Genomic DNA, 144,179 nt, shown 5'->3' with positions numbered 1-144,179 from the left:
AGTGTGAACTGGGAAACAGGGAAGCTAAGCCTGGCTATACTGTCACCACTGGGGAGCAGCTGCAGAAGGCTGGGAATCAGCGTGTGGCTGAAAACTCCCTAATTACAGTGTAAGCTACCTTCCACCTGCAGAACCACAGGAACAGCAGTGGGAACATTCCTACTCTGCCCCAAGTAACACACATTTGTTAAAGCCATCATGAGAGCAGGTGGGGACCACACGGATTCTGCCTCTAGTTCACTTAAGTATGGTTTACTCTTTGTTTTAGTGTGAAGTTAAGACCTGCCACTTCCATACCAGTGCACTTAACCAGTCTTTAATGGATGCCATGTCCTTTGCCCCAGCACCAAGGAAACCTCCATTCTGGCTTTCTCCAAGGAGAAAGGGGTCAACCCAAATTATTAAAATCCAACAAAGTGTGATCACAATTAAATTTAAATAGCACAATAACAAACACCAATTTATCCTTGTTTGAATCAACACTAGATAAAAAATGGGAGCACTGTGTGTGTGTGTGTGTGTGTGTTTGTGTTGTGGTGTTAAGAGGAAGAAACCCAGAACAAACAAACCCCTGAAAAACCAGAGTTGAAGAGGCTGTTTGCAAGAGCAGTTTGCAGGCACAAACTCTAATTCATGAGGGCCACTGAAGGCCTCCAGGAAAGGCTAAGGCAAACCCGACAGGTCACAGCAGAATGAGAAAAAATTCATAGAATGCAGTGTGTCTGGTCTGCCTTTTGATTACATTTGCTGTTCTTGTTGTTTGCATCAGCTTATTTTTAATTGCTGGTTGCTGTGTTACTGCGGCTTCAATGTGATTTCCCACAAACCAGGATCTCACCTACGAGGCTTTTTAGCCAGGGGAAGCAGAAGGTATCCTATTTATAGGAGACAGGAAAGGAACTGTACAATTTTAGGACACGTTCTTTCAGTAATTAAAGTCAAATTAAGTACAATTTGGGTGTATGTAAATGACATGTTAAATTATATAAATCTAAACTGCATGAACCCACATGTATAATAAGCCAGCCAGAGCAGAGATCAGGGTTTTAGTGGCAGGAGCTGTGAGTGTATAGTTGTCTGAACATATCCACATATACAGATATGCAGCAGCACATGTACCATATATACATAAGCATTTATCTGATGACACTTCAGAAACCTATGCTACTCTTTATCCTTCTATGTTGTCTTAAATGCTGGTTCAGGTTACAACAGTGCAAAGAGTAGATCACGTTGAAATACAGGTAACTGACAACAGAATATTGCTCTGTTATTTGTGATGGCTTTTAATACACCCTAATGCAGTAAAGCAAAGAAATAATCACTGCATCAGTATGTCTATTTGTATTCTCTCCATTATTACAGGTGAATTTTCAGGAGTGACAGGAATTATTGCAGCTATTGTCAAACAGGAAAAAATGGTGCTCGGATTGCAGGTAATTATAAGAATGTTGCAGAAGTCAGGAAAACAGTTTTATTCAGCTTGTAGTTTTGATTTATCTACCTTTTGATTTTTATTTTTTTAAAATCTAACCCCTCACTGTTCCACCTTTTGCATCACATTCATATCGTCAGCCCCCCCCAAGGAAATACAGAGGAAGATCGTATTGTTCTGTGAGTGCTTATTCACAATTCTGTCTACTTCTCAATCTCTGAATCAATCCCATAGCCACATTGTCCCAGCATATCAACACTGCTGTATCCCATCACACATCCTCTTTGTCTTGTCTGGTGCCATTAGTTCTCTCCATAGCAAGTGTTGCAATGAACACAAATACTGATCCCAGGAAAATACCAGACGTAGGGAAGGGGAGAAGTGAAATTGCCCCAGACTCTGTTTTCCCTTTCTCTTTTTGTGAGAAAGTTCCTTGATGGATGGAAAAGCTCAGCCTGCAGGTCCTTCCCAATAACCTGGGAGTTTACCCCCAGGGTGTCTGATGTACTCCAGTGGGCACAGGCTTCCAACATGGCAAGTTCTGACTAGGTCCAGTCAAATCCTGCCGCTCACGAAACAAGAAAGTAAATCATCAACATTTACAGCAGAGCTGTCATTCCCTGTACCACAGCCCCATGTCTGGAGTCGCAAACCCACCATTTATACTCCAGATACTGAATGTACAGAGCAACTTCTGAAGTTTCAATATCACAGTTTCTATCAATCTTATAAAAATTAAATAAACAATGCTAAGAATAATTTGCAACACATTCTGTGCTGACTGACAGAGGTCCCCCATTTAATTCACTATGGAATGTGGCCAGACACAGGATGAAGACACAGTACACATATGACTCAGTGGAAATAAATCAGTCAAAAGAATACTTGCCAGTACTATTCACCCAGCTCTTGGAAAGATAACTCATTATTTTGTCCTTAGTTTGCCAATACTGTAGTGTTTTTCTAAACATAGTGCCCCAGAAAGGCCCAGCCAGTTCTTGGACATAAGCTACAACTCTGATCCAGTCATGGAAACAATGCTGTGCAAGATCTCGTCGGTATGTGATATACACAGCAGCAGCACTTTGGCTTCTGCCAATAGGCTGCATATTTTGCTTATCTTCAGCCATTATTAAACTCCTTTATAGGCCATATGGCTACTGAGCCACAGACTGGCCTCTTCCATCATATAGAAGATATATAGAAACTGAGAGAAACCCTCATTTATTCTTTAAAATAATCCAGTCTTGAATGAAGGGCAATACTTTAAGTTGATCTTAAAACTCCAGATACAGAAGGTAAAGAACAAAAATGCATTATTGCTATCATTACAGCATTTTCAGGGTTTGGATCCAATCCAAATATGACAAGCCAGGCCCTTCCAGCTGGAGAAGGGGCTAGTTCACCATATTTAATCCCTACACTTGGCTGTGCTGCTCATGGTGCAAGAACAAGTCTTGACGCACGTCTCTCGGCTCCCCCGGCTGTTTTGCTCTCCATGCTACCAGCAGGTCCAGGCATGGGTTGTTTTTTTGTGTACAAAGGGTGGTATTGATGGAAACAAACAGTCAAGGCTTGTGGGACAAGTTCTTCAGGTGGCTTATGGGAAGGTGTTTGGGATTTTCCCTGTTCCTCTTCCTCCTCATTGTTAGAGTTGACTCCCTCTATCCTCAGCAGAACCTACATTAGAGTCGATCCATACCAGAAATGCTAATGCTGCGCCTGTGGGGATTCGGAGGTGGCTTGTGAGACTTACTATTAGATCTCTATCAGAGCACGTCTGGTTTAGCAATTTAAAGTAAGATGCTCACTAAACAAGGTTTTCTCTTTCTCCTTGTTAGGATTTCTCTCATTGTAATTCTTTTAGCCATAATTTCCTCACATGTAATTCATTCTCCCCTTAACGAAGGTTTTCACATTATGCATTATTGGCACCTTCTAATTGTTTTGTTATAAATTCCAGCCTGAAGTTTTATTTGTTTATATTCACATGACTCAGAGACAGAAAAGGCTACCTCTATTCTAGGCAGACCCTTCATATATTGTGGGTCATTTGATATTACCCCAGAAAGCATTTTAATGACATTGGTATGTCATCTGGCTACAGCAAGTCTTTCAGCAGGGTACCCTGCATTCCTCAGAAGACAAGGAATGGAGAACCCTCCTCTGTGTTTGATAGCTTGACCCAATGGCTTCAATAGTGACTGCTAAAAATACGGCTGTTATATCCCAATGTCCTTTTTCATCTATTACTTAGTTCTTGTTACTTTTTACTTTGCATCTTAGATATTATACTGCTTACTCATTTAATCCCTCCAAATTATATATGGTAAATGGTTGGTCTCTTTTTATAAATCCAAGAATAATTTCTGGAGCATTTTTCTGAGACCTCTTTGCACCATCAACAACCTTTCAAAATGTGGATAGCAGAACTGATGGAATATTCCATTCTCAGAGATCCTTCTGTACCAGGTTTGGAATCCAGAGGAATAATATACTACAAAGCAGCAGAGGCAGGTGCACACTGCCAGACAGCTTTTGAGTATCAGCCTTTGTGCTGAGTATCACAAGTAGCAGGGAGCAGAAGGATAACCCACATGTCACCACATCTGTTGCAGCTGGTTCCACACTCCACAGTTTGCCTGAATGCACATGGCTGTAGTAACAGCTCTTGTACAACGTGGTGCCCATACAAACACAGACAAGTTCAGAAAGCAGTAGGAACAGAAATTTTACTGGTGTGACAAAGGCTAAATCTGTAAATGCTTAAGATGTATGTGGGAATATCTGAAGGACACACAGAGATCAACTATTTGATCCCATAAATTAGATGACATTTGATATGCCAGTGTAAGCATTTAAAAAGAATATAGCCCTTAGAGAATACATAAACATGTCATACTTACTTTGTAACTGCTACCTGACCATCTGAACTGTCCCATATCATCTGAATCCCAGTAATTTTCAGTTATGAAACTATTCTTAATCATATAAATACAGTTCTTTGGCGATATACTTATTCAGTGGGAGTTACTTTGCAGTTTCAGTATGACATCATATATTCCAGTCTGAAGAGACTACAGACTATGCCTTTTTTCTTTTCTTTTTTTAAGTGGATAGGAGATGTCTAAGGGTCAGGTCTTCTAAGGAGAGTTTGGCTTTTTGGTTTTTGTTTCAGACTCTGATTCCAATTATAGCTGCAGTTCCACCCAACTTGAGTATTTTTTGTACGAAAAAGTTATGTGCTAAATTAATTTCTGGTTTGAATCATTGGACATGTATTGGGATAAATTTGGCTCAGTGAAAGAATGATTGCAAAGAAGCTGAGCTACACGATTCAGTATGCTAAATACAAAGGCTGGACCTAACTGTTTCTATCCATTTTCTAGAAAAAGGAAAGCAATCCTTTTTTCTAGAAATGTGGAAGTAAGGAAACAAACAAGAGGACTTGACTGGCAGAAGTAGTAAAGCAGAAATAAATAGAGATGTCACATTCTGAGTACTAGAAGATTTTTCATATTCTTATATCTGTTTTCTCTCTTTGAAATACTTGTACAGTATTGTTGTCACTACCTTGATCCACAGCAGATTATGTTAAATTATCCATATTTCTAATTAGCAATACAAATAATTAAGCAACAGTACATGACAAGAAAATTACATTTTGTGCTACTGGTGACGTGCCTTTGGTAGTGTTGGCAGAAACAGATTATTGTGAAATGGGATTTAAAGCTGAAAAATCCCAGTGAGAAGAACTGGAGAGAGTACAGTGTGTTCAGTGCCAGGTTATGCTGGTGTGAGAGGGAGCTCCTGACAGCCGGTCGCAGTCTCTGCTCACAGCGACTGCTGGGGGAGAGGCAGGATCTGCTGAGCACAGGACATGGCATGGGGATGAGCAGTCAGGGACAAACCCTGCACACATCCAGCCCCTCCTACAGGAAGCAAGACATGGTCATTGACGTGCCTGTCACAGCAAGGTGGGTATCAAAATCCCACAGGGGACAGAGGACAATTTGTGATCATTTTGTGGTTGTAAAGTTTGAGAGAAGGAAGGTGTCTGGAGACTTCAGGAATGATTCTAGCTCACTAGCAGTGAGTATAAGCAGGTAAGAGCCACAGAAAGCTCCTAAAGCCTTAAGAAGGAAGCAACATTTGCATGGTGATTGATGATCATTAGGACCAGAAGGGCTGTCCATGCCACTCAGTCCAATTCCCTGTCTCAGGAGGCAACCGTGCCATGTAACCCCGTCCATATACTTACCAAACCCCACCATAAAGTCATTGAAGCCCTCTGCTTTCCCTGTTTTTAGAAGGAGTAGTTTCTATTGCCATCAGCCAAACAGTTACACACTCCCTTCAGTTTCAAGCCTAAATTTATTTCTAGCCAAACTGCATCCATTGCTCTAAGCCAGTTTTCCTTTCTCCTTTCCTATTATTTGTTCCCTGATGTATTTACAGAAAACAACAATCATCTGTTCCAACCTCAAATGTGCCAGATGAAGGACCATTTTTACACAGCTTTTGTAATTCAGGTGCTCTACTTCCCAGCTCATCCTTTCTTTGCACTTCATTATCCTCCATGCATACAGGCATTCAGTATCTGCTTTTGTTAATCCATTTCACAATACTTTTAATATGTCACTACATCCACTGAAAACACTTTCCCCAGCACATCACAGAACTATGTTTGCTGTTTTCATAGTCAGAACTTGTCACATAGATGTGCATCCCTCACCAGAACCCTGACATTTCAAACTGGGAATGTTGCTTTTATCTTATAAATATGACCCAATACATTGCTACTTAATACAAAATAATTTACAATTCTACTTTAGCATAGATTAAAGCTAGAGTGTAACCCCTATTTACTCCACAGTTACTTGGGGAAAGTAAATTTGTTACGAATTCTGAGAACTGGGATGTAATATTGTTTGCAGCACTTCCCCTTCAATCTGCACCTGAGAAATGAATGTCTGTTACAAGCCAATACAAAAATCCACAACGCAGAATTCACTTTCCCCACCGTGTTTACCTGGCCCTTTGCATCCCCTGCATTAGATCTGGATATTCCACATTGGTATTTGCACCTTAGGAGCCATCCCATATCTTCTCCATGTTCCTCTTTTGCAGCGTTTGTGTTGTGTTACTTCATTTTAGATTACATGCTATTTTTGGGTGACAGGCAAAAGTAAGTGTCTCTAGTGACAGAAGAGAGGTTGTATGCACTGTATGTGTATGTGTATGTATATAATAATATATAAAAACTCATTTGTTGTTTGCTCAGACCCATACAATCGATTCCTGTTTAGAGTGTGATCACACTAAGCTGAATGAAAACTGATAGATATGGGACAGATGGGAGAGAGACTTTTGCCTTAAATACTGCAGGGGTTTCTCACTGTAGTGTTACAGTTTTCCTGTATCCAAGGATAACTGAATTAACTGACTGGACTGTGGGTCACTGTGGGGCCTCTAGTGGGGCATTACCACACAGACATAACACTAGAAGAGTGCACAAAATCGGAGAGACAAATGAAGCTGAAAGTTCTGTTTTGTTTTAAGCCACAAGGCCACATTGTAAATAAACAGTGAGGACAAGCCAAGGCCATCATTACATGAGGGAAAGAGTATAGAACTGAGTATTTCTACTCATGATATTACATAACACCAGGGAAGGGAAGGGAAGGGAAGGGAAGGGAAGGGAAGGGAAGGGAAGGGAAGGGAAGGGAAGGGAAGGGAAGGGAAGGGAAGGGAAGGGAAGGGAAGGGAAGGGAAGGGAAGGGAAGGGAAGGGAAGGGAAGGGAAGGGAAGGGAAGGGAAGGGAAGGGAAGGGAAGGGAAGGGAAGGGAAGGGAAGGGAAGGGAAGGGAAGGGAAGGGAAGGGAAGGGAAGGGAAGGGAAGGGAAGGGAAGGGAAGGGAAGGGAAGGGAAGGGAAGGGAAGGGAAGGAAAGGAAAGGAAAGGAAAGGAAAGGAAAGGAAAGGAAAGGAAAGGAAAGGAAAGGAAAGGAAAGGAAAGGAAAGGAAAGGAAAGGAAAGGAAAGGAAAGGAAAGGAAAGGAAAGGAAAGGAAAGGAAAGGCATTTTGGCAAAGAAGAGAGCAGGCACTGCAGCTACTATTCAGTAGGGCAGTAGACAGTTACCCAGGGGATGGTAGTCCTGCTTCTAATCAACATATGTCTTTGGAGTGCTGGCTTCAATGCTGTTCCACTCCCAGAACAGTAACAGGTGTCCACATTCTAACTCTGGGCAGCAAATGGTACAACACCTCCCTGTCTCCTGGGACCACGAGGGATGCTTCAGCAAAGGAGGGTGTCTGCAAGATGCTAGGCTGCATTTTGTGCTTTCCTCTGCTATGCAAATGTCTCTCTGAGGCTTTCAACACAGCAGGAAAAGCTTAATTAATCTATTCTCTGCAACAATCTGAGAAGCAGACCAGAGATTAGGGCCTGTCACAGGTCTGTGAATGCTCTGTGCCAGGGAAAAGCAGTCTCATGGTGATCTGTGTACCAGCTAAGCCCCAAATCCATGGTAAACAGCTGCACCATGTATCCAAAGACAGTGACATGATTTATATTGTTCCCTGTTGTAGTACTGCACATTTACATGGCACATACAGCCTGACATCATGCTATCGGACTGTTTCAGTAGGTTTTGGTGAAAAAGGTTATTATTTCCTTGTGTTGAGTGAAAGAACAACTCAGGAACTGCAGTCCTGCCTAAAGCTGAGTGTTTCATAAGCAAGCACCTCTGACACAAAAACCTTCAGGTACATGGTACTTTCCAACTTTCTACCTTTGTCTGTTCTAATGATCTCTTCTACTGAATATGCAAAAATGTATTAATCCCACAAGGATAAAAGGAAAACAGCAATCATTTCAGGAGAACAGATTTGCACCTTTTTCTTGATTATCAGTTTCAAGGCAGGAAAAGTAGGAATGAGATTAGTACAGAGGAAAGGAGTTCATGCAACCCATTGTAAACCCACGGTTGCACTGGAGACTTCTGGTTGCTCTCAAGTGAGGAAGCACTCAGAAGACACCATGGTGTTTGCTGGGAAAGCCAGAGCCAGGCACTGCTGTCATGCAGACTACAGGACAACCTCAGCCATCCAGAATCACCGACTGCTGGGCTTGCAAGAAAGTTCAAAAAATCATCTAGTAAAATGTGAAGATGGGACGGCTTTCCCCTTCACTGCCACACCAAGAGAGGCTGCAGAGAGCAGCTCATTCCAGCTGCTGAGGTGCTTGACATTGGGCCCAATTATTTGCCATTACGACACCACAGTACCCTGGCAGATGTTTCTCTTTGCTTTGCCAACTCCCCCCCTTCCCACCTCCAACAGATTTCCTCTCTTTTCACAGAGAACGCAGTATCACAGGTTTCCAAGAGTTAATGATTTACACTGAACAAACAAGAGCATGTCACTGAAAATCTTATCAAAAGACCTAAAAAATACCATGCACATGTCAGGTTGTTGCATGATTTGGAGAAAGAGATCTGCTTCAATGTTTTGGGCTTTTGCATCAACTGTGACCTCAGATAGATGTCACGTCGGTTGTCATATTAAAGCAATGGTGTGTGATACACAGTCTTCTGGGACAGGCTAAGAGTCTTGTTTTTAAACTAAGCTTCACTTAGCTGCTACTCTGACCATCCAGATTTAATTAGACTGCAGTGAAACTACGGCTTTGTGATTCTCTTTGGCAGAGCTGACTCCTAGTATCACAAGCCTACGCTGCCTCTCTCATACAAGGTTTCTGTGTTGATTCTGATGATTTCAGATTTTATCCTGTGTAAACGTTTGGCTTCTGAACAGAGGTAGCTTCAAGATGTACAATTTTACCTCCAAACAATGCAAATTTAAAAGGCTTCTTTATTGGTTTTACAGTGCTTCACCGCTTTGTTTTATTCTCTTCAGGTTTTTATCCTCAGCCCTAGTACATGAAAATACAGCCAGATGAACAGATGGAAGTCAGTATTAGCTGTCACAAACTAAGTAAACGAAATATTTGTAAACACATGTAAGCCGTCTTGAAGAGCCAGCTCAGATCGTCTGTATATCTCTCATATCAGTCTATCTTGGATAATGAAATAAACACTTCACAAAAAGCCAGTGAGCCAATTTACCAACAAGAACAAACCAAACAAACAGAAATGCACACATAGAGGGCAAAAGACAGCTAAAAGGTTCTAACTTGACAGGAACAGCAATCCCCTTAAGCTGCTTGCCTTTCCAGGTGGAGTCAGATTTACCTTGTTCCACCTTGCTTTCACATTTTTGGTTCTGCACCCACATTATTTCTAGACTGTTTTCTTTGAAAACTTACAGTATAAGTCAAATACGTGAGGTGACACTACAAGCTTCTAGCTGGTTGTGAAGTACTTGCAGATAAGCTTTTGCTATTGAGACTCCAAACACAAGGATACTCATTCCTGTACCTTACTCATTTCTAACAGCTGAAGAATTTGTATTTCCACAAGCTGGGTATCCTGCCTTTCCTGACTTTGAGCATGAGCTGCCCTTTGATTACTGGGTGCAGTCCACACAGCATTCCCTTTATCTGGCCAGTTTGTAAAGAGAAAGTCCACATTCACCAAGACATTTTTGATAGCTATCATTTTTATCAGCAATCGGATGATGAGCAAGCATGAAAACAGACTCTTATTGGGAAGACTCGTCTCCTGCAATGACTTATCACAGAGCAGTAACCATGGTACACACTGTAGATACAGTACTCTTGTCCTCTAAGACTGGAACAGCTGAGTAGTGCTCAAATCTGGAAGGTCATGCCCATTGCAGGATGAAAGGTTCCTTCAGGATGCAGAAATAAACCATCAATTCAGTGTATTTGCCAAGTGAATCAGGTGACTAAAGCTTGATTCATTGTGCGTGTGATAAACGAGAGTCTGACTTCCTTGTCAGTGGTACCTGGCTGTATTTTTCAATCTTGCCATAGGAAGATCAGTGCCTTCTACATGTTCCTGGCATCGAAGATGTAATGTTACCTCAATCTGCAAAACTACACTGCAGTTAGAGCAACCTCTTCTAGATGTTTCTAAGCATTTTAGCAGCTCAAAAGGACATACTGCAGTTACTTAACCTGACCCACTACATAAACCAAGTCATTGGATTTCTTTAACTCCTCCAGCAATGTGATTGAGGTTGAATGTATCTATTTTAGTAAAATATTTCCAGAACAGGGTAGGTAAAAACATCTAACAAATGCTTGCTAATTTATTTGACTGTTAATAATGTTTTGTACTGGTCACTGAATGTCTAACTCCAGATCCCAATATTGACTCATATCATGTATCATATCTTATAGTGAGGGCCCTAAATCAGATCTGATCTGTTTTTGAATATGTGAAATAAATAAAGTTCTTTGAATTTTTCCTTTAGGACACTTTAATCCTTTTCTTAGCTCTTCCTGAATTTTCAGGGTTTTTTTAAATCTAGAGCTAGAAGATGAATGATGGTTTTATAATACAGACACCTTTAGCCTTTAGGAAGAGAAATGAGACCAACTGTCTCGTTCCTGTAGGCTACAGAATAGCTGTTCAATGCAGACTAGCTTTTAGGCAATAACTGCCAGTTGGATTAGAATTGATAAACTGTGTACAAAAAAAGCTTTCTATTCCATTGTCAAGACTGCCAAGCCAGTTGTTCCCCAGGAGATAATTGTACATTTATCCTGTGAAAAATCATTTCTGTTCTAAAACTTACTTCAGAAAATTCTTATCTATGAACTATAATAACTGAAATTTGCATAGACAAGTTTTCAAGCTGACCATAAAACTGTCTTTAATTAAGAAAATGGCGGAACTCCAAATCCAGGGCATACTTTTTGCATCTGAGACAGTCAAGAGAAACAGTTTTAAAGCCACATGTCTCTTATGAGAGATAAGCATTTCACTAGAAAGAGCAATGCAGTGTTTCCTTCCTTTGTTCTAATTTCAAACCAGAGCAACACAAAAACCCCCACCTGATATGTAGCTCTGCCACTGAGGTCATTATGAGAGCTTGTACCTCGTTTCTGGCTTGAAAGGATGCCACATATGTACTCCCCAGTGCACAGGAAACTGCGCGAATGCTTCTTGTGGTTTGGAGTTTCAGATCACACTCTTGGCAGTACAGCAAAGACATGTTACACTTATATTATTTGTTTTTTCCAGTCAATGTCCTATTTTCTGTAACAGGGCAGCCAAACAGCTTTATAGAATGCCTGCACTGCAGTCAGAGATACAATTATAACATGAGTTAACAATAGCAATGGGAAAGTAGAAGCACGAAATCCAATGCAACTTGTCATTTGCATACATCCACCAAGTTCCCCATGTCCTTGGACAATCTTTGGTAAAGATTATGCTGCCATTCCATCACTGCTATTGTTTAAAAGTAGCTTATCCCTGCCTGCACATGTTGCATTCATGCCTCTGATTTAGTGTAGACATACCCTCAGGGCTTGTTTGAATTAGGATCTCAGTCATGATTGTAGCTGAGTAAAGTCCAAGCACCTAGTGTAGACGTGACCTAAAATGCTGCTGTGCTGCAGTTACCCTGACTGTAAAATTTTGATCCAGTAACAGAGCACATTGGGCTTAGTGACTGCTAAAGCAAACTGCAATGTGGCCTGAGCAGAGACTAAGGTTGACAGATCAACAGGAGTGGCTACGGTGGGATTTTATTTTGATGAAGAACCACTGCCTCAATGGTGACAAACTATCTGCTTGGATTTCTTTTTTTTTGCTATAAAAAACTGTGGGCAATGTATCTAGCACCAGGTAACTACTCTGCATTTTCTCATCTTCAGAATAAAACTTCAGAAGTACATCACCATCAATCACACCCTTCCCTCTTTGCTCATAATTCAGTGAAAGAACATTCACTAGTCCTGCTATGCACAGCCCATTAACTTTGCCATTTACAATGCCTTCCCGTGCCACGGCACATGTTCAGATTTCCTGCAACACATACAGCAATTCTCCCTCTAAATTGGCAGCTTCCAATAGAGAAGAAAATGCAGGGTGGGAGGGTTTGGCAATGCTCCACATGAAGACTGCACACAAATCAATGAAGAATGGGTACTATTCAGAACTTGATCTGTAGACAGTAAGCTTAGAGCACTTGCCCTGCTTGAAAAGGGGTGGAAATAGCTAAGAAAAATCCAAAGCAGTTAAAAAGATGAAAGAAAATACAAGAAGAAAACCACCACTTAAGCACAGAGGTAATAACTTTGTAACTTTTTGAGTCACATGCTGAAATCTTCATGGGGTTCAGAACTGTACCCTTCTCTATCCTCATGGTTTCTCATTTCTCCACTCCTGTATTATCCTTTGTTGCTACGTTTCAGTACCTCTCCAATACCACTCTCTAAGTCAGAAGACAACTCCTTTCCCAAAAAGAAAGCAGAAGTTGTCAGGCTGTGAATCACATGGTGCATCCACCACTTCCTTCAGAAGCCAATACATGCACATCAGCTCACATGCAGTTAAGTGTTTTCCCATGTCCACAGATTTCATTTCACTACATATTGCTGCAGTTCGCTTTGGAATGCTGGACCGGGCCTTTATATATCTAAATTGAGCACAAAAGCTGAACCCACCTTGGAGTATTCAGATCTTCATAGTCCTGGTCCCACAATGTCTGCATGCTTAGGACAGTAAGTCTGAATATCCTGAATATCCTCTCAGTTATATTATCAAATTATCCTCCCTTCCTCATCATATGAACTGACATTCCACTATCACCATGAAATAATCAAGGATTGATTATTTATCTTAGTTATCTCTGTCAGGTAAGGTGCTGGAACAGGCTGCCCAGAGGGTGGATGCCCCATCCCTGGAGGTGTTCAAGGCCAGGTTGGATGGGGCCCTGGGCAACCTTGTGTAGATCCAGGCCTGGAGGTTGGTGGCCCTGCCTGTGAAATTGGGGTTGGAGTTCTATGATCCTTGGGGTCCCTTCCAACCCATGCCATTCTATGACTCTATGATTCTATGATTGAGCCCCTACAGAAATCCACTGGATGTGGTGTTTGCTCAAGCCTGGGTACTAATAGCTCAGATAAAGGTACTTGGAGCTATTGTGGTTTTGTCTGACTTGGTTGTCTTAGTTATCTCTGTCAGGATAAACCAGATTCTAGAGACAAGGCACTGATTCATCATTTCAATAAAAATGTGATCTCAGATACGAGTCTTCAGTAGAATCTCACACTTGCATAAATATTACACGTATCATCATTCACTCTGTAAGCCTGAGTACAGTGACTGTGGGGCTGTGCTTCCGTGCACAAGCAGCCCTCATTTCTGCCTGGTCCCCAGCCGCTCATTCTTTCCCACACACTTCATACCTGAGAATGCAAACATCTCTTTGACAGAGCACAGAACAGGAGTGGCACACTAGTCTAGCTGTAAAAAATGGGTTTTTTTGTGATATTTATTTAAGCTGGATCACTTACTCCAAGGTGATTCAAGATTCAGCAGTGCATGCATCTGTGATGGACCTACACTGGGCAGACCAGGGGAAGATGGGACCTGAAGACAAATATCCAAGACTGGTAGCAAAGCCTCCGTCTCATGAAACCACATCCTTACTGTATTCACAGTCAGAAAACATAGGATAAATCCATGTTTTGCAGCAACTGCCCTAGGTGAATCCATGGTTAAACTGTTGGCAGTAACACTCCTTAAGAATTCACCACCCCTCCCCGTCTTGTTCCCAGCTGCTTGTTTCTACTTTGTGCTGCACTCTGCCTTGTGCTGGCATGATGCTTGTGCTCGGAACAGCTCAGAGAAGGCACAGGCAATGGAGCAGTTATGGATCAGGGGCACCGCTCCCTCAAGTGACTCTTGCAGTGGAGCAGGAAGAGAGCAAAAAGCAACTGAGGATGAGTTTTTGGGAGCAGCTGAGGATCACTGTCATTAGAGAAAGAACTCTGTGCAATTGACAGTATAGCTGATTTTCCATCACAGACTTCTTGATCCTTCTTTCAGGCGGCACAGCAACGAAAGTACTGCCAGAGGTAGAATGAAACACAAGCCAGCTTCCCAGAACAAAACACAGTTTAATATACAATCCTTATGCAAAGTTCTCCAGCTGACTCCTCCGAGTTACATCCAGGACTGTTCTGGATTCTGAGTTCCCTGAAACTGCAATGGAGGTTAATTCCCCCCTACCTGCCAGTTGCAAACTCAGCATAACTGAGGATATAGCCCCTTGACCTTTCTCTGAGTCAGTCCCAGAACACTGCCATTGCCAGCCAATGACCCTGAGCTATGTATTTAGAAGAAGAGCTGGAGCACTCTGTAGAACATTCCTATGAATCACATAACCCAAAAAGAATGTGGTTTTACAATCTTTTTTACCAGTGGGGGAAGAATTTACTGGCACCAAAACTTTAATCCAGATGTTTTCATCCAGCATGATTTTCCTTCTTTGCATTCAGTCGTGACACTCAACACTGCTGACAGTTGCATGAAATCAATGCAGCTACAAACAGGCAGCATTCATTACACATTTTCCTTTGCTTTGCGATATGCATTTTCAAGTTCCAGCAACACAGCAGTTCACTCTGGCACCATTTAACAGCTTAAAAAGGCTGAAAGTTACCTCATGGTCTATTTACAGCAAAGTAACTTTTTCTGCATCTTTGCCTTACATAAGCTCCACTGGTGACCACGTGCAGAGGCATATAGATGTGCCTACACATACAAAGATTTATAAACTGAATAGCCAATTAAAACTCAATAAAAGTTAATTTCTTATTCCAAAATCCAGCAGCTGGCCAAACTTCAGCAGATCTGACATACCATAAAAAGTGACAGTCAGTGGGATTACCCCTACAAAGTTACATATGCCATGGCCTGTATGTTCAGCCCTGAAAGAATAAGCTTCAAATTCAGTTTTCAAATGGATCTGGACTAGTAACATTCCACAGAAAAACTCAGGAGCCCTTACTGAATAGGCATAAAATGACCAAGTGGAAGACATTTAATGACCAAACAAGTGCTGGGGAAAATAGATGCAAAGATTTCACAGTTTTGGTTCAGCTAATAAAAAGTCAGGAAAAACTGGTTGATATCTAAGTAAGTAAGGTTTTTATTTATTTTTCTCACGGAACAGCAGAAAATTGTTTTTAATTTCATATGCTTTTAAGAAACATAAACACAATGAAGACAACTCACTGCACAAAGATGCCTAACCTCTGAAGAAAGCAGTTTATCCTCCTAAACCGACCTGAACACAGGGTAGTGCTGACACTGCACTATGACCTTATGTTGCAGTTGTCCAGTACTGTGTGGAGCATTAAACAGGCACTTGCACAGAGATCAATGGGAAAATGATTTTTTCATTGAAAAGCATGAAGATTAATGGAGTTGGACATACCATTCATTCGTCCATCTCTCACTGTGTCTATATGGACAAGTCTTGTGGCAGAACAGAAGGGAGTCAGTTGGTGGGACCATTCAGCAGAAACGATGGGTAGGGAGGACCCAGCAGTCCCACTGTGTGTCTGTCCGGAGCTGACCTGGGACTAACGTTAGTGCCTTTCTCATGGAAAGAATTCCCATTTCCAGCTGGAGTCGTCTGCCGTGCTCCTGAAGTACAACTTCAGTTCCATTTAACGTGAAAGAACTCCCTAACACCAGCCAGACTGCAAGTGGCAACAGTTGTGAGACTGACTTCCAAAGCAGCTTCTGCACCTTGCCTGCTCTATCAGTGGACGTGCCCTTTTTCATTTTCCAGAAACATTGTACAGCAAGAAGAATGTGAGAGCTGGAAATAAGGCAACTGACCTCATGTTATGTATGGGAACAAAGAAACTTTGGAAGAAAATCACAGACATCTGCACAACTGAATTAATTAAAATAAAAATTGATATGAATTGCAGTAGTTGTTTTTCATATATTCTTGCCAATTTTTCTATGAAAAGGTGTTTTTTACCAGTGGGTACATACCCACAGATTAACTGTACCTTCTTGGACAGTTTGCATAGATTGTCAGGCAGGAAGATAATAGTTGGAAGATAAGCAGAGTATCTGGAACACATGGTAACAAGAGCCAACAGAGTGATGAGATAGAGAATAAATTAAAAGCAATCTTCATTTTAGAAAGCTGGTAACTCGCCCATCTTTCATTTGAATTACTCAGCTGGACTTTGAGCATGGTATGACCCAAATTTTAGATAAATTCAGAAGGAAGTTATGTAGCAGGTAACTGCTGCACCAATATTTTGTGGCATTCTGTAGAGGAACAACAGCTATAAGTGCAGTATTTTTTAAGAGGTGATGTCAATCTACCTTTTCTCCAAGATCCTGAGAACGTATAAATTGTTCTGATGGCTTCCTCAAGCAAGTTGCAACTAGTCTTTCATGAGACAGAAAAAGCAGGCCTTAATAAATCTAGTGCTTATGCAGAAAATAACTTCCCCATTATTCAAGCTGTACCCTGGCTGATTTCAGAACTGGTCTGTGCTTGCGCTGAAGGCACTGAGTGCTAATAAAAACCGTCTTGGATTAGAAATAGGACTCTGTATTCAGCATTCCAAAAGGAAACACTCAGATGACTGAACAGTTCATTTAGCGCTTTTATTTTATTCACAAACATTGTTCCCACTCCATGCATTTATGAACTGGCAAAAAACTCCATCCTGGGACTGTAGAATAATGTTTTCATTGCTGCTTCATCCACACCAGCAAAAAATATCCCATAAACACAAATATCCACAGTCTATAGTAGCAATGGAAGCTTCCTCCTTCGCTGGTGCTCGGCTGCATTACAGCCTGCTTTCCATCACGTCACGATGCCTAATGTATTCGCTGCAGTGGGCCAGGAGAGCCAAGTCAATTTTCTTTAATCTAGTCTAAAACTAAACTCGAATTTGAATAAATCCAGCTTTCCAGCACAATTTTTTTCCTTCTTTTTTTATGTTTATTGCAGCATTGTTCCTTCTTGCAAAGGCTGAACACCTCCATAGACAATCTTAAAATTCCACAGTAGTTTTCCAAGTGATGCCCATTGCTCCTCTCGTTTATACTGGTGCAAATTAGGGTGGTTTCAAAGAAGAAATCCAGTATAAGTTAATGGAAAGTAAGTCCTCACAAGGAAAAGGCTTTCTGCTCCTCAGACTAGGGGCAGGTGGTAGTCATGTGTACAAGTCATAGAACTTTTCCAGTGGAAGCATGTATTTTAGTGCCCTGAAATGCCATCTCTGTTTATTATTTGTGTATTTCAACATTTTCTAAGAAGCTAATTCTCAGTACTTCTTCCAAGCTCCAGCACAGGCCTCTATGGTTCATCAACACACACAAGTGGTTATCAGATGAATCACACTGGCATCTACACTGGCAGCTATCATGGGTATTCAGGCTGCAGGACACTGTAAGTATTTCTGAGTAGTGAGGCTTTGAAGGCAGTATTCCTTTTAAAATAAACCTCAACTTGGTCTAAAAGAACAGATAATTTTGGCTGACAGGAAAGAGATATTGTTAAAGAATATTTGAGCATCATATAATTAACGAAAAAAGTGTAGACTAGATGGAGCCCTTAATGTGAAATCAATTGAAGAAAACAGGAGGATAAAACACAAAGAGAACTGCTGAACACACTTGGTGAGGTCCCAAAATGGTAGCAGGAAAATGAATAAACTCTCCTCACCTTTACCAGCTGCATCACAGAAAGTGCAGCTGAGACCCTGAAAACGAGCGTCCACCCTGGTACTGAACACTTGATGCTGGCAAGCCCAAGGAAATGACCTTTTTTTCACCAAGTGACTAAGAGGCACAACAAACTGCAGTAAACAAACTTGTCACTTACCTGTGAAAAGCTATCCTGTGTTCTGACAGAGCAGGGCATATAAATACTTATTTATTACCTCTTCATGTAATTATTTTTAACTAAATACATATAGCAGTAATACAAGTATCAGAAAATCAGACTTAACATCTCAATACCATTCTACAACCTTTCAAAACCATCTGTTGAGAAAAATGCTGTTATCCAAACTGTTAGACAAATGAATACTAAAATGCAAAATAATACAATTGGGATTGTTCAACACAATGCTGTTCTCGGAAGAAAACAGAGTCATGTCTTTACAAAGCATTTTCATTTGCTTTTACAGTTAGAAAAAAAATGTTCTGCATACAATATTGGAAGACACGAGTTCCTCTGCTGTTTTCTTTGAAGGATAAATTTATATTCAACATATTCTGTGGTGGAAGTACATTAGTATTGTGGAAAATGCTGGGAAATGTTGCTTTTGCAAATTGAAAAGGGTTATTGTATTCTCTGTAGAGGAGTTTAGGATATATAGAAACTCACGGTTAACTGAACAAAACCAAACTTTATTGGTGTGTACAACTATAACAATAGAAACCAGCCAACAAACAAGGGGATGTATTCATTTGATGGTGCCAATTTATGATGCATTTCTGTTAACTTGTGCTTCATGTGTTCTTGTGATCCTCACAAATACTCGTCTTGTGAATATTCATGTAAAATATCATTGTTTTGTTTTCCTCTAGCCCCTGAACTAAAAGGGAGCAGTTCTTATTGATTACTGCAAATGCAGATTGTTAATTATTTGAATAATTTGATTGTAACTTTCAAGCTATGGTACACACTTTTCCTTCCTCCTTTATCTCTATCCTCTGTCTATAAGATGGCAATGTCGAGCCACAGGGTGGTGGGACCTACTGTATCCCTCAACGAATGCCTGTACCAGTGGATTATGTCTCAACATTGCTGAAATATTGCATTATGACGCTTGTAAAGGGTTAAGAAAGGCTTGCTAACAGGATAGCTTGAAGTGCCACAGTGGTGGCCTCCCATAAACAATGCTTCGCTTGAATGACTCTGCCTCACTGATAAAGAAGAAACATCAATCCTGACATAAGTTTGAGTCTAACACCGTATTTTAAGTAAATTACACACTCAAGGACTATGTGCTCTGTGAAAATAAAAAGACTTCTTTGACAAGTTCCAGTATTCCCCCCCCTCCTTATCTGTTCGATGAATTCCTTGCTTGTCTCGAATTGGTCACAAATGCAGGCAAAGCATCTCATTGTAACTAGTTCAAGCTCCCCTTGTCCTTGAAGGTATACAAAACCTGCTGAAACCAAACTTGTAGTTTGGATCAGAGTCAAGGGGTAACTGAGTCTGCGCAAGACAGAAGGTTACTTGCGGTGACGAAGAGGAGCCATCCGACTTCATCCCCACGACCCTCAACGACCACCACCAAACAGCAGTGCGCAGGCGCAGTGGGGAGGAGTTGATGGAAGTAACTTCTTGGAACTCATTTTAATATGAAGCGGGACAGGTTATGAATATGTATAGGTGTGTGAGGTAACCTAATGATTTTTGAATAAGGATATGCTATAAAAATGCTACAAACTCTGACCAAAGGTGTGCCTACTTTGTTAGGTCACCCGTTCTTGCAAGAATGTTTAATAAATTACTGTTTCACTAGAGTGTCTGCCTCAAGTCCTGTTTTTAGGACCTTTGTCATTTCTAACAACTTGGGGGCTCGTCCGGGATCAACATCATCGCCGTGAGGGGCTCCTGCCGCCGAAGGACGGGGAGACGCGTCCCGTTGATTTCAACGGTCTCGTGTATCGTCGACGGGAGTTCCAGCGGTGGACTGACTTGATCCCGAGATCAATTTTAAAGGTAGACCTAGTGAACCAGTGGGGAGTATAGTAGGCACCGCTGTAATGACCAGGTAACTCCGTGCACGGACCAAGGTAAGAAAATCGGACGTTAAGTATTACCTTGGTGGTCGGGACATTCGGGGAGACGTGTGTGTGTGTGTGAGACACACAGTTAAGTACAAAGTGAGTGCGGGGCCTGGACCCGCGGTTCTGCCTTTTTGTAAGGGAAGTGGCCAGAGAAGGTCAAATAAAAAGGCAGATTTGTTGTTAACGTCTCCAAGGGACCGAATGGGAAGTAAGGATAGCCGGCTTTAAAAGAAAATAGGGGTTGGGGAGAGAACCCCTGGGAAACCTTCCTCCATACAGTCCCTTAGGGAGGATGGAAAGACATGTTTTGTTGGGGATACCTGTAAGTCGGGAGGAGATGTCCTACGCGAGGTAAAGAGCATTGGTGCTCGCCCCACGGGTGGATTCGAATCCGGTAAAGGAGGTTTGCGCGCATACGTGAGACCCTTTGGTGGTCTGGGCTTCTTGCTATTTGGGCTAGCAGAAGCAATGTGGGATAGCTATCATTTATAACATTCTGCAGTCCATGGGAATTGAAATTTACAGTGTTGTGGTTATGGTTATAATTGGGATTTTCATAACCGTTCTTAGGCTTTGTGCATGCAATAAGTTTTTGTGCCCAGTACAGTGTATTGTAGGAGAGGTTTGTGTGAGAGTTTTTCAGTGAACAAGACGCAGTCTGACTGCGGGACGAGTGCTGTGTCTCCACAAGGAGAGCAGCTGGAGACAGACAAAGTGAATGGCAGATTTAAACTGTTTGTGTAAGTGAAATAAGTTTTGAACCAGTTGTTTTCTGATGCTCTGTATAAGGATCAAAGGATTTTGTGTGTGTGTGTGTGTGTAAACCGTTATTTGTGTGTTCTGTATGTAAGCAGGAGGTTGTGGTGCAATTTGGAAGCAATCTCTGGTATGATGAATGGGAGGAAGATCAGTCTGATTGGGATGGAATTTTTTTTTTGTTCAGGACAGCTTGAGCGAGTGGTGTGTGGAGATTTGAAAAGTGAAAAATCAGTGGTGTATGGGAGGAGGACTGTTTGAGAGCTTTCGGGTCTCCTGATCAGGGGCAGGAAAGGGTCTTTGCCCGTTTTGTGAACAGTGTGGTTTGTGTATGATGTTGCCCTTTAAATGTTGACCTCCTGAGAGTAAATAGGGAAAATTTGGATACTAAGGCATGTCCCTCTCAGTATGTATTGTCCCTGTGAAGTCTGTAGGTAAACTGCGTAATTATAGGATGGCTGCCCCTAAGGCAGCCAATATCTATACTCATGTCTCTTCCCCTGGTCGAGGGGATAGATAAGTTATATTTATATATATAAGTTATGTATATTCTTAAGATGCACTGGTCTCGTCCCTCACCCCAGGGACAGGATTGGGTGAAAAACTGCTGGTTCCACTGAATTATCTGAGCTGGCTGAATCAGTGCAAAAAGGCTGTGTGTATTCAAGCATGTATGAGCCATGGAGGCAGGGCATTCCCCTTGCCGCTCCGGGAGATCCAGTCCACCTTAAACCACTGATTAGGGGTCTCCCTGAAGCCTTGAAAATTTATGTGCAAAGCAAAAGATTCTGTGAACAATTGATCATAACACTCGCTACCCCCACCAGCAGCAACAGCCTCTTTTAACATGGGGGAGAACTATTACAAGAAATTGTTATTTATGGCACAAAGATGGGATGTTTAGCGGAAGGTTTAAATTCACAGCGCTGGGTTTGCCAGGCACTTTTTTTTTCAGAAGGATCCACACCCCCCTCGACAAACCAATCCTCAGCACAAGGATCTGTGGAGAAAGGCATTAGCATGAAGTATACCTCGCCCAGCCCTAAATAGGCAATTCACATTGTTCATACTTTGGCAAACTTGGTGGAGCGGCCAGTTAGCAAGTTTATAGAATTTTCCGATACCACCTAGACAAAGGAGGGGAAAGTCTCCTGTGCCTGCCAGTCCTTACCCAGACTTGAGGAAGGACCTGATGGATTTAAACTAGAGAGCACGGAGGGAAGAAAGGGGGAGTGGAATTTCAGGCTGACCCACTCGTGTAATATCCACCTTAGAATGACCTGACCAGCACACTGACCCACATGTTATGCTAGTCGCTGCTCCCAGGCACAGACCTGTAAATTTCACAGTTGATATGGGAGCTCAGATAAGTGTTATCACCCAAAAGGTTAGGACTGACTGCTACCCAGGAAAATAAATAAATAAATAAATAAATAAATGTAATAGGAGTAACTGGAGTCCCTGAAACCAGACCAATTAGTGCTGTGTGTTTGGTCTCCAGGGGAAAACCCAATATCTAAGATAAAGGTTGTCATTGGTCCATACTGAAATAATATACTAGAATTTGATGTCCTAGCAAAGTCTGGAAACTACCTAATGGAATAGTGTGGATCTTTGGAACTCCACTGTGTGAGGTTCCAGTACTTAAGGAAGCTGTTAAGTCACCTCCTTCTAGAATAAGGAACGTTAATCAATATCCTTTACCATCTGCTGCTAAGGAGGGGATCACAGAGGTGATCAAAGACTTGGAAACCTGTGATACTGCAGCCAGAGCCCAGTCACCCTGTAAGGCTCCAGTGTGGTCAGTACGCACAACAGACAGGAGGGTACTACTGACAATAGCAGCAGCCCGCAGGGAGTCAAACAGTGACACGGTGCCGCTCGGCTGCTGGTGCTGACACTGCTGAACCAGTCGGCCAAACGCAAGCTAAACAGGATGATTCCTCTTTGAGAGGAGGGTAGACATCAATCTGTGTTCACTTGGGAGGGAGTACAATATACCTTCAACCAACTTCATCAAGGATGCAAACACTCCCCTGCCATTGCCCATAGTGCACTGGCAAGAATATTGAAGAAAAATGATATCCTAAAAGGTGAATGACACCAGATTTCTAACCAATTCACTGTCGAGCATATGTATGTTTGTGCAGTTCTCTTCTCTTTTAATCACAGGACTGCTCCAGTAAGAAAAAGAAAAGGGACAGCTGAGAAGACATGGGGTGGAGACCTCATAGTCTGAAATATGAACCATACCTGGAAGAAATTGAAGAAATACTGAAACCTGAAGCACAGACTGGGAGTTTTGGTTTTCTGGTCTTAGTTTTGTCTGTCTGTCTGTCTGTCTGTTTCAATAGGAATGATTGTTTGTAACTCAAGTTTTATTAAGAAGTGCTACATCATGGCTATAGTTGTAAAAAAATCTAGTATATGGAATATACAGCCTCGAGCTTTTGAATAACATGTTGATGGTTCTCTGATTAGAAATCACACTGAACCAGACAGTCTGATCTATAAAATGATACAAGGTTTTGCTCATATGCTTAACTTTTCTCATGTGATTACCTGATTGCCTTTACCACATACCCCTACTCAAGGGATCGCTGTAACAGCTCTCTCTGTGGACATGAGTAAAAATTTAGATTGGCTCTGGAACCAGAATAAGTCAATAATTTGGGGAGATTACTTAACAATTGGTCTGCCCAGACATGTGAATTATATGATTTAAATCAAGCATCACAATTGTTAAATGGGACAGAAGGGATGATTTATACTGATTCAAGGTGTGCTTTTAGGGTCGTTCAAACATTTGGAAAAATATGGGATGAAAGAGGGTTAATTAGCAGTAAAGGAAAGGAGCTGGTACATGGGGTACTGGTGAAAACCTTTTCAAGGTATCCAAGTAGATTTCATGGAATTGCCACCCATCGGGAAGTTGAAATATCTCCTGGTATTGGTTGACCATCTAACAGGATGGGTGGAGTCATATCCAATGGCTTAAGAAAAATCCCAAGGTTTGAAACCAAAGACACTTTTCTTAAGAACTGTATACTGGGGATATCCTCTTCTTTATCCTTTCTCAGGAATAAAGGACTCCTTGCACAAACTCCACCATTGGGATTTGCAGTCCGTACTATCCAACCTGGAGAATGGGTTCTGATTAAGTCATGGAAGGAATCCAAGCTGCAGCCTGAATGGGAAGGCCCATTTCAGGTTCTACTGACAACAGAAACTGCCGTGAGAACTCCTGAGAAGGGTTGGACTCATTACATATGGCTCAGAGGACAGGTAGAACACCCCTCTGAGGACAAACGTTGGTATATGCAGCCCACCAAGAATCCTCTGCTCATCAAACTGAAGAAACAGTAATTTAAAGACTGTTTGAAATATTGTTTTTGAAGTAGAGATTTTGTTTAGTTTTTATTATACTAGTATTTACCTATTGTGTTTGGGGAGGGGTAAAAGGGTTGAAAATGTTCACAATAATGTTAATATGGTGCTTATACTTCACAATAATGAAAATAGGAGTGTTGGGTCATGCTAGAAAACCCCTTAATAATCAAATGAACTTATAATGCAGCATTCCAGAGGGGACCAGACTTCAGAGCATCATGTTTGACGCCTGCCAGATTTTGAATTGTGGGGGTCTAGAGAACCAAAACGCACCGAGCAGTACAGAAAAGTATGTGTGTCCTGTACCAGTATAAGGTTGAATACTTTATGGGATAGGTCCTTGCCGCTCTTGGAGCAATGTTTGGTGAACTACTAAGGTTAATGGATGGACAGCAGATGTAAATTGAAAAAGTTTGTATTGGGAACACCTAAAAGAGATAATTACAATCTCTAAAGGACACGCTACCCACAATTGCCAAGAAAAGGCATGTAATACTATAATAATTACTATCAGTAATGCTATTGGTACTATCACTCTATCCTATGGACTAGGGATAGAGGTCACAGGGAAGGATCCATTAGGGAGATTCAGAATAATGGTAGAAAAATATGAAAATAGGAGTTCAAAGAAAGATGAAGAGTGGAAAAGTACACAAAAACCTAAGACAAAGGTAGTAAGATTTGTCAATGATTCTACACTAGTGAAAGCAGTTAGAATTGAGGATTTAAGACAGACATTTGAAGTAGAAACTGGATATGGAGACATGAATGCCTGGGTGGAATGGATAAAATACACTGTAAAGAGTTTAAACAAGAGTGACTGCCATGCATGTGCCTCAGGTCGACCTAAACCACAAGTTGTACCTTTTCCCCTAGGATGGCCTAATGATCACACAGGAATGAAGTGCATTATTGCACTGTACCAGGAGAGAACAGCCTGGGGAAATGATACTTATAAAACACTTTCGCTTCTGTTCCCAGCCTTGCTGAAGAAGGACATTCAAACACCCCCTGTTCTCAAAGGTGTAGTTGGAAACCACACGGCTTGTCTCTCACGACAGGGCGGAGTGGCTACACAATTTGGAGGGGAGTCCTCAGGATATAAGAAAACGTTGAATGTGACAAATGATAAAGGTGGGAACTATTCATCATTACAGGTTCCGAGAGCTGACTTGTGGTGGTATTGTGGAGGAAAAGTTCTGAGGAATATTCTCCCATCCAACTGGAGAGGCACTTGTGCTATTGTACAATTGGTCATCCCATTCACACTGGCATTCTGAGAAGATAAGGCTTCTAGAGAAAAAAATAATCAGGGCCAAAAGGAGCATATTGGTAACCTCCTTTGATGACAGAATATATATATATAGACTCAATTGGAGTTCCTTGAGGGGTTCCTGACGAATTTAAGGCTAGAAATCAGATTACTGCAGGTTTTGAATCATTCTTTTTTTTTGTGAGTCAAATGTAGCAACTCGCATCTTGCAATGTTGCTTATCTAATGGGTTGGTTTGCAGCATTCATGGATTTAGCCAACAGAGAGCAAGGCTGGTTACGTAGCAAAGAAAATGGAAAATAACAGGAATTGGTATTAGAGGAAATACAAGCCTCAACTCAGCAGCTGGAGTTACAGGCGGTTGTAAAAGTGTTTGCAAAGTGAAAAGACATAGTATGTGATTAATTGTATGTGGTAGGAGTAGTTACCTGAGTGAAACGAGCATTATCGAAGTGAATTTTAGATAAGAGATTATATAAGGGTTTTTTTAAGGAACTGTGGCTGGATTGTACAGTCATGCCTGCACTGTCGACAGTTTGCTAGTGGCCTTGTCCCTGGCGTGAGTCCTTGTGGCATAGGCCCACTAGAAGTTTGGCAAACGGACGTTACACACGTTCCCGAATTTGGTTGGCAAAAGTATGTCGATGTTTGTATAGAGTAGGTGTAAAAGGAAGCTTAAAAGAGGTCAAAGAAAGTCAGTGTCAGGTGTTGTTAAAGAAAATAAAGGTGTTGCATGAGAGGAAAGATCTGTTGAGATCGAAATAGGTGGAACACAAAATTGGAAAAAAAAAAATAATAAAAAAAATGAAATGAGTGGCCTCCTAAAAGAATAAAGCATTACAGGCTGGCCACATGGAATCCTAATGGATTGATAAAAGGGGCATGGGAACCAATTTACAACCTGAACTGCATAATTCGCTTGCAAGCAGGTTTGGAAATAATTTTGAACAAAACTGCCAATGCTACAGATATCAATATTCACTTCTCTGACAGTGGTAGTAGGAATATTAGTGGGCATAGGGTGTTGTATAATCCCTTGTGTTAGGGGTTTAATACAGAGATTAATAGAAACTGCAATAACTAAAAAGATGCCCCTGGAACCCTCACCTCATAGTATGTTCCTCCTGGAAGGGCAAGAAACAGTTAATAGAGGATCACAAGAAAAAGAATGTGAAGCAATGCTGGCCAATTTAGAAGCTTCCTATAAAATGAAATTTTGAAAAATAAATAAATAATTATATATATATATATGCAAAAGGCAACAGTGATTATAAAGAAAAGAAAGGGGGAATTGTGGAAAATGCTGGGAAATGTTGCTTTTGCAAATTGAAAAGGGTTATTGTATTCTCTGTAGAGGAGTTTAGGATATATAGAAACTCACGGTTAACTGAACAAAACCAAACTTTATTGGTGTGTACAACTATAACAATAGAAACCAGCCAACAAACAAGGGGATGTATTCATTTGATGGTGCCAATTTATGATGCATTTCTGTTAACTTGTGCTTCATGTGTTCTTGTGATCCTCACAAATACTCGTCTTGTGAATATTCATGTAAAATATCATTGTTTTGTTTTCCTCTAGCCCCTGAACTAAAAGGGAGCAGTTCTTATTGATTACTGCAAATGCAGATTGTTAATTATTTGAATAATTTGATTGTAACTTTCAAGCTATGGTACACACTTTTCCTTCCTCCTTTATCTCTATCCTCTGTCTATAAGATGGCAATGTCGAGCCACAGGGTGGTGGGACCTACTGTATCCCTCAACGAATGCCTGTACCAGTGGATTATGTCTCAACATTGCTGAAATATTGCATTATGACGCTTGTAAAGGGTTAAGAAAGGCTTGCTAACAGGATAGCTTGAAGTGCCACAGTGGTGGCCTCCCATAAACAATGCTTCGCTTGAATGACTCTGCCTCACTGATAAAGAAGAAACATCAATCCTGACATAAGTTTGAGTCTAACACCGTATTTTAAGTAAATTACACACTCAAGGACTATGTGCTCTGTGAAAATAAAAAGACTTCTTTGACAAGTTCCAGTATTCCCCCCCCTCCTTATCTGTTCGATGAATTCCTTGCTTGTCTCGAATTGGTCACAAATGCAGGCAAAGCATCTCATTGTAACTAGTTCAAGCTCCCCTTGTCCTTGAAGGTATACAAAACCTGCTGAAACCAAACTTGTAGTTTGGATCAGAGTCAAGGGGTAACTGAGTCTGCGCAAGACAGAAGGTTACTTGCGGTGACGAAGAGGAGCCATCCGACTTCATCCCCACGACCCTCAACGACCACCACCAAACAGCAGTGCGCAGGCGCAGTGGGGAGGAGTTGATGGAAGTAACTTCTTGGAACTCATTTTAATATGAAGCGGGACAGGTTATGAATATGTATAGGTGTGTGAGGTAACCTAATGATTTTTGAATAAGGATATGCTATAAAAATGCTACAAACTCTGACCAAAGGTGTGCCTACTTTGTTAGGTCACCCGTTCTTGCAAGAATGTTTAATAAATTACTGTTTCACTAGAGTGTCTGCCTCAAGTCCTGTTTTTAGGACCTTTGTCATTTCTAACAGTATGATCAATATTCCTGAAACTACACTGTGCAGCTGCAACTGTCCATTAGTACAGGCTGAAGAAGACAGCCTGATATATTCTGAGTAAAGCAGGTTTAGCAAAAATGCCTTAGGGAATGAGTTACCTGCTACTCCTTCCATAGGCTGTTAAAAGAAGCGGACTATATCCCCCATATCCTCTGCCACCAGATGTTAGCAGGCTGCCCACCCAATCCAGCTGGCCCCACTGTTCTGGGATTGTGCAGCGAAACCCATGTGTGTGTCCCAACAGCAACATGTAAAGATACTTCCTCCTTCCAGAGTTCAGGCATGCTCCTGCTTCTGCCCTTTTCACAGGTATGAGGCAAGTCCCAGAGTTGCAGCCAGATTTCAAAATGCCACAAGCAGTTTAGTGCAGACTCCTTTTCTTATTGAAATCTTGGCACTCCAAAGCAACTAAATGTACCTCATGGCTTAGGCAGGAATATTCTCAATAGGTAAAGTTATGATGGTGCATTTTATCATGCATATCTGTAACTACTGCTATTGCTCTCACCAATCACTGTCAAACAGCTCAGCGTTTTCAGCAGTACACTGACTTCCTAACACAGTACAGTGAAACAACTCGTCCTGTCTCAAGCAAGAGTTTGAACAAGTTTATCAGTAAAGGTCCCTTCCACCTCTTAAATAAACATGAGATTGACATCTTGAAGTCAAGACAAAAGCAAATGTTCATATGTCAATAAAAACAAATATCCATGAGTCAATACAGCACAACAAACTGGGGTGGGAAATAGGCATGCAGCCTTACTTAAGTAAAACCTGAACACAGTCGAAAAACACGTGGTCTAAAATGCTGCCAGCCCCCATCTGTTCGGAGAGGGATAAGCATTTTTAGCTAGGTGTGCAAGTCCCATAAATATTACTCAGATTGCCATAATTACATGTTTGTAGTGGGACACTGTCAGTGGGTAATCTTACATTTTGCATCAAACCTCAAAGCGCTCAGCAGCTCTTCACTGCACTGCAAACCTTTACCATGCTTTTTAAATTCACCCTGTACTTGGCTAAATCACATCTTCCTAACAAAGCACTGGATGCATTATTACCCTACTTCTTAACCATTCCCCCCCTCTCAGTCCCCACCCTTTTCTGCCTTCCTACAAGGTACACACCTGTATAACTCTTGAGACAGAAGAGCAGAGTAAACAACCTCACAGCATGGTGACAGAACTCCCAGGGTACAGTATGTGCAGCACTTGCCAGATCTGGCAGTTGACTGTACTTATTTTGGACACATTTGCTGATAAGGACGAGGGAGTTTGTACATTTCCTCCAAAACTCCACGCTCCATCACTAAGCACAAGAGGAATGCCTGTCCAGCAGTAATCCTGGCAGCCAGTCCCTCCTCATCTTCTCCAAGTATGCATTCTAGAGGGCCATGTAGTTATCTCACCAGGACCACATAAAAGCTTAGATTGGATGTCTGTGGTGCATTTTCTGGCTTAATGCAGAGTTAAGCTGTTCATCTTAAAGCAGCATCTCTCATCAGAAGGGGTTCAGAGGTTGTAACACATTTCAGGCACATGGTTTAGGCCTATGATATTAAAAGGTAGCAATTTGAATTGCAATCCCTTCTTTTACATCCTCTGTTTCTTCTTAGGCCTTCACAGTGCTGCATCAAAGGAACTGTGATGTCAGAGGAATCAGAAACTCCCAACAGCGAGATGTAAGCAGAGTTTGAAAATGGTGTTCAGCCATAATGGTCTCAAAGCCCCTTTTCCCCATGTGACAGTTTTCCATTCCAATTCCTGTCTGTGGACAGTGTTACTGCACTGATGTGAGATTTGTATCACCGGATAATTTTGTCCTAGAGAAAATTATAGTGGAGCAACTCCTGTGAGAGAAGACAGTGGGTAATAATAAAGTACACCATTGGGTGGCAGAGTCAAGCAGGCACAAGGCCTAGAAAATGTTTTTCTTTTTGATCTTGCTGGGTACCCAATACAGGCGCCATAGAAATAACTAAAGTAAATGGTGAAAAGATTCACCAAAACTGTTATGAGATACACAAGACAGAAAGTTTATCCAAAATCACTCATGAATTCAGTGGCAGACAGGAACACTCTTGAAATTTTTCACATCACAAGTTGATGACACAAATAGAACATCCACCCAAGACAAAAATCTAAATATTAACCGGAATTTTGAAATTCCTGTCTTTGGAAATGTTAAAATTCATAATGATACACTTATTATTTGAATCATTCTGTGTATAATAACTAAGGAAGGCACAGTATATAGTAATGTCAACCTAAGCTTTCCTCAGAGGTCCAGATGACCATGTGTTCCATTCACATCCTCAGTATTCAAAGCCTGGTGTTAAGATGGGAGGCATCTGCTGTATTGATAAAGACTTGAAGAATTTAAAGGACTTTTACACATTCAGAAGTTGGTAAATTCCTACCATCTTTTCCATTAGATGTAATGGATCAAATTCTTTTCCATTCCTACCACAGGATTTTATATGAGTCACGACTGAACAAAAAGCCAGCCACTGATCAATTAAAGGTACACTGCTACCCAAGTAACATTCCCACTGTGGGTACAGTCTGGGTGAGAGCTGTGCAAGCCCTCACAGAACTTCTCTGTCACTTGGAGAGGTTATTTCTTGTACAAATGGACTGGGAAAGGCAGAGGCTTTCTGCACACTCTGGCAATCAGTTGAGCTCCTGGAAATGTGCTCAGTGTACCATGTACCAGCCCGACCAGGGGAGATGGCAGACCTGCCTAACGCAGATGAAATCTAACTGGGGAGGTAGAAATGCCACAGTGTAGTCAAGGGGAAACGCTTTGCCTGGGCTTCCAAGTCTCACCCTTTTGCCCACGATACCTATGCAAAACTCAGTCAGCCAGGTAAGCGGGTCACCCACATTGAGACCACTTTGGTTCTTGTATTAATAGGTGAGGAAATATTACTGCTGCCAACGCTTCCATCTCCCGTGAGCGGGTAGCAAAAAGGACTTTGCAGTATATTATGACACACATTTTTGTGGGATCACTAGCTAGGTATTACACTGAGAGAACTGTAAGGCAGTAAAGCAAGCAGAAAAAATGTGGAAGGAAGCCAAGCAAAACACTACCATCCAAACATCATTTTACACTATACAGACAAAGGCAAACCCAAAAGATCATTAGCAGTGCTTTCAAAAGAAAGCATAATATACACCACATTTTGCTCTGCTTATAAACAGGTGAGTTCTGTAGTTAAGATACCAAGCTATGACATAAAATAGTGTATCACCAGAGGCAGCAGGGCAAGGAGAAAAGAGAAAAAAAATATTTTCTCTGACTCTACAATGGACTCTCTTTCCTGAGGCCACGGGAGGTCTTATGTGAGGTCCCTTCTAGGCTGAAGCTCAGGGTTGGCTTCCTCCACTGGAGACCTCCAACTGTCTACCTATTTACAGACGTCCCATTTTAGTCAAGCACAGCGCATTATACAAATGTCTAGACCAGCAATCCACTTCCAGTATCAGGCATTTTAAGGCTTTTGCTAACCTAAAACTTTATTAAAAATCAGCAAGAGTGTAACCCAGCATAATCTGAAATCTAATGCCTGCTGTGGCACAGAAGCATGCATGTTTAGCACCAACAGCCTCATACATCTACTGATGCTATAAGGGTTATTATAACAGTGGCTTACTTCTCTGATGAGAAGATTAAGGTTGTAGTAGTCAAAAGTATGCCTAATTTAGGGTATGTACTTTGTTCATTATGGGCACATAATGAAACAGAGGCAATTCAAGTTAAACATAAGAAAAAGGTTTTTTACTGTGAGGGGGATCTATCAAGGGAATAGCTTGCTCTGTGAGGAGCTTGTGGGGTCATCCTGACTACACTGCTCTATCTTGGTCCTCCTTTGAGCTGGGGAGCTGGAGTAGATGACCCTCAGAATTCCCTCCAGCCACAAATATCCTATGATTCTGTGATTCCTTCACAAAAAAAAAAAATCCCAAACTCCTAACTAAACAAATTATGTTAATTTCAAAGCAATTATTTTAAGTGATACCAAATACCCTGAAAGTAAGACACTGCAGTTTGTGTAGATCGTAGGTTTCCAGGTACCTATCCCTTCAACCAAACCTGGCTCTTCTTGAGACAGTTTGGTTTGGACACATTTTGTAATAAGGTAACTGCTTGCATTGTCCTTATCCACTTAAGTCCTACAGATCCTCAGGGTCCTTTCAAATGTATTCAATCTTTACTCAAAAAGGACATTTTTCTGACTTAGTTTTTTAAACCAATACATGTTTTATTACATCAAAAAGTTACATACAAACACAAACTTGTTTACACCACGAAACATACCGGGGCTAAACCATAAGCTGACCTGCTCTCTGAACATTCCTTTGATATAGGTAGAGCTGCAAAGTCAGAAGACTCTTTTTTCCATCCTCATTTAAAAGAATCCAGGCAGTCCTTAATGAAGCCAGTTCATCTAATAATCAAACATTTCCTCTGCAATGTTCAGTTTTCACAGGACAGATCTCAATATGCAGAGTTCAGCTTTGCCTCAGCAGTGGGAGGGGGTATAAGCCATACAGGCCTCACAGACAGGAATCCTTCCTTATCCCATTTATCATCTCATCCATGAAATGTACATTTTTCAGGAGAGATTGTTAAAGCAGGTCACAGATAATTAAATGCTTCAGCTTTGCAGAGTTCCTGCCCAGTGTACTTTTGTAGAGTTTGTTTGAGCACACAGGTATGTGAGGTTCATCTGGTGATAAGAAATGAATGTTACGCTGAATGATCAAGGAAGGAAAGAATTCTAGTTTGGGCGAGAGAAGGTGAAACAAGGACGCAGTGACAGAAGCCAGGGCAGAGAAACGGAATTGTTTCTTATGCTGTACTCCTTGGCCTTTAACTGGGTCCCAGCAGAACATGGAGTCACTGGAATCTAGCTCATTTGACTGTGCTGATGTAGAATCTCAGTGTCCCAGGGAGACTCCTGCTGTCAAGGTGCCTAGAAGTAAGATTCTGACAAAAGGCACAAAGAGAATAATCTCACACAGAACAGTTCTGTCTCCTTACAGTAAGGCTCCCTTACATAATTTCATTTCTGTAGAACCTTGCCTTGGAATGGGGTAAATGAATTGCCCCTCTTTGTGCTGTGTGGACACATGAAAGGAAATGACCCTGGACAGTGGTGTCGTAGGCAGGTCAGCCTCTTGAAATTAGTGGCAGGTGAAGTTTTGTATCTCTCCCTCCAAGAGTTTTCATTGATGCTGATTAGCTTACTTGTTGTTCAACTTAAGATTCTACTTGCTTATAAATTACAATACAGATTATTCCCCAAGCAGCCATCAATGAAGAGCAATACAAGACCCCCAATCTGTGGAAAAAGCTGCCCTTATCTTCCATGGGGAGTTTGCTGCTTTTATACGAGATATATTTGAAAAACAGAAACACTGATAGGTATTCACACTTGTAAAGACTTCAGCAAACTGAAAGTGAGCAGCCCAAGGATAAATAAGACCATCATTATTGTTCAGAAATATAAATCACGAGACAATGTAGAGCTAATGAAGAAATCTCAGTTATCTCTCTTAACACATGTTGCAAACGTTTGCATTTGTTCTTTTCCCAGCTCTGCATTCTCTGAAGGACATTAGAATTTATCATCTCGAGCCATCTTTGGTATTCAGTGCCTGCAGAAGCTTGTGAAAAAAAATTCTCTTTGTTACATGAAAATGAAAACGTCGTAGTTTCACCTCAATTTCTTTCCTTCTCCCCCACTTCTAAAGAGAAGAGACAATTTTAAGAAGCAGGAAAGTAAACAATATATATAAAAATATACAAACACAATCAAAACCAATTCATAAGTTAGGAAAAAAATGGAACTTCTGCCTGGGGTAAAGCATGTAAAAAGTGGTGATTCGTTCAAGGGCAGACTTTTGGCATTTTTCTTTAGCTTCAAGTAAATAAATAAGACAAAGAAAAGTCTTTTCATTTGATTGTTTTGCAGTGCCTGGGGCTATGTACATTGGACACTGTTTGCAACTGTTTTCATTTAGGGATGAGTGAAGTAGTTCAATTAAAACATGAGCAGTTCTGAACCTTTGCTGTGAATAAAACAGAATATTTCTGGGGAGGTTCAAGGAATTCCAGTTTATTGTCATTATTTATCTCTTTGTACTTATGTGCTGTGACACGGTCTGGATTCAAATGTGCCCCCATATAAGCCAGTCCTATTCTATTGTGCTAATTCTGCTGATCAAACCACTTTGAAATAGTTGGGCTAGCAGCATGGAAATTTTGGGGAACTAACCGAAATAAGATGTGAAGTTTTGAAGTCCACCCATTACAAAGTTCCCACACCCACTACTGTGCCATTTACTTCTGTGGGAAAGAAGGAACTGTTGCAATTTCTAAGGAAAAGAGCACTGGAGCAGTAAAGACTCAGGCTAGGTCTACCCTGCAGATCTCTGGAGGTATCTATGGCACAGGTGAGAGGCGCAAAGCGGTGCTTGGGTTGTGCCAGGAGAGACACATGATGTAGAAACAATCAGTAGAGCAGCACTTCTCCAGTAGGAGCTGCTTTTTCTGGATGGATAGTTATGTTATCCCACATTTCACTGCCCTGCTTCAGCACAAAGTACCCGTGCTGCCACAGTTAGGCTACAAGCACTTCTGGCTCTATGGCTGATTCCTTCCCTGGGAAAAGCCTCTTATTTGAGGCACAACTAAGTGTCACCCTACTGCTCTGAAGCAGTATCTCAGCAAGCTACAGATCAGTAGAACATTCTCCTCTGTTCCATAATCCATCAGCAACAGGCTTTCCCACATCATGACACAAGTTCAGTGCATCCCTGTCTGCTCACAACCAGCTGCAAAAAAGAAAGGCTCAAGGCTACAATGCCAAAACTCTTGGAAAATGAAAGACATGCTAACAGACAGAACTGCCTGTAAGGCCTCCTACTGACCCCAGCTTCAGCAGCTCAAGAAGTTCTTCTGGATTTCTGAATTTGACCTGGTGACTGATTGACACCCCAAGGGCCATTAAGGGCATGGTATATCATAGATATCTCAGCCTGATCTGTCCCAGATCATATAAATTGATATTTCTTCACTGACAATATCCCAGGAGACAATATGTTGAACAACCTTGGTTTGTTTGCTGTTGGTTCCTTCAGAAAAGGATGGAAAGCACTGCTACTGCTCACATGCACTGTGCTGGACTGTTTGCTACTCCAGTCTTCCCTCTATAAATATTTCTGCACTAAACTGTGCTTATTTGAAAGGTTAAAAGACTGCTTCTCTTCAAAGTGTATCTAAGAGAACTGTATCCAATAAAACTGGAGATTAATTGGTGATGGCTAAACTATATGCAAGACTCACAATCTAATAATCATGCTGGGTCAAGAAATAAAAGCAATTCATGCCAGTCCTACTTAATAACTGTCAAAACAAGATGCAAAGGAAAATGGTATCACTGTCTGTGTGAGGCACAGATTATCACAGAACATCTTCTTTCTCCCTTGTCCAAATCAGGCTAATCATATGGATACTGTAGAGGATGACCATGGGTTTAGTGGCAACTATTTAAACTCAGACTTTTTCAGCTCAGTGCTACGAATGCTTATGGTTGTACTTAACTCTAATATGACTAATTCCATTGATTTCAAAAGCACAGTCAAAGTAATAAAGGTAAATACATTCATAAATACTTGCAGTATTAGGCCTAAATTAGTGATTTTAGTTACTTATATGGAACAGTGATTTTTATGTATCTTTCCATTAATCTGGCATGAAAAATGTATTTGTCACTTTACACAATACTCTGGAAATCATGTTTTCATTAAGATGTATAAACTCTTTCAAAGAAACAAGTAAATACATCCAAATACATTTTTCTACAACAGGGTATTGCACATCTTTTTGATGCCAAACTCTTACGTTATAGCTGTTTCCTACCAAGCAGAGGATTTAAAGGTGTGCCTTTGTATTCATGCAAGAGTAGCATCACTTATCAAAATCCATTTTAAAATGTGATTTTTTTTAAATATGTGTTGTAGCATCTTTTAATTATGAAACTGGAAAACATTTATTATGACAATACTGCATAAGCACACACATTGGTACTTAAAGATTGGGATGCTGAGCACTGTGCTTTACTGTGTCCCACAGAAGAGCCCTGAGCACTGTCAGCCAGTCCTTAATTGAGCAGTTGGTAGCTGTACACATCAGGGGTCTGCTGCAGACCCAGCTGCTATACCGTGCCTTTGTTCTGGCAGGTCTTGGACCACTGATCTTCCACATAATTCATCAGTCTATCTTCCATATGTGTATTGGTTTATACCTTATAAATTCAAGAGCATGCACTGTTCTCCTGCCAAATCTGTGCTTTAGCTAACTTTCGTGGATGCTATAAACATTCAATTTACTCTTTCTGTGCACCCATCTGCTGAAGAATTCTGTGTAATAAAACAGAAGGTAAGCATGTACAGTACTGTCATGGAAAGGTTATTCCCACCATGTTACTCTGGTCATTCAAAAGGGCATGGAAACTGACTGCAGGAACTAAAGCAATAGGAGCCAGACCCTGAAAGAAGGCACAGGATTCCTTCTCTGATAGTGTTTAGAACACAGCAGCCACCGTGCACTGAATCACACCTTTCTTCCTTAGTGGTTCTAGTGATTATAACTGGTTCTGAACTTGAAGGTGCTGTACATACTGTGAACCCTTTCTGAAGTTCCTTCTCGTTCTATTAGGAAACACTGATATATTTACATGAGCCAGCTGACTGAACATTACATGAAGATTCCTGGCTGTGAAAGAGGCAACTAGGCAACTGTAGTGTGAATTGAAAACCTCATTCATTCATTCATTCACTCATTCATTCATAGCAGCATTCCTTGGCCTGGAGCCAGGTGCCATTTGACGTCATGGCTCTAACCAGGAACATAATGTGCTGGCACTTGGACAGAAGTGTTCCTATGGAAAACACCAGCAACAAGTAGAAACCTATCACAGTAGCTGGGGAGAGTGAGTTAAGAGAACACTGAGGGCAAATGAGCAGAACATTAAACAATGATGGGCCTAATATTTTGCTTTAGTTTTTCTGCACAAAACCTTCCTAAGTTAATACTCTAAAATACCAATCTTACTAAGGCAAATAGCACACGCAGCAAAAAGACATCCTTCACTACTTACTACTTCCCATTTTACTCTTTGTAGCACTTTCTGAAGTATTATAAAAGGGTCCATTTTTTCACTTGTTTTACTTTTAATTGATTTGAAACAAAATAATCCAAAGATTTTTTCTGGCCTGCAGTAGCTGATCTTTTATTAAAAAAAAATCTCAGTTCTGTTTATTTAAGTTAAATATTAAACAGTTCTTTTAAGTGGAGACTCAGAAATTTCACAGTATTAATAGGTAAAATCCAGGAAGCAGTTTAAGGACAGAAAATCAATCTTTCCAGTCTCTTTACAGCCACAATTAAGGAGCTGCATAAAAAACTGAAGGCAAGCAAGTTTCCAAAATACTGTTAAGCACAGAAAAACCCCCAAACCTACAGAAAAGACCAGTAAATGTTTGGATAGCAACAACTGCAATCGGTGTTGTTGATGTGGGCTCAGATTGCCAGCCACCAAACCAGACCTGGGGGGACCAGCACAGGTTCCGACCTGCTGAGAGGGGCCAAACCTGAGCTCAGGCTGGAGGCTGAGGGGTGTCTGCTCCCAAGGTCCTTTGTAATAGCTGTGAACCCTGTGGCTGTGCACATAGTTTATATGTGCAGATCTACTTTCTAAGTGTTTCTAAATTTATTAACTGATCAAAAATGTGTCTTTAGAGGGATTTTTGTGTACAAAAGTTGAAAAGTAGGTATTCAACTCATTGAAATCACTGCTGTATCAGACAACATTTAGAAATAGGACCTACATCTGTTAAGTATGTATGTCTGATGTAGACTGCTATTCAGTTATAATTTAATAAATGTGCACAGGAAAAACCCACTGAAGCATTCTTACAAGTTCTATCATTCTTCAGAATATTGACATTTCAAATTATAATGATTTCAGTCCAAACATTTGACACTTGGATTCAGCATCCAAGTACTCAACTACTGTACAGGGCATCCAGTGCCCAGTGTTTGGAATCCAAGCCTACAATTTATGTCCAGTGCACTAAGTCAGATTTTGGCTCAGCCCTGTGCCCTGAGCCTGGAGAACTTTGACGACACAAGTACACAACACAGAGCTGTACAATCTATTAGAAACTCGAGTGCTGATTCCAAAGATCATTCTGAAATTCTAAAAAGCTTGTTGGAATAAAAGAAATCAGTGTTGATTTTAAATGAGTGTTCCAGAATCTTCCAGATTTACACATACACAATTAGTTGATCAGTCCCAAAGACTGATAATGAGTCCCAAGAGCCGATAATATGGAACTAGGGCCTTCATGAGAATTTTAGCAGCACTGAAGTCCTCGATTCTTTTGAGAGTTCCAGTCACTGATACCCAAAGGTGCAGCATTCCAGGTCACTGATACCCAAAGGTGCAGCATTCCAGCAGCCACTGACTTCTACAAGTTTACAGGAGAAATTTCCTGAACTATCTCTAAAGCTCACAGTAGTCTAACATGGAATGAATTTTGGAAAACATAATTTTTATTTGGCAGTTATTTAAAATGTAATCCTCAAGAAAATCTTCTGAAGATGTTCATCCCCTTCCTGTTTGGTGGCTCTTCACAGAAAGTGCCAAGTTTCAGTTACATTGGAGTATGAGGCTGCTCAGAAAACACCATCTCTATTTCACCAGCTCTCTATTTCAGTGCCTCTTCAAGGACTATATTCCTGTTCAATTCAAAGCAGGAAGGACATCTTGGGGAATGAGCTGCATGTATCCTTCAGCAGTTTGAAGCTAAAAAGAACTTTGCACATACTTTCCAAAAGCCAATTTCACCAATTTCTTTTGGGCTAGGTCATGACCATCAGACTCACATTAGTAAGTGGAGTGTTCAAATCCCTGTTCAGCTGAATAGACCCAGTCATTAGAGGCATATGAAGCGGAAAAAGTTCACAAACATGGTGTTTTGTTGAAATCTGGAACTACTTAGGCTGAAATTAGACCAATATGGATAATAGCATACCCACTCTGCATGGAAAAAATGCCCAGCCCAAAGTACGGCTATCTGGTCCATGGAGAGTTTCAACTGGGGTGCCAGTTTCTAATAAATTTCTCACATATGTCAGTTTTCTCATCTCTGAACCTGCTAATTAGCAGTAGCAATAAAGATATATTTAATTATGCCAACTGATAAAATTGCGTCCTGCTAATAAAATACCCTCCTGTCTGGTCACAGGACAGTCTCTATGATGAGAGCTGTAAGCTACACCTAGCCACATCTATAAATGTGAATTTTTAATAAGTCATGTTATCATCAAGGAATGTATTCTGGCTTCAGAAAAGTTAGTCTAAAACCCACAAACCCACCTAGGTATCTGTTACCCTGCCTAGAGGCACTTGGGTGTTCTAGATTTGCACTTTCTCTGACAAATATGGTGAACAGATATCCACACTGCATCACTCAGTAGGTTAACTCTTGCAGTTGCTGAGCTGCTAAGCATCACAGTGCTTGGCATCTTTGGTGTTCTCCCCTTTGTTACCAAAGAGCTAATCACTTTGCCTGACATGGAAAATACCAATTTTACATTATTTCATGAAGATAAAATTAAAGGTAATTGTGAAGCACAAGTCTCCTAAGCTTTTAACATTTGAACCATAATTATAACATCCTTCCTCCATCCCCTTTGTAAATTCTTCTTATTGACTGCTCTTAGTTTGAGCAACAAAGACTGCATTTTCAAAGTAGCCACAGATTTATCTCTTAATTTGTATGAGATGTTCTGCTAGCTTCACATCTCATGAACCCACTTCTATTTGACCAGTTTCACTGATTTAAGCTCCTTCACAGGAATGAAAAAGTAAAATAGATAATTCAGACCACTTATTTAATTCAACATCTTCTAGAATCCAGACTTTTAAGCTCTGATGCAAAATTCTGACTTTACCTCAGCTGTATTTTGCCTGAGAACAGTCTAGATTTTCTCTAGTCCCTAAAAAACTGCTGTACTGCAAAAACAATTGGTTGGATGCTGCTTGTGAAATCATTAATTTGACAAGTTCTGTGATATTTTGAATAACTTAATGGATTTTTTTTCTTCTTCATTATTTACTTGGGATCAATGGCTTGTTTGCAGAATGTGCAAACCTAAACACAAACAAGCCCAAATCATCTCATTGTCCAAGCACACATTTTTTGGTTTTGGGTGTACACAGCCCCACCTATTGTAACCAATGATACAGTTCCAGAATTACAACCATTAAGTGGGGCACGCATCCCATGACGATGTTCATCTGGGTAACACATGTAAGACAAACGTGATATGTACATATCCCAAAGAAGAAAGAGTGAAACCAAGATGCATGGGAAGATTATACAAAGGCTAAAAGCCATTGTATTTAAACTACTATTTGAAACACATACGGCTGGACAGGAAAAAAATATCTGAGAAAAATCCTGAGTATCAACATTTAGCTGCATTCCAGACTGGAACAAACTGAAGACCTTCCACACTCTTTTCCAAGAGGAGAACATGAGCACATAACCCATGAACAGGCAGCCAAATTCCAAGCAGCAATTTCTTAAAGGCACTTCTCTGCAACTTAGGAAACAAAACTTAAAGCGCCTGTGTGAGTGACAGCAATAACCACTGGACTTCCTACGTGCCAAAGTGGGAGACTCACTGACATTCACTTACTTTGACCAGAAATTCCTTTCTGGATCTCAGAAACTTTCTGTAAAAAGCACACCATCTCCACAAGCATTTTCTCATCTAAAAAAACAGCATTTTTAGACAAAGAATGTTTTGCTAAAAATTCTCAAGCAGTGCTCAATCATTCCTCTAATAAGCTTAGCTATACATTTTTATTTCAGATAAGGAAAATAAAACCTTGAACCACAGATTTTTGTGAAACACTGAAATATTGCACAGTGGAATGTATTCCACAGAATGGCATGCTGCTTCTCTCAAAAACAGTCCAATTTTCTGTGAAGACACTGCCTTTTCCAGCACTTAAAACTATGCTCTGGCGGCAGAGATTTTTCACCTCATAAAACAAGATGTTCTAATATTTGAAAATGTTTTGCTGTAGCAAAGCTCAAGTCCCTTGCTCTGTCTTAAGATTTTCTTGTAAAAAAACCCAACCAAACAAAAAAAAACCCAAATTAAAATTACCCTGAAAACAACTGTAAAATAGTTACCCTAAGAATTTATTTTTAAAATGAATATTTGATCTCATGTTGTTGATTGTGAAAGCCAAGCACAGTCACACAAAGACATTTCAAAAGGAATTTTGTTTGCTTCCCTTCTGGAGTTCTTGGAAGTTTTATTAGAATAAATTAATTCCTGCTGTAAGGAAATAAGTTACAGTCTTCTAACCTGTAAGAAGAACTCAGTTTCATCTTCATCTGAATCAACAGCAAACAGTCACAAATGGGAGTACATATGGGGGATGAAGAATGAATAATTTTGAATTTAGTATCAAGAAGTGAGATGGAAATTCATACTACAGATTTGTGCACAATCAGCTAGTTAGCAAAATGGGAAGTTACCTGTGCTTACCCAATCCACTGTCAAAAGGAAGTGGCATTATCCTTGGAACACAATTCAATGCACCTAACTCGAAATCGTCACCTTTTGCTATTTATTGTACCAAGTAGTTTAAAGCTGAGTATGTATTTAGAATGTAAGATGTGCCTACAATTAGGGAATATAAATTTTATTATATTCCATCATGTAAAAGCACAGACTGATTTAAAAAAAAAGAAAGGAACTATTTGCCTTTATTAAATTAACTAAGTACTAAAAAGCCCCTCTGTAATCAAAAAAGCCAGTTTATAAATAATAATGTGAACAAAGGTTTTCGTAGAGAGTTTAAACTGAAAACTTGCATCTTAGAAACACATTCTCATTGTACTGAGAAGTTATCACAGCTTCTATTTCATGATCTGTTCTATCTGCAAGATGCTACACACACATAACAGAACTGACAGCCAAATCTTTGCCAATTTTAAACATGTATCAATGAAATTCTATAAATTGACCAAAACGTAGTTTATAAAGAGTAAGATTTCTGCATTATATCATGTGATTTGCAACTTAGCGGTAAACTAATTCTTTGCACAACAACTGGACATAGGTGCTATGTCAATCAAATGCTCAGGATCTATAGGTGACAAAGGATGTGTTCATTTTTTATTTCGTTCAACAAGTGGCTAGCTAACAGCCAACAGTGTGACTTGGTTCTTCCTGTGCTTGCTTAATGCAGTCCACATGCCCCCAAATTTCTGTAGCAAAGTACACATTCAGTCAACCTAATTCACCCTTTCCTTCTCTTCTTTTGGGGAAAGAGAGTTTTTCTTTTCTTGCTGTTATTCTTTAATAGCCCAATTCTTATTACATACTTAAATCAGGAATAATACTACTGATTTATTTAAAAGTTGATTCAGTTCCATAAGCATAAAAACCCAGTGAGAAAAGGCACAACTAAACCCTTTTTTCTACCCTGTTCTACCAAAGTCATTGTAAATGATGTCACTGCTCCTAGTACAGAATGTGTGACAGGGAAAAACAGCAAATCCTGCTCAGCAGTTAAAAGACATTGAAGTCTTTAAATAACATCTAACACAAACACCGCCACCAACATTTATTCATTACAACTCAGCACAGGACAAACCTCAGGGTCAAGGCATTAGAAGCATTAGAAGGCAGCCCATGAGATACCTACTATAGAGGTGAGAGCTTGCATCTCCAATCCCATTACCAAGAGCATCAGCATCAGTTTTCCCAGCAATCTCCCTATGAGTAAAGCTTTGGAGAAAGGATTGGAACTGCTCCAGCAAAACATGTATATTATACACAAACCCCATCAAATGTAAACCAGACCCTTGGAGCTCTGCAATGACACCAGAGATCTCCAGATGGCAGGTAGCAAAAATGGTGTCTGTTTACACATACCAGAAACGTTCAGATTTTAAAACTGTCATAGTTTCAGCTAATCCTGGATTGTTTAACATGCATTTCAAAGCGACAACAATCTGCTTCTGTGGAGTTCCTGTCTCATTCTTAGAGTCCTGAAAATAATGCCACTAAAATAAACCTTGTAGCTGCATGCAAATGACTAACCCCTCCCTTCATTTAAGTAACCATAAGTAGTTCAAAAGTACATACGGACTGCCACTCTATATTGTCTTTCATAAGCTCCTTAAAGGATCCTGGCATTTAATTACCTATTAAAGGAAATGCAATCAAGATAGCTAAAAAAGACTAGACTCCAGACTTCCTAAATTTAATACTAGGTCCTACCTTTAACATTCTCAGTGTTTTAATCTGACACATTTTACTAAAGAATTGGCACAGGCTCAAAATGATTTCATGGTCAGTGCCTACAGCCATTTATGAGACACAGCAATTCTTGAACTGCTCCAGGTGATGTGGCTACATCTTAACTGTGACGTACTTGGGGCCTGTACAGCATCTGAACTAAAAAGAGGTGCTACAGAGAGCTGTGAAAAATATTCATTATCAGACATTTGGGAATCTGAGGTTTCTTGAATAAGAAGCACTTACAAGGTAAGTTTACAACTATTCAGATTTATAATTTTGCCAGATGTCCTGTGTACTTCTGGGTTTTACTGAGCTAGTGGTTATCACCAGTGTAAGATCAGACTCAGAGGAATCTGATTATAATTTTAACTGCTTGATCCTTTGGGTAGAGGAGAACAGATAAATCCTTCCATCTTGTTTCTCATCTACTGAATACTATATTTAACTGTGATGCTTAAAAGTAGTGTACAGTATCTTAATATGTATGAAGAACATAGCAGATGAGGAAAAAATAGCATATATATTCTGTACATTTTAAACAGATAAATCATTTTTCAGAATTTTGACTAACTTTGCAAATCTGGCAGGCACATTATCAAGTCTGAGTATATATCATATAGCCAAATATTTTGCTGAATATGGTCTTGCATATGAAATTGAAATTAGTAGCAAATTAAAAGCTTTTGGAAGGAAACAACTTCAAAACAGAAAAAACCCAAGTCTTTGCAATGTACTTCATATCTGACTTCTTCACACATTTAAGATTTCAATTAATGTGCCAAAGAGTAGGAGATAAATTTAAATCCCAAATATTCACATTTCTTATGATTTAGGTATTTAATTTCAGGTTTTAAAATTAAAGCAATCTTCAGTACATCAACCTTTTTTGGCTCCTGATTAAACTACAAGTCACAGGGTGCATGGAATCTGATCGATATTACTGGACTATGTGTCTACGCAACAAAAATTCTTTCCAACACATGAAGACTGGATAATATTTTAAGGTCTTTTAGCTTATTTACCATTTAGTTCCCAGCTGGATCCAGACTTTCAGTACACCACACAAGATCTGCAAAGGCATTCTACATAGTTATCCCGTGATTTTGAAAAGCATTAATACTTAGGAGGCTGAAACTTTGTTTTCCAAACAAATTTCCAGTATGTTCAGGTCACACAAGGAGTACACGCACTTCTAGGACTATGAACTTGAGACACAGCACTAGCACCCAAAGAGGAACAGTACTGCTGAACCATGGCAGAGATGTGATGCAGTCAGAAAGGGGGCAGGAATGAGGGGTTTATTGGGGTTTTGTTACACCTATGTTTTATTACTTAGACCACTGGCAGAAATGTGCTGCACCACGTTCCTGTGTCAGCCTGGCATCTCTACCGTTCCTATGAGCACCTGGAACAGCCATGTCATTTAAACTTCTTAGTTAACAGCTTCTGAAAATGCTATCCCAAGCTAGAGATGTACATGCTACTGCATACAGTGGTGATAACTCCACGTGCAATTTGAGACCTTTTCCTACATTTGTGCCTGTTAAAATGTTTTACAGTATCATAGTCAGATAGCTATTTGACAAAGGAGGAAAGTGAAACAAGCAGCAATGCAGAGTATGTACTACTGGATTAAATACGCCCGTCTATACTGAAAGTTCTACTCTGCTACAATGCCAAGTGAAGAGGAGCCATCTTAATACAAGATCATTCAGTCCTATCTGATATAAATCATCCTTTTGGGAGCAGATACTCCATGGATAAAGGTGGTTAGTGGTTTTTTAAGAACCTTAGATACATATTAGTATTTGTTGTCAGTCAGACCTGCTTTCTGAGAGGTTAGTGTGACCCATTTATATTGATCTACATGCAGATAGGAGTGAAATGTTGACATTTTGTAAGTGCTTTATGTTTTCACAGACAATATTTTTCATAGGAACCGGAATAAATTTGTTTGGCTACATTTCCTCCTTTTTTATCAGTTATGAAAGAGAAATTAATCCCTTCTGGAAGGGTCTTCTTTATAAATAAGGAGAGCTTGTGAATTAATCCTTTAGCAAGCACACTCAAAAGCGATTCATGTGTGGTATGCGTTCTGCCTGATGCCACAGACAGAGAAAGTAACTGTTTTTTAAAGAAGCTAAACATATAAATGTAAGTTCAAATTGCATATAAAACTATTCCTTCATTATTCTGACTAGATATGCATCTGGCACAAATGAGCTGACATTCCACATCTACTGCCTGTACTTACTAATGTCCGTATGTGCACGTGGCAAATAACACAATAACATTCAGCTTCCTCACATACTTGCAAACCAGTCTCATGGACACTCTACATATGTACTTGGATGCTCAAAGTATCTGCTCCAAAATGTTAAAAATGTAAAAATAGCATATGAAAATAATTTTGGAGTATCACTTAGCATTACTGGTATGTAAATGATCCTTTGAGATACACAGGCTAATCCTTCCACTCATTTTAGGATTGGAAAAAACCTCATTTGAAGATGTCTTCTGCAAGAATAGACCTACAAGCAGAACTAGAAATAAAGACGTAGGTTTGTCACTAGGAGAAAATATCTAAAAATGAAGTTACGGAAGCACTGGAATAGAATGAGAATATTAGAGAAATCTTCATCCTTTCGGGTGTATTTAGGTTCATCTGAATGCTTTCATTCCCTGCTTTAACATACTTTGTGACCTTAGTATTCTTCTCCCCAACTAATTTCTCAGTGGTGCTCACATTAACTGGGAGAAAAAGATACCTCACTGTTATTATAATAGAAGAGCAATGCTGTAAGGTGCTGAGCTAAGAATGGAAGACTTGTCTGGGTGAAGGAAATGAGAGGCAAAAGACTGGAAATTCACTGCTTAGCCCTACCTTTACTTTGAACTCCTTAATACATTCTGCACTCTGTTCCCAGCAACTCTGTCAATACCTTCTCCTCCCCTCCACTCCCAACACATTCTGCAGAGCTCAGCTTGAGAATCTCATAGGCAGACATTTGGCAGAAACATCCCTCTAGCTGATCCTTGATTTTACCTCTCAAGTTCTGTTCCAACTAAGATTTAATACTATTCCTTTTTCATGAAATACAAAACAAAATTGTGGCTAGTCAGTTTTACAGAATATATTGGAAAACTCACAAGCTGCAAGTTTTGCCCCAACCCTAGTTTTCACAGGATACGCAAAGAAGCCAAGTGTGGGCAATAAAAATGACATATGGATTATTTACACTCTTAAATAAGAACAGAAGGGGATCTGTCTGCTGCTAGACAGACCATAGGCAGAATACATAGCAGTGTTTTAATTTTGTAACAGCACTTCAATTTCTCTCTCTTATACACTTGAAACAAATTCAAATACTAGATTAAAATTCCTGCTTAAATTCCTTACTCAATCCATGGAAAACTTGTTCAAGAAACTGCATTTCTATATGCTACCCTGTACAGTTCACACAGCAAGGAAGAAGTAGAAAAGCATGGACTTGCACATTGCACTATCTTCCTAATCACAGAGCAGATACACGTAACAGAAGGGACAGGGCTACATGATAAAAGATGCCAAACAATTTATATTACAGAGTAGGGAGGAATTACATCTCAGGGCACAGTTATGATTGGAGATTCCTTTGGAACAGAGCAACTCTGAAAAATGGTGGCAATTGGTCACTAAGCAGCAAGTTATTCCTACAGCATTAATCCTTGTAGCCTTTATAAGCCACTACATTCAATAAATAAGATAATTTTACAGATGGAATACTGCCATTTCCATTTAAATACAGGGTTAAGTAGGCTTGATGGTTGGGCTAAGAATACCAGACTCAGTTGGGGTAGGTGGAGGCACAGAGCAGGTAACTAACCTCTTCATCATCATACAGATCAGGGTGAAAGCAACATCAAGCACCTATTCTCAGATGGCAAGACAGGGGGAGTTTACAAAATGTTCCTGAAATACTAAGAATTTTGTTGTGTCTGGACAGGCAGAACAGTGCACACTGTGAGCACTCACAGGACTTCAGGCACTTCAGAGTACTGCACAGTCAGCAAAGCGTTGTGGTTTGGTGGTTGTTTTTTTTTTTAAATACTAAGAGACAAAACCTGAAAATTCAGTTTCTGTTTTATGCATTTCAGGAGGCATTTTCCAGACTTTGCAGATAACTAACATACAGTAACGACAAAGCTGTTCTCTAACTTACACTATTGTTTCATCTACCTGTTGAGGTCAGATAGAATCCCAGCCCTGCATGCATGCCAGCAGCTCTCCACCACCACAGTTATGTATTGAGCAACTGCATTGTCATTTAAGAAAACAGTGCAGACTTCCAAGAGGATTTCAGAAGAGTCAAGGTAGGTTAAAACATTCCCTCCCCAATCCCACCACCCTGCGCATTCTCCACCCCAACACCTCCTCCTGCACACGCACAACTTCTCCCTTCTGTTTATTTTTGGTTTTAGGCACTCTAAGCAAAAATTGACTTTGGCTGCTCTTCCTGAACTCTGAAGTGTTTGAGCAGATAAGATTCAGATAATACTTTAGAAGAAAGTTTCATAGGTCCCTTTTCTCCTGGCAGGTAGTCACCAAGGTCAACAACACACTGAGGCTTCTTTCCTCTGCAGCAGTGTTTTTCTGGTATGTCTGCTTATCAAACTAGGCTAGATTTGAAATTTTACTATATCTGACTTGGAAAAGATGTTTCATCTGTAATGTACTTGTTTATATACAGTCCTGGGTACAGACAATGTGTAAATCTACCTACTGTCATCCTAAATGTGGTGTTAGTTTCTCAAGCGGTTTTATTGAGCCCTTCTTGGAATACAAGAAAAGGAGTTGATCTGAGCCCCTCTTCTTTCATGGAGAATAAATTAAGAGCAATAAAACTCACACACTATAAAAGAAATAAGATAAACCTCCAGAAATAACCAGCCTTTAGAGCATAATATGAATACAGTCACACTTATTTCCATGAAATACTGGCTGAAATGGACATATTTTTATTTTCTTATCACTATTTTTTCCACTTAAGAGGCTTACCTGAAACTAGAGGGCTCTCATTCTACCCCTAGGTAAACAGAATTTCAGAGCACTCTTTTCACATAAGGCATTTTCTGCCACTACAGTGATCTTACTTAGGGTTGGTTGTTTGGGATTTTTTTGTCAAAAATATTAGGCTCTACACTGAGATGCACTGAGAACTGTTTTTCTGTGCTTGTCAGGGTGCACACTAAGCCTGTGTGCCACCAGGAGACAGCATATGGAAGTAGCTCCAAACAGAATAATTTATTACTTTATCTTAATTTAAAACACAGTTTACTGTGAATCGCTGAAATTTTAGATTTAGTTATGTTGTCTCAAGATTAAGTCTTTTGTGGCAAATCTGGCAATATTGATATATGTCCTCTGTAATCTTCCTGCCTCAAAATTCACATATTCTGTTGTTCTAGAAAAACTGTTTATGTAGCTGTGTGGTTCACTATACTGGAGACCTGATCTTGCTTAAAACTAACCCAGAAGAAAACCCAGTTGTTTGTTGTTTATTTGCTTGGGGTTTTTTTGAAGTAGGTATGTTCCCAGCTCCATTTCCAAGTGCAGCTCCATAAATAGTTGGGCTGGCACGACTGAAAGGGTGGTATACCACAGAAACCAGCAGCAGGTGGCAAAGGCAGTGAGCCTAGGGCAGTATTGCTGCCAAACTCTCTGCCTTTGGATACACAGCCTCAAGTCTAGTCAGCAGTTCATGAACAGAATTCACTGATCTTCAAACTAAGTGTACTGGCAGGAGGGAACTCAGAACAGACTGCAAAACCCTGCAAGAAACTCAGGTGGATTTGTAACTGGCTTGCTCGCACTGAAAGCCACACAATGCTCATAGCAGTACCAATGACATAACTCTCATTATTAAACTAATGGTGTATAGAAAACTCAAACTTAGGCTAATGCTTCCTTGCACATGTAAGAAAAGAAGCTACGACTTTGAATGAACTACAGACAAACCCCCAAACATAGCTGTGGCTTCAACTTGAGATGAAAAATGCATATACAGGTCTGCAGACTTTGCACTCACCCATCCTGTTGCCCTAGGACACTCAGGTGAAGGTGGTTCCAAACTCACATATGCCGTATCTGCTGTAAGGAAAAAGGATTATTTAAAGAAAGGGTTGCTGAAAACATTCTCTAATGAATATAAAACATTGCATTAAGCATAAAACAGTGAGTGAAAGCCTTGGGGTAAAATACCCTATCATCACAAAACATACCTATAACATCTTTTATGAAAGTAGTGAGCACAGGGTACCTGAGTCCCATGTGACAGATGCAACTGGATTTTGTAATCTTTGTTTAGAAAACCAGCAAGATTTCAACATAGACTTTCTAAAATCTAGTGCTGTGAAACTAAAGCCAGCTCTGCAAGTGTAATTTAATTTTATTAACATAATGTTAGCCATAAAATAAAAAGTCTTTCTAGTAACTATTTCCCTATTAGTTGCTGTTTGACCTAAAATTCTTACAAGGAGACAGCTCAGGGCTGTGATTTCTACGAGCAGTAAGGGCTATAGTGCCATCCAATGGTAAGATGGTCTGCAGCAGCTACCTCTTGGTAATTCCTACCTCTGCTTCTGCCATAGCATGACATTAAGCTTAAACATTTTGCAACTCCCAAGAAGGCTGAAAAATACCAGGAGCAGCGAAAGGTGCACATGCACACACGTGTTGTACGCTTCCTCGACAGCACACTTTGTCACACCATCACTGATGGCTGAAACCTCCCTGTACAGGTAACAGGCAGGTAGGTACACTTTCTTTCCTTTTCATGCAAACCTCTGACACATTATGTCTTAAGGCTGGGTGAGAGGAATTGATGCACTTGCAAAAAAAAAAAGTCTTAAGTCTCTTTGAACAGTTGCAGTCAGCAGTTTTTGGTACCCTGGTCCTGCTAACAGCATTCTGGCTGCTGAACCCCAGAGGAAGCCTTCTGCTTCCCAACAGCTGAAGAATATGCCTGACAGTGAACACAGCAAGCGTGCCATGAGGAGACACACACCATGCCACTCCATGTAACAGGCCTTGTGCATCTGCAACTTCCTTCATCGAGTGGCTTTGAACTATGGAGAATGACAAGGGGACGTGAAATGTATGTTTGAGTTTGGACAAGCACTTTCCTTTTCTGTGAAGTGGAATAAGTAACAAGATCCAACTCTTTCTTGTGGATTCTGTGATTCTCATTCTCAGCTGCCAGGTTCTAATGGACAATTTACTGACTAGAACTCTGAGTATACTGGGATGAAAAAGCAATGTGCCTCAGGTTACACAGGTTGGAATTGTTTTGGGGAGGGACTGCTTTCTTCTCTGAAGTGCAAGAAGGGTTTTGTCCTGAGATGACAGAATGTTTTCAGTTACCTAATCCACCATTAGTATAAGGATCCAAGTCACTATTAATGCTTTTAATCTCTCCTGTTGGTTTTTTTTTGTTGGTTTTTTTTTCCTGCAATGCTTTGCAGGTTTTGCAACTTCTAGTATTTTGTAAGGTATGTAGTAAATTTCATATAGGCTGTTAGGAAATGTTTTGTTGCCCTGGATCTGTGTGGAGTGTGCCATTTGAGGACTAAATATCTATTAACGGTTGCACCCATTTGTGGGGCACAAGTGCCTCTGATCCAAGTGGCCCTTCCCAGCACATATTCTTGAATGGAATGTATTTAAGACCCTTGATTCTGCTGGGGCAGCCATCCAAAAGCGTGGAGCTTGTCAAGTCCAATTCAGCATTAGGGTAAATAGGTATTACCCCTTTGGCTTCAACTGAAATTACAAATCCAGGGATTAATTTCCCTTCTTTACATTGTAAGCCAGGATTGGTAAAGTCAGGAAAACAGACCTTCTCCTAAAAATTCCAATATAGATATTCCTATTAACTTTTCTATTCTATCCCAACCATCACTAGATTGTGTTACAAGATAATGTAAAAAATTTTTAAAATTAATTCATACTGCTTCCTATCAGGAAGGAAATAGTTCAGAAGTCACTGAAAAAAATATTTCAGAACAAGCCAAGCTATGCAAGGGTCAGTTTTCCCTGCAGAAGGATTTCAGGCTGATATATAGGCCAGTGGGAAAGTGCATCTTCACAATGAGGGATGGAAAGGAACAGTGTGAAAAGTTAAATGACTCAACTTTTAATAAGCCTCCATTGACTATTACAGCAAAGGTTTCAGAAATACCCTAGCAGTTTTAAGACCTTATAGGGAAAGTAAATAAAACAGAACTTTAATTGCTAGTTGATTATATGGGTCAAGAATGGTGTTTTCATCCTGCTTTCATGCAGAGACTGATCTAGAAAGGCACAGCCTATGCATGAGACCATCTACGCGTGAGAGGATGCAGCATTGTTGCAACAGTAATTTTGTGCTGAAATTTGTATTTTGCACAAAATAAAAAAGTATAGCCATAGTTTCCATAAAGAAGACAGCAACTGCTCTGGAACTTGTTTTGGAGCAGCGGTACTGCAGCTTTCCACAAGTACATCTACTCACACTTTAGATGCCCCATCTACTCAAGAGATGAAATGTCAGCCTCGTCCGTAGAGAATCAGAGGCATTGCACTGAGTAACACAGAATATTTAATTACCAGTACAGAAAACAGTTCATTTCAAAGAGGAAGACGTTGGTTTCATTCCATGAGCAGCTCTGCTCCTACCCAACGCTGCACTGGAGTGCATCTCCCTGCAGCAGGAGAGCCCGAGGGAGTGTGTGAGCCGTGGCAAAGAGTGACACCACGAGGTTACTTGTGGCGGTGCACACACTTCTTGTAGCTGCAGGTAACTCTCAACAGCCTCTTTATTAGAGATCATTTCGGGTCCCAGGTAAATCACTCAGGTTCGGGAGGAGGGCAGAGCCACGCAGTGAGCTAGGCTGAGGGAAGCGGCTGCTGAGATCCACGTCAGTGGAGCTGAAGCTCCGGATGCGGCTGAGCACATGGTGAGTGTGCCGGCACACCCGATGACACACGGAGCCTCCCCAGGTAGGTGGCACACGAGGGACACGCGGTGACCTGCCCTGAGGTGCCACACGGCGCCGGCGAAGCCCTTCCGCCGGTGGATGGCGCCACCAGGAACGGTGCGAGCGTGACGTCACTTCCCGACCCGCGACTCCCTCTCGCCCCTCAGAAAAGCAGCGTTGCGTTTAGACCCGGGTTCCATCTCTGCACGGCATGTGTAATCTGCTCTGTTTGCAGCTCCATCCCATCACTGACACCCACCCTCAGCTGGCACCCTGCAGCCCCCCCTGCTCCTGACCCAGCCGGAGCCCCACGGCAGGTTGGTCCCAACCCCTGCACAGCTCCTGCACAGCTCCTGCACAGCTCCACCAGGCCACCTCTGCGGACCAGCCCCTGATGGCTGATCCTGCTCTCCAGCTGATTAGGCAATGAAGGGTCAGGCAAACAGGGCCGCTTCCATGCTGGCCGCCTTTCCCAGTCATCCATGAAGATGCTGATTCTCTGTGTAGGATTGGGTATCTGAAGCATGTGAACCCATGTGCCATTCTTGGTCGCTGAGCTCTTCTCCTTCCAAGGCCTTTGTTTTGCATTGCACTGCATCCATCACCAAGATCTTTATTGCAGCAGAACTTCAGCGACTCTGTAGCATTTAGGGTTTAAAGCCACGTCCCGCCATCTCAGTCCCAACATGCTCTGGAGCAAGGACTTCTGGTGCCTGTGTATCACATTAATTTTTCTGTTGCATACTGACAAAGTGCAGTTTAGTTTCTCACACTCTTGTACTCCCCCTATCCTCAGTTTATCTCCTCTTTAGCACAGAGTCTATGGTATCACCCATCCTCATGAGGAGACAAGGTCAAGCAGACCACTTCCTTCACACAGATCAGAGCTCACACGTGGCATTACTCTGCAGTGAAGTGATGCCTAACAAGTTTTGGAAAGAAGCTGTCCTCATTAAAAAATTGTCAAGCATTCTCCCCAGCAGAGTCAGTATTAAGCTGTAATAAAGAATTCTTTCTTCCCCATAGTTTGACACTTGTGTGTGAATATTTTAACCTTTCTTTCTCTAACTATAATGAACACTATAGTGTGCAGTCTATTTACACTGTACGATGATGTTTGATTGCACTGGATACTGCTCATGAGCTTACAGGTGCTTCAAAGTAACCAAGGTGTAACGTGAATTGTTAGAGCCTTGTGTGCTGCTGTAATATTAGCCAGAGGAAAGCCAAGACAGAACTGAACTTTCCTGAGTCACATCCGGAACGCTTAACAAAGAAGAAGATCATGAAGAGGGAACACAAAAAACACGGCAGAGGATCCAAGACTGAGATCTGTTTCCCCTGAGATTGAATTTCTGCTCAACAGATACAGATGCAGCGCAATAGCATGAAGTGTGTTGAATGTCAATGACAAGCTCCCTAGCTGTACACTGAGGAGATCCTACAGCCTGCCAGACCTGGCTTAATGTAACTATGAGGTTGCATTCAAAGATCAGAGAGTGAAGGAACAATGGGCGAATTTGCAATCACTTTAATGGACATTTATGACATTGGCTGTTTCAAACTAGGTCATCTCAAGACACTGAACACTGTTAGCAGAAAGGCAAATTAAATACTTTAATGTGACTAGACTAAGTAATTTTATGGGTTTCAAATGAATTAAAAATAACAGAGTTAGTTTCATTGTTCTGCTAATGTTAATTTTTAACCTCAAGGCCAGGCTGATTCACATTGTTTTGTGGGTAGCTAGAACCTAGAGCACATTACAGGACAAAGAAAAATTACCACAAACACCTGCAACTGCTGCAGAGAAAAAGGTGGGGTGCTCTCCCCTACTCAGCAGGAAAAATCCCAGAATTTCCTCCTTCAGAAAGCACTCGATGGTTCTGTAAAGCCCCTGTGTGCCCTTTACTTTGCTTTAGCATGACAAGGTGCAGAAGAGATGAAGCTTATTATTTAACCTAAACTAGTACCTAGTTTGCAAGTATCCTATATATTGCATATTGCAAGGGTCTCAGGTTTGTTTAGCTATGGATGTCATTGCATGTACTACTGCTGAACTTGTGGGTAAAAATAAAGCCGAAAGAATTCAGTAGCGTATGCACCAATGAGCTATGCTTTTCTGACAGTGGGGTCACAATGTGCATCACTGCTGCTAATTGTTTCTTGCCTCTTTTGTATAAGCATATATAGGTAAAAGCAAGTATTTAGAATGTAGCCTATTCCATCCAAATTTCCAATTATTGAATAAAATCATTCCTGGAACAAGACTGATGTGTTTTTAAAAGGTACTGGCCACACACATATCACAACTGTAATAGAGATTTATGAAGAATGGAAGACACCATGATGGTTTTTATAATCCCTTCTTTTCTGGGTTACTCTGTGAAATGTTCATCTGAATATCAGTTTGTGGAGGGCAATATATGAATTTTTGTCATCCAAGGCAATTATTTCTGTGGTAACAGTACACAGCAAATTAAGTTGCTGATGAATCACTGACTGAAGAACCTGTACTGATGTTATTTATTACGCCAAATCAGGTGATACAGGCATAAAAGAGTGTGTACTACTTTCCTTTACAAAATGCTTAGGCATTGTGGTAGTTCAGTTGCATTCAGCCATCGCATCACAAGCTTTGACCCCTTTTAGGTATGATCAGGCTTATGCCTGCATGCAAAATGGCCACACAGAGGAACTGCTCTTTGGTGACACGATAGAATCATAGAATCATAGAATGGCATGGGTTGGAAGGGACCCCAAGGATCACATAGCTCCAACCCTCCTGCCACAGGCAGGGCCACCAACCTCCAGGCCTGGAGGTTGCCCAGGGCCCCATCTAACCAGGCCTGGTAAAGCCTCATCTCTCACTGTGGAACCACTGAAAACAGCAAGACTCCCCATGTGTGTTCATGATTTGTGATCCAGAAATAACAGGGAAAGTAGAAAAGTTGTTAAATTCCTCTTTATGTTCCCAGGTCCAGTAGGTTACAAATTCACCAAAGCACAGACTCAAAGTAAGGATACCATCTCAGAGCAGCAAGACTTGGAGAGAAGATGCAGTAAGACAGAAGCAGGTCTCAATAGACAGAAACCTTTCCATTCATGGAACCAACACCAATCTGCCTAGTTCCAAAAATCAGGTCAAGAGAAAGCCCATGCAGTAAGAAAAAGAGAAAAGTCTTTTTAGTATCACCCACTCATGCCTCTATGCTACATGCAGCAGCTGACTATAGAAAAATGTTTGATTAATTACCTAGTTTGCCATTTATCCTATTAAGTCACTTTCCACACCTCACCTCTACTGTGGGCGTTACTAACCCTGCCCCAAAGTTCTGGGCTCTGCAGCTCACATCTCTGAGCACATCCACTTGCACTTAAGCAGCCTAGTAAGCGAGCCCCAAACAGGGTGGCATTCTGGGGCTGTACACTCAAAGGGAGCTCTTCCAAAGACTGCACAGTAGAACCATTAGGAAAAGCAGTGGAAAAGCTTTCCCTAGTCAGAACAGCTAAAAGGTACAAGGGCTGCAGCTAAGCTGTGAAATACATTGATACATCTTGCCTGTTGAGAACTTGTGGCTCTTGCTGCCTTCAGCCTGCGCTGTGCTTGTGGCACTTCTAATCAAACTCACTCATGAAAAATGTTGATCCTACAAACCCACTCTCACCACCTTATTTTGGGTCAGCACGCATGCTGCAAAGATACCAGGTCTGCACTGGCCCTCAGAAGTAGTATGCTCTAAAGGCCCAAGAAACAGTAATCTATCTAACAAACAGAAGCTGGCTGACACGAGGAGTAAAATTCCTCAGTTTGGAAACAAAATGTGCGCTAGCATTATGCACGGGATAACCATGTCCATATGTTTGGAACGTTTGCTCTCAAAGCTCACGAAGGCAGATGCCGGCTTTCTGATATGAGATGTGTACACTTCAACGTCTTTTCAGCATTGCCATATGACAAGGGTGGGACAGAATGACAAATGTTTACCTCCTGGGAGGTAACCTCGACAGTACCGTCACACACCCCGGCAGTACTGACCATTTCAGAGAAGTAATCCAAGAGCTGAGGACAGACAATCAAACTCCATTTGGAGCTTGTCACACCACTCTTTCCTTTAAATCAAAGGGTATGGGGCAGCTGACAGAAATACATTTCATTCTACAGACTGTAAGAGTGCAAAATCAACTCTCCATCTTCTGACTACAGAGAGAGAATGCCGGTGTCTTACCCATCTCTGAAGCGAGCACGCTCACGTGCTCTGCCCTGCCCTGCCCTGCCAGGCCAGGCCCCGGCCTCAGGGCCGCCCGCTGCCTTGCAGCCCCTCCCCGGCGCTCAGACGGCCGTGCCTCACCCCCTGCCGCACCCTTCAAGCCCTTCCTTGACGCTCAAAAGCGAGAAGACGCCAGCTTGGGGCCACAAGGCCTCCAACTGGCTCCGCCAGACCCCGCCGCCGAGCGCCAACCGGGGATCCCCAGGCCACCTCCAACCTGCGGCCCCTCAGCCCTGCGGGGCGGCCCTACCTGTCAGCGCGGCCCCAGGCAGGGCGGCCGGGCGCGAGGGCGGGAGCACCTCAGCCCGCCCCGCTCGCCGCCGGTAGCGGCGCTCCGCCGAGTGCCGCCTCGGGCGCCGCTCCCCCCATCCACCTCCCCGGCCCGCCCGCGGCGGGTGACTGCTCCCTCGGCCCCTCACCGCGCGCTCGCGTGCCGTGACCGTTACGGACGGTTGGCGCCGCGCGCTGCCCGCGCGCCCCCTCTCCTCCCGCGCCGCAGGCCGCGCGGCCGCCCCGGACGTCGCGTCGCTGGGGCGGGCTGCGTAGTTCCGGCGGGGAGCAGGGAGGGGTGACATGCAGAGCGGGCAGCCGCGGCCTCGGGAGCAGCCGGAGCTGGTGGAGCGGCGGGCGGGAGCGGCGCCGGGGGGCCAGGCCTGGCGCGGTGCCCCCGCCATGGAGATCGAGAAGGAGTTCCACCGGCTCGACCAGGCCTCCAGCTGGGCCGCCATCTACCAGGTGAGGGGCAGCAGCCCGGCCGGCTCTACCCCCAGCCCCAGCGCTGCGCGGGGGAGCGCCCCTTCCCTCGCCCCCTCCCTGCTGCCGCCCGGGTTCTGCCCGCCTCCACCCCCGGCTGCCGAGGGCCCAGCGCGGGGAGCGCTGCCCTCCGCCTCCCCTCTCCGAGGGTCGAAGCTTTCCCTTCCCCCAGCCGCGCTTCCCTCCCGCCGCACGCCGCGGGCTCCCCCCACCTTGCCGTGCCCCTCTTCCCCCGCGGCCTGGCGCTGAGGGGGCAGGGGAGGCCCCGCTCTGCCCCCCCACCCCCCAGAGCCCCTCGCCCCCTTCTCCCGGCGCTGGCGTGGGCGAGGAGCGCCGGAGGCTGTGCCGCGGGGACCCCGCTCGCTGCGGGGGCGCGTCCCTCTGCGCTCCCGAGCTCGGCGGGTCTGCTCGGCTCCCCCGCGCTGCCGAGCGCGCCTGGGGTGTCCCCGGCGGGACCCCTCCGCCAGGCTCCCGCCCCAGGGCCCGCTTGGAGCGGCCGGGCGTAACTTCTCAGGACCCTGCTGAAGCTGCCCCTTCCTCTCGGTGAGGGACTAGCTCCGAGTGCCGCGCCGTGCTTAATTCTTTTTACAGAGGGTGCTGGGCAGCACGGCATGTCCCAGGCTTTTCTGTCACATTGGTAGGGCAGAGCCTGCAAACAGCCTGGCGGCAATACTTGTGCAGTTACCTGGGACTGGGGTTTGTTGCTGCGTTTAGATTTTTGTGACGTTTTCTAAAGCCCCTGTGGTGAACACGAATGCGTGTCAGCGTGTTTGCAAACGGGATTTAGCGTCGTGTGTCAAGGAACAGAAATTGGGACTCTTCAAATGGTTCTTTGCCCGTTTATCCAAAATGAAGTTCAAGAGGAGGTGCAGTACGAGAACGGTTGGGTGGATGTGTTCAGTCAGGTCAGGTGGCATTACTGTAAAATCCATTTGAATGTTTAAACTGGTGTATTGCATAAACTAACGAGCTTTAAGTTCTTATTTGCAACACAGGAGTTTGGCTTTGCTTCCTTTTTGCTAAGGATTTCTCTGGAAACAGCCATTGAAAAGAGGGAGCGGAGTTTTAGAAAAGTGCAATAAATGAACTGTGGTTTCAGAACACGGCAGGACAGTTGTAAAAGTAGCAGCTCGCAGCAAGAGTATCTCCAGTTGTTCGGCAGTTAGAGAATAAGCATGAAATTTTGAGCGTGCCCTTCAGAAGGTCCGTTTTTTGTTGGAGTATTTAATTTCCTGCACAGTTTCTGCTTGCTCTCTGCATCGGTAGAAAGTCATGTGTGTGTATGACGTTATGCTCTTGCTGTTCTTGATGATTTGGTATGTTGCAGGCTTAGCACTTGGGAAAGGATTTTGAGTAATATAGCTTTCTAATGCTGGTGGTATAGTTTTATGGGTACAACTTAATTACAGAATTGAACTGTATGAGGAGAATGAGGGACTGTGGCATATTTTCAGTGTGGGATCAGCATTCAGTGATATTTTTGTCCTGCTTTCTTTGAATGTGACTCACTTGCCTGCTCACTGTGGCACAACACGAGGTTTGATTGAGGAATAAAATTCATTTAAAAAAAAAAACCCAAACCCTTAAAGTGATTCTTTGATTTGCATCCAACTATTGACAAACACAAGAGGTGGGGTTGCTGCTTGGGGTTTTTTTCATTAAGATTGATCAGTAGGTATGTGCATCTGTGTCATGTAACTCAGTTTCTTGACTGCATCCTGCTTTTAAGTATCAGCTGTTGAAAATGACAGCTTGGCAGATCATGTACATCTGGAAGAACAACGTACTTCACTGTAATCCACGCGCTTGATGTCTGGGCAGTGACATTAACAGTGCGGTTTTCTTACAAATGCCAATCTTTGCCTGAAGAATAAGCAGAGGAAGTACAACACCAACGTGTTATTGGTGCAGGAAAAAGCCTTCCCAAGTTAATTGTACCACAGGCTTCTGGTGTCTAGGTGTATGATTGTAACTGCTAAAATCAAGCTGTTCACCACGATTCCAAGTGAAGCATAATGCAATTTACTATCAGACACTTCCTCTTGTTTCTTGGCTAAATCTATTATCTGGAGATACAGAGCTGCACTGTATCTAAGGGAGGAATTGTGAATGCTACAGGGAGGTGAAGCTAATTGGAAGGCTGGCTACAAGGAGACTCATCTGGGGGCCATGTGGCTTCGAAGGGTTAAAATTGCTGCTTTTGTTTTGACAAGGGGAAGCTATGTTCAGCTGTGATAATAAGTACAGTTCTGAAAACATAAAATTTAGATTTTTTTAAATGTAAATAGTCACAGGATGGAAGCAAAAACATCTCAAAGACCTTGTGTAGGTATTTGAGACAATTTTGTTTGGGGCATGTTTAGTGAAACTATTCTCTACTGTAGCTGGTGAAAACAGAGCGAACACCAATGAAGTTCTTCATGTTGTGTTGGGTTTTGTTGCTTTTTTGTTTTGGTTTGGTTTTAATATCCAGTGCTGACCCTTACTTCCATCCACATTTACTTGCTGCAAGAGCTATGGGCTGTGAGAGCCTGCAAAGGTTGTTCCCAATAGAAAAAAAAAAAAGAGTAGTCTGGTTCTGGCTGGCGCTTGTGTAGTAGAGAAATGTACTTACAAGGTAACTAATAAAATGACCTGATTGAAGCATAAGACACACCCATTAAAATCCTGTTCCACAAAACGGGAAGTTAAAGGAGAATGGACAGTAGATGACATGTGAGCTTTGCAGTGTGGTACCGTGGTAAAGGTGTGCAGCAGAAAACAAGTGCTTCAGGGTACGGGAATGATGCGCACCTTGCACAGGTATCATTAGAAGTATCAATAGGAATGAAAAGCATTTGCTCTGGAGGTGTCACAACAAAAAAGCAATAGCCCAAAGCTAAGAAAAGGGCTTCTGTTAGAGCAGAAAAAAAAAGATACAGGTAACTTGTCCAGAGCATCAAAGGAACATCGAATTTTCATTTGCTCATTGAGCACTGTATCAGCTTTTAATAGTAATTTTATAAGCAGAAGTCTTTGGCAATTTTAGGGTGCTTTAATTTCCTAACTTCTTACATATGGTGATAGAATGATAGAGTCTTAAAAGCACAACCCTCAGCTATAGGTAGAGTTGCTTCTTGTGTTTATGGGGTATGTTGGCTAATGACATGAACTTCGTTGTGCTTGTCACTGACAGTAAAGATACCTCTGAATTATTGATGGATCTACCACTCAACTAGGTATGGATGAAGGCAGAGCTGACACTGTTTTACAGAAACATCTTTGGGGACTGCTCATACAGAGTTTTCCATGAGAACAGCTAAATGCAATGAAAATGTATGCTCTTTTCCCTTTTTTATAGTTAGTAGTATATAAAATAAGAACAAACTGTATACAGTCTAGATGTTCAAATGTGTTAGGAAGTGAGGATACAGAAAACAGCACTAGTTATACTTCTGTATGTGTGCTCTGGAAAGCTGAAGTGGAACTGCACTGAAGTGCAGTGTCTCATGAGGCATGCAAGAGACACATAGCTGTTCTCAGTTTCTTTACCCATTTTTGAGGGTATTTTAGATTAATATTAATGTGAATGTTAACCCACACACACACACACACACACCCCTCTATAAGCCAAACTAAAATACTGCAAATTAATCAGGTTAATAAGCTTTGTCCAGGTTATGGGAGGAAAATAGAAGGCTATCACAGACATTTTGGGTATCTCAATAAAAGGCTTGGGATGGTTTGTTATGTAGTGATGGCCTCTGGAAGAACATTTGTAGAATGTGTAGATTCTAATGTCGAAAGTAAACTGTCAGATGGTTGACCCTGTTGACTTACACTAGTGTGGTTGTGTTGTGTATTTAAAGTAAATGAACAGGAAGTTCTACTCATGTTTTTGGTTTGTAAGCTGTAGTGAGCGTTGAGACTTCACGCTGCTGCAGACTTTAAGCATTTGGGTTGCTCTTTTGCTTTGGTACTAAAACACTTTCAGCTTCTTTGCAGCAGATAAACTGTGGCATGAGCATGATTTATTGTAAATGCATCTTCGTGCTCCGTTCTGCCAGTTCCTACTACTTGAAAATACAGGTCTCTGCATGCACGCCTCGCCACTTCTTAATTCGTGCAGTGTTGATTCATTCGAGGCTTAGCTTAATTGGCTCTGGCTATGGAAAGCTAGTTTAGAACTGATAGTTGCAGGGAGACTTTTTTTCTTCAGTACTGCTAAAGATACTCTGTGTTTTCCAGTGCTGTACAGCCACTGAATCTTGATACAAGCGTGGGAGAGGATAATGATGATGAACTATCTGTGTGGCTTGCAAAGTTGATATCCTCTCTGTGAAAGCCCCAGTTTACTTTCAGTTGTGATAGTTCAGCATGTTTCAGGGCTCTCTGCTGCGTTGGTTAGTTGTACTATTGACTCTTTCAGATCAAGACCAATTCTTCCCCCTTCCATGGAGCCACTGAGCAGCTTAGGTTTGCTTGTTTTCCAGAGTTTAAATTCTAAGTACTCGAATCCAACTTGTCTGTGATAGCATTGCTGTGAGCAGAAATTGAGCCTGTTACAGCTTAATGCTGAGAGGGTATCATTTGGGAAAAATGGAGAAATCCTACAAGGTGCAGATAGTTACTACACTGCTGCTGCACACCTTTGGAAGGTTTTTATGGTTTCAGTGCTTTTCCACATATTACTTACACCTATTCCCTTCTCTGTCTGTTCTAAGATTTTTATATTTAGAAGGAAACTGACAGTTAAGGAGAACACAGTGTTGGGCACGTGCCAAATGATGTTCAGTTCAAATAGAAATAGCCCTCCTAAGTAGGGAGTAAAATGTAGTGGTAGACCAAGTATTTCTGAAACTAAAATAACCTTCTAAATATTCAGGGTAGGTTTGAACTAACAGGTCATCTTCTAGATAACTGAAGATTAGAAGAAATCTTTCTTGTAATACTTGCCTTGCAAATGGGCTTTCTCCCAGTGTTCTCTGTAGCTGGGTCTTTTGAAGCCATGGTTTCCACCAAAATATCACTGCTGCTTTCTTGGCAACATAGGAATGAATGCTCAGGTTTTAGATCAATGTCACTAGTATGACATGATGATCTGTTTGGACTGTGGATTTAGCTTCGTTAAATATCTGAGGGTACTAACTGATTTCCTAAAATTCAGAATTCATGCAAGATTCAAAGTGTACATCTTTTAATTAAAAGGGAGGAGGAAAGAGTTTACAACCAAAAGGTAAAAAATATGAAAAGGGGTAAAAGTTTAACGTCATGTTCCAGTGAATGTGAGAATGGGTGGGTTGTTTCAGGCACCAGATATGCTGCTGAATTTGTTTTCCCATAATCAAACTAGTTTTTTCTTCAGTCTTACCATAAGCAAAATAAAATTTATATTGAATAAAGTGTTAGAGCTTTTTTTTTTTAATAGAAAATTATTCTATTGCCTGTTGTAACACAGGAGAGAAGCAACAAAAAACATGGATACGGTATCAACATCCTGTTACTGATAATATAATAAGTACTTTTCTAGTAGGTTTTAGGTTTTGTTTTGGGGTTTTTTTGGTAGGTGTTTTTGTTTGATTGTTGTTTTAAGTACCTGCAGGTTAGGTGAGCACTGTGAGACAAAGAACTCAGCTCCTGTGATGTTTCAGACAATCCAACGTTTTCTTTTATGGCCTGGTCTTTCTTGCAATTTTGTTTTCTTTTAGAGCAGAGGCCCTTTGTCCAGCAGTGGAAGGGGTAAGCTCTCAGCACAGAGTGAAAGTTTTCCAAATGTGGGTTAAGTAGGAGGCTTATTAACAACAAATTGATTAAATACTTAAAAAAGTAAGATTGTCCTATAAACCTAGCAAAATAACAGAAGAAATGAGAAAACCCAACCCTTTAACTGGAGTGGTTAGTTAGTATGTTCCTGAGTGTGGGATTTCATATTGAAGTTCACTTAATTCTGGTTATTTCTGGAATACCAATATGGAGAAAGGGTTAGTATAAACTGAGGTACAAATGTTAGAGGATTGCCTAAGGTTTTCTGTCACCTTCAGTGCTGATCTGAAGTGCTGTTGGTGTTCAGGCATTTTACAAAGTTGCAGAAATGAAAACCATTATTTTTAAAAGACGAGACTAGACTAGACTGCTTGTATCTGCACATCTGTAGGAGTGAGTACAACATGACTCTGAGAGCAAAGCAGCCCTCGTGACATCAGTGGTTTTTCCTGAAAGAAGCAAGTTTATGTAAATGTAGAAATGGATTCTCTTCAGTGTTCAGAATTAATAATATAAACTTGATCCAAAGCTTTCATGCTGACAGCACTTAGCATTTTTTTTCTTAGTCATTGGTCAACTTGTTTCATGTTGATTTGCACAAGAAAACATTTTTTGTTTATCTTTCTGGTGCCAGCAGACATGCCCTTGCTGGTTTGGCTGGGAGAGGCTGTGATACAGCATCAGAATGCCTTTGTGTGCTCACTTTGTAGATCATGTAGTACAAATGCCAATTCATTTTCTTCCAAACCCTGTGAATTTAGATGTACTTTTTCTCTCGCCCACGCAAAACACTGCTAAGATTCAGCAGCTTGCCTGTCATATTATACTAAGAAAAAGTGATTCTTGGAAATTCATGTGATTCTTCTAATAGTGATAGCTGATCTACTTTCAAGTTGCGTTTGTGCTTTCTACATTTAAGAAAAAAGGTTCCTAGGACAGCATCGAAAAATCTAACAAGGTAGCATAATATGAGACTTCTGGAAAGGTTTGGGGTTTTTTTCCTTATTTTTACTTCTGTAGGTTCTGTTTCCATAGACTTTCATTTTGCACAATACTTTATCCTAAAATATGGGCTGGTAAATACATTCTTTCCATAAGTTACTGCTTTTGCATTCATAAGTGGTAGTGAGTTGGTAAAGGGCAACTGCTTGTGGAAGCAACATAAATACAGCAGGCTTACTCAAGAGCTCTGTTTTTAATCCTTGTAGCTAGTTTTTATATTTTATCAATTCAGAATATGTCATCAGCACTGTCAGATGTGATTCCTCCCAAATTGTGTGTGTTTTGTTAATATTTTTGCTTTAGTTTTTAACATTTACTGCCTATCTCCTACCTGTCCTTGTCAGAATGATAAGCTATACTATACTTTTAAGCAAAATTCCTTTGGTGTCACTGCTACTGAACATGTATATTATTTAGTTGTCAGTTTGCTAACCTGTGGAATGAAAAATATATTTGGATAGTCCTGCTTCATAGCCAGGTATACCTTCCATGAAAGAAAATAGAGGAAAAAACCTTTCTGCTGAATCCAGCATTAACCTTCTGTTGGATTTGCTTAAGGAGCATAATGCTACATGAATGTCCTGTTTCATTCCTAATAACTGATTTGTACTTTGTGTACAGGACATCTTGCCTTCGGTGTCAGGATGCAGGCCCTGAAGGAGCTCTGTAGCTGTCCCAGCTCACAGTGGTTGTGGAGGCTTTGGGACCACATGCTTCAAGGGGTAGAAGTCACCTTCAGCACTGAGGATGAAGCTATCAATGATGAAGATTTACTGGTCTCACCAACTGTTAAGAGAATGTTGTATCAGATTTGAGTCCTGTGATGCAGCCTTTTCCCTGTGCTTAGAAGAAGGTTAAAATAGTTTCTACATATGTAGAAATAGGAAATAAAGCAACAACAAAGCAGGTTTTGCATTCTGCCCAAGTCTGCAATTACAGAAAATTTCCCTGTGGTACCCACAGCAAGTGTGGAGCTGCACAGCTCTCACCATGGGCTGTGAGGCCACTGGGCACGCTGGGAAGAAAGCTTGCTGTACTTCTGGGGCTAAAATATTTGCTTGCTAAAAATGCTACTAAATGGTAGTATTTTGAACTTAAAGTAGCTGTTGTATTTGTGATCTTTCAGGTGCTTTTGTTTTTATATCTCAAGTTCCTAGAATGTAATGCTGCTTCTGTGAAGTGCTTGATTCATCAAGTACTTGATGCTGGGAGCTGTTCCACAAAAGACACTCTGTTTCTCAGATTCTTTATATTTATTTGGAACAAGAACAAGTGTTCTACACATGAAGAGGAATGTTCTCATAACCTTCCTCCCTTGTGCACATTTGAATGAGAATTGCTTGTTTATATGATTTCCAATCCCACAGTAACAGGTTACAGTAGCATAAACAGTGTGACCTTTTAATGTGATTGCAGGAAGTAAAATGTGAAATCTATTTTAAAAATGCATCTTTGACTAAGGAAGAGTATACTTCCTTTTTCTGACAGGAAAAATAACCCATGCTTGTTCAGAAGAGCTCCAATCCATTAGACTGTGCAGGGCCTGTTTTTCCCCCTGTCTTCTGTACAGCCATCACAGATGCTTGAAGCAGGACTAAACCTCTGCAATCCCTTAGTGGAATTGTACGTCCTTACTCTGCACCATGTTGGTGTAAGTGGCTGAATGTGGGAGCCCTGGAAAGACACTGACCTTAGCGAGGGGTGCTAGTAAGGGGAACCTCTTCTGGAAAGGAGGAGAGGGTGAGTCAGTGGAGCAAGAGCTGGAAAAATATTGTGTAGCTGGAATATATACCCACATTTTAAAATTTTTCTGAATGTTTCCATAAACGGAAGAAAAAGGGGGAAAATTTTAACCAGCGCAAGATGGGGGAGTGGACAGCTCCCCAACTCTACAAAATGTTCTTGTTCACTCCCTTTACAGTTAAGTTGGAAAGCAGCATTGTTACTTGCTTCTCAGAGTTCTGACTGGTGAGAATTTTCACATTAAATCGCAGTTGCTGCCTAGGACTGGGCAGTGCTCAGCAGTGTCTAAGGGTGACATGAATGAGAATGTTGTTTCAGCCTGTACAGTGTTTTCATTCCCGGTACTGATACCTTCTCAGAACTAGCCTGAAGTGTTTTGTGACCAGAGCAGATCTGTGTTTGGTCTGTTTCATAACTAGTGTAGTAAATATGTGAAGTACAACAACAAATCCACCCTTTTTATTCTTGAATATTACAACACTAGCTGTGGTTGAATTGGTAGGGTGCTGGAAAAGGCAGTGTAGAGTTGGGGGGGTGGTTGTTTGAGGACTCTGGCTCTGGTTGGCAGCGGGATGATGAGCATGGGGGGCTGAATCTTGGGAAAAGGGGGTCTAAGCAGCCAGAGGGGCAAAGCCCTGAGGCGGTCAGCTGTCCTCCCTGGAGGTGGGCTCATGAATAGGGACCCAGGGTTCTGGAGCTTGTTTGGTCCGTGCCCATCAAACTCATCCTGTTTTCACTGGATGTGAAAGACTGGAACAGGGGGTTGAAAATATGTAAAATCTTTACAGCTGCTAAGTTACTGGATTTATTAGCCAACATGAGAGCATTAGTGGAGAGGTCTAATCTTACAAGTCTTTTTAAAGCTTGTCAAGAAGCAGGCAGAGCAGAAAGACTTAATGGAAACTACTGACTTATGCCTTATTTGTCATTGATTTCTTGTTTATGCTGTGTGCAAAGCTAACCGTTCAGAACCTCCGTTGGGAGCGAGTGCATAGTGCTGGGCTTTACTAGCCTGCCTTTCGCAGTCTTTGGTGGTGTAAAGGATACTTTCCGTGCCTGGCTGACAGCAGGGAATTTCTTAGTTGCTGTTGTGTCTTAAGTTCTCTACCAAATGGGGATGTAGGGTGGTGAAACTCACTTTAAAGTAGCTAAAGAGACAATACTGCTACCTAGTTATGAGCAAGCACTCAAACATGTACTGTTTCATGCAACAGCGCCTACATCTTTAGGGTTTTCTTGTACTAAAGCCTTTGCTGATGATGTGTTCTCCATATAACACCGGCTCTCTACACACAAAATTTTGTCTTGCAATACTTGGAGAGAAATAATACCGTGTTCCAGTAAGTGCTTTGCCCTCAGCACTCTATGTGAGAAGAGGTGAGGCACTTGTATGTGAGTCTAAGAGTTGATAGCTTTATTTGTGGATCAGTGTTTGGAAGTCTTCAGTGAAACAGCCCTTTGTGGGGCAGGGGAGTGGAAAGGGATGTGATGGGGTGGGAGGTGTTTTGAAGATGTTTGGAAGTGACTGCATTTATTTTTTTTCTTTTTCCTGTAAGTGTTCCGGATACGTGCTAAGACTGCAAATGAGAGCTTGAGATAGCCACCAAATTATAAATCATGTTTAGTCAAGACTGATAACTGGCTCTGACTGGCAGGAAGTGGAAGATGATGAGCAAGAGTGTAGAGGAGCTGTGGGGGTGTGGTGGGTTAGGTACAGCCCCGTGCCTGGGCTCTAAAGGAGTACAGGAGATAACAGGAGTCATGCAGAGCTGCAGGAGGTGCCTGGCTTTGCTAAATCAGTTACTGTTCTCAGAGTGAATTATTCTAAACTAGCAGTATTAGTAGATGCATGAAGTGGCAAAACAGTTTTTATCTCATCTGATCCATGCAACTTAATTTCACTCACAAATCTGTTTCATTAGCATGGGGAGGATTAAATAGTCTTTTGAAGGCCTAGCTTGTCGAGTTTTGCAGTCTTTTTCATGTACTGGAGTGCAAAGTGCTAATATGTCCTGCATTGGGATGTCTGCAAAGCTTATCTTGGTTACGTGATGTGCCTGTTTAACACTGACATTTGTTTTTTAAACTCTCAGTTGCTGTCAGATGGGGAGAAGATAACCTGCACAGCTAGAGGTGAATGCTCTCTCTTGCTGCAAAGGCAACACCAGAAACACAGGATTGGTTCTGTCAGTGTCTTAAAGCATTGCTTTGCAACTTTGAGAAATAAAGCGCATAATAAATCTTAGCATTTAAGGTATGGCTGCTTTTGGGTTAAGGGAGTGGTTGTATCTTTCCACAGGAAGTTCTCAGGCTTGTTGGTCATAGGTACGTTTTCTTACACACTGTCTTTTTTATAGACATACTTTTATTCACTGATCCTGCCTGAGAACTAAATGCACACACTAGAAATTATGCTTATGATAGGTAAATCGCAGTGTTGATACCCACTCCGACTAAAGACTTTATGGTCTCAGAAACCCACCTCAGATCTAATGAGCTTAACTCCTGAGTGTTACTTCAGGAAACCTTACATCTCTTCTGCCAGCACTTAAGGGTTAAGTGCCTCTTTCCAAAAAAGTATTGATTTTTCTCTCTTTTTTTTTTTTTTCTTAGAACAGTTTACTACTCTGGAAGTAGTTGCGTAAACGTTCAGCTTGAAGTGCAACTTCTTCTGTTCAGCCTGGGTGTAGAACAGAGGTGGCCAGCCAGTGTCCTGGAGCCACGTGCAGGGTGGTCAGCCTGCTCTGCCCCAGCACCAGCTGATGTGCTTGTGGTGCATTTGGCACACTGCCTCACATGCCCCACACTCATGGTGCCAGGTAAACACGTGTGTAGGTTGGCATTTGCAGGAGCAGTGTCTGCGCCCCCGAACAGTGTTTGCTCCACAGCTAGTGAGCTGATCATCTCGGGTTTAGAGAGCTGTTTAATATTAAACCAACTGAGCTCAGATTGGCTTCCTAAACACATATTAGACAGTCATGTGGGAAAACAGGAGTAGCCTAATTCTGCTTTATCTAACATCTGTTTTCAGCAGTACTGTTTGTTCTCAGCAGGTTTTTGTGTGCATTGCAGTAGCTTGGCAACCTGTAGGTTGCACCATTCAATTAATTCAGTATGCTTTTAATCATCACTAAAATTTTCCTTTCCAAATTTGAATAGGGTAAGTACAGGGAAGTGAGCATCTGGGATTGTGACAGTGACAGCCATGTTAAACAGATCCCATCCAAAACGAGCTGTTTATGCAAATTTGTAATCCACCGTGCTTCCCAAATTTCAGTCCAAAAGTCTTTCTTGAAATTCGTCTAAGAAAGGATACCTGTAACTTCTTTCTGGGAGTGGTATTCAAGCTGTTGAGGGCATTTAAAGTTCCCAAGTACAGACTTGGACTGTATGCTAAAGCACAACTACTAAGAACATGACTGTTGCTGGTTCTGTTGTAGGAGCAAAGCTCGTGCCTGGCCGTTCTCTGCACGCAGAGGCACGACCATGGTTTGTGCAATCCTGTTAATGGTGAAGTCTCTTTAAACTCCACTTTCTTTAGGAGGGGTGGTAGCAGTGAATGAATGTGCTTAGGCAGAAGGAGTCCTTAGTTCCATTGCCTGTGCTCCTACTAATGGCCAACAGAGTAAAGCATTCTTATGCCATAGATGAGAACCTGCTGGGATTTTGTATTGTGCCTGAATGCAGGAGGGAGGAATCAGGATGCAGGAGGGAAGCCTACTTACATTACAGAGCTGGTACCTGTTGTAACATACGGTTCTTCATTTTGAATGAACAGGGTTCTTGGCACTAAATAAATCTAGTAACCCCTCTCATACTTAAACCCTCTCATACTCTCATACGCAGTAAAACAACGTGTGGTACAAACATCTTCAAGGAAATGAAGTTTACCACTAAAGATGATTTAGATTTCTTTTTTCTTTACCTTTTTTTTATATGGGTAAAGCAGAGTTCACAACTTCCTATTTAACAATTCCTGTCACTTCCTTTCTTGTGTGTTTTAGTACTTCCTTTACACAGAAGCTAATAACTTTGAGAATTTTGATGAAATTAGTAGAAAGTTAGAAATACAGCTGTTGCCTGCCTCATAGTATTCTAAATAGTCCAGCTCAGTATTAGTTTTGTATGTGCCATATCACAGTCCTGATGTGCCTTTATTCCCTTAGCACCTGCAAATATGTTAGAACGCTTTATTTAGCTTTTAGATTACTGGAATGCCCAAAGTGAATAAAATAATTTATGCAGAGTGACACCCTTGAGCCATGAGAAAAAAAAAATTGCTTTAAACTCTGACTGCAGTTGCTCAGTGTGTCGAAGTAGTGAACAGAGTTTACTTGTGTCCTTTCTTTTTTATATTAAACATTAACTGGTATTGCTTTTCTAAAGGTTTAACAGATTTTTTTAATGTTATGGCAGTTTTTCATTGTTGTCTCTAGAAAAAGTAGAGTTAAAAATAGGCTCTCACCAGTAGAAATACCTTTTAAGAAATTATTCTCTCACCTTTACTATTTATAAAAATGCTAATGAAATAACTGACTTAAGTATGGCTTAAATAGGGCTGATTTTGTGAATGCCAGTTTTAAGCACACTGCGCGAACACACGTTGCTCCTCACCTTTCATTGTTCATCACCGATATACTTGTTTCTGCAGAGTAAGAATCTGGTTCAGGTAGAGCCTCCTGTGTTTGAATTTTAAAATCTTGACCATTAATTCCTGTCCAAGGATGTTCAACGTTGGCTTGCCATTGCTTCTGCCATATGAATTCAGGGGTACTTTGTTGGTAGGACAGTGTTTTGAAAGTCTCAGCTGTGTAATATAATATATTCAGAAGATGATGTAGCAGAAACTGGGGCTGTGAGACACAGTATTAAATGTACAGTTTGGTTAAAAAACCCCAAACACCACACATGGCTCCAACATGCCAACCTCCAGGTCACTGAATTACAGAGGGTTCACAAAAACTTCTGTGCAGTTCTGGAGTGTTGTGTTTGAGAAGTGTGTCCGGGTCTTAATGTTTGGTGCTGTTGCTGCCGGGCAGGTACAGGAGCCACGCAACTGCTTTTGTGTGCTGGTTACTGAAACTGGAGTTCAGGGCTCTTTAAACAAGGAGTATGTGTTCATAAACAAGCAGCTGTAAGCTGGGCCTTTTCCTTTCCTTAAGACAGGCTCTTCTGAGTGCTCCAGATAGAGATTGCCTTTACCTTATCAAATAAGAATATATGCCTTTATAAATGAAACATTACAGAGAAAATAGTGGTAAGTCTCTAAAGTCTGAATAATCTGTTGCAGTTGCTTCTATACAGTAACAGTATTGTGCTGTGAAGTCTCATTTAGTAGGTTTCTGAGTGGGCAGTAACTTTTGGAACTCCTGTAATATGCAAACCAGTTAGGGTACAGTGATCACAGCTGTTTCTGCCAAGCTGACTAAGCTAGGAATTCAAATTACTATTTTTAGCCAGCTTATAGTGTCTCTAGTTCTCAATGGTACCCATGTTGTTACATTTAAATATTTACATGTATTTATAACAGTGTCAGCCTAGGTACAGTAAACACTCTTAGTGCAACCTGTCTGTGACTTCTTAAACTGAACAAACAGTATGAATATACAGACACAGTGGGACACTTCAAGAGGCATCTGGGTTGTGTTACTCTAAAATCACATCTATAACTTGTATGAATTCAAAGAGAAAGCATCATCAGAGGAAGAGGCATGAACCCTGGACTGAAGTCATTGCTCTCTGTAAGTTGTTTACATATGGTCTGTCTGGCCTACATATCCCCCTTTCTCTTACCCCCCAGGAAAGGTGCCTTACTCCATTCGCATGCTGGTGTTTGCATTCAAAATGTGCAGATCCTGTAAAAATTACTCTGTATCCTGAGATCTAAACCCCACTGCAGCTAACTGCACTTCTGTGGGCTCCAAAATATCCACTCTAATAACATTTTGGAAAACAATGCAGGGAGAGGTTACTTTGTGCAAAGTTTTGACAGCTGCATGAGATATTGTCAAGATAAACTTGAAAATTGCATTCTGAACTACTTTCTCTTTTCTAATATGCTTTACGTGGTACTTTCTGTATAGATTACTGGATGAGCAAAGCATTCCTCAAAATCTGTGCAGTGAATAGACATACTTCATGCATAAATTTGTTGCTTGTTTAAAAAAAATCAGTCTAATTTTAACGTAACATATGGCAAGCTGGTATCTAAGATTGCTTTAACTGACTACTTTCTAAAGGCACATAGAACTACTTCAACTTGAGGTAAGAGTCAAATATTAGAAAAAATATTTTAATTCCTGCTGCTTCTGTTAACACCAATATCTTGCTTGCTCTGTAATTACAGTAACTAAATTAAAGTACATTGGATCTGAGTTTAATTTTAGTCAGTGCTGGGCATACAAAATGATATTGGCAAGTCAGTCCTATTTTGATAAAATCTGGTTTTCAGTTCTGTTTTTCATGATGGTATGAGACTTTCAGACCAGCACAAATAAAGAAAATAAAACCTAGGCAAACTCCCATGTTATTCCAAAGTAATAATCCTATTGTTTCTGGGTTTGTGTCAACATGGAAAATAGGCCATTGACAATTAATCTAGAAGTGCTTTTGTATTTAGAAAGACTTTCTCACCAAAAATGTGAGCAGAAGGCATGGTTTCCAGGCCTGGCTCCCATGACTGAGTGATGTCCACTTCCAGTGACAATTCTTTTTTCTGTAATGGTAATGATGATGTAGGGGAGTTAATGTGAAACTTTCTTCCCTTGCCTCTAGGGACCAGGGAAGACAAAGGCATTCCTGCAAGAGCCTAAAAAAAATTGCTCAGAGCAATAGCCTCCCTTCTGAAAGGAGAAATATGTAGTTGTTCCAACACAGCTGTCAACCCAAGAGCATTACAGTGAAGTGGTTGGATTCCTAAAATGGTAGTGAGAAACATTGACTCCTAAGTTAGAAACCTAATGAGTTCGAGCGTTGGGGATGAAAACTAATCTGCTTGGAGAACACAAGCAGCATCCGTAATAGGAACCCAGAGGTGTCTTCTGCCTGTCTTCAGTGGGGGACTTCCTTAGCTGATGCATTTGCACTGCTTGAGGGGAGGGCACAACAGGCTGTTTGTGAGAGATTGGGCTGATCAAATCACTAGTCTAGCACAAAGCAAGCTCTTTCTCTTTGAAACCCTTTAATATTTTGGCAGTCCAAGTTGACATAAATGCCTATTTTGGAATGTAGTGCCAGCAACAACAAACCTGACATTAAGGCATCCAAAGGACAATAGCAATGGTGTGAAAAAAATGTGTATTTTACTTTGTAAGACCTAGAAGGATATTTTTGTGGCTTTTAAGTCTCTAATGAACTTGCAAAGGATTGTGTGTGTGCATATTCTTGCATAGAGCCTATCCTTTCCCTTTGCATGCAAATTCTAATGCTGTGTTAACAACTAACAAAAACAAACTGGTGATAAATCTTGGGGTGTATGAAGTCTCCTGCTTTTCTTATTACTCATTGCATTGACTGTGGTCTCTAGGAGGTATTGTAAGATGCCAAGTCGTTTAACTTGTAAAGAGCTTGATAAGTACAAGAGCAACTCTGGAGCTCCTTAAAGACTCTGACGTTCTGTTTTCTGGCACATCTAGTGCTGTGAGACCTCTCTGACATGGGTGAATTTTTGCTTTTGATCAAGTTGCCTCTGTGTAGCCATCTCTGATTCCACCAAGTTTTTAATACTCATTTTGAGTGCCCGCCAAAACTTCTGAGGTCTTTTTAAACTTTGAGCAGTTCCTTGCTGAAATATAGTTCCAAGGCTGACTTTGTTTTCCTCTGGTAATTACTAGAAGTGGTCTGTGCTGGCCAGTTGGTTCTTATTTCACATAGGGTCCCTTAATTTGGAAATAACCTTGACAAAATTAAGATAACTTGAGATTTAACTGTAGCCTGCCCTTTTCTCTTTGGCAGCCTTGTTAATTTTAAGAAGTTCTGCGTGTTATTGATGACCATATATCACTGCACTTAGGGAATACTGGACTTAACAATATTGGTCACATCAACAGAAGACTAGTTAAGGTAGCAGTTAATAATCTAGATATGTCCAACTCATGTTAGCTGTGGAAGAATTAAAATAATGCTGTGGTAGTTCTGCAGTGGTGTATGTTTGAACTGCTGATAAGACCGATACAAATTTCTTCTAAAAAAACTCAAACGACCTAACATTGGTAATTGTATTTTGTTTCTTTAAAATGACTGTGGTGTTTGTCTACTAAGCAGCTAAAGTGCTGTGCTGTTTGTTTGGCTTTTAGTCAACATACTTTCCAGGAAAAGGTGAAAGGACACAAATACCACAGACAAGTTTCATTTGCAGTTCAGTGAATGCTCAGTATATTTTAATATAACATGAATTTTCTCTTAAAAAAAAAACTTACTTGAAGATTAGTAGGAAGATTCCAACTCCGGCTCCTCAGATAAGCAGGGCTGCTTGCTTTCAGTCTGGGAAAGTGGTTATCACTCCCCAGGACCATGGAACTTGTTCTGGGTTTGTGTGCTCTGGGTCCTTGGTTTCTGTGACAGTTTATTAGGTGAGTGTGTTAATGGTCTCCCCAGCTGATACAGAGGGCCTAGAGCAGTGATACTAGAACCAGTACTGAACATCTGCCTGGCTTCTGTCTTTAGGCAGAAAATGACGTTTTCCTTCTATAGTGGTACAACACTTAGTACCTTAGGAGCCTCTCAAATTCCTGCTTAGCAGTAGTAGTAAGAATGCCAGATCCTCTGAAAGCTTGTGTTCCTTTTAGCTGGATGCCAGCATGTCCAGGCGGGCAGAAGAGTGGGGTGCGAGGTCAGAACCAAAAGGTTTGGAGCAGATATACACATTGAGGGGAAAAAATGGGAGACTGTAAAAATCTCTTCAGCTTTCAACTGATAAGACCTTGAATCTGTTGTGTGATGAGGTGCTGGTAGTGATGGAAAGGGGTCTGATATGCCTGTTGGATACAAATGCATTTTACTCTTGTCATTCAGATGCCAGGCCTGGTTTAAACCCTGAAATAGTAATTCAGTTAAAGGATGTCTTAGGTATTTTTTTTTCTCCAGACGTGTAAGTTTTAAATACATCTCATGAAGCTAGAAACTGTACTTTCATTAGGAAGGGCACGATAGGCATGATTTAAAAACACTCTACCCACCCCAACAAACCTACAACCCCACAGGTATTTATGAAAATCAAGGAGACGCTTTGTGGGTGTGGGCACTTGGAGGGGACAACTTCAGAGGGGGTCTGGGGATGATTTTCATTGCAGACTGCTGGTGGCATCACACAGCTGACAGAATTAGGAGTGTAATCATTAGGAAGTTTTCTCTGCACCAGAGCACACGGTGTGATGCCCTGTACCGATCAAACCACATGTGCTTTGTGTGCAGAGGGACAGGAGGTGAGTTACGAAACGGAGCTGTGAGCCTGTGTGCGTTTACAGGAACATCCTTCTGCTTGAAGATGTCAAACGTGCTTGTTTCAGTGGACTGAAATCATTTTACAGGAAGTTGGGCTCGACTGATTCACTTCTGCATATTGATTTCTGCCTGAAGTGAAACTCCTGGTATTAACACAGCAGAAGTGATTTGTATTTTATTTTCTTTGGCCATCACTTGAAAACAGTAAAGTTTTACTTACTCTTGAAGGTAGTAGTTTTTAAAGGTGAGATTTCCATCTGAATGATTCTTGGTAATTCCTGTAATGGTGATGAAGTTTACCACTGGTTTATGCTAATATAGAGGAATTCTCACTGTTTTCCTGCTTTTATTTCAGTACCTTTTTTTGGTCTTCTGAAAATAAGCTTGCCACTGCCTGGTAGAATAACCTGCTTTTGGGGCTCCAAGACTGGGCTATCCATTTATCAACCATGGCAGGTAAAAAGCCACCACTTTATGACAAAGCCTGAAACAGAGTGAAAAACTGAAAGGATAAAGCTTCGATTTATTCCTTCTGTGTCTTTGATTTTCTTATGTTAAGATTTGGTAATGAACAAGACTTTTTTTTTTTTTCCTTTTTTTTTCCCTGTCCTGTGTCTGCTCCTTCTGTTTTTAATGGAAAATTAATTTTCAGGTGTTTTGGTTTGGTTTTTTTAGATTTAATTCTGCAGCATGTAAAACTTTACAAAATTTAGGAATTGGAGTGGAATTATTTTACAGTGAAATGGGATTGTGATTATTTCAGTATGTTTGTAGTGTCTATAGATTACTTCAGAATTGTGTTTTAGAGAACATCTACTAAGACATTACTTAGATTAATAACTCAGGGACACGTTAGAGCTCCATTGCATTAGATTACAAAACTTTATATGGAGAAAGCAATATTTCACCATAAAATTTGTACCTGTTAACAAAATACTAAGGTGATAATTGCTTACCTCCTACAGATTTAACCAAATCAAAACATTTTTTGAGGGCTTTGGTAATTGAGCAGATTTAACTCGCTGCCAGTGTTTTTATACACCTATTTCTACACCTGCTGTGATTTGTATAAAACTCTCCTTAGATCCCTTCCAACACTATTCTTTTATAAACTACTTTCAAAGAGCTTTGATCACTTTACAGTGTAGCCCAGGTTCTAAACAAATGATTGTGGGTTGATGGTCATTTCATAGGCACTTCATCTTAAAAACTTCATTGGAAATAGATTTATCCTCTTGGTGTGCAGAGCACGTGTGTGCTTTGTAAGGCTTTTTATCCACCAGATTACCTGCTTAAATTCAGAACAAAATCTAGATTTTATTTTGCTGGTTGCAGCTAAAGTTGAAGTGAGTTTTCATTGCTTGGTTGAATGAGTGTTAGATAAAAAAATACTTCATTCTTCTGCCAAAGGGCTTTCAGATAAAACTTTTACAGGTTAAACCTTGTCAACACGGTGTTGCCTTCTACTATCTTTTAGTAAATAGAACCCTGGTTACTGAGAGTTACAGTGTCAATTGGACAGGTATTGAGAATGGTTTAATCTCACTTTTATCTTGCATTTTAAAAAAATAAAATAGTTCCAGAAGTTAGTTATACTATATTTTTGAAAAAGCTGGAGTTTCATACATGAGCACCAGCTGTTACTCTTGGTATTAACTGTGCAAACCAGACTAATTAGCTTTTATCTGAAGACTTCTGCCCTTGTTCCAGCATAATCCTTAAAATTGTTTAAACAAAGGATTATCTCAGACCTTTAAAGATGACTGGGGTTTTTTGTGTGTGTGCAGAACACTGAGCTTTCTAAATGAGTCAGGTTTTTCAGATTTGTACACTGAACTTCTAATACTGAACTTCAGTCTTCTGTGTATGTTAATCGGTATTAATACAGCAGTGTTCAACTGGTACGCTGGCCTGAGCTGCTTTCTGAGCCCCATGTAAATGCATTTAAATACAGTCTAGCAAGTGTTTGAAAATATTTGCATAGTTTTGAGGGAATTGAGGGAAAAGAAATACGGATCTGCTTAATGATCGAAGAAAGAAACAACCCCAAAACCCCATATCTAACACCCAACTTCTTAAAAAAGCAGTAAAACTTTAAACATTAGTGACTATTGGCCATGAAAGGCAATAGTGTATGTATACCAGTGATGAAACTGGGCAAGGAGCAATGGTCATGGAGGTGGCTTGGAGCTCACTCAGTCACTTTGCAAACCTTGCTGAAAAAGAGGCACTTGAAAGCAAGAGAATCTGACACTTGATTTTCTTATTTTTTTAATCCAATGAGCTCATTGTTTTTAAGATTAATTGGTGATAATGGATTATGCAGGAATTTGGGGCAATTATACAGTCTCACTTTCTTAAGGTAGCTGAGGTTCCTGACGCTGCGTGTAGTATGTGTAGTGTCTCAGAGAGTGGAGGATTCTGAGCACGTAGAAGTAAAAAGTTGCTCCCATGGTTCCTATTTCATGAGGTCAGAGATCCCCTTGAGAAAAACTGTAAGCTATCTGCAGTGCTTCCAAGGGCATCTCTTCTCCTTTTGTTTCCAATTTCTTGTCAATTCCCGCTTGTTTAAACTCTAGAAAATACCTGGCTACACAGTGATCTGGTTTTGCTGTTTAAAGGTGTGAGAAGCAGCTTTTCTCATCCTTCACCTTCTAGTACTTAGGGGTTTTATGGTTTGGTTTGGGGATTTTTCCTCCCCTTCCCACGGTCCCTGAATCCTGGGAATTCTGCACTCATCATCTTTACCTCTCAGTTTGGGGGTTCTTTTGCTTGTTTTTGTGGTGGTAGCTCTGTAAACCTATAATGCTATTAGGTGGCTTGTGAGGTGTCAGAATGAAAATACCAGGTAACTGCGGCAGGAGGACTGTTTTTATAACCACACTTGTCAGTTTATGAAGCCTGTAAAACCCTACAAGCCAGGATTAAACATTTTTCAACTCATTCAAAACTTTTATTGCAAACAAGGTCTGGATTGGCAATGCAGACCAAATTCCTGTAGGTGTTACGTAGGCATCTAGGCTGTCAGATGCACCAGTGTATTCAAGATGAGGTAAAACCAAAACTCTATCTGGAGACCTCTAATCTTTGGGCACATCAAGATCTGGATCTCATCTCCGTGTTTATTTTTCTTATAGAAGAGTAACTGAGTTAGAACCTCTTGACACTTCAATGAGGCTGTGGTTTATTTCCTGGCACTGACTTAGTTTGATGATACAGATAGCAAAGATTTTCTTTTGCACAACAGCTGTCAAAAAAAAAAAAAAAGCCATTTCATCTTCTGAAAAGACTCAGTCCTTCCAGTGATGTTGGAGATGTGCTTCTGGAGCAGATCGACTATCTGGGAGAAAAAAGGGGGTGACATGATCAAGAAAGGAACTTGAGTTTTCTTCTACTGACCCTCCATTCAGTTGTTTCCTGTTTTGGCAGCGAGTACATGGCTACGAAACAGCAGAAGTAGAGTGTTCCTGCCAGCTACTCTGAACTTCTTCTGTTATGGGTCATAAATTTCAAGGACAAACTGTGTCTTGAACCTCATGAAATTTGAGAAGTCCCATGTAATTCTTTACGTAGTTTTAGAGTTTAGATCTTTGATCACCCTGGCTCTGCTGTGACCTTCAGAAAAATCAGAATTCAGAAATCAGGTTTTACTCATTGGAGATAATGACATTTGAAACAATATGAGAATCTGAACAGCTGAGTTCTGCAGAATTGCAGTGATTTATTCTACATTCTTACTTTGACAACATGCAAAATAAATGCACTGTTACGACCTGGAAATGACACAAGTCTGTGTCCTTTTTCCTTCTGAAGTATGTACCCAGGTTGTAAGAATGGTTCAGTTGCAAGTGTTTGATTGAACATTTACAGCGATTGGTTACCTAGCATGATGAAGTGGGAACAGTAAAATACTGGGTTTACTTTCATAATTCTTAAATTTCTACAGTTAGGCACGTCAAAACTAGTCAGTGATGTGAAACAATCTATAATATTTCCTAGCTGCAATAAATGTGGGCCCAGAAAAAATTAGCACACTTTCCCAAGTGCTGATATGATTTACTAACAGGATCATGCCCAGTTTACATTCTCCTGGGGGGTTATTTCCGTGCCTGCAAGCAGCTGACTAGTGTCAGAAACACTGCTTACGCTGTGTTGCTACAACCTGTTCCAGATTGCCCACATAGTGCTGAATTAGCAAGGGGCTTTCTAGGAAAACTATGTTGCAAGTGTGTGGATTTTTTTTTTTAAAAAAAAAAAACCCTGGTGTATCAGTGTTATTGAACCTTGAACAGGCCGTCCCTTTCTCTCTCTCCCCATGCGCCTTGACCTCAGGAAGATGCTCGGCACGCCAGGCCACTGGCTTTTTCTGAGGGACATTAATAAGCAAATCAATACCACCATATTTTACTTGAAAGCAAAGCTCAGAGACTAGATAAATGTTTTAAATGGGTATTAGAACCTACATTTGTTTCATTTATCTGGGTAAAATTTTGTAGCTTAAGGTTACCATTTTGTGCTGCAATTGTCTGTTACCTGTTTATCTGATCCTTAGGTGATCTTGTTACCTACAAGTTACATCCTCATTTCTCGTCCCTGTCCATATATCCTGATGGAAAGTTTAATAAAGGATAAGAAACCCAGGCTTCCTTGTCAAAGTGGGTTGAAGGAAGAGTGGATGTCTCTATGCTTTATATCTCAGCAAGGTTCCTTTGCTGAGGAGCCAGTTTGCTGCTTCTCACTGACAGTTTGCTCCCTCACACACCTAGTTAGAGGACCTTCTACTGTTTGTGTAAAGTGGCTATTTACTATGGACCCCTTAGTACTGCCTGATTTTTCTTATGGTTTTCTGTACAGGTCTTGGCCACCTCATTGTGTTGTAGGGGGAATTTCCATTCTGAAGTCATCCTGTAATGACATCTCAGAAACAGAAAACAGCAGCTTTCACTTGACTTTACTGTAACTTTTTTTTTTTTACTCTTCCACCTTTTACAGCAGTGTCATCATTTTTTTCAGTTCTAGCTTTAAGAGGAAATACTCTCCTTTTTTTTTTAAGCTCTTAAGCTAAAATTACTTTTTTATTTAAGTCCTTTTATACTTGTTGTGAATCGCTCTCCTTACTGTGGCTGCCTCAGTAGATGGATTACCCTGCTCTTCTGTCGCCTGTGATAAGATCTTGGCAATTGCTGCTTCCCGTAGGAACAGAACTGTTAAAATGACAGTATTTCATTATCTCTGTCTGAGCTACTCCAGAGTTTATGGTATAATAAAATAGTGTGATCAAATTGGGGCCTGCTGCAAAGCTCCCAGGGTGCTTTGCTTTTGAATCTGGAGACTGGACATCTAGTTTCTCTTCAGGGAATATTGACTTGCAGATCTATGGAACGCTGCAGTGTGTTTGAGTGAGTGATGTCATGAGCACATCTTTGTGTAATCTTACCTAATACTTGAAGATTTTCAGGTATGTCTTCTCTTTATCTCCCATTGGTGTCTGAACAAGTTGGGGAAGGTAGAGAGGAATGTGCTGCTGTGCTGAGAGCTGACATAGGGCAGCTGTAGGACAGCATGCTGGTGGCTGGGACCAGTAGGAAGCTCTGCAGAAAATGCTGAGCAAAGGGGAACTGCAGACCGAGGGCTCTGGAGTAGTTGCAGGGTTGGAGGCAGAATTAAGGGCAATTTTTCAAAGGCTGGGAGGAATGGAAAGAAAGGGCCATGGGCTACAGAGAGTCAGTAACATTAGGTTTCTGGCAGGGGGAAGGACGGAAGGGTCAGGCAGAAGACTTTGAGGCCAGGGGCTGAGATTCACCGTGAGCATCTCTTCATCTTGGACATCTACAGTCTGGAAACTAAGGCTGCGTTCATGGGCTGATCTGTTTTGTCTGCACAACAGTCATCTGCCCTTGTGTTCTGTGTCCTTCCTTTGCGGCAGGACATGTCGTGCTGTGAGGCCATTCATGGAACTGAGAGCAACTGTCTGTAAACTACTGAAGAACTTTTGATTCCAGTCACTACTGCTACCAGAACTTTCTGTTTGGAGAACAGCAGAAGGCAGTCAGCAGACTTCCTCTTTCCACCCCTGAAGTTTTTGGGGGTATTTGTGCAGGGTGCAGGACTTAAAACCAGGAGATGAGTGACATGGCATGACTCATGCTCAGAAACAGAAGCATTTGACTTTGGAAAACTGACTTCAGTTCTATCCCTTCCTCTTTGAAGTTTTATATTGCACGACCTTTTAAATGAAATGTCGACCTTCCTTTTTAAATGACAGGATCTCTGCAGTGTGACTATGAGTGTGATTCAAGAAGGTGTTTCATAACTTTTATCAATCCCTGTGTGCATCCACTAACTTCAGTTCTTGTGACGTTGCTGGCTTCTAGTTCCTCATAGCGTAATTCCATGCTTTGAAGGAGTCTGCTGTCTCCAATGTGGAGGACCTGTGGTAGGTACTGTTACCGACATAGTCCGAAACCAGCCTAACACCCAGTGAGCATCAGTACATGTGCAATAACCAATAGCAGCAGTTTTTGAGGAACGCACAAGAAAACCTTTAACGTGGCCATTTTACATGACTTGTCACTAGATTGTCTCTCTCCCATAATTTTTTGAAGACATAATTTCTTTTCTCAGCTTCAGTGATTCTAGATTTCTTGTCATTTTAGGTGTTCTAGAAAACCCAAACCAACCCACCACCCAAAAAAGCACCAAAACCCCAAAATGCTTTTACCCCGTATTGCTGTGAAGAGTATGCCCCATCAGGCAGGGATTGATCACTGAGGTCCAGGCATGTTGGCCCTTCAGGGTGTTCTGCTTTATTGGCATTCATTACATTCAGGAATGAAGTGCTGTATGCTCCCTGGATTTCCATACGAGGCTGTGTGCCTGTTGCTGTATCTAGGTCCCTCAATTTATTACTGCCCCACCCCACATTTTTTTTCTGGTTGAACTGTGCTGCATAAATACATTGTGATTTTTAAATTGTCTGTGTTGCTGGATTGTACCCAGATAGCTTCTTTCTTTTCATTTTCTCTATGCCTTTGGGGTATCTCCTCAACCTCTGCTATTCTTTCAGTACCTTTAGGCATCACAGCATCTCGGAAAAGATCTAATATTTGGTAGTAAGGTAAAAGCCATCTCTCTGTTCCCTGAACAGTGAATTGCCAGTTTCAGATCCTTACATGTGTGACATTGGCATTTGAATCTGTGAAGCTCTCAGCGGCTGGGAGTAGTGTGTATGTGTGCTTATGTGTAATATTTTTATACTGGAAGGCCTTTGTATCATTCAATTTCTCTAATAAAGCATTTCCTCCATTTCCTTTTCTGAGAGAGGGAACAGTTCTTTCCAAATTTGTTAATGCTGTCAAAAGAAACAGTGTAGATTAGTGCTGCTGCTAATTTAACCCAGTATGCCTAAGGGTCGGTTGGTTTCATTTGCATTTTGCTGTTGGTCCTTTCTTTGAGAAGTGTTTTGGGTTTTTTTTTGTTAGTGTGAATCCTGAGTGGCAGGATGGTTGCGGGTTTTTTTTGTGTTTTGGGGGTTGTTTTGTTAACACTTAAAAAAAATACATATAGGGTCTGTGGAAAACGTGGTTAGAGATCTGAAAAACCATTTCTCCTAGTTCCCTGTTTTTGTCTCTTGTTAATGTTATATGGCCAGTACAGATGAAAAATAACTCTCTGCGAAATAGTCACCAACCTTGTGTCAGAGACAAATTTATGAAAATACCCCTTTTAGCTGCCTCATGTTTGAGATATTAGGCTGTGGCAGTCCAGATCATATTCTCCAGACTGCATTCTTCATAAGCAGAAATACTGGCAGCCATGTGTTAAGTTATAAAAAGATGGCAGCTGATGTCAGGGCTTATTTCAGTGAGGAGCCATTTCAGAATCCCCTACTAATTTTGAGCAGGTATACGTAAATCAGAATTCTTCCCTTGACATGTAGCATTCAGTGGGAATTGATGCCTGTCTGAATAATGGGGGAGAAAAAGATGAACAAGAAATAAGCTGCAGGAAATAGCCCACTTATATAAAAAAATATTATTTATATACACACACACACCCCATTCAGCATTGTATGTGATTCTTTATGCAAAAGTGAGGGGAACTGAAACCCGTTGTCAGTGTGTCCAGCATCTTAGGGATTAGATTTGCTGGAATAAAATCTTCCAGTTATGATGATAGAAAATTACCACAAGTGAAACACAGCCTGAGCTAATTGGAACGTATTAATAGAGGAGTGGCCAGCTTTGCTGTGCAGTGACTGTGTACGATGAGCAGCTCCCCAAACACACTAGCTTGGTGCATGGAAACCTGCCCACTGGTTGTGCTAGGAGTGGATCAGTGTACATCTGTATCTGGACAGTTAATTAATATTAAACTCTGCTTCATTTGGTTGACTGTAACAAAATTCCTTTCTTCCAATGGGAGGAGATTAGTATAGCTCAGTAATTTGGTTTTAATGATTTTTAAGCAGTCGCTGGGCTAGGATCATTTCTTCACTTAATTTATGTGCACAATGTCTGTTTTGGGATTACTTAAAGGTAATTATGCTATTGAAACACCAGTTCTATGGTAAATCCATTCCTTCAGTTTTCATTAATTTCAGTTAAACCTAACAGCATCCCTCCAAAGTTCCTGGTACTATGTTTTTTAAGAGCTGCATACTTATGCAATGTTTATTTACAAGTTCTGTTTCTAGAAATTTGGGCTAATGTCCAATGACAGCAGAATTCTTTTTGAAAGTGTCTTGAATAGCTGAGCTATTATATCCACCTGAAGAAAATCCTGAAAGAAACCTAATCACACGCTGAGATGATGTATGTGCTTTGGAGCACGTGAATTGGATACAGATAACTTGTGCCGTTTGCAGCTTTGTGATTTCTTCCTGATAACTCGAGACAAAGATGTAAGTGATCTTAGACAAGGGCTTAGACAATTTTTGTTCCTACCACAGAAAACGTTTTCTAATTGCTGCCAATTGATAGCTTCACCACTAGTGGAAACAGCTGCTTAAAGTGTTTTACATGGAAGTGCTCTGGAGCAGAGACCCTGCTCCATTAGGAGTGTAAAGGTGTAATGTCTGGTAAATGTTCTGCTACTTTATTATGCAAGATAATAATATTTTAACAGACAAATAACATTAGTGCTGTATCCTGATTAAATTTAAACACCATTCTTAATTTGAAACCCAAAGTGTTTTCTGCCCAGAACTCCAACACGTGAAGATGCGAAGTCAAATGGGTATTTGTCTTAAAATAGCTGTTAGATGGATTCATGTCTAATACCTTTTTTTTTTTCCTTCTTGTTTCAGGACATCAGGCATGAAGCCAGTGATTTTCCATGTAAAGTGGCCAAACATCCCAGAAACAAAAATAGAAATAGGTACAGAGATGTCAGCCCCTGTAAGTACACTTTCTTTTCCACTGCCTGTAACAGACTGTTGACCTCTAAGGACTGCTTCCAACAGCTGAGTGCTCTTTGCAAGAACAGCTTTTCCCTTGATGGATATACATCCAAGACAATTCTTTTTTAATGTATTTATTTGAGAGAGATGTCACAGGTTGCCATTACAATTTTAGGATTATACTAGAACAGATTACAGCAGATTTGTGGGCAGAAATCTGAAGGAGGGAACTTGCTTTACCTTTGAGTTCTTATGCTAGAGAGAAACGATGGCTGAGGGAGCATTAATAAAACTGCAGGTGTCCCTTACTGCAGTGTACGTACTACAGCACACATCTAGTCAGCGTAGCATGACTGCCCCTGTTGGAGATGGCAGGAGTCTTGCATAAAACATGAGTGTGCTGGAAATAAATCTAGGTTAACAAGGTAATTGGAACAGAGAAAAGGGGACATATGCAAAGGAGGTAGTACTAGTTAGTGTGAGAGCTGTGTGTCTGAAGTGATTGCCATGATGTGTTCTGGTGGGAAGCACATCCCTGAGCACGTATCCTGTACAAGGCATGGGTCAGTTGGGTGTTTTAGTCTCTCTGTCCTTCCACAATCCCACGTGCAGAGACAGTGAGGTTCAGATTCGCCCATGCCTGGAATGTACTTTTGTCATGAAAGAGACTGGAGTGACAGAAACAGAGCACAGAGAAGTACAGGACTGTTGTTAAATGGTTATCAAGTAATACTTGGTGTATCAGACACTAAAGAAGGTTCACAGCTGGTTTGCTAAACTGCTGTGACCCACTAAATGGCAGTACCTCTTCTGGGGCTGCTTTTCCTTGTCAGGGGTGCCGCAGTGCTGCCTGTTTTAATGCAGAGTTTCTGTGGGCTCTGTCACTGGGCAAATGTGTAACCACAAGAGTACTGTATATCAGGAAAATCTTACACTTGGTCTTAAAATTTCCTGAAGTCTTTGGACAGTCAACTGGGAACAATGTCACACAATGCTCGCTTTGCTAAGCAGTTCTAATATTTGGGGTTGTAACAAATGGTTCCTTCCTGCTGTTAGATAATAAATACTGCTTCCAGTCTGTTTGGCTTTCCTGCAAAATGTGGGAACTTGTGTGTGTGTGTGTTTTGGGTTTTGTTGGTTTGGTTTTTTTAATCCTAAATGGAGTGAGCTGAGGTGAACAAAAGAACAATGAAAATGTTTTTGCTGTAATTCTTGAAATGTGATCATTCCTTCTGTAAATGAAGGTGTGGTTGGGTTGGGAACAGTAGCTAAATGTCTATGAGAGGAATAAAAAGTCTCTGTTCTGTTTGTCCAATATATGTGTAGGCAAACCTTTAACAACTTTGCACAAGCTGGGTTTGAATGTTTAAGCTGCAAAAGATAAGCAGTTTTGTAATTAGATTTATTTAAAAACAGCAGCGTGGTAACTGCACCGATAGTTTGGTGTGATCTGGTTTGCAAATGACTGTTGTGATTACTTCAGATGCAAATACTGCTGTTCTTGCAGTGTATGTGTGGGGGACAGAGCACAGTGTATGCTGACTGCTGGGCTGTAGTGCTGTTCTTCTGGTGCCCATGGTGTATTTCCAGAGGTAGAGGCACCAGGGAGCACTCTGTGCTCGCTCCCTGTGCCCGAGCTCCTCTTGCTCTTCAGGACAGCTCAGCTTTTATGATCCTAACATCTGATGAGGTTGTGCATGGATTGTGCTGTGTTGCATATACATTAACCAGTGTTTTCTAATTATGCTGCAGTTGATCACAGTCGAATTAAGCTAAACCAAGGTGACAATGACTATATCAATGCTAGTTTGATAAAAATGGAAGAGGCCCAAAGGAGCTACATCCTTACCCAGGTAATTGCTGGCAGTGGATAATAAAAGTCGTATGGTGATTGGAGTTACTTTTCATAGGTTTTCTTTGGCCTATTTTGTTTTTCTTGATTGTAAAGCTAGCTAAGTGTGTGTAAACATCTGTGTGTATAGATAAACACATAAATAGAACAGTTTTGTCAAAATGCTGCATATTTCTTCCTGCTTCCTGTCAGCACCCACTTTTTGCAGAGTGTTTTGGCCACTGTATATCTGACCTCAGCCCCATCTATGTTAGAAGCTAACATACTTCTGGAAATCTGCTTGTTGGCTTATGGCAAACAACATTTAGATGTGGCTGAAATGAATCATACTTCTCCTAGACAGAAGGCCAGCTTCAGACCACTTTACAGTCTTAGGGCTGCCTGAGCTGAGGTAAATGGCCCTGAACAGGAGGGGGCTTCACCTTTACAGAACTGTATGTATGAACTTCATGATGGTCAAAACCTATTTGAAATAAAGTACTTCAAATATAAAGGGTATTGATGTGGTGAGTGGGGCAGACCTTAATTAAAACATACTGGGGAGTTTCCTACACCTGAAATTCTGTTTCAGATAAGCATCATACCCCACCACATAACATTGTTAAATGTCTTCCTGAAAGTGGAGCTGTAGGATTTACAAATAATGTACACACCTACTCCCCTCACCACCCCCCCAGTAGCACAGCTTGGGCAGTGCTGATGGTTCTACTTTTAAAGTGAGAGAGGAAAGCCACGACTCAGATTTTAGTGATGGGAATTTGGGGGGCAAGAGGGAAGTGGCTGTTTTTCACTGAATCTGTGAATTCCACATCTATCTGTGTAACAAATATAGAAATACCCGGATACCCTGTTGTCTTGTTCTCAGACCTAGCAACTGTGCCAGAACTCTTGTTTGTTCTCAATGTTTGGTTCCCTGGAGACCGTCCTGGTCTCTAATCTGGACTTTGGGGTTTTTTTTAATTTTTTTCTTAGCCCTTCCTCCCACACTTTAGATAAAGGTAACGTGGGATTAATATTTTCAAGTGGCAGCTCTTCCTTCCTGTTTCTAGAGAAGGAAGATCGTTTTTCTAAGGAAGAAGCAGACAGTACAGTGTTCAATATAAAAATGGTTCTGTGCACACAGCTCTTACTCCCCTTGTTCACGACAGGGCAGGTTGATCACAGAGCTGAACTGATAGACCTCTCTGTGGAATAGTCAGCTAACTGGTAGTAGTTATCTGCTCTGATACAGAATTTAGTGGTTGGAATGGCTTTATTTAAATCCAGTTGTTCTTTCTGAGGCCCCTGGCCTGCTGTTTTGTTTGAGCAGATCGATGGATGCAAATAGGAGAGGCACAGTGGTGCTGGCTTGTGTTGCCCAACACTCAGAGCCTGGGCTTTACAGTAGGAATAACAAAGGAACACAGCACACACACAAAGTTGTAAGGAAATCTACATAGTAGTCTTTAAAAGGTCCTATCACTTTGTTCAGTCCCAAAGCAGATCCAGGAAGATTCTGGAAACCATATAACATGTTACCGATGTGCTGATGCTTCAGTCTGTTGAATGTGTGTCCATTCAGTCTGCTAATTTCCAGGTGCTGGGAATAACAGTGATGTATTGCAGAATGCTTTAACAGAGATGGGCATTCTGCTCTCAGTCAGTGAGGCTTTGTTTCCTCCTTACTTCTATATACCTTTCCTCAGAAAATTTTCTCAGCACGTTTTGCTGCCAGTTCTTTTCTTGCAGATGACCCTATTGCTCTCTTCCTGTTATGTATGGGGGATGATTAATCATGCCTTCATGGGTCAACTCGTAGTGGGAAAATGGAACTTAAAGCTGTATTGCTGCATTTTCTTAACAATTTGAAATGAGAAGTTGCTTGTTACTTTGTCTAAACTTATTGCCTAGTGCAGTAGCTTTTACTGGGGAACATTGCACTGACATTAACAGAAAATAATGCTTATTTCTGGGGATTCTGTCTCTGCAGGGACCTCTGCCAAATACTTGTGGTCACTTTTGGGAGATGGTTTGGGAACAGAAAAGCCGTGGTGTTGTCATGTTGAACAGAGTGATGGAAAAGGGATCCGTAAGTACTTACCCAGTTCTAGCTATGTGTTTGTTGAATGGTTATGTTTTTTTCTCCTAAAAAAAAAAGACAAACCAAAAATCCACACACACAAAAACCAGCCCAAAGAACAGGGGGAGGAGATGTCAGTAATATTATCTAATGTATTACGCCTAGAGTGGAATACTCAGTGAAATGATCTTGGTGCAGTCAGAAAATCATTCTGTTTGTAATTGCAGGTCCCAATTTCTTCCAAGTTTGGCTGGAGTAAGAGATGAACACAGTATAACTCTGCACACAAATGGGAGTTTGGTCTCTACTGCTAGCCTGGGTACATGGATTGCACCTCTCACAGGGCATTTACACAGTGTTCATACCCAAGCACTGTGGCACAGCTTTGAGGCAGTTGTAGAGGCTTTTGCATAATCAGGAAAGAATTCCCAATGATTGGGAAAATCCCTGTGCAGTGAGTTATGCTTTAATAAACTGCATTCTTATTTTTGAGTGTTTTGCTTTTTTTTTTTCTGTAATGCAAGTGAAATTTGACCTTGAAAAGAGCTGAAGTAACCGTATTTTTCAGTGGTTTTTGCCTTTCCAACCATTCCTGCTTATTCTCCACACCAGTAGTATGGAACAAAAGGAGTTATTGAGACCCCTTAGGGCAGGCTGCTTTCACATCTCAGCAGACAGTGGTGGGGCACCAGTGGTGGAGCACAAGAAGTGATGTTTGCAGACACATTGGGTGGAGGAATTACACACAAAGCAAGATGCTGTCTCTTTAATACCAAAAAAACAAGTGCAGAGATTTCTGACTGCATATGATACTGATAAACGAGAGGATGTTGTTTTGAATAGAAAATAGACTTAATCTGAGCAAAACTGTTGTTAGTCTGCCTGTGAATTACAGTACTGAAGGGTTTTCTTATTTATTGCAATGCTGTCAGAAATCATCCTAGACTTGAGACTGCTGTTCTTTTCTCATTGGTTTTCCACTTCAGCTTTGAATAAGAGGCGTTAACCATGCCCAGCAGTCCCTTCTTAGGTGTAGGTCCTCGTCCCAGCTTGGAGGAGCAGTGCTTTGTGGCAGATGCAGCAGGACAGCTCTCCCAGCCCCAGTACCCTGAGACTGAGCTGTCAGAAGCTTTGCTGCAGACTTTCCTGCTTGTGTTGCTGATGAGCTGCTGTACTTTCATGATTTTCTTCTGAAAACTACAAAAGGCACTACCTGTCTGTCTGGTTGACTCATTTAATGTTCTAGCATGGAGCAGTCTATGCAAAACTAAGCTTTCTGGGAAACTTCACTGAGAAAATTGAAATTCACTCAGAAGTAGGTAATGGCAGTGTTTACTGCATGCAGGTTTTTTGTTTAACACTTCATTTTTAAACTCTGCTGTGTAAAATCAAGATGATCTCACTGCTATTTTTGTATTTGTGGTGAGCGAATGGAGTAATCCAGAATCTCATCTGATATTACACTTGCAAATGAGCAGTGTTGTAATTCTCTGTGTAGCTTGTTCGTGGAATTCATAATACTTCTTTACAGTATATTGTCCTCTTGTTAACATCTACCTCTTCTTTTGAAATTTAAACATTTGACATAAGGATACTAAATTAAATTCAGAGAAGACTGAAATTCAGATTTTGTCACAGTGTGGTGAGAGCTTTTATACTTAGGCAGTTATTAGATTATTTGTTTATGTTTCATTAGTATTGGTCTGACACAAGCTAAATAAGGCTGTGGAGGTTTGGGTTAGATTCCATAGCTTCACACTCTTCCAGCTTACATGTAGAAGAAAGAGAGCTCTGCCTAAACAAATCGGTAGGTCTTTTCATGAGTCCAGTCAAGGTCAAAATAATCTGACTCGTACAAAAGCTTCGCTGCAGGTGGGGTTCTAGGACATAAAGGCTGATGTTCTTCACACTAGAATTGGTCTTCCTTCTAATAAGAGCAGATGGAGAAATTCTCTCATATGAAAACGTTGTATTAGGGATGCTTATTCCTTGCCTTCAACACAAATGTAGATGACATGTAAATGTCTCCTGTTTGTTTTCAGATAAAGTGTGCACAGTACTGGCCAAGGAAGGAGGAAAAAGAAATGGGTTTTGAAGATACAAACTTGAAACTAACCTTGATATCTGAAGATATAAAATCATATTACACAGTACGACAGCTGGAGTTGGAAAATCTGGCAGTAAGTACAGAAACTACTACCACTGGGATCTTTAGCCTCTGAGGGGAGACTGGCCTCCTCATCAACAAGGACTTGACAGAGATGGTCACAGACTGTAGCAGATTTTGCTCTGGAACTGGTGATTCTGCGTGTGATTGTTCTTCAGGTTGTGTGTTGTGGAAGTGAAACTCTTACACACTTAATGAAATGTATTCAGGAAGCTGCAGTCATTTCCATGTCGGCTGCACGCTGAGCGAGGTCAGCTTGTCACTACCTGGGGTTTAGAGAACCCCTTAGGAATTCACTTAGCAGATTTCCTAGTGCTTTTGTGTTACAGGTGAAAGAATGGCTCTTCCTGTCACTGTCTATCTGTTTGCTTGTGTCTTGTTCTGAGGTTTATGTTTAGAATTGGCTTAGGTCTTCAGGTTTTGCATTGATGACTTTCATCAGGGAGCGGGAGCTGCTTTAGCCCCGGTGCCACAGTGAGCTGTATGGCTGTGAGCTTTAAGACAAATAACTCTTCTTTTTTTTTCTTTTTTTCCTTTGTGCAATATCAAAGTAGAACTATGCATGCCATTTCCCACCCTTCTCCTTTTCAACACTGCCCTGTATTAGAGCAGTGAGAGCTAATGTAAAGCTCCCCAGGGTACTGGCTAAAGGATGAACACCATGAACTGTCGCTGAAATAAGGCCTGAGGTCCTCAGTGATGCTAGGTGTGTGTGTTGGGACACGCCAGCCTGAGTCCTGTCCTGTCCTGGTACTACTCACTGCTGGCAGACACAGTTACTCCTTTGCTCCTCATCTTGGGTGCTTCACCCTGCCAGGACACGGGGCATGGCAGATGGAGATTTGGCTAAATTGCACCTTGATAAGAATTTAGTTGATGCAGTTTGTGGTGCTGTTAACTATGACACCTGCCATTGGCATGTGTGATGGCTGTAGCTCAGTATTCTAGGAGGATGTGAGCACAAGTGGTTTAGGAGAGTTTTCGGGTTGGGAACAAACCTGTAAAGGAGCAGCTGTAATAGTGTGAGGGCTTTGGTTGTTGAAAGCATAAAGGGCTTCTGTAACTCAAGGTACTTGATTCTGGGAAGTCTTCAGATGATATACTCTGGGAATTGGAAGGCTGCAGCGCCAGCTGTCTTGTGGGGATAGAAGCATGTGAATATTAGGACAAAAAAATTAGGAAAAAAAATTTAGATGTTAGGAAAAAATTCTTCACTGAAAGGGTTAAGGGGCATTGGAGCAGGCTGCCCAGGGAGGGGGCTGAGTCACCACCCCTGGGTGTGTTTAGGGGTAGATGAGGTGCTCAGGGATATGGTTTAGCACAGGACAGGAGCGGTTGGACTCGATGATCTCAAAGGTCTTTTCCATCCTGGTGGTTCTGTGAACTGTGCTGAACAAACTAACACAGATCATAAGTAGGTATGTTTAGCTATCCATTTTTCTTTTTCTCAAAAAGAAGACCTTCCCAACAAGAGATAATTACATGCAATTAGCCCCTTAACTGTGCAGCTATAAAAGCTCCCTCAGACTGGTGGAACTGTGTCATTAGAATTTGTTAGCTGCTGTAGAGCTGGAGTGGAGCAGCGTAGGCGAGTGGCACACCGAGCTGCGCGGCACCCGCCTCCGTTCCATGTCAGAGCTCTTCGCAAAGGAACTCACTACGGTGTTTCCAAAAGCACAAATTTGAAATTGGCCCAGAGGTAAAAATGTCTGATGTGTGCAGCTGTGTCCCCACTGTGCAAGTGGAATTTGCTAGGAAAAGGAGCAAGGGGTTGTATTTACTGACTAGAACGTTGTTGTAGGCAACTGGGCTTTGAACAGTTCCGAGTCATGTACCCAGGCTCCAAGACTTTTGAATTCTGTTTTCACAGACACAGGAAACTAGAGAGATTCTGCACTTTCATTATACTACGTGGCCTGACTTCGGCGTCCCAGAGTCACCTGCTTCATTCCTCAATTTCCTGTTCAAAGTGAGAGAGTCTGGCTCGCTTGACCCCGAGCACGGGCCCGTCGTGGTGCACTGCAGCGCGGGAATCGGCAGATCGGGGACTTTCTGTTTGGTTGACACATGTCTCCTGCTGGTAAGAGCCACTTCCTCCAGAGGAAACGCTGTTTCTGTGGGGTTAGCTTGAGGAGTGCTTTGCTGCAGGCTTGCAAAGAGCTTTGGTACATTCCAACAAGTATCATTGCAGGCTGTTTCCATCCTCTTACTCCTGCTATGGTTTGGGAGCGTATCCCAAGGCAGCTCTCATCCCTAACTGGCTCTCTGGAGTCTGAGTCACTGGTTTTTAGTGACTGGCAAAAATGGGCTTTGCCTTTGTGGGTAAGAAAAAACCCACTAGGTGTCTGCTAAGTAAGAATATGAACTGTCCTGTAACAATGCAGAGTAAATCTAACAAGTTTCCTTTTACAGATTCCACTTGGCCTGCAGGCAGGGAAATTTCTCCTGGCTGTAAGATAGAACCAGAGGGGTTTTGAGTTTTTTTTCCTTTTTCCTACTTTTGTTTTCAAAACAAGAGAGCTAAAGGGAAAAAACATGCATCGTATTGGAGGCCCGATGTCTTTTCCCCTCTCTGCCATTTTAGAGCCACAATAAATCACAGCTTTGTGTTAGTGTATTAATTCTGTAACGTGGAGGGTGGCCTGAAGGCCAGACCACAGAAAGGCCCCTTGTACTGAATCTCAACAGAGCATAAAGCATGTTCCAAATTTCTTCCTTCAGATGGACAAACGGAAAGATCCTTCCTCTGTGGATGTTAAACAGGTTCTCCTGGAAATGAGGAAGTACAGGATGGGACTTATACAGACAGCAGATCAGCTCCGTTTCTCCTACTTAGCTGTTATTGAAGGGGCAAAATTCATCATGGGAGACGCTTCGGTGCAAGTGAGTATCAGTGACTGTGCAGCCCGATGGAGTGAGCTGCAGCTCTGCCTGGCTGCAGCGACAGGGATAAACAGGACAGAGAGAACTTTACATCTCACCCTTACTTCAGGCTCAATGAATTGCATCATGGAAGGGTTCTTAAATACATTGCAGGGTTCTTAAATACAGTGTTCTGGCCTGTCACTACCTGAAGTGTTGGAGTTAAGAACCTTCAGGAAAGTACCTGTGCTGTAACAGCTGGCCTCGTGCACTTCTCAGCCCTGTCATTTTGGTTTAGATCAGGTGCATCAGCCTTGTCTTTCATTTCTGATAATGCAAGTGTTCTAACATACTAGAAGCTTAAGTATTATAATTAAATCTTGTAAGTTTGGGGAGGGTTATGGTAAGCAGAACCCTGGCAACACAGATTCTGTTTTTTGTTTTTTTCAAATGTCCAGAAGTAGATTAAAATTTCCCGTGCCTCATCTTCTGTGTGCTGGCTGCAGCGTAGGTGTGGAGCTCTTGTGTCTCTCTCTTTCCAATGCAAGTGAACAGCCAGTTTAAGATCAAATGAAAAAGTAGAGTATCCAGACCCTGCCATGTTAAAGTTAGAAGTTGTAGCAGCTTACATAAAAGAAATGGAGAAAAGCTTAATTGGGCTTTTCCTTCCTGAAGGAACAGTGGAAAGAGCTCTCCAACGAGGACCTGGACCCTCCACCTGAACATACCCCACCACCTCCCAGGCCACCAAAGCGAACCTCAGAAATGCACAATGGGAGGATGCACGAGCACACAGAATTCTTCCCCAAACATCAGGTTGTAGAGGAAGAGGTGACATGCTCAGTCAGCACTGTGGAAGAGCTGGTTCCAGATGGCAGAGCTCATTCATCTGTACCACTGATCGCAGACAGGTAATTCATTTGTTTGCTTGTTTCTCACTGTCCTGAGGAAACTGTCGGTGCGGCTTGTGGCGTTGAGAGGTTGTAGGATGTTTGCTCACAAACTCTGTTTCATACAAAGGGCCTTGAACAGACCTTGGTCGAGTTAGTTCCAACCAAAACCCTTTCAGTAAGGGTCCTGCTTTCATGTTCTTCTAACCTCACACATAAACTAGGGCCTCTTATGGGATCCTGCTAAGTAAGAGTGACCTGGGAATGAGGTGGTTTAGCCTTGATTTACAGAGGAGCTCTTTCACTGCTTAGAGCCCGTTAGTCGTGTGGCTGAAACCCAGGCTGAGTAGCTTAGCCGCGCTTGGGAGGGGAAATGAATTGCAAGGGAAGCTACTTTTGGTGAAAGAGTAGAGAGGGATGGTGAGCAGAGAGCTCTTCCCTCTGCCATTACAACGTATGCTGCAGGCACAGTCAGTGTGCAGCAGCACCGCACTGGTGAGCGGAGCAGCCGTGGTCCCGCCTGCGTCACCGTCACACGTCCCCGCAGTGTCCCCGCGCCCCGGCCTTGCTGGCATCCTGCACCCAAACCAGCTTTGTTCAGAGCAACAAGGCGACTGCCACACACGAAAGAAAAACATCAGAATTAAAAAACAAAAATGCAGAAGTTCACTGTTCCCCCACAGAAAGGTCTCCTGACAAGACACTTTCAGCTTCCCAGAGGAGCGCTGGGATAAAATACCAAGGTTCACTGTTGTCCACAGCACTCTGGAGCCCTTTCAGCAGATGCAGCTGGCAGGCTTGATATGTTCTATTTATCTGACCCAGTGGGGGAGTGTGTGATCCGGGAACTGGAGATGGGTGAGATGTGTTTGTGTTCCAGTAGTTCTTCAAAATAAACCTCTTCTGATGTCAGGGAGCAGAGAGGCTGAGGCCCTGAGCTGACCCTGCTGTCCCCCCCCCACACTCTGCTGTGGGTAGGGTGAAGGGGAAGCCTGAAACAATGCTTCAGGCGGGATTTTTCTTAATTACTCAGGGGAGATTCTGGAAGTGAAATACCCAAATTCCAACATCTTCACTGAAAAGAAAAGCAATCTTGGAAATGGGAATGGACACATGGAGACTTTGCTACAGGAGAAGGAAGTGTTGTAGTGGTAGCATGTCCCTCTTCCCTCAGTGACAATGCAGCTCTGTCACCAGAATTTGCCTGGGCTGAGAGACGCCAGCCAGTGCTTTCCATGCCCAGTGCCAGGATGGATTTGGAGCTGGTGTCTTATGTCTTCTCATTAGCTACACAGATCTGAATTTCTCAGTGAATAAATGATTTCCTGGAAATGTTTTGCACGGTTTAGTGTAAAGTGTAAGTCATGTCCAGCTCTAAAGAGCTCAGAGACTCAATTAATGTAATTTATTATAGTCCCTTGTCTGAGGCTGGTCTTGAGTCATTCCCTGGAACTGCCTGTCTGCACGGATTGCAGGGGCTGACCAGACATCTGCCTTTCACCTCTGAAGCTGGGTCCTGCCGCACGGCGTGTTTCAGGCACAGTAGGAACAGGGTCAGAGTGCTGAGCTCCCTTGTGCGGTATCAGTGCTGCAGCGGCAGGATCCGGCCTCCTTTGTGAGCCGTGTCTGGGACAGTGAGTCTAGATGGGGGCAAGGGAAATGTGTGAGGCAGGAGGGGAAGAGAGAGGGTAGAGGAGCCGGATGATGAGAAAGGACGTGGGACAGCGCAAGGCTGAAGGAAACAGAGGGGTGGGAAAGAGACTGTACTGGCAGAGGTGATGGAGAAGCAAAAGCCTTAAGCACGGTTATTTTCCCGCCCAGATGCTCTGGTGTGCAGGATAGAAGACTCCTGACTTGTTCTTTACTTAACTGTCAGTGGCTGTCTGGGGAATCCCCCTGCAAAGCATCTCCCTGCTGGTTCCCACCCCGCTGGTTCTCACAGCATGATGCTGGACACTTCCTAAATTCAGTTGGAAGAAACTGTGCAGTAGATGTAAAAGTTCCTGTATGTTTAAGAAGCATCTTTGGGTGTCAGCATGCTGCCAACGGGACAGGGGTCCAGTATCTAGAAACAAAACCCTGTTTAGAGAGTGTCAGAGGTGAGGAGCTCTCTGGTTCTGTCACTAAGCGCTGTCGCGATGCGTTCAGCCACCTTCCCACCTTACGGCTCCGTGAGCAGCCACCGTTCCAGCCTTTCACCACTTCTTGGGTGGGTACTCAATTTTGGGACCTGCATGTAGGTAACAGATTTGTGATAAAGCAGTGGGAGTAGGTGGTGTTTGAAATGAAGTCAGCCTATTCTTTCTAGGGCACAAAGTGCTCCCAAGCACAGCTTTTGACAACAACCACTGTTCTAAACTGGTAATGTAATAGCCAGAACTGTAATAATTAGTGATCAGCTTTGGTTTGTCATCTGCTGCAGCTCCTGATAGTAAGAGCTTTCTGGATTTGTCTGTGGCATTCGGTGGGCAAGGCCATGCTCTTGTGGAGTCTGCAGGGCTTCTCCTGAACAGAATCCAGCACTGAGTGTTTATTTCTCTGTCCTTAAGCACTGGTCAAGACACTGAAATTCGGAGGAGAACTGTTGGTGAGAATCTGCATCTCTCGCCCCACAAGGAAGAGCCGATGAAGTCAGAAAACTCGGAGGAGGATGAGGAGAACATGGTGACGACTTGGAAGCCATTTCTAGTGAATATCTGCATGTTCACGTTCCTGACGGCAGGAGCTTATCTCTGTTACAGGGTGTGCTTTCACTGAGGACACGCCAAGGCTGGCCCGCAGGAAACGCCGACCATGGGATGGGTTTGTAATGAGCTTCTCTGACAGAAGGCGGATGGAGGCACGGGAGCCTTGGCGCAGCGGCGGGAGATCTGAGGTTGAAAGGCCAGAACTTCGGCTAGGGCTTAAAGAGAGAATTGATGCACTAGGGTTTTGTCTAGCCCTGTGGTCCCAAGAACAGAATATTCTAATCTCAGGGCCTTAAAATATTCAGGAGTAAGCAGAGAAATGCCAAATAGTCTGTTTTCCTTTTTTTCTTTCTTTTTTTTTTTTTTAACTGAATAATAGAATTACAACACATTGTTGTTTTTAGCCTTTTTTAAAAAGCCAGTCCTTTTTCCTTTGTGTTTCAGAAAAACTAGGCACAAGTGAAACTTGCTTGTACTCTCCAAGTGTTGTAACCAAATACAGGACTTAGATTGATGAGTTCCCAAAAGCAGAGAAGGAAACCCGCATACCTGACGAATGTAAACTTGTTGGAAGGGAGGGCGGTGGGGAGGGGTGTTTGTGGTTGGTTTTTAGTTTGGTTTTAACTTGCTACATCATTAAAGACTGAGTTGTGGGCAGTGCCTGTGGTATTGATATATTTAATCTTGGCATAACTGTTCTTAAAGAGCTTATTGTTTTACATGTGTTTATAGAAACAGGCTTCTGCGTTTGCTCAGGGTATCCCAACATGTCAAGCTCTTTTGTTTTTCCCCTTTTTTCTTTATTTTTTAAGGTTTTTGTTTTTAAAGCATATCTCCTCATTGACTTTTGTTGCACTCTACTTGCACATATGCCTATTTACATTGCAGCATGCTTTGTAAAGCTGTTTTTACTTTGATATTCTGGGTCAGGAGAGATTGAGGGGAGGGAGAGAAACAGGAAGGGAAATTCAACCAAAAACGTGCCCACCGGCATTTCGCAGCTGTGCCGCTGGCATTCGGAAGGACCAGTTCTTAAACCTCATCATTTGGAATGTAAAACACAGTTTCACTCTACATCTGCTCCGTAAGGAATGGCGTGCTTCCTGCGAGGGCCGGAGAGGCAGCGTGCTCGGCGGCACTGCGGGCAGCAAAGCGTTTCAATGAATCCAGAGCAATTGATGCTGTGGCAGCTTCCTCAAGACATGAAAAGCTCGACAGAAGACGTGTCGGCCTGTCAGCGTGTCGGTTGGCTTATGGTGCAAGCGTTGGTGTGTTCTGCTTTTTCTAAAGCAAAGATGTGGAATTGCAGCTTCAGTCTGGCTGAAGATGCAGTGGTCGGACACGGTGCTGTGTGGGGGTCGTGCCCCTCTGCGGGTGCTGGGTCAGGACCGGACGGTGTCGGCCTGAGATGGGCGAAGGGGATCCCCTGCCTGCAGGATCTGCAGCCCAGCACCGGGGTAACGCCACAAGGAGTCAGGTGTGTCTGGAGAACTGTGCTGGAAGTCAGCGTTGCACTGAGCAGCCTTAGAGCCGTGCCCCTCCTTAGTGCCAAGCTGGTAATAAGTAACAGTCATGAAGATTGCTCTGGCCCAGGGCAGAGGACAGGAGTGAACTCCCTCCTGGCAGCTGCAGGCCCTGGGCTGTGACAGCTGATTACTGATCAGTTCCTTTAATTTCTAACGGCTTCTGCTCCTTAGCACTTCACCACCGCTCAGTGCAGACAGACACCGGCTCTGGAGCACCGCCTGAGGCTCTCTCCACTCCATATTTATTTTTGCAAAGCTGTAGGTGTAGCTCTTTTCCTTCAGTGAGTAAGTTGTGAACTGGGGGCGGGGGGTTGGGGGAGTTGTTTCGGGTTTGTGTTTCGTTAAGCTTGCATCAAGGGCTTTTCAGAAGTACAATAATAAATCCTCAGGTAGTACTGGGAATCGATCTTTACCTGTGAGACTGTTGGTCAGACCAGTACTTGAAAGGAGGAATGTTGTAATCAGTCAATAGCTACTTATATTATTGGAAACATGAAAAATGAGTATAGAAAAATGGTAATATATAACGGCTCATCTGTGTATTTAAGATACAGTATGTGATTGCTTTGTCCCCACTCTCCTCTCCACCACCTGGTAGAATATTGTTCTACGGCAACATTTGTACCCCCATGTGTATGAAAATGCATGTAAAGTCTCCTAGTGTCCTGGTTAAATACCACGTGCTTGAAAGGTGGAAGAACTTATATTTCTGCTTACTGATGTGCCCAAGTTACCTTTGCATGACGTGATCAATAAGTGGCTGTGGTTCAAAGGGTGTTGCTGAAGGTGTCTGCGTTCAGCGACAGACCGATGTGGTGTTCCTTGGATAACATGTATTCGCCTAACCCTTGGCATGACTTCCTGAGTTCTGCGTGCCCAGTGTACCCCGGTGTTCCGCATGGTTCATTGCAGCCGAGTGAGTATCGTACCGACATTCCAGAGTGTTTCCTAAGCCCTGTTCACACCTCGCCCCCTGCACGTCAGGGCCCTGGCAGAGGGAGGGAGAGGCTCCTGGGCCAGGTCGCAGCAGCGCGCGGTGATGCAGAACCACGGGCTCCTGAAGTGGTGGCCCAAACGAACAGAAAACACCTTTGTTCCCAAGAGGCAATATTGCAACTTTTAGGTTTGATGGGACAGCAGAGCATCCTTCCTGTGAGTCTGGAATAACTGAAGTGTGTTACTCTGACAGGGGAACGTTCCTGCAGCGACACAGCTTTGAGCATCCCCTCTCTGCCCGCACATTCTGCCAGTTCTTTCATCTGTCCCAAATCCAGAGCTTGGGGCAGACGGTGCCACAGCCCACGAGCCCGGTGAGGTGTGTATAAGGCTTCACATCATACTGAACTGTAAACATTTTTGTTTCGATGTCCTGTATCTGTATGTAGTAGTTTGGGTGTGTATATACAGTAGCGTTTCAAAGTGGGTGTATTGGCTAACCTATTCTTGGAAAAATGGACAAATATCCATGTTAAACTTGTTAGAAAGTTAGTGAGCTGCTCTGCTATATGCCTTAAGCAAATATTTACTCATCAGGTCTTTCTTTTTTACAGATTGCCATAGAATAAACTTTTTGTAAAAAAAAAAAAACAAAAACAAAGACAAAAAAAACCAAAAAAGCTCAATGTTTTGGTATAATACATTTTCAGGTATCTTGTCTTTTGTGTAAGCCGCTGCAACGACCTCAGAGGTTATAGTAAATTGTACAGTTTTTCAAGTTCCCATACAACTTTTCAGTTCTCATTTTAGTTGTAACAATAAAACTCTTTTTTTTAAAGAATGGACATGAGCGTCTCATTGCTTCCCCCTGCTGCAGGCTGGAGCTGCCAACTCCTCCTTGAATCCCTTGCAAAGCCAGGCGAGCATGACCTTGGGGGGGTTGTGTGATTTAAATGTTACTCTGAGACCAGAGCCCCAGTAAAAGAGAGTGACAGGAGCATCCTGGCTCTCTCACTGACACGCAGCTCCCAGTGCTCACTTGAGTGACACTTTAGCCACTTTATTGCAGTAAAACATGTAGTAACTCTTCTGAGCACAACTGTTCCTGGGGTGTTGCAGTTGTGCCTTAATGTGATGCTGTGGTACAGCTGCAGCCATCACGTTCCCAGGGCATCTGGATTATTTACCTTTTCTTTATGTTTTTAAGGAAAGCCACAGCTGGAGGAGAGGGGCTTGAACTGAGGATCTCAGCTGTTTGCTCAAGTGGTGGTGATGCCAAGGCTGCGCCCAGACCGCTGCCCAGCATAGGCTGTGACAAAAAGCTGTCAGGGCCCCTGCAGCAGCTGCTCCCTTCCACTCTGCAGCAAGGCCAGGGCCACAGAGACCTTCCCAGGGCAGAATAACCTACTCAAGGATGAGCAGGACCAGAAAGGGTTGGTACATTCCCCGTTGCTCTGGACCACCCTGACCCAAGTGCCACAGCCCCCCACCCCACAGCCCGACAGCCTTACCCGTTCCCAATTGGGATGGGCGAGCGCAGGGCCTGGCTGTGCTGGGGGCTGCTGTGTTCCTGGGGGCATGACTGCCTCCCCCCTGCCCCAGGGCTGCACCCACAGCAGGAGGCAGCACTTGCAGGGATTCATTGCAAATGTTTTATTAGAATTCTTAGAAAACAGTATGAAATCCAACAAATAAATACCAAATAGAAAAGTTTCTATATATAAAACATATATACACACGAGCCCAAACCTTTCAAGTATTTTACCTGAAGCCAGGCTTCCCTTCACGGCTGCCCTTCCACAGTGTTAGTAAGGGGTGAGCAAGGAGCCTGACACCAGGTGCACGATCACGTGAAGGCTTCAGCTATGGCTAAATGAATCAATTTTAAAAACCAAACGAACTTAGAGAGCACTGTCCCCCCAGCACATGGGCACATACAACCCCCACTGTCCTGCTGGGACCCGCTGAGGTTACACACTCGGTATCTGTGACACTCCTCCCTCCAACGTCCCCTAAGCTGCACCCATTACAAAGAAATTGGCTTCTGGGGTACCAGGGTTTCTCTCTGCAACTGCCTTGTACAACAAAAGGAAACAGCCAGGCCAGTAGATTTCTGTCTAACACACGTGGCAACCAATGCGAACAATCCACTGCCTGCTGGTGTCTAGATGGAGCGTTGGAGAGGGATCATCTCCTCTTTGAGACATGCCAAGTTAATAAAATCCTTTATGGGAAAACAGATGCCATATGACTTACAGTTCTGGGCAAAGGGGATTTGATTCTGTGCTTTGAGACACCAGTTTTTATTCCTCCAGCACTTGATATTTCACTGTGTGCTGAGAGACAGAAAAGGTGTCACAGTGTACTTGGGGCAGACTGTGCACCCTTGGGAAATAAACCTGCACTCTGCAGCACAGAGGTAGCAGGGTGTGAGTAAACCAGACACTAAAAACACACCAAACTCCTCAGGTACTCCTCTGTGGCTGTGAGGATGATGGGATTCAGCTCCTCCTACTCCACTACTAAAATACTGTGATTTCGATTTCAGCCTCTTGTTGCACAGTTTCTCTTAATTCACAGCAAATCCTGTCCATCTTCTCAAAGGCTTGCCGGCCCCTTTCACCTGCAGAGAGAGAGAATACAGCCCGTGCTGAGGAGGGAAAAGCAGGTAGTCCAGAAATAGTTCTGAACAGGCTACAAGAACCCTCAGTAGTGCTGAACACACCTCCCAGGGAACAGTCTTCCCAAACCTGCCAGACACCACCACGGAAGGTCAGGCCGCCTGTAAATGCTTCCACATGAGTCCTGGTGTGGGACATCACAGGTGGGAAAGCTGCTCTGCAACACCCATGAGTCTGTTCCCATGAGCAAGGCTGGGGATGCCCCAGACTAAGGGTAAGTGGGAGTGGTTTAGGCCAAACAGGGACATTGCTGTCTCCTGGGGAACTGGACATCCTTGAGTCAGCTCCAGCAATCCCCCCGTGCCCTCAGCAGCACTACAAGGAACTGCTCCAGAGCAAACAGCGGCCACTGACACTTCATGAGCAGCTCAACTGAATCCAGGGGAAGCGAGAGGTGATGAACCCCCATCAACCTATTTTGGTCACACTCTTCACCCCTCCAGTACTCAGTGGAACTGTCTGAGGAACAGTAATGTCAGTTTGCAGGTGGCCAGAAGAGGCTGGAGGTTGGAGGAGTCTCTTGTTCTTCTGAGCTGTAGCAGCTCTGCAAACCAGCTCAGCCAACCTCAGAGCTAGAGGAGGCTTATTGTGACCTGCCTGCTTTGAACAGCCTTTTTACAGAAGTACAGTGAAGTCCTACTCCAGCAGTGCTGTCAGCACTTGCAGTATTTACCTGCCACTTTTGTTAAAGGTTTACTGGTTCTTAAGGCACTTTATCCTACAGAAATCTCCTCAGCTGGTTTCACAAACTAGTGGGAGCCTTTGGTTACTGCAAGTACCAAGTTTACCTCAGTGGTGGGAAGCAGCTGCTTCCATTGTTCAGGCTGAACCTCAGGCCGACCCTCAGGCCTGTTCTGGTTCTGCACCATTCACATTAAAATGCAGATTCTGAAGAAGAAAAGCTGTAGGGAAGACTTACCAAAGGACAGCGTTGTCTCCCTGGCTGCGTTCCTGACTTCCTCTGTTTCAGACTGGCACAGCTGGGCAACCTGCTCGATGCTCTCAACACCCTGTTTGAGAGGGAAGAGCTCTCACCAGTGACTCTCCAGCATGCTTTGATGAACATTTTTCACAAGGCAGAGACACACAGACATTAAGTCCCCTCTCACATCTGAATTCTGCTGTGACCTGCCTTTCCTCCCTCTTACACCAGCTTGCAGCTACTGTTTTAGGGCATGGGAGAGCATAGAAGTTCACTGTACACTGCTGCAGCACCATTAAATCAGCATAATCCCATCAGGACTTTGCTGAGAGGGTGATGCTGAGCTCTGGTGTGACTGAGGTGCTGGGCTCACCCTGTGACTGCACATTTGCAGAAACTCTACTCACAATAATCCCTCCTGTGCCACTCAGTTCACACTCACTCATGGCCCTTGGAAAGCTTTAGATCTGTTGGTTTCCTACAACAATGACTTTTCTTTGCGGGTTATAATCAGCTGTAGTTAAACATGGGGAACAGATTTAACCTTCTATTTCTGGAGTTGGAGCTGACTCCATACAAGACTCCTAGGAGCTAGAGACCCCCGGTCAAATAGTGCCCACTCTGTTCCACCACCGACAACACTGTACAGGTCAGGAAACATCCTTCCTGCCCTTGTGCTGGGCCTGTCACACCCCACAGGACACCTGCAGCCTGCTCTGCCTGCTGCCCTTTGGATAACAACCAGCAGCTTGAACTCGGGCAGCCCAAGAACTCCCTCAGTCCCAAGGGGGAAGCCAAGGAGTAACCCTACCAGCTTACAAAACACAGCTAAGTACACTTTTCCATCCAGCACTTTTGCCAGCCATGCAGAGCAGGAGGGGAGCTCGCAATACTTACTCTGAGGTTTTTAAGGGCCAGACATGCAGCTTGCTGTAGTCTTGCATCACAGTCAGCTAAAACATCAGTGTAAAAAAAGAGAGCCTAAATGCAGAGAGAAAAAGGTAAAAGAGAAAGCCTTTATTAATTTAAGCACAACCAAGCACTCAAATCCTGTCTGAGAGAAGCACTGGTTTACCTCTCTGAAGGTGAAAAATGGATACAGATAACTCAGTCGAGCACTGATGTAGGTTGGGAGGTTCTAGCTAACAGATGGGTGAAGTGCAGAGGGCACCACAGTGCTACTGTAGGACAAAAGAAGTTCATGCACCTCATTATCTATTCAGAAAAGCTGGCAAGAGCTGCAGTCCTTACCTTTTCCCTGAAGTTCTTGCTTGCTGCTGCCCGGGAGAGGCAGGACGTGGCTGCTTTGCTGATGCGGTGGTTGTCATCCAGCTGTAAGATCCCAAGGAGCCGTAAGGTCTGTGTGAGAGGCTGGAGCCTGTTCAGTCGCTTCCCTCTCAATTTTTTAAGTGTCTTCAGCCGCCCAGGGCACTGCAGCTCCTCAATGAGCATCACTGCAAGCAAAGGACTCACTGTCACTAGCTGACAAACACCGACATCACCAGAAGACACCCCCCTTGCTGGTTCCACCTGTCGTGTCGTTATTCCCACGGCTAATAAGCTAGCCTAGCACAGCAGGAAGCAAACCAGGTTGACTGTGCCTTTGACCATCCTGTCATCCTTCCCTGTCACTGTTCCATTTCCCCCTATGCCAGCTGCCTGAGGAGGGGAGCCGAGGTGACTGCACAAGCGCACAGGATGCAGCACAGCCCTGGTCCCTGAAGGACCTGGGTGTATGGAGCACAACACACGGTGCAGATCTCCAGCACCTTCAGATGTTCAGACCAGCAGAGTAGTTCCAAAAATAAGGAGAACACGATCAAGAGGAATACTTCTAACTATCTCTGAGAGAATCTTCTGCATTAGAAAAATATATAAAATCTCAGGCACTGGGTTGACAGTTTGGTTGTGCAGAACACACCAAGCCTTTCGCACCAGGAGCAGCGCGCGGGCTCTTAGTCCCCCGCCAGATGAGTCATCTCTGTCAGAATAAGACTAAAGATGCAGACAGTGTCAGGGCTATTTTTAAAATCATTCTTTTCTGATACAGACTAAGTTTTAAAATACTTTCACTGAGCTTCCACGAGGCACTGGCTGCCTCGTGCTAGAAAATGCACGTCAGTAATCCCTGAAGAGTTACTGCTGTTACCTGAGTCTGCTGCTGTAACAGGCACACGAGGCTACAGTCACTTACTCGGGCCTTGCATCTGGCTGTATGTTGCTGCCAGTTTTGTTTCTGCTTTAACATCAGAATATCACAGACCCCACTCTACAGGCCCCTTAAAACAGACCCATCCTTCCCACCTCTGTTCTGTATCTCACCGCTCAGAGCTGGGTAGATGCAGGTCTTTCCTGTTCTAATTAGAGCTGCCTGGTCACAAAGGGCACCAACACGGCAACAAACAGGCAGCTGGGGTCCCTTCTGCTCTGGAAGCAGCTTGAGCAGAGACCTGGGGAGCTGCTGGGCCTGTCGGTCATGCAAAGGAGCTGAGTGCTGCCTTACCTTCCTTAGCAAGTTTTCCCAAGTGCTTCTCCAGGCTGGTGATGTGTCGCTTCTCCAGGTAGCTATAGAACTGGAAGAGCGTAACAGGCTCGGTTTGGAGGCAGGGAGAAGGGAGCACCCCGTCACAGGTGGTGATCTGCTCCACCAGCCGCTGCAGCACTGGAGGGGACACGGGAGGGAACACGTGAGGAAAGGAAGGGCAGCTGCAAGTAAGCTGCTTAAGACACAAAAAAGCACAAGGACGATTTTTAACCATGCAGTAAAATGAGCCCAGCGTGGCCCTGTGTTCAAGGACAGGACTGGTACCTGCTTCTAGCTGGCCGGGGTATTTCTCCTTCACTTTGAGCGTCAGTGCGTATTTTAGTGCATGATGGAACCTTTCTGCTGAAGCAAACAAGATGCTGCCAGGCTCTGCAAGATCACTCCAGATTCTCAGGTAGTGTTTTTTCTTTTTAGCCTTCTGAATAACTGGGGGGGAAGAGTAAAAACATTTTTTTAAAAAATCAGAGTTTATAAAGTCAGTGAGCTCCAGCAGATTTGGGATTTCCCATGAGAAATCAAGCACCAGATGGCACAGCCAGGAACATGCCAGCACAACTTGTGCTTTGTTCCAAGTGGGAGATTTGCTGCCATGTTCTAACCCTGCAGGCATTGATTGCACTGGGCCTGGGCTGAGCTCCTGAACTGTCAGTATGAGACTGAATGGGGTGCATAGCTGTCCCCTGCCTCTCATTACTCACATTATCCAGTGCCCGACTCAAGTTTGAGAAGAACTTGAGTGAGTTCAAGTTTCCCTTTGATCCCCAGGAGATGTGCCATTTCCAAGCAGCTCAGAGATCCCATCCTAGGCACCTTCACAGTGGGGAGCTGGAAACTGCCATGCAGGGGCTGAGACAAGCCTTTCTTTCCTTCATCAAACGCTCCAGCAGAAGAGCACATGAAGCAATACCCCATGGCACAAATCCTGTCACTTCTCACCCTTACCTACAGGTGCTGAACTTGCCTTCTGCACTTGGGACTCCCACACTTCCCTCAGCACATCGTGCCAAAGGCCTTCAGAGCCTCACTCCAAGGAACTGTTCACTCTCACATCCTCCAGAATAAAATCTGTCAGCAAATGTTTCCATGTACAATTTGCATTCTCACTGCTCTGTGTACCCAGAGGAGAACAAGCGCCGTCCCAGCTCCCTGTCGTGCCTTTATCGCTCTGCCAGACAGTGGGGAAGGCAGCTGGGGGAGATGGGAACACTGTGCCCAACCTTTCCTGCACGTGTGTACAGAAGCTGGCTGTTTGCTTACATAGAGAGCACAGATACAGCAGAGGATTTTATTAAGGCTGTCCTGCTGCTCTTTGACTGCATCACCTGTAGCACCTCTGTTTCCCAGACATACCAATTCAGCTTCTTTCCTTGCAGGGGAAAAACCCAAACAAATTATGAGCCCCAAGTTTTTCCAAGAATCTGGGCAGAAGAGCTGTAATTATGTGAGTGTTGGTAAGGAAATTGGAATGAAACACTGATGTGTCTGGGGAAGTTCAGAGTTACCTGTCCCTTGGAATAACATGGTTACTCACTTTCTTCAACAGACATATCCAAGACATCCCCCAGGACTTGGGTCTGCTCCGAAACTTCCTCCAAAATGGTCTCCTGGACAACCTGGGCTACATTTGGTGACCTCAGTTTCTGAAATGCAACATGCTTATCTCAGTAGCTGAAACAAAGACATTATCAAGCTCAAACTGAATGAAGATTTCAGAGAGTCATGTTAGCAGATCCACACTGATCGCTACACCATCCTCTGCTGCCCATCCTCATCAGAGGTGATACTCTGAGGATGACAGTGTGCTTGAGCACTATAACCAAAATTAACTGAGGAATAAGGTCTCAAGGGAAGATAAGAATTGTTCCCTGCCTCTGTCCCAGTGGTTTCTTTCCAGTAATACCAGTCTTTCATTCACTGAAAAACTGACCAGCTGCTGTGGATACAGAGCTCACCCCTATCTGCCCTGCAGTATTAGCAGCCTACCTTGGGCACGAAGGGGTTACTTTGAGCTCCAGCAAAACCCAGAGGCTGACAAAAAGCAGCAGTTTTGTATGACGTGTTCTGTGCACACACGTCAACACTGCAATTTTGGGACTCAATTTATATTCTGGGTCTTTCTGCTTTGTATAGAAAAAATTCTGATAGTCTGTAATCAGAATTAACACTTACAACCAGTTGTAGTAACATCTGGAAACCCAGACTACTCCTTACCTGCAGAAGACCTTTACACAGCTTCAGATGAGTGATCAGAAGTGTGTCTAAGTTGTCATCACCAGTAGTTACGTCTCTTGTTTCTGTTCTCATGTCACAGCTCAGGGACTGAACCGTGTTGTCATTGTATGTGCTGTTGAGAGACAAAAGGGAGTTGAAACATCACCTCATCGCCACACGAACACGTAGATGTGCAGTCTCAGTAGCAGCCTTCCAGCAAGTTGCAAGAGTACAAACCAGGTGGCATTTAACAGATAATGCCATTTTTTGTTGCATTTAAAACAGTTCTTAAAATCAGGAGGATTTATTTCTAAAATTCATTCCAGGAAAGTAATACCAGACCAGCTGACCCCACAAAATCCCATTTTGGGGAACAAAAACTAGGAAAAGATGATTCTAAATAATGTGAGTTGAGATGCTGCCAGATAATGTGCAGGGAGCGAACTGTGGAAGCAGCTCATATCACTGACAAACTCCTTGGTGCTCTCCCAGCCCAACAGCACTGGGTGTACTAAGTCTCCCAGGATCAGGCTCGTAGCTCTGGAATGTCCATTTCAGTGCTACCCAACTTGCAGAAGTCTAGTGTATGACTCCGTGTCCCTGGGATTAGCTCTCCTTACCCCCTTCCCTTCCTCCCCTGAGAGAAATGCTGCAGACACCTACCTGATACTGGCTGTTCTCACACTTCCAAACAAGGACAGCTCATCAGCACTGCAGTCAGCATTTAAAAAGTCAAAGCTTTCCAGTACTGTCTCCACCATTAAACTTTCCATAGACGAATGTTTGTGATAAAATGTCTTTAGCTGTTCAAGGAATGGAAGTAAAAACATTATTATTTGCAGTTACTGAGCCTTTCTGCATCAGTCCTTCGCTGTTTCTCAAATCACTCTTAACAGAAAATCAATTTGCTTTTGTGATTTCATTCTTAACACATTGGGTTAAGGTAGCTCTTGGTACAGCACTCTGATCCCAGTGTCATGCTGCTAATTCAATTCAAAATATGCTTCAATATTTAATCGGTCTGTGGTTGAGTCCTGTGCCCAGTAGGGTTGGTGTGAGAGCTATTTTCTCTGCAGCACCTGCCATGAGTGCAGTTTCCCCTTACTCCCTGTTTCAGACCTAGGAGCAGCAGTCTCAGGGGTGTGCTGCAGCCCAGCACAGTGCCCAAGAACTCTGAGCTCAATACTTGATCTCACAGGGCTGCCACCTTTCTCCCCTGGGAAAGGGCACTGCTTTAAGGAACTCAGCTCCTTTGGGTTTTTTTTGTTTCAACTGTTAAAGTGGCAGCACTGGAACAGGTCAGTGCAGCTTTCCTGACATCACTTGTCCATGCACACAGCAGATGAGTCTTCCTGCATCTTACAGCCCCAGCCTGCACTCTGGCCCCATGTACCGCAGTGCCTGCAGATCTGCAGTGTGACCCATGGCTTGCAGGAAGCTCTTCTCCAGGACCCTTCCTCTAAAGACAGACATTTTGTCAGCATCATACGACCTGTCAGGCTGATCTGATCGGCAGAAGCTAGTTAATCCTGGAGGAACATCAGGCCTGATTTACTGATGCAGTCATCAAGGTGAACTAAATGTGAAAACCATCAAAGCCGCTCAGAAGCGAGCCCAAGGGCTGGGCTCTGTCGCACGGTTCAGACTCCACTTAGCCCAGAGCAGGTTCCACTGTGGCTGCAAGCGGTTTCTTAATGTCTTTTCCCGGGGCCGCCTTTCCCGAGCAGTGCCTGACCTCTGGCGGCAAAACCTACTTTTGGGAACACGCCACCGACACATCGCTGGGTCAAATCCAACCAGAGCCGTGGAGCTGCTACAGTTTAGGAGCAAACGGGAGGCTACAGCATCTACAGAGAGTAAAACACTACGGTACCTTTAACTTATCCCTCAGAGACGAAACCTGGGATTCCAATTTCTCCAGCTGGGCTCGTCCCATATGATGCAATTTCAGCAAATTTAACACTTCTTGGAGAGTCTTATCAATCGACTTCGTGTGCCCATCTAGCTTGAGGTCGTGTGCAGCATTCAAGCTCTTCTGGCTCATGTCCTCTTGCTCTGTCAGACAGTGATTTCTGGTCTGGCTGAGAGAATCTCTGCCGCCTTTGCGACGGTTCAGAAACCCAGGCGGGGCACTTGGGAATCCATCCACACACGGAGTCTTCTTCAGGATGTCTAGAGTTGTGTGATTTGGAAGAGGACACTGTTGATCTTCTGCACAGGTCTCCTGCACAATCACCGAAGGCAGCACCCTGTGGTCTAGAGCTGGAGTGGTGTTTCTGGACTCTGTCCCTTTCTGGTCCTCGGAGCTGAAGGAGTCTGCCTCGCTCACCTCCGCAGGGCTGTGCGGCTTGCTTCTCCCGTGGGCATCAAAATCACAGGCAGCCAAGTAGCTCAATATGCTGGGAGGCCGAGCTTCATCACTTACATCCCCTTGGTTCTGCCTCTGCTGCAAAACAGACTGCAACAAACAGGTTTGCAGGTCAGCACATACACAGAGCGCAGGACACACAGGCTTCCCTGTCCTGGGAAACACACCCCTGCACTGACCAACACCATAGGGCTCTTCTGCCCAGGAGCCAGGCCAGCACGGCCTGGACAAAGGAAACTACAGAACCAAAGCATGAAGAGGCTGCTGGGTGAACCCCCTGGCATAACTGTGCTGTAGCTCTTTCAGATGGAAGTCATCAGGACAGCCAAAAAATCATTTCTGTAAAAAGAGCCTGGCCGTGCAGCTTGTGTGTCACACCAGCCCAGGACAGGGTGTGAGCATAGTGGTTAGAGGAGATGTTTGGTTTGAAGTGTCCAACATACCCTCCACAAGCAGTAAACCCTTCTGAAGAAGGCTGCATGTTCTGCTGCCCCAGTGAGGCAGCGCCAGACCTGACTGAGACCTGACATTAGGGGAAGATACATATGATGTTACCAGCATTGGAGATGCATGACACTATTAACAGGATCATACAAAACAACCACTAAAAAGCCCTCTGGAACGGGTGAGGACAGGGTTTTCTATCCCCTTGGGCTACACTTGGCAAAAAGTGGGGTTGAGGACGAGGAAGGCACGTCTCACACAGCACCTCTAAGGCACCATTCTGCCCCGGAGTTACTAAGACAGACTGGTTCCCAGCTTAACTCCCCCACTGTAAGCTATCTGAGCAGATGCCCACACCCCTACCACTCTGCCTCCCAAAAGGGGTATTTGGCAGCAGGGGTCTTCTTTGTTGGTTTTCCATTTTACAAAATCTTCCATGGAACTTGCAAGAGTAGGGGTTAGAATAAAAAACATAACAAAGCCCCAAAATAAACTGCAACGGTCCTGGAGTGTTATGCTCTGACATTTCTGAGTATGTTCCTCAATAGCTTGCTCTAACCCAAAAATGAAGTCTTGGTCTGTGCCTTGCACCTTGCCTTCCCCACCTACTCACCAGGTAGTACTTCTCTCTGAAGCTGGGAGTGTTTGGTGGGGTCCAGTTGTACAGTGAGCTCTTCCTGCTGCCCACAGAAAACTTGGCAGTGGATCCCGGTGACAAAAACACGTTCTCTGTGTCAAAGGGGCTGCAGCAGAAGACACAAAGGCCCAAGTGTCAGTAAGAAGTGTTCAGCAGCAGAACAGATGCTGGGATCTGAGTTGCAACGTACAGTAAGCACCACGGCGAGTAGACAGAGAGGAGCTGCCTCTCCAACCAGTACCTGTGACTGCACCAGAGAGAAACAGGATGCAAAGAGGCCACTTGTTTCACACTGAATTCTCAGTTCCCATTAGACAGACCCGTGCCATGGTCTTTGGAAGAGAAGTCAAGCAGGCAGAAGCCTGAAGGGCTCCTGGTCCTGCTGCGGTGCCCTCCACAGACACTGGGCTTGCTGAAAGCCACTGGACCCACCCAATGCCAGACAGGAAGGAAATAAAGCAAAAATGGCATTCATTTCCTTCCTGTGGAGCACATACCACCTGGAAAAGCCATTAAAAACCTTCTCTATGCTTCAAATGTATTAAGAAACATCTCCTTTGGCTGGCAGAGGAAGCTTGTGAAGTGATAAAGGGCAAGTTCTGTGCCTCAGAGTTGTGGATAAAGCCAGTTAACTGGCTACAGTCTACAAGAGTTTGACAAGCCCTGCTCTAAAGAATCCCTAATTACCTGCTACATCACAGCCATTAATTTCCCACTCCTTTGCAAAGCAATCTAAGGTACCTTGGGCAAACTTTCTCCCAAAACACAGCTCAGCAAACCAGGAGAGTCACATCAACAGCCATCTGCACTGCCTCACTCCACAGAAAATAAATGGGGTTTCCGACAGCAGGAGCCTCTGGCCAAAGCCTGCTGTGTTTACTGATGGCAGTGAATCTGGGGGAAAGGGACAGGAAGAACAAGCTAAATCTGCTTTGCCTCTGGCAATTCCTAAAACCCTCCAGGAAAACACAGCTGCCCTCCCAACCAGCACACGCTCCCGACTTCTGCGTGTGGAGAGAGCAAAGCGAAGGGTGAAGGAAAGAACAAAGTCTGTTCTGAAGCATCTATTGGCTCCTCGGTGGGAGCACTTTGGGCTCATCTGCTTCCACACAGAACATTGTACTGGGACAATCTGTGAACCCATCCCTCCCAGCACCCTGACACTGACAGATGCCAGTGGGGAATATCCAGGGGAAAAGCACAGAAATCAGTCAAATACAGCAGGCTTTCCCCAGACACGCTCAGATTTGAGGTGATCCATAGCCTGTATCTGTCACGCACCAGACGCTGCAGGCACACTACTGCCTTAGTTTGTCTGGTCACCTCCTGCACCGATGGACACAACACTTCCATGTAGGTCAGAAGTATGCAGAGATGCACAATTTACCTTTACACTGAGGAACCAGCACTTTGACTTGGGAGGGGTCTCTGTGCCTGTACCCAGAGAAACGGTGGCTGATCGCTTCCTTCCCACGCTCCCCGCTGCGAACGCCCATGTGCCTCTACAGTATCATCCAGTAACAGTTTTTCATGACCAAAAAGTTCCAAAAAAACACCCCAAAACAAAATGAAGTGGCCCCCACTTGTCTGATCATCTTTGTTGCCCCCATGCTCTTTCTGTATTGCCAACGTGCCAGGCTTTAGTTGTGACTAATTATAATATCGGCATGAAACACACAACACCGCAGCGCCATCGTTAAGGCCAATGCAAAGGCAGCACACAGCTCTCCTCTAGCTTGCTTTAGCACCACTGCAGCACTTCAGTACTCTGGTCCGAAACACACACACCTCCTGACCTCACAGGGGTTGCAATTCATCAGGGCTCACATTTCCTAGACCCAGCCTCCTACAGCATCACAGTCAGGGGTGCCACAGCCTTGCCAGCACAGAGCACAATTCCCAGTAAGACATGATTTTGTTATAGCCACCAAACCAGTGGAATTTCCTGCCATTTCCCTCCCCCTGCTGCATTTTTTTGGTTGGGTGTGTAAGGAGGACAGTCCCTGTCTTAAGCTCTCAGAGGAACACCAGTAGCCAGAGCGGAACTCCAGGCAGCCTTCAGCCCCGGATCAGGATGCTGCTGCCCCACCACGGGGCTGAGTCCCAGGCACTCCCCACCAGTCACTCCACGTGTTTGATACCCTTGGGCCAGAGGGGCTCTGGATTTAGGGCCTGCCCAAATCCCCCTCTAGAGCCTGTGCATCCCGACTTGCACTAATACAAACCACCAATTTTGGTCGACTGGACTCTCTGTTAGTTGTGAGACTTCTCTTCCCCCACTGAATACAGGTGAACATGCCCATGCAAATTAACAGTGTGATTTGCATTAGGTTTCTGCCCCCCCCACCAAAGCTCAATAAGCACCAGTTTCATAGCCAGCATAGCTTATCACAGCTAAGCCACAAAGCATCACCTCCATCAAAAGCAGACATACACACTGATGAACTGCTGCCTAAAAACACCCCCATGAGAACTCCCTGTTCACAAGAGTTTTCACCTCTGAAAGCCTGTCAGAAGGTTTGAGTCCAAAACCACCCCAGACTTCAACTTTTTTTTCCTCCCTTCAGGTTTTTCTCCCCTACCCCCTGAGTGCTCATGAGCCAGGTCAGCACATGCTCAAAGCAGACAGAAATTACAGGAGCAGGTCTGGCTGGCACCCTGCGATCCCAGTACAGAGGGCGAAGTGAAGTTCTGAAAGAGAATACAGCCTTTCTCCTGGTCCTTCATGTGAGAGACAGAATTCAGACTGCTGTTTAGGTTGGCAAAAAAACCAAAGTCTGGTGCCAAACTGGCCCACAAAGCTGCTCTGCAGCAGACCCAAGCTCCTTCCCGCTCCTTATGGCATAATCTATAAAGGACTTGAAGGAACCTTTGTTAAATCCCAGAATACTAGTGGCCTATTTAAAGGGAACATACATTTAGAAGTGGAAAGAGTGATCTACCTTCAGACTTCTCACAAAACAGGTCTAGATGGAAAGCTTGCCTCTCAGTGAAGTCAGGACAAATCAGCTGGATTTGTTTAGTTATTCTTAAATCAAAGAAAAAAGCAGCTGTTACTTTGAGTGCTCTGCCTTTGAAAATAAGAACAGCCTGAATTATCACCACAGAACTTCTCTTTTCTGTAAACAACTTCAGCAAACAGGCTGTCAAAGACGGGGAGCTCGCCAGTTGTGTGCAGAAGTGCTCTGGAGAATCAACTTGGTAGACTACCAAGTCGTTTCACACAGCTTACAGCAGAGACACAGCCAGAGCTTTCTCATATGCTGAAAAATTCCAAGAGGGGATTAACTCCCAAAGACAACGCGTCAGCACTGACCCTGCTCCCAGCTCTGCTGCCACCAACTCTGGAAGCTGGGTGCTGGCTGTCCCAAACATCACAGGAGTGCTCATCTTGCTGATCAAAAGCTGTACTCTGTGTTACAAGCTACTGCAACAAAAATGTGACAGCATAAAGGGGGGTGTTGGTGGGGTTTGGGGGTTGTCTCATTCGTTTTGTGGGTTTTTTAGAAAATTTCATCACAAATACTGTTTGCTTTGGAGAGTTCAGCTTGGATCTGAGACACTATGCAACATCTCAGAAGAGAAAGGGGTTTCCCCAGACCATGCTTCTGGAAGAGCACGATTACTTATGCAAGCTATTGACAACAAGGAGGGGGTAAGCAAGTAGATCCAGCAAAAGTATGTGAAGTGAATCTGTTACATGCCATAGACGTGGGTTAACAAGAAGAGAGTATGAATGATCTCTTCCACTATGAACGTACCATCTGCAAGAACAGATTTTATACCCTGAAGCTCAATAAAGTGTCTCCTTCTCTGCACAAGTGTAGTGCCTTAAGACACAGGGCTTGACATCACAGGGAAAGCCCTACTTCCCTAAGAGAAAAGCATCTCCTCAAGCAGAGGGTTCCGCTCCAGAACTGCAAATAGTGCTTTAGAACATTTTACATCTAGATTAAAGCCAATGCAAGTTTCCATGTTGTGTGGTTGTGGTAGGGTGAGAGATAGCAGATAAAGGCATGGTACTTTGCTGGGGATGTATAAGAGCCTATATATATATTCTGTCACTCTTCTTTCCTTCCTTCCCCAGACAAGGACGTGTGAATGTCAAACAACAGAATATTTTAATTAGCATTCAATTAGAAGGGCTGTCATTTTAAGAGCTACTTTAAAAAACCCTATATATATATATAAAAATACAATTTGCACCATCCCCAATCCAGAGTCATCAGTAACTCTACCAGGGATGTGTCAGTTTTCAGGTTCAAATAGGAACAAAGATGTAACATGGTAAGAGGAAGTTGCTGTGATCCTGCATAGTGTGGCCTATGCAAGCTTCTGGAAGGAGACTTTGTTACCCAACTAATGTGTGGATCAGGCTCTCAAATAAGAAACAGAGACCTCAAAGGTCTCAGAGCAGCTACAGCACCTCAGAAAACAAAACCTGTAGTGATGCCCATTGTTTGATCTCAGGAGGACAAAGTATCCTAAACAACAGGCAGAACTGCTGTGTGAGTTTATTTCTCGTTGACATAGAGCAACATGCATGTACGAATATTTTTCAGATGCTGCTGCCAAGATGCATCTTTCAGCCCTGTTGCATGTTTAAGTCAAGAGTAAGTGTCAAGACCCACAGCATACACAAAAGACACGCAGAAAACAGTACAGTGATCAATAAAGCCTCTTGTCCCTTGAGCCCACAACCTGAACGCTGTTTATCAACACTCGAACAGGGGTTGCATCAGAAAACCTCTGTGGCATTCCTCCCATCGGTGGCTTAAGAGACTGTGTAAGGTTTAAGTCAAACAATGCTGCCAAAGGTAATTAAAAGCTATTAACACCTGAACAATTAACTCTGTAAAATATATTTGGTTACTCTACCATAAGGGCTGGGAAACTTTTGCTCCGAGACCCATCTGGCTTTTGGGCACCCTTGGCAGACCACACATTTAACACACAAGCTGTTTTATTTTGGGGCAGTTCTTAAGAAAACAAGAAGCCAACACGGGCAGTGAATAAGAGCTGTACGAGGCTGCGTCAGAGGCGGGTCTGGCCTGCAAGGCACAGAGCTCTGCCCTTCCTAACCTGAACAGCATTCAGTTTCTACTTTTGCCCCAGAAAGCTGCAAGCCTGCACAACCTGGCCTTTCCAGAAGGTCCTCACCAGAGGTGCATTCACACACCTCCCTGCCACCTTGGGCTGGGGAGGACTGTGGACTGCAGTAAGCTACATACAAAGTACAAGTAAAGAATGCCCATTGTTTAACCAGGCACTTCACTGTGATGCCTAGAATTAACCCCTGGGCAGCTATAAATAGAAACAAGTTAAAAAGCCAAGACTCCCAGTAGAGACTGACAGTCCCATAAAGCAGAAGTAACAGAACTGCCTCCGACATCGCTGGCTGTGTGTCTAGAGTGCAGAAGAAGTCCCAGTGCAGCATCCATAAAAGTGAGAATTGGCTTTTAATAACATCAGTAGTCCACTACAAAAAAATAAGTTTACAGATTAAAGTTATAAAACCATTTAGAAAATCACAGGCACCATTACAATTCTCAGCTGCTTTAAAAGAGTCTGTAACCAAGCTTCCCTTCGTGCACAAACAGGCCTTATATTGGGAACTGGAACCACAGTGGAAATGTGAACGTGCCAAGTCTGTGGGAAAGCTTCATTTTTAACAAGTTGTGGCCTAGTAATGCTCTTATCTTAAAACTTTCACCTATATTTTTCTTTCATTGTGCTGCTATTTTCAGCTTCATTTCATCCTCCAAGATTATTGTTCATATTCTATAGATGCACATACATTGCTTGAAGCTGGACTTAAAAGTTGTTGTGAGGAGTGGAAAGTTAAGCAAAAAAGCCTGCTAGACAGTTCAAGTGGCCAACCATGGCTCTGGTAACACCAGCACAGAGAACTGAAGGGTCACAGAAGGTGTTTCTGCACCCCGTTCCCAGGACCCGTCCCACAGTCTGAGATCGGGGCAGCAGCCAGGGTTGCTGTGAGGAAGCACGTGGCTATTGTCTATCCTGCACCTGCTCTGCAAACAGAAAGAGCACTATTGTGTTGAATGAAGTGACATACTTTGGAGCCTTAATTTATTTCAAATGCTTTTACCACCAGCTTTTCCCTTGAAGCCATACTTACTTCCAGAGGACCTCCAGCTGTAGCTTGATGGTGCCCAGTTCCGTTATATCCACAATGATTGCCTGAGGCTTGGTCGTGAAGAAGTTTATGCTGTCACATGTCACGACACCAACTAGAATAGTGGCCAGTCCTCGCAGCTCTGTCACCTGTGGGGACAGACAAACATCCATTCTCACCTTAGCAGACAGCCTAAGTTACCTGCCTGGAGAGAAGAACACCCCAGGCCTGGGCCTGGGCCTGCACTGAGGCTCACACAAGAGAAAGCTCTGAGACTCCATTCTGGGCTCCAGGACTGCTGTGAGCCAATACCCCCAGGGAGCAGGTCACAGATGCTTAGCCAAGGGGTCCCAGGAGGTGGGCAAGAGATGGAGCTGTACAGCACTTCTGGCAACAGGGTTTGTTTAGGCCTTGGTTTTAAGAACAGCTTAGTCTGATTTGGGTGTCTCTAGCTGCAGTACACGTAACGGCAGTTACAGTACAGAATGCAGCTTGTCTACATGTCAGAACACCACTGCCATAAAAGTATGTGCTACAGAGAAGTACTTTACTCACACTAGACTCTTCCAGCTTGCAATTGCCTAAAGAACCAGGGAGCAAACTGCTGCACCCACTGCGACCTAACTGTCCTGGACCACATCTAGCTGCGGACCAGAACTGGGACTTGTGTCAGTTCTTTCCTCTGAGTTTGTTATCAGTGTGGTTACAGGCCTGCATTTTATCCAACCTGGCACTTTGCTTCTGCAGCTACTTTAAGGAAAAAAAATCTACCCAAACCTTTGCAGTAAAGGCATCCTTTAATTGAGGGCCACATTGTTCCAGAAGTGCACGAGGCAGACGACTCAGCACAGGATTTCAGCACAAGTGCCTAAAGCCTACTTTGGGAATTACATGCCTACATCTCCTTTAAGAGTGAGCAAAAGTTCTGCTGCTAGGCTCCTCTTGGAACACACTTTGGCACTTCAATTTTTATGGTTTTTTTTTTTAAACCTGCTATGTGTTTGTACTGGGTGAAGCTTAATATAAAGTGGAAAGAGCAGAAGGGTGTGGAGACCATTAGTCAGGGGACTTTCATAAGCTGACAAAGAGAGTAAAACTACCATTGTCATACAAAGTAATACAAGTTTTTACAACTATTATGGGAAAACAAGGATCTGAATTAGTCTCTCACCTGATCTGCATTGTGCAGTGGCAGCAAAAAACGCATTACAAGCACATTTCCAAAGGCTATGCTGGCAAGGTGCCTCAGAGTCCCTCCTATGTAACCCTGTTCTTGCTGCCAGATGAGGGGAACACTGCAATAGCCGCCTTAACACAGCTGCCAGAATACTTGAAACCCTGCACTGGCACAGTTTCCCAGTAGGACAGGGTCCAGCATGCCCTTCAGTCTCAGCTCCTTTTAGGTTGACAGGAGTCATGCTGCAGAGTCCAGCCCATGTAAGATGCCAGACTACAGCAGAGATGCTGTTTAAGGATTAACTCCACCTGCTAGGTAAGTGCAGAACCAATTCCTAGCTGCCCAAGAGTGTATGAGAACGACAAGCTTCCACCAAAGAGTACCCACAACATGTCATCTATGTGTCCCAGGCCACTAGCACTGGTTCCTTACTGTTGAAGGCATGACCTCTTCAGAGGCACCTTAAAAAGAGAGTGCCAGAACTCTAAATAAAGCTGTAAAGTGCAGACAGTTTGCACCAGCCTATAAACACAAACCACGGGAAGAACCCAACACACACACCAACCAAATACACCAGACTGCAGAACATGGGGAGGCAGATGCACTGACCCAGTTATGACTGCTGGGAGCAAAGGAAGAACAGGATATGATGTCTGTTCAGGAGGCAGAACACTGATTAACTGCCATTTGTACATGGCTAGGAAAAGAAAGCTACAACAGAATCATGACAAGCGCTTGGTAGCCCAACAGGGTAAGTAGTACGATGAGGTAAGACCTGTTAACCCACTGACTCCAACCCAACCATTATACACCACACCTTGATCTCAAACTTCTCGTGGAGATTGGGTATAAAAATCTTTTCTTCCTCATCCCAGGTCTGGCTGTCATCAGTCTCGATCTTGCCTTTCAACCTCCACTTTTGACGCCCCAGTCGCACAAACACCTAGAAACCGTGAAGGAAAAAAGGAAGTTGGGTCAACATATCCCAGAACATGCCCCTCAGTCCACAGGCCTCCACTGTTCCTCACACTGTTTGCAGAGGCAAAGCCTTTCCTTTGATCACTACGCATTTAGGAGCTTGGATAAAACTAGAAGATTGGAGACAGGAATTCAGTCTGCAGCCTTTAACACCTTAACTCAGTGCCAGATGACACGTCCCACCCATTCCAGGACTGCAGAACTAGCAGCTACAGAAATACAAGGCACAGTAGAATTCATTTGGAACTCTTGGAAGTAGGGGAGTAACCTGGTAAGATACTAAAATGCATTCAAATTGTGCTGAGGGCAAACTTCCCAGAAACAGGCAGCAAACGTTACTAAAAGAATCCCAGGGAAACTTTGAAGACAAAGTCCTGACAGGTTGGTTGTGATAAGACAAATCACAGCCCCCTTTCAAACCCTCCACTGGAATAATGTGTGTGTCCTCCCCCCACCACCACCCCTCCCACTTCAGCCTCAGGGGGCTGAGTGACCAGTGAATGTGCCAAAGCACTGTTCACCTCAGAGCAGTGCATGGTTTTATCACAGGGACTCTCCTGCTCCCCTGCAAGCTCACAGCATAAGATAAAGGATAAAGTGAACTGCTGTATACTGCACCTCATACTGGTCCCCCGGGCAGAGTCGTGCAAAGCCCACCAGCCCTGAAAAGAAAAGGAACACTCCTAGTGCTTGTGGAGCTTTACCATGCACCCCAAAGCCACAGCCACACAACTCTGGCTGACACCCCTGGTGCTGAGGCAACAGAAGCTGCACCACCAGCTTGGAACAGGCAAACTCTGATGGAGCAGAGGAAACAAAGCTTGTCAGCTCTTAACTCAAGGGTAAGATACCATTGTGGGTCTGGTTTCTAGCACTGAAGCAAAGAAATGTTTGCCAAAATTTTGTTCAGGATCTCATCCAGAAAGCCACTGGAAGCAAGTGACATTGCATAACCAGACTCTGAATGGATCAGACACAGGAAACTCAGTCAATTGGTGAGCCCTGAAGGAAACAGGAAAGGAACATACCTTTCATCTTCAAGTGAAACTCTCCCAAATGGACCTCCAATGCCCCTTCTATAAAGCACATGTCCTAGAACAAAAAGGCTCAACAGTCACCATGGCTGAAAAAGCAGTACAAAGTAGCTGCCCTCCCACATATGCAGTTTTCTTTAAAGGACTTAGGCATTTCTTTTTTTTTTGAAGGACACACACTAACATTTTCAGTAGTGGAGGCTGATACAAAGTCCTTTCATAATACTTTTAAGATAGAAAACCATAATGCTGCTCCACAATGGAGTGGAACTGCTTGAGTAGTTTGCTGTCAGGGGTACCTTCCACTGTTTGTTCTGTAAAAAGAACATTGCTTATTCATTATTCAGTTATCATCCCATTACTCCCACTGGAAACCATAGTGGAAAATAAAGCAGAAATTCAAGGGATTCAAGGGATTTTTCACTTGTATTCATGAAGCCAAGTTGAACAGGGGCAAAAAAAGGGCACAGAATTCAACAGTTTTGCCTGTAAGTTATTCCTCACAAGCTTCAGTTTCTACTCTGTCCCTGTATTTCTTTCATATTGAAGTTTTAAACCTGCATCATGAAAAAAAAGGCAGCAGTGAGTCCTAAAACATTGTTTGCCAAGGAAGAGCCAGGTCTTCATTCCACGTGTGTAGGACTTCCTACCTCTGTGCACTCCTGGAAGTTCTTGTAAAGCTCCACTAGGCTCTCTCTGGAAGCTTTGGTGGAAGGAGACAAGGAAAAGGCGTGTTTCATATTGGCGGCCCCGTCTCGCAGTCGGCACTGGATACAGTAAGCTTCATAGAGTTCTTCTACCTTGAAGATTTGAGGAGTGGGGGAAGAATGAACAAAAATTACCCCAGGGTAGTGTTAATGTTTTGGGGAGGAACATCAGCAGTAGTTCCTGGCAAGAGACCCCAGCCAAATCCCATTATCCTAGTACTGCAGAAAACTGCAGCTCCTGCATTTTACAGGCTGAGTGCAACAGTTTGTAGACATTCCTGCAAATAGCATGGGATACTGAGAAACAACTGGCTCTGCAGTTACCAGACTAGAAGACTAGGGGTAGGATAACAATGCTTAGGGAAAATTACTTGGTGAGCGGGAAACTGATTCCCTCGATACAGATTAACACACCTACAGCTTAGTAGCTATGTGAGAGGGAAGATCTGGTTTGTTTGGGAGCAGCAGGCAGACAGCAGCACACTCCAGAGCTACTCCTGGTGGGAGGGGGGCAGAGATTGTAACTCTTCCCACAGCAGCATTTTCTGAGTAAACCAGCAGAGCATGCAAACTGGATTGGGTTCTGCCAACACTCAGCCTGAACAGAAGCATTCAAGAAAATAAATAAAAATCCCCTTCTGTAAGAAAAGTGGCTACAGCTCTCAGAGTACTCAGCATTATTCCCCTTCAGATGAATTATAACCAGTGCTTTCTATTTAGAAGCTGTGCTTGCAGCAGAACAGTGTCAGCCTTAGTGTACGAGACAAAGCACCTCACCTTGCTGATGTGAAACTCCAGTTTGCGGATGTATCTCTCCACTGTGCGGATTTGCTTTGAAGAGAGGAGAGGGGGGGACTTGAGAAGTTATTTTCTGAAAATGCCTTTGACACAGTAGACACAACATGCATTTTTCTCCATTTGCAACATTTCATCTCATCCTCAGCAGTCTTACCTTATCCAGGTCGTAGTAGAAAGCCTGAAAGAGGAAGAGCACAGGCTGAAGAGGAGGGCACGTGCATCTGTACATATTAATGACACTTTCATATTTACCACAAGACTTGCTGTGCATACCTTAAGTTACACTAAATTAAGAGGCACTGCTTACTACAGTGAGACAGTCCAGCATTTTTAGAAGTAGTTTCATTTTCTGTGTGTGGTTTGTTTTCACAAATGCTTGAAACTAGAGGGTAAGAGCCTTACCACTAGAGTGATGACTTGGACAATGGTAGTTTTTTTGGGTTTTCTTTAAATCTAGCTATTATTTCTCAAATGAAAACCAAAATTCAATCTGTACATTGTCCTTTCATTAGCACTGTTGCTGAAGGAACTTCTAAGGAATTATCAACATGAGACAGTCTAGGTTACAAGGACATATTCACCAACTACAGAAAACAAATCCCAATCTTTATCACCATTCCTGTCCATACAGAGTTACGAATGAAAACTGATCACTAGGCAGACACAGGGAGATACCACTGCAGTAAGGGAACACTACCTTGAGAGCACTACTGGATGCTGAAAGGGAGAATCCCATATTTAATTTCCACATTAAGAGCTGACTTGCTTGGCAAAGTTCTGATTGTGATGCCTTGCTGGACCTCACCTCAGTGCTTTAACCAGAAAGCCCTGGGAGTCCCAGGCATGAGAGAGTACCTACTGCTGTAACTTCCATTTTTTAAGTCATTAAATTATTTAACATTAAAAGCATCTCACCAATCTGGAGTTCCTCTTTGTGTCTTTGTGCCGACCAGAGAGATAATCCAATTCAGCCTGATGTGCTTCCAAGTACTCACTGGAGAAGAGGAAAACCAAATATTACACTCTTCTGGTACATTCATTATAACCTCTCCTCAAAGAAGTTTTCAGCAGAATGCCACAAAGCAACTTTCTTCTCTAGAAGACTTCTCTTGTTTAACTCTCTAGACAAGTATTTGCCCTAAATGCAAAGCCACTCCCAGAGAAACATCTGTACATGAGTGCCAGAGGATGCTGGATGCTGCTACCCAACATTTAAAGGACGCTGCATATTTGGAGTCCTCCTGAACCCATTGTACTCCTTCAAGATGTGGAATGCTACAGTGCAATTCAAGAGGGCCACCACTGCTGCCTAAGGTCTGTACATGTGCACACACTGCACCCAGCCACTGTTTCTTGTTTCCCTCCAGCTGTAATAGATCATTCAAGAGAAAGACAGGCTTTATTGTGGGAACGTGAGCCAAAACAAGACAGTAGAGATAGCAGTACTACTCGAGGAAAGGAGGGGTATAGGAAGAGAACAGCACATAACCTATGTCACAGGTTCATTTTCAGATTTCTCTGACTGTTCCTGTTTGGCCTTCTGGAACCTTTTCTGTAAGGTACATCAGTCTGTTTGTTGAACGAGTCTCCTCTTACAGTTACTGCAGAGTAAGAATTCATCAACCAGCCCCATCCTACAAAGTCAAAGAACTGCATCATGGAACACATGTGCTGCAAAACCAAGCTCCCAGAAGTTCTCCACATGCAGGAATGCTGGATATGCCCTACCTTGGAGGAGATGAACACCACCTCTCAGCATGCCAGACAATTCTTTAACCTAAGTATTACTTTTCCCAGAGGGGAGCTGTTCTGCAAGGTGTGAAGCACTCTGCACCAGTTGGCTTCTCCAGAGTTGCCTGCATCAAGGGCTGTCCCCAGGAGCGCCTACAGGCCTGAAACTATTTCTGCTGAGACCATCTTCTGCCAACTCTGCTTTAATCCAGAGCATACTGAAGTAACTTTTCCCTCTAATGCCTGAAAGGGAGCAAGAGTCACCTAGTAAATACTACATCATAAGGTATGGTCTCTGAGCAGTCAAAATGACTTCATTTTAGAGCGCTGCACTTCCTCACATTCATTTTGATGCGTTTCACTTTTAGTTTACAAAACCAGTTCCCCTGAGATGCCCAGTGGCTCCAGCATTCAGCTGCCTGCTCTTTGCATCGGCCTATGAGCAGCTCAGTGCAGAGCCAGCCAGGGCTGGTGGCAGAAAAGAGCTCACTTTCCTTTCAGAAGAGCTTCATCGCTGTTAGATTTACGGGTGTCAGAACTGCCAGCTCGATGGAATGGTACCCAGATGGTTAACAGAATAGAGAGCTATTTGCTATAGCTATAAAGCAACAGGCACGTAGAACATGTTCTGCACTCCAGCACCAAGTGGACTCAGTCTGCATCTATTTAAAATTTGGACTTTGCATCGCTATTCGATACAGTTGTTTTCTGGAGGCTGCTTCAGTCAGTCAGCTAGGCCATTCTGGCAGGAGCCCGACCACGTGGCACTCCCTGCACAACCAGGAACGAGTTTGGATCCACTTTAGGGAGAAGAAACCATAAGCTCTGATAAATCCTAAACTCTGCAAAAACGTTTTGGTTTGCTATTTGTTTTAATTCTAAATCCACTAATAAAGTATTGACTGATATTTTTTAGAGCCAAGACATTATAGTCTTTCATTGGAATAAAAATGTGACATCTGAGTTTACAAAGTATTATTACAGTGCATTTAAAGTTCTTTTCTTCAGAAAAACTACAGTCAGAACTAATACAGTGGTAAAAATCTGTGGACAGCAGCTACATATGTGAAGGAGCTGTTAGATCATAGAAGCATCAAGGCTGGACAAGACCTTCAAGATCATCAAGTCCAACCGTTAGCCCTACACCATGGTAACAACTGAAATAGAGTATGATGCTAGCAGAAAGAGCTACAGGGTTTTCAAATGCAAGGAAAGGTATTTTATCTTCCAATAGTAGCTTCAGGCTGTAAATGAAGTTTTTATGATATTAGACTAGACCTCCCAACAGTAACAATTTAAGATGTGTGCTTTTATATACTAAGATTTGAGGACTCAGTTACAATCCCTGATGGAGGAAATGGTTTATGAACCAGGCTCCCCACCGTGTCCTTGCAGGGCACACTCTCACTTTCAGACTCAGTTTTAAGTCAACTTTTTGAGTGAAAGCAAACTCCCCACAGCTCCCTGTTCAGACACTTTCTGCCTATGAGCCCCCAGGTCTGTCTGTCTCTGGTCTGCAGCTTCCTGCCCTCTCCAGAATCCCCCCTTCTTCAAGAAAACACAGTTGCTCCCCAAGAGATGGAGAATCTTCCCACAGAGCTCTACATGGCTCACTGTAGAGAAGAGTAACAAACAAGGAACAATCAAAACAAAGCAGATTGTCTGAGACCAAATGAAACTTGTTCTACAAGGTCCCAAGCCAGTGTCTGGGAAAGTCACCAAGTATGTTTAGAGATGTCAGGTGGAGACAGAGAACTTAAGACAGACTTTAGCAGCGCGACTAGTTAAGGCAAATTACAATATTTAAAGAGTCCTTACTTAAGTCCTTTCTTCAAAGCTTCAAAAATTTTCTTCACCTGCAGTGGCTTTGGATCCCAGACGACTGCCGCCTTCTGCAGGGAATTATAAGCCTTGGGAGACTTCAGCGACATCCTTGATCTCACTGAACTTCTGCTGAGAGACTTTCTGTAGGAAGAGATACGAAAGATGGGAAGGATACAAAACCCATCACAGGGGAGAAAAGAGATGGTTAAGCCACAACACTTCCAGGCTATGAGCTCTATGACCAATCCCAAACACCTTTACTGAAAGGAGCAAAGCTCTTGGACACACCAAGAATCCTTTCCCAGACACCACTAGAACATTAAGGCCAAGCCTGAAATGCCTACTGCAGAAAACCTCCAAGGTTTTGGTGACTTCAGCAATAAAGTTTCCAGCTCCTTCTCCAAGTTTGACATAGACTCAGAGAAACCCAGTGGGTCTCATCTTCCTTTCTAAGTAAAATGGACAATTGTGCAGAGCCCTATTTCTCAGAGGGGGGAAGAAAGAGGAAGGGAAGTGCTGAGCAGTAAAAGGTCATTTTTATAACAGTTTAACAAATTAATGCTCATACTGCTAGCAGTTGCCTTCACAGACATGCACAGCAGCTAGCCCAGGCCCAGCTCCTGGGTGCACACTCACACCAGCTGCTGGGTCAACTACTAAACTAGTTGGGTAAGTCACACTGCAGGGCAAGGACATTTAGGTTTGACTCTTACCTGCAGTTCAGGAAAATGAGGCAACAAACACTTGATCTGCTCAAGGTCTAACTGATAAAGCCAACGTGAAAAGCCTTTAGAAATAACTCCTTCTCCACCTGCACTCACCTCCCATTTAAATGATGGCTAAGGGCCCCACCACACTGTAAAAAGCAAGCTACCAAGCCCAGATCGCATTCAAGATGTAATTATCAAGATGCTTATTCAGCATCTAACACCTCACTTACTTTTAAAAGCAACTACAAAAACAAAATTAAACATTGTTCCTAAGTGCCCCCACACAGGATTTTTTTGTGCCAACCCAGAGAGCAGCACACCCCAAGCCATGAGTTAGACACATCTACAGCATTAAAACCAGAAAAGGGGCTCTCTACAACTAGCTCTGTCCCACAGCCAAGTTCCTACCCCTCTTACCTCCCTCCATACCCTTCTCCCCGTCTCTACTCTCTTTATACAGCTTTGTTAATGCTCCCTGGAAATCCAGCCACTGAAAGAACACTATCAACAGAAACTCCTCAACCCAACACACCAACCAGGGGCTCTCAGAACAATTTTCCACCCCCTCTACAATCTCTATGCCAGATTCAACTCACCTGGAGCCACTGCCTGGTTTAAGTCCTAGGCATGTGACTGAAAGCCCACAGACTTTACTGAGCTTGGGGATCACATCTTAGGCCCAGCACACCTGACAGTTGTCCCAGTCCTATTAGAGAAGCCTGCATGCAACTACTTTAATTATCCTGGTGCTAAATTTACAATTAACTCCATTTTTTAACATATAATCTAAAAAAAATCTCATAAAATCAGGTGTTGACAAACATTACTAGATATTGAATTCCTTTATCCCAATGATCATCTGAAGTTTTTATGATGGCTTAACAAAAAGGAGTAATTAACCAAACTATCTGGAGCTCAAGTTACCTATAACAAGCCATGTAATTGTTAAATGAGAAACTTACATTAACATTGTTTTCTTTCATAGGGTAATGGATCTTTGAGTACTCCATGCAAAGAGAAGGTTTCAACAGGAATAACACTGGAAGGGACAGTCTGGCCAATACCAGGAGCTTAAAGTCTCCTGGAAGGACCATCACTTACAATTCTTTCACCAAGGAAGGAAACAGTATCCTGCTCCATACTTTAGATGAGTGCTTTCGTTAGCAAGGTACCACATGGAAGGTACAATTATTTTGAAATGAAAAATCCCAAACTACTCCTGATTTTTATTTATTTTTGGAAAGGAAAGGACTTTGATATTTACCTTCAGAGTGATGGACTGCAAATCCTAAATTCAGGAAATCATTTCCCTTCAGTTAAAGTACAGCACCTGAGCACTGCTATGGACAGGTTGTGATTTCAAACTCACTGTTTTCCTCTGCATCTCCCACTGACTGATGCAGCCCACGTGTACTCAGCACACTGGTGTAAGGATCTCATTTCCACACATTTCATAGAGCAGTTCAGTGGCTGACAGCAGCCTTTCAGGCCAGTAGCTCAAAGCTAGGCAGTACAGTGCTGCTTTCCCTTGTGAACTTCACAATGTAAGCATTGGATTTCCCACTTACAGATAACAGGAATAATATTTACTTCCTGTGGAGGCCATTGTGAGGAGAAATGCAATGGTGTGTCTGACCCAGCGCCTCACAAGGAAGTTGCTAAAGAAATGCAAAAGTATATTTAGCATCTGCTTAAGAATCCCCATGTGGACCTGATTTGTGTGTCATCCCTTGGGCAGACCTTGCACAGGGCCCCTGCAATCTCCTGCTGTGTTTTGCAACAGTGCCTGAGGGAGAGATAAGTAAGGAAAGGGTGGTTAAAAATTTTCTTCTCTCTGCTGGGAAAGGGTCTTGAGTGTTCCCTGGGCTGTGGCTGAGTATCCAGTACACAAATTTTGCTTATGCAGTGATTCCCAAACAAAACTGTCCTTCTAAATGCTTAAATAATGAAAAACAACATCATAAAAGATGCATAAAGAGAGAGATTTGGTTCGAAAAGTTTGCAGCTGAAAGGAACAGAATAATCTTAAAGGATATAGGAACTCTTTGCATGGAGCATTCATACCCTGCCCGGCTGTGCCTCCCTCAGAGAAATGGCTGTTCCGCTCCTTGCCTGGCAGATCCCCTCCCTGCCACAACCCCCACTACATCCCTGAGCTCCAGCCTGGTTATGCAGCTTATGGACAGCGTTTTCCCAACATCTCACTGGCTGGTGGGATTTTACACTCCCATCTTTGCTAAGTGTGATATTATTTTTCAGCTCCCACAACAAATCAGTTTATTAAAATGTGAAGGTTTCTTGATGACATCACAGTTGTGCTGGGATTTCATTTTCACTCATACTTTGCCACTCTGGGTTTAACTAAAAGGTTAATTCAGTCACTTGGTTCTTTGAAAATCCCTTTAATGAAAAGAGTCAGGTATTTTACTGACACACATGGATTTTTTGGAGTACAGTACTTCTGGAGGCATACTTTCCAATACTTCTGTATGATACTGCTAAATGATTCGCTCTGTTATTACTCGAGCACATGTTGGCAGTCAGAGGTTATAGTCATTTTCCATTTATATATCATGTCTTCTAAGCACTTGACAGGCTATACAGGGATGGCTAAATTCAGACAAAGAACAAGAGCAGTTATCTACACAGAGCAGTGCTAGACAATTACCACAAGCGAAAAGGGAAAACCAGTGCAGGATGGTTTAGCAGTTATGGAGCTCAGCTGAGGACTAGACTGTAACTGTGGCCATACTATTGACCTGCTACCAGTAGCAGAGAATTTGCAGTGGCCTTTGTGGCCTCTTTGTACTCCTCTCTTCCTTTCACTTGTGGCATTGCCAGCAAGCAGCCCCTCCTTTCTTGTAATACTGCTCTGCTTAAATAACTCCAGGAGAACTTGAGATGGGTTCAGTTACACATTTTGCCAGGACCCCTTAACATCCCCATCTTTTTAAAGCTCTACGAAATGTGTCAGAAGGTTTTAGTCAGCAGACAGCAGCTCCTACAAGGCTGCTAGCAGGAAGGGTCACAGCCCTTTGCTTTTCTGGAAGAAATGGATGCTGTGAACAGTGACACACACCCTCTGGAATGCCACCATCGCTGAAGGACCATGTGTAGTGACAGCATGGTGTGAGGTACAGCTGTCCATCAGTGACCCACGGCCACCTTCACTAGATGTAAGATACAAAATAAGGAACAGCTCCTACACACAGATGCTGTAAGTTCAATGCTGCACTCCTGATACCCGGTGTGTGTTGCCCAAGCATCAGGTGCTTTTCTGCCTGTGGTACTTACGCTAGTTTTCTGCTTTGCACAGTGCTGAATCCAGTGAAGGAACAACTCCTGCTGATGCCACCCCCGTCAGCGGGAGACACGAACGTGAGTTTGACTGACATGGTTGCCTGTCAGTAGGTCTGTCAGCTTCTGAAATAAAGAGAAAAACAGGTGAGTCAGAACCTTCTTGGTGGTTCAGGCTGGGATTCATCCTGCTTCAAGTGCTGAGCTGCACAGAGGTGGAAAGTCAGAACAGACAGTAGATTAAACAGAAAAAGAGACTCGTCTGCTATACACGTTTCCTCTGTTGCTATCCACAGTACAATTAATAAGGGGCTGAATAGTCTACAATGAAATCTCTCATGCCCTCTTCAATTTCTGATTGATTTTACAAACTCACTATGTAAAAGCCAGAAGAGCCTCAATTCACAGGCTCTCCACATTTCTGATTTTTTAAAACCCCGTAATTGTCCCGCTGCTTAAGGAGTCCAGGCCAACCAGCCTATTTCCAAATCAGTACGGATGCCAGAACAATACTTAAGCTCCAGACTTAGTCAGGTCCAAAAAGCAGATCCTTGCCTCTCTGCAGAGCCACACCGAAGTCAGTGGTGGAATTGGCTGAGCATGGTACTTAAGCCCCAGGCAGAAGTCTGGTTTCAACAGTAAATTTCAGGTTCATGCTCCTCCTCTGGCAGGACTTCTCTTGGATTGCTCTCTTCTGTTTTCCATCAGTTAAACTCTTTTGCTTTCTGGAGAATTGTGTTCTCTGCCATATGTCTATAGAATCCAAGTTACAATATAAGTACCAGACATATCCTTCAAAGCAGCTGTAGAAAATCATCCAGACAGTTAATATACAGAAAAATTCCTTTCCTTCTCCCCTCAAGCTAGTGTAATGTAAACACCACAACTGAGTGCAACTGAGTAAAACAAAAAGCTGGGGTATCTATTTGTAGAGAGAAATACAAACCCCAATAAAGAGCTCTACATGGAGATGCTCCAGGCAAAAGTTTGTCCTTCACTACAGAATGTGTTCTGAAGAACAGCGAGCTCCTGACCTATCGGAATAGGTACTGGAAAGAGCCCCTGTGCCTGGCTATCCCACCAGTACAGATACAACTAGGCAGACTGGAAACCCAGAGACGTCAGGATAAGACAGTTTCCCTGCTCTGCCATAGACTTGCAGAGCAACCTAACTCAGTGCTCTTCCAGGCTGGATGTGGACAGCTGAATGGCTGAACTACACTGCAGAGAGGGGTGCAATTGAGAGCCCTCTGCTCATCCCAGGGTAGCCTGCAAGCCCAGGGAGTTAGGGTAAGTGGCTATCCTTTGACTATGGTTATCAGCCACAGCAGCAACAAACGTTGTCCTGGATTTGCACAAGCAGAGGTCCTGCAGTGAGACCCAACTGTTACACTGGAAGCTGCTCAGTTGGTTCCCTGGGCTGAGGTGTGACATCCCCATTCCTTTGCCTGTTCTCCAGGCTGTGCCGAGCTCCCAATACATCTGTGAAAACAGGCAGAAGATTTTATAGCAAGATGCAAAAATGATGGAGTTCAGCCAAGCAGGTACCTGCTTTGCAAAGCCACCTGGTCTGTCAAGAGGTGCTGCACGTGGCCAGGCACTGTGTGCCTCAGTGCCTGGCTCCACAGCTTGGGTACCAACAGACCCCCCAGGCATGCAAAAATGTAGTGCATCTTAATCCCCTTTTAACCAAGCTGTACAGCACCTAAGTTCTCTTGCTTTGCAAGGATCCCTCCTTAACACCCTTAATCAGAGACTGTACTTGCATCACAATGCTACTGAAGTTTCAAAATATTTTCCATTCTTTCCTCTGGTTTTCAGATGTTTATAAGCCTGTGAACAGCCAGCCCATCAAAAAAATCGTCAGACTGAAAAAAAAAGATGCAGCTTACTGAAAAATGCACAACGGGCTGTTAAAGGAAGAAACAAAAGGAACAGCCTCCCGGTTATTGACCACATCCCTGTCAGGCTAAGCCAGATTCCCAGGATCTCTTCTTCAGCTCTAACCTGGGAGACTTGGTTCATAAGCAAAAAGGAGGAAGAAAGTGCAGGAAAAGCTTGTCCAGTTTTACAGGGCTCCTGAAGCCTGCACAGCTCGAGACTGGAAGCCTTTGAAGCACAGAGGTATGAAACAAACACCACCAGGCAGAGCCCTGACAGGGAAGGGAAAGTGGAAAATCGTGAGAAGACCCCTGAGATACAGATCTGGGGTACCACACAGACCCCCAACACTCTGCTGGTGAAATAAATTGCTTAAATTTAAATTAAAAACTTAATTTAAAACTTGATTCTGTTGCCACTTGTGTTTTTATAAACCAAATATAATTCCGGGCTTCAAGAAGATAACACCGCTGCAAGTTGGTCGGAATGAGGGATGACCTGGCCCTCCCTTGCACACAGCCACCTTACAAATAAATCCTTAGGGGCCATTTGTTCTTTTTAAGTGCCCCAAGCTCAGTCCTGAGGGTCACTGCCCCTTCCATGTCCTGCTGCTGCGCAGCAAAGCAATCCAGACGTTCAGTTCCCTCTTGTGAGAACGAAACAAGCTCTGTAAGGTCACGAAAGAGCCATTAGCGGGCTGATCTTACTTTGAAATAACATCACCCAAGTCTAGTGCTTCTCAGTGCACACCTGCAGATGTATTTTTGTAGCGACCTAGAAAGCTCACAGCTCATTTCACACTTCTGAGAAGGAGACCATAAGTAGGATGTCAAGGCAATGTATTATTTGTAAGAAAGATTTATAAATGCAGTTGTCTAAACAGAGGGCTTTGCTGGCCAGAGTGTCTGTACAAAAGCGCTGAGCTGCATTATAACTGCCCCTGAGAAAATGCAGCTGGACACATCTCAAACTCAGCTCTCCCTTAGGCTAGGAATAAACCAGATAAGGAGCCCAGCAAAGCCGAGTTCAAGTCTGCCCTCCAACCTGTAACCTCTGCTGTGCAGTACAGCTCTCCGAATCTCCCAGGTTATGCCCCAGGGAGAGGAGGTGCTTCCCAAAAGCACGGAATGTGCACGGGCAGCTAGCTGGGGCTGGCACAGGTACAGCTCAGAAACCCCAGGGCACACTGAAGGAGTCTATTGCTGGGCAACAGCAGCACAGACCTACGGAGGAAACACAGGGATGCCCGTTAGTCTTACACCAGCCTCCAAACTGCCAATGCTCATTTACTCCCACATTTTAATGTGTGTCAAACTTTGTAAGGCTGAGATTTCAGGTCTCAGAACTGTATTTTAATATGTCAAGAGTATTTTTTTCCATGAGAGGAATGTGGTTGGTGGTCCCTGTTTCAACGGTGTGCCGATGATCTGCCTGTTATGCATTTAACCTTCAGGGCTGCCTGGTACCCAGACACGTAGGGCCGGCGAGCTGAGCTTCTGCGCAGCGCTGAGTACACCCAAACTGCAAGTCCTGCTTCACCTCTGCCAGTGTTGGGATATTCCTCAAGCCAAGTGACCTTCATCCTCTACAAACAAAAACCTGGTGTCTGTTTGTGTTTATAGCTAAACTCTTCCAGCCCTAGTCACATATTTAATTGTTTCTGGGCACAATGGTTTCAATAATTTTATGAGGAAAATATGACTCACTGACTTCTTGCAAAACATTTCTGCCTATGTTTTGTACTTTAAATTAGTAGCCATGCTTTTCTTTTAGTATCTCCAAGGCTCACTTGAACTCTGTGACCTACTGTCAGAGTAAGGTACTCACATTTCCTTAACATCTGCAGTGTTCTGATTGTGAATGGCCAGTTTGTTAAGAGGCACACACCTGCTTCTAGCTGTGTGTCTGCAAAACCTGTACCAGGTGCCTGTCTCCTTCAGCGTGGGCACATGTGGAGATGACAGTCCAGGGAACAAGTGCCCTGTCTCTCACTGGGTACCTGCTGCCCACCCGCCTCAGCAAGCAAAACAAAAGCCTATTTGAAATCAAGTCCATTATCAGTCACTGGAGAAAATAAACACAGGGAGGGAACACAAACTATCAGGTGCCAGTCACTGCAGTGTCTTAGGATCCTGTGATTTGGGATACATTGTGTGATGCTGACAAGTTGTCTTACACTGTTTGACCCTTTCTCCTTATGTCTTTAGATTATTCTTGTTACTTTATTGTTAAATATTGTTGAATAGTTTTACTGGGAAGGACAGTAACGCCCTCCTATCTTCTAGCTGCAAAAACTGAGCAGTCACTTTCATTTTGTATTATCACAACATAATCCTTTTCTTAGCATCAGACGTGCTCAACACTTAACTGGAGGGACTGCAGCCTTGACCCTAAAATCTGCGGCTTCTATTTGTGCCTATATGGAGAATCTTCTTAGTAAGTGGATTTCTATATGGCATAGTACATAGGTTTCAAGTTGTCACCTAGAATCTGTCTTTTTAGAAAATGGCTTTATCAAATTCCCTGCAGCTCCAAGACAGTCAAACAGATTTGCCACTGGTGTGCATTGGTTCTACACCATCTCCACCGAAACTCATTTTCACTGTATGCATCTACAGTGAGCAGTGATTTAGTAGATCGGCTTTCAGGGACTTGAGAGACATTCTCTGGAGTTACTCATTTCACATCCCTGCCTCTATTATAAACTCCACCACAGTAACAGTTTTGCTGCTGTAACTGCATCTGCTTTAGGGGTTTAGCTGACAGAAATATCTATTGCAACCACTTAAAAGGCAGAGAGATAGCCCTAACACCATTACACCAGAAAATCGCTAGCACAAGTCAAATTTAGGGCTGATTTCACAAACCAGGCTACATTTGTCTACCATTACATTGATGTGTTCACAATTATTTTTCTTTCAGTTATTTCAAAACTCAGGAACAATGGAATTAACTAACCCTTCTGGGTCCTCACAATGGGTGGTATCCACTTCAAAACACTGGCGGCAGACAATGGGATCAGCGTCTCTGATGACACCGACAGAGAACGGGCACAGCGTATGACAATGCTGTCAGACTTTCTGAACAAAGTCCCTGGGCTGATCTGGGCCTGAACCTCTGAAGCTTTTTGTGATTCCACTGTACCCTAGAATAGGCTGGAAATTTCTAGACCTTGGCACTTTGCAGTGTCGGACATCTAAAGAATCCAGACCATCAGCGATAATGAAACTCCTGAGATGTGACAACATCATGACTCAGCCCTAATTATTGTAAAGACAGATGTCGTGTAGGCTGCCTGACCAAAGAATGAGGGGACCATCTTGTGTCCAGCACAGTGTTGAGTCCACTGGGAAAATACACACTGTATTTAATCTTTGCTCCTTAGCATTCTTTAGAAAAACCATTGACCTTGGTAGCAATGTCTACTCTGCTAGATAAACATTCCAAATTTACGATTAAGACCCCTTAACTTTTAAGCATTTTTGCTCAATTGTTAGACAAACATTCTGTTTCTACTGTTACTGGCAGAACTAAGGAAAACTTCACCAATTATTTTTCTGAAGATGGAGAGTAATTTTAATTAGGAAGTCAGAAAGTGCCCTTGATGCTACATCTCAATGTAGGTATTTTAAGCAAGCATTGCATGCAAATAGGGGTCCTTTCCTCTGATCCAACCCTTTTGTGGGAAGGATGCACAGCAGACCCGAAAAGGTTATGTGTAACTCACTGTAACACAGAACTCTGACTGGTGGACAACATCTGTCTGGAACTGGTCTCTCACACCGGCATATATACATGAGCTGTGACTAGCCCACCACAGAGAGAGGAAGAGCCTCTGCAGTCACTGATGTGGAAAATGTATGTTGGGATTTTGGTTGTCATATTTGTATAGAATCATAGAATCTTTTTGGTTGGGAAAGACCTTTAATATCATCAAGTCTGACAGCTAAACAGAGTTGTGAAAACCAAGGTAATGGAGACAAACAGCTGCCTGGGATGAGCTTTCGAAAATTTCCCTCTTAGTACTGTACTGTCTGTCTCTGGGGCACTAAGAAGTAAACTTTGCTCCTCCTCTGCACTTTTTCTGGTCTCCTATCTCCCCCCTACTCCTCTCTTCTGCCTACCTGCTGTCCCTATAACGGGAATAAAACAAGCAGATGGCCAAACTGGTTCAGCCTTCGTTGGAGAAAAATGCAATCTGTGCAGGAAACCATCTTTTGCCAGAGGTGTGTGCAGCTGCAGTGCTGTACGGATGCAGGGCTGTATGGATACAGGGCTGTACGGATACAGCGCTGTATGGATGCAGGGCTGTACGGATACAGGGCTGTAGGGATGCGGGGCTGTAGGGATGCGGGGCTGCAAGGATGCAGCTGTGCAGAGCCATGAGCCATCACTCTGTTCACCAGGCATTTCGGCTGGTTTAAGGCTGAGCAACGTGAGCCGTTACATAGCAGTTTTGCTGCAAGTGGGAGATTTTGCTTTTCTACACATGTTCCACAGAACCAACCTGTTCAACTCGAGACTATTAGATGGGCCCTTTACTTTGCATCAGATTTGCATCTGTCAGGCTGTATTTTCAAAATCTGTATAGGAATATAACCCCGTTCTTGAAAGGCATTTAGGCTCCCAAGGGTTAGCTGCACTGATTTTTAATAAGCACTACATTCAGAGCTCGTATTATTTAGAACGATGGGGTACAGTGTGTAGCTCATTTGGATACTTTTGAAAATTTTATCTGGGCAGATTCAACTCAAATATATATTTAAACACTACATATCTGACATACTTTCCTCCTGGCCATATTCAAGCCATGAAAAGAAAACCAGATAAACAGCTTTGATCCAAGTTATTGCTTTAGTCATTAGGCCCTTCTGCAGCTTTATGCCAGCTTCTGCAAATGGAGTCCTGCAGTCCAGGTTTCCTATGCAGCAATAAATTTAAATATCACAAAGCAGTCCCCTCAGAGGGCTTCTCTGCACTGTGTAACCAAGTAATTGGTGTAACCAATTCTAGAGCAGTTCTTTGAACACAGGACTCACCTTTCAAGTCCAAGATGACCTATTTTTCAAGGCTGCGATCCATAACATTACTGTATTTCTAATTAGTTTTCATCTGAGCACACAGATCCAAGTTCTATTCTCAGTGACACTGGTGCACATCCAGAGGAAATTCATCAGTCATTTATTCCAGATTTCCAGCAGAATCTCAGCAGCGAATGTTGGCCTGTGCTTAGTTAATGACCTGGAAACTATTTTCCAAGCCGTGATTCTGTGGTCAGTTTTGCACCTCCCTCTCGCGGCAGCGGGTCCCGAACCAGCGGGTCCACGGAGCCCCTCACACACCGCACACTGACGCCCTGCGATGTCTTTGTCTATGGAAGTTTCTTACTCAGAATCAGGGTTGGCTGCATGTCCCACTCCAGCCTTTCAGCGATGTTGGAATAAGAAATGGATCAGCGGGGCACATGTAACCCAAATCCCTGGTTAGTTCCTGTGCCAGGAGGTGGCACATCCATCCAAAAGTATCCACATATTTTTTTCATGCTTGCCTAAATCATAGCTGCTCTTCTAGTGGCTGTGAGTGTTTCTGCATTGCTCTCCTGTTCAGGGGAAGGCCCAGCACAATTCACCCATTACCAGCTGATTTATGAGCACAGGCCTTGCTGCTAGCTCCTCTGGTTTCCATTTCAAACCTGATGACAAACTTGCGAGCCTGAATCAGAGATTGAGGAATGTGGCCGGCTCCACACACTAGCCTGACTTGCAGCTTTTTCAGCTTTGGCTGAATGGGAGTCTGCAGTTAGCTACGTTATAATGAATCCTTAAAAACAAATTCCTAACAGGAGAAGAAGCAGATGGTGCTGAGGGAGAGCAACGTACAAGTTATGTCCAGGCTCTCCCATTTCTGACAAAGGAAAATTTGCCTAGCAAGCAAGGCACTGACTCCCACCAATTCCGTCTGGAGAGGTTCCTCCTCCTTAAACTGGCACCCCAAGCACCATTCTGTACACATATCCCACTCTCCTCGTTTCCCCCAATCTGTGCCTGAATGCATGTCACAGATAAGACTTATCAAGTGCGATCATTTCTGCATCCAATGACTAACCACAAGCCTCCGGAAAGCTCATTTCCAGGTCAGTTATGAAACAAGGAAGGTCCTGTCTCAGCCTTAGGCTTGTGGGAAGTCCCAAGACTAAGCTTCAATTGGGAAGGCTATATTAACCAAAACACATGACAAAATTCCAGTAATAGTGAAATCCAACGCTCACAGTATGTGGGATGTGTTTTGGTATCTTCGGAAACTGAAGCCTGCAAATCACAATATACCAGTATGTGTCCTGGGACACTCTTCTGAAGTGGGAGAAAGTGCCTGTCATTCAGCTCTCTGATCAAGAAAGTTGTTCCCTTATTAAGAATTAAACAATTTAATCAACTTCCTATGGCAACCATGTTTTATTCCAATAAATGTTGCCATGAACACTGGAAGAGGAAGAAAAGTAAACAAAAAGTCATATAAGAGGGAAATAGGAGAAAGAGAAGGTTTATGATTTAAAGCCAGGTACTTTCTCTAATGCTGAGTAGGCATGGACTTTTTTCAAAGTCGGTCTTTCCATTACTGAATCTGGGTACCTATCTCAAGATAATGAAAAAGGGTGCAGTGTTTAGAAAGAGATCAAACCCAAGGCAATTTAGAATGTCTCTCAGTGGCCAGCTAACAGCTGAAGTGTCAAAAAATTATCTGGTATGTTTGAACATTTCATCTAGACTGAATGTACTCAGTATCATCTAACACAGACTTGAACTCATTATCTTTTCTTACACATTAGGGTAGCTGTCATGGCAGTCCTAACACTGTGTTCTGTACTAATGCTCCCTTTCTGTAGACACTGCAAAAGCATATAAACTTTACTTGGGGAAAAACCCAAAAAACTCTGAATAAATGTGGATATATCTGTACTTTCCTCTTCATTTCTTACCAAGTCCTAATACATATGTGCTGACATTCAGGGACCATATTTTTTTTGCACTGTTATTCTCTGCTTTTATTTGGTTTGAGTTTGCTTTTAATGAGGTGAACTTTGCACAGCCCAACTCATGCTTCTATAAAACCTATGTCTTTAATGGCCAGATTTATTGATTTTTGTATGGGGGGGGGGGGGGGGGGGGGGAAGGCCTGCATACTAACCACACAGCTGTACTTGGAAACAGATGTTTTACCCCCTTAAAACTGAGCTAATGAGGATGGGAATATGGAACAGATAGCTCAGGAAAACTTTTGTTTAGATTTTGAATCTGGCATTGTAGGAAGAGTACAGAAACCACTGGTGCTTCTACATAAGGAGAGGGCAGGATGGTAAATCCAGAGATGATGAAAATTTGCACTGCTACACTAGTTCACAGCACTGAGCAGCCCCTTCATCCCAATGCCAGGGCTACCCACCCACCCCACCCAGGTATCCCCCCAGGAGCAGCCCAGCCCCGCCAGCCAAACTGCCCCAACTCTATTCAATCTACTGACAGAAGCCCAGGATTTGGGTTTGTGTCTCCTTTGCACCTAGCAGATGGGAAAGGCTCTAAATCACTTCTTTCAAGACTTCTGAAAAACATAAACCAAACCAATTATTTAGGATCAGATGCTGTGAAAGCCATAACTTCTGGCAGAAATCTCACCAAACATGCACGTTTTTAAAACTAACTTTGCCCATCAGTGGGTTCTCCAGTGTATCGTGTCTTCTGCAACTGGCTCAGAACTAGGTAAGGGTTTAGGACCATCGCTTCTCTGCCCAGTCGTGCTCCCATCACAGTGACTGGGAGCATTGCCATAGCTTCAGAGGGAGGAAGAACAAGACCTCTGCAGTCATGATTTGGCGCTCAGGCTGGAAAAATGCATTAGTGGTGGCTTTTTATAGAAAAGATGCATCAGGTTTTCCCTCTGGTTCCTAGTTTAAGCTTCTTTAATGAATTATTCTTGATTTGTCTGTATATGCTCCCTCACAGCACAGAGCGGGTCCCTTCACCGAGCCACAGCAGCAAACAAGAAGAATCTTCTGCTGTATAAGGCTCTGTGAGACACAGTCATTACATGCAGAGGAAACTGGGTTTAGTGGGGCCCTAGTTCCCCAGGGGACAACCATAATATAAATTATTAATAATAAAAATAAACACTGGCTAGCTTGAACTTCTCTTCATTCCCTTAGAGCTTATTTTTGTGACAGAATTAGCTAAATAAAGCCCACTTGAAAGAATGCTTAATTGCAAACTATCCAAACAAAACAAAATGGAACTAATTGGTTCTTAACTATTAAACATTCAAAAGGAGATGGCTTTGGAAACAGCTGAAAGACTGATGTGTATTATGATACATATGGTGCAGCGAGCAGTTAAGCAAAATGCAGTCTAAACCAGACTACATTTACTTTTAAACCAGATATTCAAGTTTTGTCAGTCAGGGTCTGCCTAGAAGGCAGCTTTGGATTAGTTCAAGCCTAAAGAGAGGTACAGCAGTACTCTTTTGAAAATCATAATATCAGAAGAGTCAAACTCGTATATTGACTTCTGGACACTGTTGGCCCAGGAGACACCACAAAACCTGCCCCAGTCAGTGCTCCACTGAGCACCCCTTAAACATACTGCAACCTAAAAAAGAGAGACCACCATTTCAAGGGGCTTTTCTAAAGCAGTGACTTCCCTGAAAGTTGGGCAGGGAGAGCTCACACACACAGTTCTGGCAACACACCTCTGAAGTTTGGGGAGTGGTGATGCCTTCCACCAGAATAACTGACTGCAGACCTGCCCTGGCCTCCCTGACTTCCTTTCTTCAGCCTTGTGGTTTTGTTATGGCTATTTAATCCCGGTGTTTCACAGTCAGCAAACAGAAGGAATCTGTTTGGGCATGTGAAAACTCCCTTTTGATATTCACTAAAGGTTAACAGAGCTGCCACACTTATTTCTTAAATCAGAAGTATTTGTAGCAAGGCTAGGAAATGATCTCTCTAATGTGACTTTAATTTGTAAACAAGAACAAACACTTCTACATTAGAAAGGAGCAAGAAGTAGATAAGCTGCACCCAAAATCATACAGTAAACATTATTTTAAACATTTAATTAGTGGTAGAAGAATTTTTCTTTGGAGGAGCACTGTGTGCTGCTCATGAGGTCAGACTAGTGGTAAGACACCTCTGGTGCATTGCCTCATCAGCCACATGTTTACTTGCTCCCTTATCAATAACTGACATTAACATGACTTCTGCCAGAGATAAGAAATTCCTGGAAATGTCAGGGTCTTCTACATCACCCAGCCCAAGCACAAGGGAGCTTCTCACCAAAGGAAAAAAGCAGACCTAACTGAAGTGCTAAGCAGAAGTCACTCGGTAGCAGGTCCACTCCAACATTGAAGCCAAAGCTAATCTGATTTTAAGGTCCCTTGAAATGTTATGAATATCATCAACAAAGAGGGCAGGAGCCCCTCATGAGAACACAACTCAGTTTTGTGCACAAAAAACCAAACCAAAGCAAAAAAATCAATTGTCTCTGTCTCAAACTTCTTCAAAGACTGCGAACCCAACAGCTTGCTCCCTGAGGACTCAAAGCTCTTACTGCAACTACCAGTCACATCTGCTTAGTGTTTCATATTTTTCAGCATCATCAGGAGGTTTTTTTAGCTCTTGGACAGGTTAACATAGCATCTATGTGTAAGTGCAACAACAAAACTCCCACAGAAGAGATAACTGAGGTCTTCTACCAGTTTGCTTCTGCCTCTCTCCCCAAAAGACACAGGCAATCTTGGCAGAAGTAGTATTCTGTATGAGCATTTTGCCAGCATAACTAAATCGTCACAGGTTTCATTTTTTACCATCCCTCTTAGCACTCACAGCTATGCCAGAAACTTTGTTAAGATCGATGTACACAGTTACACAAGAGAGCTTGGTGGTTTTAATACATCTAGTATCATTTGACAAGTATTAGTAGTCTGCAGATAACGTAAAAAATGCTCTGATGTGAACACCTTCTGTGTATCTATACTAAAAGCACCTCAGTGCTACTGGAGTCCTGGTATTATTTACTACTCCTAGAATGAGTGGAGCAAGTTGGCAAGCCTGTGATCTCTATTAGCATAGTTAAAACTAACCCTCAGACTTGAAACAAGTTGTACTAACAGAAGCTCACTGAGCACTACAACTGCTTCTATACCTGCATCTTTTGCTGATTCAGCCATTGGTAAAAGAAACCATTTCTCACAGTCCTCACCCAAGGGGATTTAACAGCAATAGTGAGGGGAGTATTACTTGTGTGTGTCTTTAGACACTGCAAGGACTTTGCTAGTACAGATGCACTGCTATAAAGCATCAGGGGAAGCAATACACTGGATCAGCACACCACGCTGCCCTAACAATACAGCTGCAGAAGCTTTCAATATCCTATTCAACAACCCCTCAAGTGAGACAAAATTATAGTGGTACTGCTTTTAAGCACAGAGCAAAGCCTAGTATGACTACACAGTGAGTATAGGATGACTACAGCTCTCAGGGTACAAAAGATCTGTGGGTAAGTCCTTCATGCCTCATAAAACAAGACTTGCTTTTGTGATGTAAACTGACTCAGCGTCCAGTACCCTGACTTCAACACTTACCTATGAGCCAGTTGTAATTGCAAAAAGGATCCTGCCCTTACAGGGCCCCTAAGAAAGTTCTCTTAGTTCCATTTCAACGTGAACGGAGTGAACTGTGACGCCAACACACACACTGACTCAAGAGTGTGGAGAGCTCTTGCCCAACAGCAGCGAGCAAAAGACTCGTGGTATCAATCAGTTCAGTGTACATACTGATCCAGAGCTCATTAGCTCCTGTTTTCCTTGTAGAACAAGGACAAACAACAGTCACCCTCAGCACATGGGAGGTAGGGAAAGGACAGCCAGGTTTCATTAATTACAGTTATTAGAGCTGCAAATGGATGGCCAAATGCATGGTCCATATTCACGTGGCTGTTGCTTGATCAATGATTTAAGGTGTCCTGGTGATGGATGAGATCACCAGCAAAGAGCTTCAACTTCAGAACAACAGTCAGGCAATCCAGTTAAATACCACTGTGCTTTGATGACTGCTGGGATACCAGAGGCTCTGCACTGTTTGTGCTGATCTGCGTTACTGGTGTCAGACAGACACGATCTGTGATTAAATCATCATGGATCTTACGAGATGAGCTTGAGATAAGGCAGCAGCATCCAGAATGCTGGAAGGTGCTATAAGCACAACAGTGACACACCCTCACATGCATGAGGAGCCATGCCTGGCCAGAGAGGCAGCAGATAGAACAGTATGTCCCTGTGATGGTCCATGTCCCCTGGCAGGTCTCCCACACTTGCAGTATCCCTCTCCAACCGTCAGTGCCTGGATCACTGACCTTACAAACTCCTATATGTGATCCTCTACAGAATCCTCATGGAAAGCGCACAGCCTGGAGACTGTACTGGCAGAAAACCACTTCTGGGTGATCTTCAGCATTCAGAAATGGCCATTCTGATACAAAACGTACATGCTGACAAGTGATTCCAACAATACACTAATCCAGACCCAGAATTAAATCCAGACCCTGACACAGTTACAGCAGCAATGGCACACAGAGCACTTGATGTTTAATAGAAAAACGGTGTTTTGCTCCATGGGACTTGGCGTACTCGAGAGAGAGATTTCACAATAAGCTACAGCTTTGCTCTATTGTAAAGATAATCTGACAATTACAGGTCAACCTACACTTGCTTATTGCTGTAAATGAAACTAAAAGCAGTCAAATTCATACACCTATGGTGGAAAAAATTCATCAGGTACTAGTACAGCTCTGGAGAAAACCAGCTAGGCTGGGCAGACGCAGGAATTAAGTCCGGACAGGAGATCTTACCAGAAGATGCTGTACACATTCTCATCCACGGCATTTTCCTGCAGAGCACATACGCCTTACACTTGTGGTTTTGTTCTTGAAGAACCCAAGCTCAAGCAGTTTTTAAATGCTTGTACTGCTGCTTACTTGTTTTGCACTTCTGATGTTTGTTTGCAGGCAGCTGGGATGCCTGCACTGGTTTTCTAAGGTTATTTAAATTCTTCTTTATTTGTTAACAAATTATGTTGGTTGCACAACACATTGGCATGTGAACGCTTCAGAAAAAAGGGAGGGT

General features: G+C 43.0%; 2 protein-coding genes across 2 annotated transcripts; one reads left to right on the top strand and one right to left on the bottom strand.

The window, feature by feature from the left end:
* The first annotated feature begins 57,442 nt into the window (after positions 1-57,442).
* PTPN1 (protein tyrosine phosphatase non-receptor type 1) lies at positions 57,443-98,227 on the top strand. The gene is made up of 9 exons (XM_084271344.1): positions 57,443-57,605; positions 84,859-84,949; positions 86,704-86,804; positions 88,773-88,871; positions 90,905-91,042; positions 92,900-93,109; positions 93,751-93,912; positions 94,567-94,802; positions 97,331-98,227. The coding sequence occupies exons 1-9, from the start codon at positions 57,444-57,446 to the stop codon at positions 97,536-97,538; spliced, it is 1,407 nt and encodes a 468-aa protein (XP_084127470.1). The 5' UTR covers position 57,443; the 3' UTR covers positions 97,539-98,227.
* Positions 98,228-101,587: 3,360 nt separating this feature from the next.
* Positions 101,588-130,228, bottom strand: RIPOR3 (RIPOR family member 3; the record flags this gene model as incomplete). The annotated part of the gene is made up of 21 exons (XM_084271573.1): positions 101,588-102,553; positions 103,531-103,621; positions 104,431-104,514; positions 104,785-104,987; positions 106,037-106,195; positions 106,343-106,504; positions 107,610-107,718; positions 108,290-108,422; positions 108,953-109,092; positions 110,163-110,747; positions 111,715-111,844; positions 117,878-118,023; positions 119,869-119,994; positions 120,648-120,691; positions 121,058-121,121; positions 121,714-121,863; positions 122,548-122,601; positions 122,723-122,746; positions 123,484-123,562; positions 126,118-126,264; positions 130,128-130,228. 21 exons carry the CDS (start codon positions 130,226-130,228, stop codon positions 102,453-102,455), a joined length of 2,832 nt encoding a protein of 943 aa, XP_084127699.1. The 3' UTR covers positions 101,588-102,452.
* Positions 130,229-144,179: the final 13,951 nt, after the last annotated feature.

Source organism: Gallinula chloropus (genome assembly GCF_964237585.1).
Source record: "Gallinula chloropus genome assembly, chromosome: 16".
Taxonomy (NCBI): Eukaryota; Metazoa; Chordata; class Aves; order Gruiformes; family Rallidae; genus Gallinula; species Gallinula chloropus.
The sequence above is the reverse complement of the archived record's forward strand: the minus strand, read 5'-3'. Positions and strand labels throughout refer to the sequence as shown.

Bases quoted from the DNA above. Each gene is read 5' to 3' on its own strand.
- PTPN1 (XM_084271344.1), top strand. From the start codon at position 57,444: ATGCAGAGCGGGCAGCCGCGGCCTCGGGAGCAGCCGGAGCTGGTGGAG. The intron at 91,043-92,899 runs GTAAGTACAGAA...CTGTTTTCACAG, and splicing joins TGGAGTTGGAAAATCTGGCA to ACACAGGAAACTAGAGAGAT. The intron at 93,110-93,750 runs GTAAGAGCCACT...TTCTTCCTTCAG, and splicing joins TTGACACATGTCTCCTGCTG to ATGGACAAACGGAAAGATCC.